This window comes from Manis pentadactyla, chromosome 8 (genome assembly GCF_030020395.1).
Source record: "Manis pentadactyla isolate mManPen7 chromosome 8, mManPen7.hap1, whole genome shotgun sequence".
Taxonomy (NCBI): domain Eukaryota; kingdom Metazoa; phylum Chordata; class Mammalia; order Pholidota; family Manidae; genus Manis; species Manis pentadactyla.
This window is the reverse complement of record NC_080026.1, coordinates 33778549-33922727: the sequence shown is the minus strand read 5'-3', so window position 1 is coordinate 33922727 and position 144179 is coordinate 33778549. Positions and strand designations below refer to the sequence as shown.

Here is a 144179-nt window from a genome sequence, read left to right as displayed (position 1 = left end):
TTTTATTATTTTTTCTTGCCTGACTTTTCTGAATAGGCTCTCTGTGGGTAGCCATCCCAAAGCAATACTATGATGAATACAAGTGGTGAGAGTGGGACATCCTTGTTTTGTTCCTGATTATATTAGAAAAGCTTTCAGCTTTTCATTATGAGCATGATGTTAGCTGTGGGTTTGTCATATATAGCCTTTATTATGTTGAGGTACATTCCCTCTATACATTTCGGGATTTTTTATCATAAATGGATGTTGAATTCTGTCAAATGCTTTTTTTGCATCTATAGAAATGATCATATGATTTTTACTCTTCATTTTGTTAATGTGGTATATCACATTGATTGATTTGCAGGTTGAACCATTTCTGCATCCCTGAAATAAATCCCACATAATCATGGTGTATGATCCTTTCAATGTATTGTTGAGTTTCGTTTGCTAATATTTTGTTGAGGATTTTTGCATCTATGTTCATTAGGTATAGTAGCCTGTAAATTTCTTTTCTTGTGGTGTCCTTGTCTGGTTTTGGTATCAGGGTAATTCTGTCCTGGTAAAATGAGTTTGGAAGTCTTGATTGCTGCATTAAATGAATTTCCTGCTTTTATGTCTCATTCTATGCTTTAGCTTCTTGAACTGCCCAACTTGTTCTGTAGCTCACTTCTTCTGTTTTTTTTTGATTCCCCTAGGTACTGAACTTTTGGTTATTCCATTTTTATGACCTTCCCTCTTCCTCGGTGTAGGGATTTAAAAATCCACCTGGAAGATAAGACAGGAACATAGTACCCTGCAGCCTACTGGAAGTGCCAGACGGTGGTGCTGACAAGATTGTACGTAAGGGTGATTTGACTGCTGCAAGTGTGACCCCATCAACTGCTAGGGATGAACTGGCTAACCTGAGGGTCTAGTCAAGTGTCTCCCCTGTCTGGTCTTCACTGATCTGTGGGTACCTATCCGAAGCAATATGCTTGGCCTGGAAAGGAAGAGCTGTCCTTTAGTCAAGGGTACACAGACACCATGCTAATAACCTGAAGAAATACAGCTTTTAAGCTTCTCTGCCAATATTGTACTAGGAGACTTTCTTAATGTCAGAAGTCTTCAATGCATTTTCTAGGTCTATATACAAGTGATAAGAGGTTGAATGGAAACAATGGGGCTGCCATTTCTCAGCTCTCTTATTGTTTATTTAACTTGGAAATAAGATGCAGATACTCAACCTATGCTGCTTGTAAATTCAACCAAGAATAAAAATTAACCATGCACATAGGTATAGCTTGTGGAAGAGTTCATGGTGGCCCTCAGCAATAGACTTACACATTTTTTTCCTGTTTGCTAATTGATTAAAAATATGTATGTATTGCAAAGTTCATTTATTGATTGAGAGGAGAATAAAAAGGATAGCTTCTCTAATTAAAACCGATCAGAGCTGTGAAAGTTTAATTAATTGAATGCATGTCACTTCATTTCCATGTTATGTTGTGCACAGCGCTCTGTTTTCATAATTAACGTGAAGTGATGGGGTGGTGGGTGTCTCTCTAATTAACAGTCTGAGGGAAAAGTGATGTCTGGGCCTGCTGATCAGGCAGAGTGGGTGGAAAGAGGACTTCCAGCCAACACTCATAGTTTCTGTTCCCTGCGGTCTGCCTCTTACCATTTTATAGCCCTTTGTTCAGTGAAGAGGTTTTGGTGGATCTTCACAGTGACTGCTGTTTGTTTCCTTGCTGTTTCTCCATCAGAGGACAGGGAAGATGGATGACACTTCCAGAGACTGCAGGGTGAAGATTCCCACCAGCTGGAGGAGAGTCACTCTGGCTGCTCTCTCTTCTGAATATCCCCAAATTCCACTGCATTCAGTCCTCGCTGGGCAACCAAAACTGGCCCACTTAGCCAAGACAAACTCTTACTGAGTGTCCACTTTGTGCAATGTCTGGTGATGGCTTTGAGTTCAGACTCTAGCTTCTTACTAGGTATGTGACCTTGGGGAAATTAGCTAGGTTCTCTGTGCCTCAGTTCCTCATTTATAAAATGGGAATACTAAGACATTCCTAATAAAGGCATTATGGGGATTAAATGAAATAACACAAATGGCATTCTTAGCACATAGTATTGTCAGCCTAGATTTATTGAACAATCCTCTTCCTTTCCTGTATAATTTTCTTCTTTTTTTCTTGAAACCCTATTTGAATGGTCCTCTTGTAGATTGTAACTCTTAACTGACCTCACCCCTGTGTCCTCCTCAAATCTGTACTCTACTTTGGAGATAGAATTCTCTTTTTCTAAAATGAAAAGATTATATGAATGCTTTGCTGACACCCTGAAGATGCCCACTTGCCCAGATGATGACTCACCTCTGCAGCACAGGACTGGAGCCTCTGCATGAGCTAGCCCCTGCATCTACTTGGCCAGCCTCACATCCTACAGCTCTTCCTTTCCTCAGCCCTCCCAACGCCGCACACCCAAACCAATCCCTAAATCTTGGATATGAAAATATGTTCTTTTCCTCTTCTGCCCAAAAGGCCTTTCTTGAAAAGCAAATATCATACTAGTTTTTTCATATTCAGCTCAAATATCTCCTTTTTGTGAAGTCATATACCTTCTCACAGCAATATTTTTTGTTTGGGGTCTCTTTTTCTGACTAGATAGGAAGTTCCTGCAGGCTGGGGCTGTATCTTAGTCTTCTTTGTGTCACAGTGCCTAGCAAGAGTGTAGTATGAAACCGTCTTTTATTACATGACTGTTGAATGATGGATACAAAGGGCAAAGGTTTTCTTTATGTGGAATTACTACCTACTATCTGTCTTGCCACAAGACTGTTGGCTCCATTTGGGTAGGGGACATTTCTGCTTTGTTCTATGTTGTTCCTGGTTGCCTGGCACACAGTAGGTGCTCAATAAATAAATAAAATTGGCACATCCTTTGGTGTATATACCTCATATGTTTCTTGCATGACAAATTGGTGGTGAATATAAAAGCTTTTAAAGTTTAAAAATGATTGAAAAGTATGGCGATGTTATTTATAATAGAACAATAGTTGCTATTGACATTATTGCCATGATATTTTTTTATTATTACTGGAAGGTGTGCTTTTCCCTTTTTGGAGTATATTTCCTGAGTAGCATGGCCCCTGGGTCCTTCCGCATGCTGTCTTCAAAAGGGTGGCTTGGGCATAGACCCAGAGGCTGCCTGCATAGCACTTGGGAATCCTGAATGAAGCCTTTTGCTCAGCTGACACTGCGACTGAGTTGCTTTCAAGTCTCATCTTACATCTTAAAAAACCCTCTAGCCCTCTGGTTTTCCTAATAAGCTATTCTCCTACCTCAGTGACATGTACAATAAATAATGCATTCTGGTAATTTTAGAAAGTCATTTTATTTTCAGGTACTTGTATAGAGTCTAATCAATATTTATACTTATTCAAGGGGATTTCTTTTTTCTTTTCTTTTTCCATTAAGAGAGGTTTTCTTTTTTCTTCTTTTGAATGTTTGACCTTGTCTTTCTTCTAGTGTGAAATCCCAAACCCAGCACCCAGCTGTGAAGATTGTCACCATGCCCTTCTCACTAATCAGGGAGTGCTTGCAAGAAATAAAGCCAGATCCCATGTCCCATTTTTGCTAGCTCTTCACAGTTGAATATGGTTCAGAAAAATGGATTATAGACCAGGTTTGCCATCTCCAGCCAAGTGCCAGTGTCATTCTGTCAGCCATATTTACAGCCCTGGGAGCTGGAGCTTATAAAGACCCAAGGTGATTCAACATGACTTTGGATTGAAATGATTAACTTGTTTCAGAGGATCTCTTCCTCCACACCAAAATTTAATATCAATTATAAAAGAATTCAAGCCCTGAACTATTATTTCCCCAGATATATCCTGAATATGACAGAAAAGCAAGGAATGCTGGCCTTAGGGAGCTGAGCTGGGTGTGAGGTGTGGGGTAAAGGCCCAGGGGTCTGAGGATCCAGGGCTCTGTTCCTGGTTGGCCAACACGTCAAGGGGAAATCACTGAGCTTTTCTGGGCGTCAGTTCCCTTGTCAGCTGAGTGAAGAGGCTGGCTCAGTGATTCTGGGTGAGTTTGCAGGCAGCCAGGCCACAAGGACAGTTTCTGCATTCCTGCCTTGTCTCAGTGCTGTCTAGGTGCTGGGGACACAGCCATGGAGGAGACTAGCATGCCTGGCCCTTCCCAAGCCAGCCTCGGTGCCTACGTGACTGCTTTGGGCCAAAGTAATCTTTTCCAGTCAACCTTTAGGCCTCAGGGTGAGGTGAGCTGGTCACCAGCTGTGTCTCCCACCCCACACAGCATTGGTTGCCCTTTGCCTGGTTCCCTTTCCTGCTGACTGACTGGACCCCAAGGCAGAGCGCAGGGCAACTTCTAAAAACATTGACTCAGAAGAGGAAGCAGGCCGAGCTTAGCTTTCTCTTCCCTGAGGTGCCTGGACCTTGCTCTTCTGCCAGGGGTGGTTTGGGGTTCCCAGGGAAGGCATAGGGAGAAAGCTGAAGCAGTTCCACAAAGGTTCCTTTCAGGGCAACAGATCTTTTCTCCCTTAAGTTATACCCCTCTAGTATTTAAGGGAGAGCTGAAGAAAATACACTTGAGGTTATGTGCAGTTCCTGTTCTGAATGTGGAGGCCATTTTTACTATAAAAATATTTGTTTTGCTTCACCAGGCAAAATAATAGCAGGAAGGCTTCAAGACACATTGGAGGAGCAGAAAGAAGGCCAGGGGGTGTGAAGCAGGGGCTGGAGGGTGCAGTCCTGGGGGCTGCAGTCCGACACTGCCTTGTTAACCTGAGATAGTGGGTGGCCGACTCCAGTGAGCACCAGAATCACCCGAAGGATTTGCTCAAACACAGATTCATTGTTCCTGACCCAGCGGGTCTGGGTAGAGCCCAAGAATTCACTTTTCTAACAAGTGTCCAGGTGCTGCTGAGCCCACTTTCTGTGGCACTATGCTCAGGGCAGTACAGTCCTAATGATGGAACAGTGACTCAGCCAACCTCTTCCTGGAAATATTAATAAGCCAAGACAAAGGCCCTGGATATATTAACTACAACAGAAGGCAGCAGAATGGTGTTTCTCAAGTGCGGTTTGCTAACTCTCTTCCTGAGAACCACCTAGGACCCTGCTGTTCAAAATGCGGTTCCCAGACCAGCAGCATGGATGTCACTGAATATGGAGGCAGGTATCTTACTATAAAAAGGTCTGTTTTTATAAATGCAGACTCTCAGGCCTTATACCTGCTGAACCAGATACTGCTTCGAAATAAGATGCCCAGTGATTTGTAGGCATATTACAGGCTGAGAAGCATTGCTTTAGGGATCTCGGATGTGCCTCTAGGGTGGTGGGAGTTGGGGTTGGCCCAGGGAGGTGGGGAAATGCCCTTACATGCAGTAACCCAGAATTGTTGCCACTAGCTCAGTCTTGCGAGTATTGGGGTGGGTGTGATCATGGGTGGGGACTTTGCCAGGGACAGTGGTTCAAGCCTTCACAGAGCATACATTGCTGGAAACAAAGCTACAGGAAGATAGGTGTTTTCAGTGCCTAGTCTGTCAATATTCAGTGTCCTTCTGAAGATCAGTATGCACTATACAGTAGTTCGGAGACACCCAGCAGATGCCTGAAATTGCAGATAGTCCTGGACACTATAATACTGTTTTTCCCTACACATACACACCTATGATAAAATTAAATTTATAATTAGGCATTATAAGAGATTAACAACAACTTAAAACAAAAATATAGCAGTTATAAAAATATTTATGCTTAAAAGAGAGGTTTTCTTTTTTTCTCCTTGTGAATGTCAGGAGCCTCCCATGGGCTTTCTCACTCACCATTGCTTGGTTCTTCTATTTCATGACAATTCATTCTTAGATTCTTCCTTATGGTAGTAAGAGATGGCTGCAACAGTCCCAGATCTTAGATCTTTTCAGCTTCACCCCTTATGGGAAAGCATGAAAATCTCTTATCCTACAGTCTCATTGTGAATCCGATGAGGTCATATATTCACCCTGGGCTAATCTCTGCAGCTGGTGGGGATTTGATGCACTGATTGGATTGGGAGTGGGTCTGATGCTCAATCTTTGCAGTTGGAAGTGGGTGGGGTTCCACATTGACCATAAACATAGAAAATGGGGAAGAAGTGGTGTGGTCTGATAAAAAATAAGCATTTGGTCCTTGTCTTAGTTTCTGGCACAGAACTCTTAAGATTTTTGAAATTTAATGTCTTTTGTATGTTAATGAGATGATTTGAGGTAGGGATTGCTGGATAGTTTCAGGATGGAGGCTGGTCACTCACCAGAAAGACCAAGCTATGATTACAGGGGTTAGAACTCCTAGCCCCACCTCTGACCTCCAGGGACGGAGGAGGACTGGAGATTGAGCTCAGTTGTGAATGGCCACAACTGTGAATTCAGTTACAACTGAATGGCCAGTGACTTACTCAATCATGCGTACATAATGAAATCTCCATGAAAACCCTTTAATGATGTGGTTCAAGGAGCTTCCAGGTTGGTGAACATCCAAGTGCTGGAAGAATGGCGTGCCCCGAGAGGGCCTGGAAGGTCTGTGCAGGCCTCCATCCCCTGCCCTGTGCGTCTCTTCCATTTGGCTCTTCCTGAGTTTTACCCTCTATAATAAACCTGTAATAGTAAGTAAAGTGCTTTCCTAATTCTGTGAGTTATTCTAGCAAATGCTTGAAAGTGAGGGGGCTGTTGTGAGAATCTCTGAATTTATAGCCAGTAAGTCAGGAATATGGGTGGCAGCCTGGGACTTGCTACTGGTAGTGGGGGGTAGTCTTATGGGACTGAGCCCTTGACCTGTGGGGCCCATGCTAATGGACCTGGGTAGTTAGTTGAATTGAATTGAAGTGAATCATTGGATATCCTCCTTGTGTTGGAAGATCAGAGAATTGGTGTTGGAAAAGACACCACTTATTTGGTGTTAAGGAAAAAATCCCCTCAGTTGGATTCCTTGAAGTTGTTGGCAGAAACAGGGGCAATGGAGGCTGGTGATCGAAAGCACAAGCCTACTACATTCCTCCTTCCTGCTTGGATTCCAGATCTGTTTCTGCCAAGGGACTGCTAATCCCTTAGTGTCACTCTCTGATACAATACTTTTCTTCTGGCCCTGCATACCACAGCTCAGCTGGGAAGTGGTTCAGAGTTTGATCCAGAGAGTAGAAGTTAAAATCTTCTGTTGGTTGGGTGAGTATAAATGATACAACTTTTCTTGCAGACAGTTAGGCACTATAGACTAAATGTTCATACATGTTCATACCCTTTGACCTAGTAATCTTAAATTTTGGGATTTTTCCTAGGGGAATGATCTGACATGGGGGTCAAGCTTTAGTTAAAACATTATGTATTGAGAATTATTTATATTAAAAAAAACTGACATCTTCTTTATCCATTCATCTACTAATGGACACTTAGGTTGCTTCCATTTCCTGGCTATTGTAAATAGTGCTGTGATAAACATAAGGGTATATCTGTCTTTTTCAAACTGGGCTGCTGCATTCTTAGGGTAAATTCCTAGGAGTGGAATTCCTGGGTCAAATGGTATTTCTATTTTGAGGAACCTCCATACTGCTTTCCACAATGGTTGAACTAATTTACATTCCCACCAGCAGTGTAGGAGGGTTCCCTTTTCTCCACAACCTCGCCAACACTTGTTGCTGTTTGTCTTTTGGATGGTGGTGATCCTTACTGGTATGAGGTGATATCTCATTGTGGTTTTAATTTGTATTTCTCTGATGACTACATATACACAATGTAATATTATTTAGCCATTTTTCTGATGACTACATATACACAATGGAATATTATTTAGCCATTATCCTACCACAGAACCCAAGAATGGACTAACAGTTACCAAAGGGAAAGGGACTGGGGAGGATGAGTGGGAAGGGAGGGATAAGGGCGGGGGAAAAAAAAAGGGGCATTACGATTAGCATGTATAATGTGTGTGTGGGAGCATAGGGAGGGCTGTACAACACAAAGAAGACACGTAGTGATTCTATAGCATCTTACTATGCTGATGGACAGTGACTGTGATGGGGTTTGTGGGGGGGACGTGGTGAAGGAGGGAGCCTAGTAAACATAATGTTCTTCATGTAATTGTAGATTAATGATAACAAACAAACAAAAAACTGACCATGAAAATAATGTCCAATGTTATGGGATTGATTAAGTGAATTTTTAGCATATCCACATATCCTTTGGATGGAATATGATGTAATCACAGAAAATTATAAAGAATTTAAGTTCAGGGGTAAATGATGTATGTTAATAAAAGGATTGGGAACACATACTACAATACAATAACAATAACCTGGGTGTATCATAATTGGTGTTTGAATTCTTTTTCTTATATTTTTATTGGGAGTTTTGATATTTGTCTATAGGGTGCTGTCACTGTGTCTTATCTCCATGGTAGGACTCAGAAGGGCAAGAAATAGAGTTCTCCTGATTAGGAAAAAAGTTAATAAAACACTTTCTCTGTGGTGCCTTCCTCATCGGTGGAATTAGACTCTGGTCCTTGGAGCTGCGGGAAAAGGCAAGAGAATGAGTTTATGGGCTGCATTGATCTTACATTCATTTTCTTTCTTGCTTGTGACCTGTAACCTGTTGGGGGAACTTTTAACCACATGAGGTGGATCCTCTTAGGAAGTGCCAGCAGGAGGTACATGCCCAAGGCTGGGACAGTGGGGACAGGCCTGACCTCCTGTGGAGGAGGCATGCTCAGGAAGGGAGGAAGGCCCTGTGACGGGTAGTTACCCAGGCTCTGCTCAGCAGGGGTGAAAGGCCTGGTGTGTCTTTCAAGTCTGGAGGGTGTAAACTTTTACCAGTTGGGTGATTGAACTTAAATCACTGCCAAGGGCAGTTGGGACTGAGAGAGTTTCCTGAGGTCTGTTTGTGCAGCCTCCAGCTTCTCTGAAAGGTCAGGGCCATCCAAGACCAGGCCTAGCAGAGGAGGATCTTGGTTTCTGCATCCCTGTGTCTCCTCCTTTCCATTTCGGTGAGCACTCAGGACTTATTGTCTGCCTTTGTGAGCCCATGGGGCTCCCTCTGCCTACTCCTCTGCTGCCTTCGTTTGGGTCTGACGGACTTAGTACTCCAGTCCCTGTGTGTGTGGCTCCTGTCAAACTGTCATGTCCAGAGTCCTCCACCGTCAGTAGTTCTGATCCCCGCCAACCTGGCAAACTTAGTGGTGGCTCTGGGAAAACTGGCACATCCACTGGGCCCTCTTCCCAGATCATATTTGAATTTGCATTTGTATTGAAGTTGTGGCCCAATATCCTTTGACAAGCAGGGACAGCAAGAGGGGCCTCCCAGTGCCCTGGAACCCTTTTGTCTGCCTTGCACACCGGCCCTGACTGTTGTGTGGTACGCGGTCTGTTGTAGGGTGGAGGGCTCACTTCCCAGAGGAAGCAACCGTGTCCGTGGCGTTCCAGGCTCTCCATCGCTCATTGTGTCTGGAGAACAGTTGGCTTGTCTCCTTTTAACTTTTTAAAGTAGGTACTACTTTTGAGTGGGTCCTGCCTTTAAAATCACAAAAGCGAGGAGAGTAAACATCTCTGGCCCATCTCTTCTCCTCATCTGCCCAGTTCTTCATTTCCTCCTCATCAGAGAGGATGGTGGGGGGTGCCACCTGTGGTCTCAAGTCCATTATTGAACAGTCTGTTGTCCTCTACCGGTCTGAGAGGATATCATTGTGTGCCATGTATATTTGGATCTATTCTGGACTCTATGCCCTGTTTCACTGTCAGTCTGCATTTCTGTGCCAATGCCACAGAACTGAGGGCAGGCTGCAGCTCCCTCAGGCCAGTGAAAAGTGTGCAGCTTTTTCCCTCCTCACCCTGCTCTTCAGTTCTGCTCTTTCAGGCTTAATACGAATATTGGTATGGCAATATTAGTGATGCAATGGCAGCTACGATTCTCCCCATTTGATGGATAAAGAAAATGAGGAACAGCCGTTGAGGCGACTTGCTCAAGGCCACGTGGCTGGGGGAACAACAGGAGCTGAGACAGATCTTTAAGTACCATGCTGTCCGTACTCTTTTTCAGAATATTTTTATTATAATGAGTACTACCAGCTACTATTTATTCAGAGCTGTCTGCTGGGCATTGTGTCGAATGCTTCAAGTACTTTGTGTCTGGTGTTGCATTTATCTTACTCTTTATAATACCTCTGAAAGGTAGGTTCAAATAATCAGATTTGAACATGGGGAAAACGGGGTCAGAGGGGTTAGCTAAACTGCCAGGGGCCACCTGGCTAGTGTGTGTTGCTCCGAAGACCATGCTCTTTACAGTTTTACTTTACTGGCTCTCTCTTCCCACGTTCATAACCAAGGGTCCTTCCTTATTCCTTTGTATCATCATGTTCTCTGTCAGCCACAGCCCTCAGGTACTTTCCAAGGGCACCGAGGCAGGGATGCCCAGGTGCGTGGGGCTCCTTAGGGCTCTGTCTTCTCTGACCCCTGAGGTGGCCCTCTCTCTGCATACCTTCGGGCACTGTTTTGCTTTTGTGGGCTGTGAAACCCCCTCAGTATGAACTCTCAGTGCAGGTCTTTGTCCCCAAAGGCAATCAGTCAATGGGTTGATGTTGAGAAAACTGATACAGAGTTCTGCATTCGGAGAAAGAAGAGAAAAAGGGGAAAGGGGTGAGTCAGCTAATGGAGGGTCTTAAACCCTCAACAGAGAAGCCCAGAGTTAATGGGACAGGCAGTGGGGAGCCTTGTAAGATTCTTGACTGCAGAAATAAGACACAGAATGCTGTTAGTCACAGCTCCTAGGCACGCTGTATTACCCCTGCAAGGAAAGCATCCCAGGACAACTAAACCCAGTTAACCTTGCTGGTGAACTCTTTGGCCCCCAGGACACTGTCTGATGTAAGCACTATATCGTCTGAATGTCCCAATACCCGAGTCTTTCTCTGTGGACTAGAGGGTCTTTGTGTTCTGAGTCTACAAGGACTTTCCCCTACAAGGGAAAGGCTTCCTCCTTTAGCTCAATCTCACTGGGAGAACTGAGGCAGACTGCAGAACCCTTAACTCAGATAAGCGCCTTCATGATCTAGCGCCTCCCTTATCTCTCTGGCCATTATCTCTGCCTTATTTCTCTCTACCTTCCACCTTTTTTGCTGTGCCTCCATCTAAACTGAACACTCTCAGTTCCCATATGTGCCATGCCTCATTTTGCCCCTGGGCAGTTTCCAGGAATAATTTGTGCCCCTTCTTGTCGAACTCCTCCTCTTCCTTAAGCTTTGGCTGAGATGCCACCTCCTTAAGGAAGCTGTGGCTCCCCACTGCATCCGGCCATCTCCTTGTCATTTCTGCTGCCTCTGTGATGCTCTGATAACTCACTTGTTCCCCTGGACTCAGAGCTCCTAGTGGGAAAGGGCCATGTCTCAATTGTCCCTGGGCCTGGCACACAGCAGCTGTCCAGAAAATGCTGGCACATGAATAATGGAAGAACATTGCCACGGGCTGGCTGTCGCCATCTGTCGTATGCACTGACTAGTCGGTGGCTTTTGGCTCCTTGAATCTCCTCGTCATCCCACCAAGGAAAACCTTTGCTCCCAACTCAGAGGCAAAGGAACTCTTTCCTTCCCAGAAAGACCTTTCTTTCTGTGTTCCTGGCCTGATGTTATCCAGGGTTTGGCTCTCTCAAAGAGCCCCCAGGTCTCCTGCACCACCAGCAGTACCCCTCATAGCCTCTTTTCTCGCGTCATTAAATTCCAAAGCAATGCTTCCACTGGCCATGTTACTTCCTGAGGCCACCAGGCTACTCTGACAAAGACTCTCTCTTCGACCAGTCCCATGTCAGGCTCTTCTGAGCCTTCTTGGCTAAGCCTTGACCTAGGACCTTGTCCTTGGCCTGCTTAGTCCAGTTTTAGCAAGAATCCTGCTGAGTCAGTGTAGCAAAACTCCCCCCACCACTGTTGTCTGATCACCCTCCATAGCTGATCAAATTCCTCATCCCCCTCCTTTGTTAGCTTCAGCAAGACTCCTGTTTGGAATTTAGCAAAAACACCCCAACCCCTGATGCTTCCTTTTAATAATCTTCCATGCACTGACTCCTATCTGCTCCTTCTCTGTAAATCCCCACTTGTCTTTGTACTCGGCATTGAGCCTGAGAGCTCCCTTTCCTACTGTGGTGGTCCTTCTTAAATGAAGTTTTCTTTCGTGTCTTTAACAAGTGTCATGAGACATTCTTCCTTAGCAGTGCCCCCCGCCCCAGCCTTGCATACCTCCATCCTGAGCCCCTGTCCTCTAAGGCGCCAAAGGCCACTTCCTCACCACTTCCTACTGCCTCTTATTAGTAGCACTTCAAACTTTTTTCTCCCTCTCGGTTCATTACTTCCTTCCTTCAGCCTCTGTGATCTCCCAGCATTTGGCTTTTCTCCCCTTCTCTTTTCTCTCTAAGCTGTTTCTTGTCCACCTACTCCTTAAACAGAGATTTTCTGTGTTTTTAACTCTTTGCCCCCCTCCCTCTGAGAACACTGCCTCTCCAGTGAGTGACCCCATGGCCTCAAAATGCATATTGTCTCAGGGTGGTTGAAGCCTCTTAGAAAATGCTTGCAGGTTATCTGGGCTTCCAAACACAGGAGGCATCATCAAGCATCAGTGGAGCCTGGGTCTCCCGAGATCAGGGTCCCTCATCCCACGGAGTAGGGGGCTGGGCCTCAGGGGTGTCTCAGAGGGCATCTGAATGAATGGAGAGGGTTCTGCTGACATGGCCCACAGCCCTGCTATGAACCTGTCCACCAAGTGCCCTACTCTGGACATCCACTTGGGCAGCCAGTTGCAGGGACCACCACCTCCTGCTGAGGACAAGGGCCCTGGGGGGCAGTGGGAGGAGCTACTGATCCAGGGAGCCATGTTGTATCTGTCATCCAGGGTGTGGGCCAGGCAGGGTGTCCTAGTGGGCACAACTTCAAGTGTTTTTCCATTTGCTGGATAATTATTTTTGCAGTTTCTATACCCTTTCAGTGATGTTCAAGCCATCTGTAGGCTAATTGTTTTAATAATTCATGTGTATTTTGCAAATATATGTATCATCATTATTTTGAAATACTTGGCATGAAAAGTTTGATTGAATTTGAAATGTTTATCATTATCACAAAAATGTCACTATTAGTTGTTAATGAAGGAAAAGCATTATTAGATTTATCCAATAGAATTTCAATGGAGATTTTTAGGTGGCTGTAAAGTTGATTTAAAAATTTGTATTACCTCCTTGTGGGAACAAAGGTTCTTGTTAATGGACATCATCAAGAATCTCGAGACTGTCTATAAGAAGTATTGTTCCTGAGGTGCATGTAACCATTTCCAACCTGTTTCCCCCAAGAAGGGTTATGGGGAGAGGTTACAAAAAGTATGTTCACTGAAACAAATTCAAGTGTTTCACTTAGTTATTTGAAAACATTTTTATGTGGAAATTTTCTATAAGTTCAATATTTAATGCCTTCTTAAACTTCTGTATTTTATTTTTCTTATATTGATATAGTGAAAGTATAATGATTTTTCTCCCACTAAACTCTACATTTCCTTCAGCCTGATATAAATGCTCTCATTTTCTCTGTATGCGCTAACATTAAAACAGTTGGAAAATTAAAAAAAAGAACTTTATTAAGGTATATTTACACATTGTACAGTTTACCCATTTTAAGTGTATAATTCCGTGATTTCTAGTGAATTTATTGAGTTGTGCAACCATTGCCATCCAATTTCAGGGCATTTTCCTCTTTCCAATAAGACGGGAAGCTCTTTTTGTAGGATGGTGAGAAGGAACCATAAGTCATTTCTGAGGAGCATAGACGTTGGGTCCTGAGCAGCCAGAGGGCAAGTGCACAGGTGCTGAAATTGAAAGGAAGGAGCAACACACAGCAGCAATTCACCGGAGAATTCCGCTTTATTAGGGAAAGGTGCTGGGTTATATAGGAAGGGGCATGAGCTGATTGAGGTGTCACTTCTACGGGGCTGGTGGCTATTGGCTAGGTGCTGGGATTGGGAGGGGGGCGAGGGGTGATTGGGCTTCAGGTGGCGCCGGCGGGAACCAAGGACCCGGAAGAGAAGCAGGAAGTTCGCCATCTTATGGGTGGGGGCCCTTCAGAAATCCTAGGAGAACCACCCGACCTGCCACCCCCAGGGACAGGGAGGCCCAAGGAGATGGCTGCGGCTCTGGGGAGGGGTTTGTGCCTCAGCTCACGTATCACCGCGTCCAGTGGAGGCATTTCCAGCTCTCCAGGCGCCCTGTTACTTCCTTATCTCTCACGGCCCAGCAACGACTGGTGGGATTTCAGTTTGTGGATCTGTTGTCCCCGTAAGACTGTCAGTGTCTGTCCCCTCTTTGTGTCCCAGAACTTAGACCCATCTCTGCAGCACCTCAGCAACAATGTTTGCTCAATGAATAAATGATTTCCAGCTCTGTATCCTCCTTTCCAAGCTTGCCAGAGCTGATGAGAGGCACACAGGGAGATTCCCCAGTGACCAGAGCAGAATCAGACTTGTCTCAGCGAGGCCGGCAACAGACGGAGTGCAGGCAGGCATTGGGGCGGTGGGCTCGCATCCGGCCCTGCTTCTGGCCGTTTGTCCCTCTGTGCTGACGTTGCACCTTTCAGCTCTTCCAGAGCCTCTGTAATGACATTGCTGGATCATGTGCTGAGTTGCCTCCAAGCTATAAACCCCCACGATAGTGAGATTGCATCCTTCTCCCAGAGTCCCGTGGAGCTTCCTGCATTTGAGGGGGCAATTTCCAGGGCAACTATTGGGGCTCCAGCCCCTGGCTCTGCCTGGGGACTTGGCATCGCATCGTAGCATTTGCCCAGCCTGCTGCAGCCAACCTCACACACTGGCGAAACCAGCAGGCAGATCAGTTTGCCTTCCCCACATCAAGAAGCAGATACATTGGCAAGATGGCTTCTTTGGGCACAGGAAAAATGAAGAGATTTAAAGCAAGCCCATCAAGCGGTTTTTGAGTGCACTTAACAGCCTCCCAGACTTGTAACCCCCTTTTTAAAAGCAGAGTTACTTCTCTAATAATAGAGCTCCATTATTCTTTATCACCAGACTCTCAACTCTGCTCCGCATTTCCCCTTGGTGTTCTGCTCACTAACCCATTTATCCTCGCTTATAAACCTATGCTTAAGGCCGATATAAAATACAGCTGTGATGTCACAGAAACACTTTCTGGTGGTGGCTCTAGCTAGCAAGGTGGCTGTGGCTGTGACAGGGAACCCTCCCCAAACTATTTTTGTTCCCAGTGCCTCGGCAGGTTTTTGGGGTGGGAGCTGCTGCTTGGCACCCAGCTGGAGGGGTTTTAGAGTTCTGGTCCTCCTTGGGCTGCATCGCTGACCCCTTGGCATTGGGGCAGGACGTGCAGAGGAGGCAGTCGGTGGCTCCCAGTCTCCCTAACTCCCTAGGCAGGAGAGGGCCAGTCTGGGCACCCTGGGACGGATCAGACCCGACTAGGGGTTTCCAGTTTAATCATGTTGTTAATTAACATATCAAATCTTCGCAGCTGGTGGCTGCTGTTTGCTTCTCATCCCCCTCCTCCTCCCTTCCTTACACCAATTAGTGCAAAAGCGGGGAGCAAATCTTCAAGCATTGATTTGCCTTAGTAAGAATGATTATTTTGGGAACAACCCAACCCCTCCAAGCAGACAACCCCCTCCCTCCCCCCACTGCCCGCCTCCCCACCCCCCCACACCCTGAGTTTGAACTGCATGCTTCCTTCCTCATGGGTTTTTGGCTTTGGTAGGCCAGGATGGAGAGCTGATTACTGAAGCGCTTAATATCACATTTGTCTCCTCTGGTTTTAAAAGACAAAAGGGATTGTGAGGACAGAGGGGAAAGCACGCCTCCGGAGGATATGACTCATTTCAAGGTGTTGGCTAGTCTCCTTTTCAAAAAGTCAGCCCCTAGAAGGTGGAAACCTGGCTTAGCCAAGTGTTAAGAGGAATACTGTGAAAAAGCTCTACTAACGCCTTTCTGCTTATTGGTTCCCGTCTCAGACAGCTCTAAGCCTTGCTGGTGCATCAGACCCTCGGAGGGCCAGGGACTGATGTGCGTCTGTGCTGGAAGAATTGTGCACAGCAGTAGCCCGGAGAGGGATCTGAGACTGAAGGGCGGAGGGAGTGCCCCTATGTGAATTCACAAGGCAGATTGAATGCCCAGGGGAGTTGTGGTGGAAAGGGCTCGACAGAGTGAAGGAAAGACCAGAAGATGCCATGTAAGACATGAGGGTTTACTGTGACTTAAAACACAGGGAGTCCAGGAGTGGCTGACTGGACAAGGTCATGCACTGCTATTGTGGACAGGGGAACTGCGAATATGGGGTGAGGGGACAGAGACTATGTGCTTTGCTAGCACAGGTCATTCTTGCTTAACCAGCACCCTAAGGAACAAAACCTTGGTCAGAGGGGTTCTGCCTCCCAATAAGATGTTTCCCTAGATAAGGCGGGTCTGGATTTGGCCAGCCCCAGGCCACCAACATTCTGTATATTTAGCATATTTCCTGAAGGAAGGGAACTTGAGGACATCTGGTTATTCTGGGACAAAAGATTATAAGCCTGCAGTGTTCATCTCTACACCCTCCAGGTGGTCCAAGGCAGGCAGACCTTGAACCCTGTCTCCAGATCCTGGCTAGGGCACTTGCCGATAGACTTCTGTGGCTAGCAAGCCTGTACGGTAACATAGTAACAAAACTAGGCAGGGTTTTATAGATAGTGCATAGTGTGCGTGAGGGGATTTCATTCATTGTGTCTTTGTTCCTCCCTAGTACTCCCTTCCCTCCTTAGAGGACAATGTCCTTCGTCTGTCCACCACATTCACTCCCTCTCCCAAACACACAGCCATGTCACCTTGCTCATGTCACAGTTCTCTCCCTCTCTTCTCATGCTGTTCTTCCTGTGTCAGGGACTGTGAGGCCTGGGCCCTGGGTGGGAGTGTGCTGTAATTAAGTAGCAATGTCTGCCGGGGTGGGGGTGGGGGCGAGGGTGGTGTTGAGTCAGCTATGTATTTACCACCCTCATCCTTTTTTTTTAAAAAAAAAGTTAACTGTGGTAAAATACATGTAACATCAAATTTACCATCTTAAGCATGTTTAAATGTATGGTTCAGTAGTGTTAAGTACATTCATTCTGTTGTACCATTCATCTCCAGACTTTTTCATCTTGCAAAGCTGAAACTATACCCACTAAATAATAACTCCCTGTTTCCCCCTCCTTCCAGCTCTTGGTAACCACCAATTCTACTTTCTGTTTCTGTGAGTTTAGCTATTCTACATAAGTGGAATCATACAGTAGTTGTCTTTTTGTGTTTGGCTTATTGCACTTAACATAATATCTTCAAGGTTCATCCATGTTGTAGTGTTTATGTCAGAATTTCCTCCTTTCTTAAGACTTAAAAATATTCCGTTCTATGAATATACTAACTTTTGTTTATCCAGTCATCTGTCAGTGGACATTGGGGTTACTTCCACCTTTTGGCTATTATGAACAATGCTGTTATGAACATGGGTGTACAAATACATGAGCCTTAAAAAATTTTTTGTCCCAGCAAATCAATGATCTAATCCAATGGTTTTCAACTTCGGTTACATTAGAACCACCTGCAGAGATTTTAATCACCCTTGAACAACCACGCTAATTGAACCTAATTGTCTAGAATAGAGCCCATGGATCAAAAATCAGAAACATTGGTTAAAAATATAGATTCTCTGGAGATTGTGATTCAGTTGGTCTGGGATGTGGCCCAGAAATCTGTACTTAGAAAATAAGGGCCTCAGGATATTCTCATGATTGGGTATTCTAGAAATTACTGTCTAAAGCATCAGTTAAAGGCCACCCAAACCTCGGCAAAGACTTTATCCCTTGGTTATCAACAGCCTTAGAGAGTTCTGCAGTTTACTTACCTATCCTGGTCTTATGTCTCTACCTGGGTTATAAATTTTTAAAATTGTAGAATTTCTGAACTCAACGGGACCGTATAGAGCAGATAATCTGTCCAACTAAGGCTACACCTTAGTCGATTTTAAATAGTTCAATGTTCTGTCCACTCAAAGGTAGTTTAAAATTTTGTCTTCCCACAGTGCCAAGACTGGCTAGCACTTTACTTTTAAGAAAGACTGAGTGTTACTACTGTTAAGCTTGGGAAACTTTGGGTTGCTTAGATTTATACTTTCTTCTGCTCTGAGGAACCCCTGTGAATCAATGATTGGTACAGTGTCATGAAGTATAAGGGACTGAATGACAAAATGATCTAAGTGGTGCCCACCATAGCATGAGGGCCCAGATAACTGACTGGACTTTTAGGCTGGGTTCAAATGCCCATCTTCTGTGGGCCCTGGGACCAGTATGGATGTAATTATACTTCCTTCATTGAGTCATGAATTGTAAGGGTGTGCACTAATGGGACACTGACTATTCACCAGGTACTATTCTAGAATGAATTATGTGGGTTATTTGGTAGGCCTAGCAGGAAACCAAAGCTTGAAAATGTTAAATGACTTGTCCAGAGTGACTTACTAGCAAGTGACAAGGCTTGGATTTGAAGTCAGGCTGATTTCTCTACCCATTCTCTTCATTACTGTGCTATTTTGCATTGATGAAGAGAGATGAAGTAAGTCAAGTGCTTAGCAGTGTCTAGTTCATAAGAGAAGCTCAGGAAATGCCCATCATCATCATCATCATTGCTAGAGCAACTCATCCTTATGCATCTCTTACTCTATGCCAGGTACTGTTTTAAGCAGTAAATATGTATTTATTTCCAAAATAATCCTGTGAGGTAGTACTACTATAAGAGATTGCATAGATGAGGAAACCAAGGCACAAAAAAGATGAAATAACCAGAAGTTACACAGCTAGCAAGAGGCAGAGGGAACTAGGGAGTCTGGCTCTAAGCTTAATGCCACACACTGCTCCTTCCATGTGATCAGTGGAAAATACTACTACTGCTATTAATGACTAGTAATAAGGCCCTCAGTTTCTTTCAACACAATATTTTTTACATGCTTTCTTTGTAGGCACATCCTTAAGATAAAAAGAAATGTAATAGAATCAAATGTCATTTTTAAGTTTTCCCTTTTTGCGCTCTCAAAATTCTTATACAGTTCAATCTAATACTATTTAATGGCCTCTGATTTTGTAGTCTTTTTGGAGGTGGCCTCTGGGAAAGGGATGTTTATGGGGTCATTACATTTTTTTTAAGCTTGAAGAAACCTCCAGGATGGAAGTCTCTAAAATAAAGTGATTGCACCCTACAGGATGCACAGGTTATTATCACTTGGAGATGGGGAAGGAAATATTAGTGTTAAAGCAAAGAAAACGAAAGGCCATAGTGATCTTCCTGTTGTTAAGTCCAAGGGTACCTCCTAGACATCATAGTGATTCCTTGGCTCCAGCCAACCCTGATGACCCTCCCTTCTTGAAGCATTCACCTTCCTTAATGGAGTGAGGTCACGCTCTTGTTCCTTTTCTTCTGTCTTGCTTGGCTGCTACTTCTCAGCCTCCTTTGCAGGTTTCCCATCCTGCATTTAAACATATTTAAAACCTAACATGTGGGTTGACACGGCATCCTCGCTTGCTCTGTGCATCACAAGGTCATGGGTCTTGTATAGTGTGTCCTGTGTCTAAGGCAGAGGTGGTGGTTCTGCAGCATGGATGGGGCTGCCCTCCCCGTTTCATTCCCTTTCAGCATGTTTGTGTGTGTGCTGTTACAGGTTACTCTGGGTCCTGCGAAAAGATATGTTGAGGTCCTAACCTCTAGTACCTCAGAATGTAACTCACTTTCCTGAAACAGAGTCATTGAGGTGCAATTAGTTTAGATGAGGTCCTACTGAATTAGGGTGGGCCCTAGATCCAATATGACTGGTGTCCTTGTAAGCAGAAGAGAAGAGACATAAAGACAGAGACACACAGAGAGAAGACAGCCCTGTGACAGCAGGGGCACACACCAGAACAAAGCATCAGCAAGCCAAGGAAGGCCTGGATTGCTGGCAAACCCCAGAAGTCAGAAGAGGCAAGGGAGGACTCTGCCTTCAGAGGGAGTGTGGGCCTGCTGATACCTTGATTTCAGACTTCTAGCCCCCAGAATTGTAAGAGAATACATTTCTGTTGTTTTAAACCACTTAGTTTATGGTACTTTGTTATGGCAGCCACAAAAAATGTGCCCCAGTAGATATATCTATTTTACTCTATTTTCCTGTTGAAATGGAACTATCCCTCACCAAGTAGACACTCTGCACAGGCACCACCATTTGAAGGTGAGACCTTTAATGCAAACAAACACAGGTGGACCCCAGGGACTTGGCACCACCTTCCCGCCATCTGCTCCCATCACAAGGGAAAAATGAAGACAGTCCATCAAATCTGGTAAGAGGTCAGCCAAGAGTGTCTTGAGATTATAAAAATATTTGGTATATAGATTATCATCTATTATTATTATTATAAATCAGTCTTACTCCAATTTTTATTATGCATTGAGGTATTAACTGGTGTTAGTGTCAAAACATTGCAATCAACAGGACATTTAGTATTCCTAGTTCATCTTTATTTCATCTTTTTAAGTATTTTATTTTTAGGCTTTTTAATAATATATGCAAAATTTCATGACAGCACATAATTATATCTTGTAAATGAAAGGATAAATAAATACATATATATTAGCAATATGTACTCACTTTTTTAAATTGATGGGCTATATGATTATGTTCACACCCACCTCCCTTTTATGGGTGAGGAAACAGGTCCAGCATGGTTATATGAATTAGTTGTCCAAGGTCAGAACTTGAACTTGGTTCTTCTGACTCCAGGCATGTGTCAGGCCTCTACATCACTCTCTTTCCCTCAAAGATGTAGTGAGATGCACACTTTGCCCTGTCTTAGCACCATGAGGCCTTGGGTGATTTTGAGTAATATGTCCCTGTTTAGCAAGCCTTGTGGGGAGCAGAAGTGTTCCAGCAGGGTTAGGCAAATGTGGGCTTGAATTCTGGCTCCGCCCTCCACTGTCTGTGCGACCTTAACCTTTCTGATCCTTACTTCCCTCAGTTAAAAGATACAGATAATTGTGTTTATGGCATAGGATTGTTTTTAAAGAATAAATTGTATAATATTGTCAAAGTATAAATTACATGCTCCTTAGAGTTTAGTTGTAATAGTAATAGTTCATGTTCTGTTGAGGTTATGAAGGTGCAGATGTCGTTCTGTCTTATTTATGGAGGAGTTCCTGGGGACCAGTGGATAAGACCCATGTCCAGATGTGGATATCACTTGCCTGGTTGGGCATGTGGCACAGGAGTGGCATGGCACTGCCTGTGGCACCCCTGCTCAGGGACACCAGTGATAGCTTATGTGGGCTGATACTGGCTTGGTGGGAGACCTGAAACTCCCCACTACCTTACTCTGAGCCTAGGTCACATTCTTGGTACTCAGAAATCCACATGGCTGGTTGGGAGTCACATTATTTCTCTTGCCCTGTCACAGGCAAATCCCTTGATGGAGAGTCCTCTCTTACTTACTTCTTTTCACTCCTCAACCCACAGTAATCTGGTTTTTACCCATCTGCCTCGACATTGCTTAGCCAAGGGCCACAGTGACCTCTGTTGTCAGGCCAAGGGACGCCTCTCGGTTGTTACATTACATCTTGGTGCTATTTGCTGGGGTTTGGGATCATTTGACCACTTCCTTCTTGAGGCGTTCTTTTTGTTAATTGAGGAGCACTGCGCTCTCTTAGCTTTCCTCCTTCCCCTGGATGCTCCTCTCAGTCTCTTGCTGGCTGCCACTCTTCCACTCTACATTTACAGGCTGGGACTCCTCCCGGTTCTGCCCCAGGCCTCTGTTCTTCCTGACCATTTCCATCCATGGTCCTGACTTCTGCCACCCTTAGTATCACTGATTCTCAAACAGAGGGGGGGCTGTCAAAGTCACCGGCCATGAGGGAGGCTTTTTTCAACTACATGTGCCACTGCGGGGCTTCTGAATGTACTTCTCTCACCACACTCACTGACACAGTGGTCCTTTTAGGGATGGTGGGGCCTCAGTTGTGTTATGTGTCTTGTGTGTGTGCATGTGCTGTGGAGTTCCTACTTGATGTTGACAGGTCGTAACCCATCATTTGTCCATGTAGGAGCTACTACACATAGCCACTTGGGTGTCCCCAGGCACCTCACACCCAGTCTAACCCAGGTGATGCTGAGCTTCCCAGTGAACTTGCTCATTTTCTTGCATCTCCAGCTCCGGTGAGTGACACCACCATTAAACAGTTGCTTAAGCCAAATTCTGGTTCATCATCCTTGGCTCCTCCTGCTCCATTACCCTGACCCGATACCTACAACCAATTACCAAGCCCTCACAAGTCTGCTTCCTTAAAAATAATTTGCATCAGATCATTTTCCTCTTCCCTGCCTTGCTTCCTTCCGGGCTGGCCACTCTTCCCCTTTCTCAAATGCAGTCCCCCATGCCTCATGGCTCTTGAGTGCTTCCATGGTTCCCTCAAGTTCTTGGGATTCACTTGGACTGTGTCCGCCTCACTTTTGGCCTTTTCTCAGCATAGTCTACACATTCTGGACATACTTGGGGAGATCTATAGTTGATTGTCCAGACAGAATACACTGAGAATGAAAGGGGTGCTGACTACTCTGGATCAGTAAGAGAAAACTTGAACTCTCCTGAGAAAACCAGGAAGTGCAGCTAACCCAATTCCTCCTGAGCCCTGAGTTCCTCAGTCGTGTTTAGTTTGGTTTCATCTGTAGATCTCTGTTATGATGTTCCCTCTGCGTTTCTGAGACCTTCACCCCCTCTATATATTCTCCTGGGGTTCTGTACCTCACCAATTTAGCTTGGAAAACACTCCATTCTAATTGTCTATTTTTAAACATGCACCTGCGAGAAAAAACAGTTGAGATCTCAGGTTACTTTAATGCTTCTACCACTCCCTGAACTGCTTCCTCTAGCACGACCCTGCCCTTTTTTAGTAAGAGAGTAAATTTCAGGCTTAGAGTCATTGTGTGACAGAATCTAGCCAGAAATTTGAAACATCATCTTGTTTTCATTTTATTCGTTGATGTTTATCTTCTCTTTATAACAGTAGTACTGATTTTCCATTTGTGCTGATGACATAATATTTTCTTTCAAAGTTAACTAGTTGAAGTGAAGGAAAAGGAGCAGGTGAAAGAAAAACATTAAGCTCAGTTGGTCAGTGAATGTGGAGAAATTTCAGCTCAGCTCGTACATGTCCTATGAATGAGCACATTTTCCTATCATAAGACAATAAATACTATTATCACACCCAAGAAAATTAGCATAATGCAATGTATATAACTTCTGATACAGTCTAAATATTGACATATAAAAACAAATCTTCTTTTACATTAGTCTTTTAAATTGATCCAATGGAATCTAAATACCATAGGACTTTGATAACCATCATTATCTATTTTTAAATAAATAAACAGCTCTTCTGCATTTGAGTATTTTACATCTTCACTTTCTTTCCTTGAATTTATGTATCTACTGTGCTTACATTGAAAAATCTTAACCTAATGTGTAATTTTTAGGCTTGAAAGTTTTTTATTGATCATTCTAGCATGTTCTTCTTGAAAGGAAGGGAGCGACACACAGCAGCAATTCACCGGAGAATTCCGCTTTATTGGGGAAAGGTGCTGGGTTATATAGGAAGGGGCATGGGGTGATTGTGGTGTTACTTCTACGGGGCTGGTGGCTATTGGCTAGGTGCTGGGATTAGGAGGGCAAGGGGTGATTGGGGTTCAGATGGTGCTGGCAGGAACCGAGGACCCGAAAGAGAAGCAGGAATTTAGCCATCTTATGGGTGGGGGCCCTTCACTTCTAAACAAAAAAATATGTACTGGTTCTAGTTGAATTCTTCCTTTACATCCTGTAATCATAAAACTCTAAGATTAAAAAATTCTTCACAATTAAGTTATCATTATAATTATTAGTAGTATACAAATATCTTATTAGTATGCTATTGAAAATAACATCATAACACCACAATTTTAATATTAGTCATAAAATGTAAAAAAATATTTTGGAAGTGTATCTTCTAAGTGACATGATTGGGACTTTAACAAATAGTTTGTGTATTCATGGATGGATATTACTTATTGGTAGAAAGAGCTAAGATGCAGCATCAATTTATTCCTATTTTATAGATGCAAATTAAAAAAATTACATATAAAATAAATAGTTATGAAAGGAAATTTACTATACCGGTTTGAATTTCTTCATGCTTTTATGACAACAATCATATAGTGATATATCACGGAATTTATTTTAATAAATTTAATAACGCTATATCATTTGACAATGCAGTGAGGTCCTCCTTCATTTTTATTAAAAGTGAAGAATTGGAAACAGCCTGAATTGCAAATGATTTGTTATTTTGTGGACTTATTCACTCTCTTGATTTCTTGGAATTATACTGAACAGTATTTTTAGTCTTGATCAAATTATTATTAATTATATTAATTTTTTCTCCTAAAGTCATCATCTTTAACCTAATATACTTGTAAATGACTGAGAAAATAAAAATATTGGTTAAAGCAATATACCTTTGCCAGTGTAATACTTTTTATCAAATGTGAAAGCTTTAAATTTGTTTATATGAAACTGGAGTTATAGATTTTAATTTATGGAAAATGTCCATTTTGGTTAAGCCCATCAACCAAATCCACTTGCTTTCTGCCAGAAAACATCTGACTTCATTTTGCAATTCAAGTAGACATCTCTGCTACAGCTCTCTCACTCTGGGTTCTAATTTCAGAAAGAAAGGGAGGTAAGTGGGACTGGAGCCCTGCTAGGAGTTTGCTGCGTGGTGACAGTCTTGTGCCACATTATTTGTTTTGCTCCCAGCCTTGGAGCCTTGATTTCCTTGATGCAAGCTGGGGATAGAGAAGGCAGGATGTTAAATAGAAGTTCTGAATATTTGAATTCAGAACTTCCTAACATGGCCAAAATACCTTGTCTGATGCCACAGTTTGCACCTAAGAGCACACGTCTAACACTGGTAGGGACAAGCAGCCCCATCCCTTGAACGGATACCTCATACTTTCCCTTTGTTTGGGGCCAGGGCTGAAGAACACATGGGCCAGGTCCCATGGGAAGAGGCAGGCTGGGTCAGAGGGCTTGTTGTTCATAGTGAGCCATGGTGACTGTGAGCCGGGAGGTGCCAGAGGGGGACCAGCAGACCAGCAAGAAGCGTCTGCTGTCGATGTGGCCACAGGGAGGTCAAGAGTGGAGATGGGAGTGGGAAATCTGGAATTTGATTCCTTTGAATTATCCATGGTTGCAGATCTCCTGGAGAGGTTTCTAGTCCCCGGGGGGTGCACCTACCCCCATGAAGCTGCTGGCTAGCGACTGACTTTGCTGGAGTCTGAGCTGAGTGTAGAAGCAGTGGGGGGAATAGGAACGGAAGAGGCACCAGTAAATGTCCCTAGAGCATAAGGCAGCGTCTGTGTCCCAAACCACGGCTCTGTCTGCACCACCCCGCTGCCGAAGAGCCTTTGTGTCCTTTCCCTCTGCCTGGAATGCTCTTTCCAAGCCACATTTGCATGGCGTATTCCTGCATCTCCTTCAAGTCTTGATTTAAATGTCTTGGTGAGTCCTTCCCTGCCTGTCCTATTTTAAAATTGTACCCATCCATGCTTGCTATCTCCTCCTCTGTTAATGTTTTCTTCGTAGAACAATCACCTTCCAATATATTCTATAATTACTACACTAGACTATATGCTTCATTCAGTCAGGGGTTTCCTGGAGTTTGGCTAGCCATTACAGGTAATTGATTAATGTTTATTGACAAAATGAACAAATTGCCTCAGTCAAACCCGAATTCCTACAAGGAACCGGCAGGAAATGTCAAGTGTAGAGTGGGGACTATGCTAACCAGATAGCTCATGCCACCATCTAAAGAGGACAGCCAACCTTAGCATTGCCAGGTGACATTGTTGTTTTATTTTGATTTTTCAAGCAAAACCTGGAATTGGAATTTTGGGCCTAGAAGGTGAAATCTACTGATTTTAACATGTGTGAAAAAATAAATTTTAATGGACCAAGGAGCGCACAGTTCAGTCCAACAAGCTGTTCAAATGGCACCAGTTTGTGATATTTTCTTGACCCAAACTGAAAAATAGCTAGAACGGGGAGGGGGAGAAGGGATGCATCAGAAGAGTCTCTCTTTGTCTTGGGTGTGTCCCTGCAGAGCTGAGCAAGGAACAGACAGACTGCTCTGGTTTTCTCTACCCTAGAAAGCCGAGAGATTAACTGAAGAGCTGGTTCGGGGACATTCTGAACGGATTGCTACATACCAGAAGTTCCCAAAGATAACAGAAAGTTGCTCTCAGAAGGAAGAAACTCAAGAGATTCCTCAGTATGCATTTTGTGAAAACCACTTTGTCTCCACACAGCCCTGGCTGAGTCTTGATTAAATGCTAAATGATTTGATTGAAGACCTGAAACCATGAAACTCCTAGAAGAAGACATAGGAAAAATGCTTCTTGACATGGGTCTTGAGGATTATTTTTTAGATATGCTATCTAAAGCACAAGCAACAAAATAAAAAATAAACAAGGGGACTACATTAAATGAAAAGGCTTTTCTGCACAGCAAAAGAAACAGTGAAATGAATGACCACCTATGGAATGGAAAAAAATATTTGTAAACCATATGTCAGACGAGGGATTAATCGCCTAACCTAGGTAATCACTAACGCCCTCAGAGCCTCATTTCCCCATATGAAAATGAGAGTCTGAGCAAGGAGACTTCCAAGGTACTGTTCAGCTCTAACATTTGGTGGTTCTATGGCAAAGCCCTTCCTTTAGGAAAAGTAGCAGGCCGTTTGCCAGTGTGGTTGTGCTCTTGGAAATAAAGAGTCTTTTAATGTTTCTCTGATGAGACTGGAATCTGAGAAAGGTGGCTTTCTCTCCAGACGTCTCACACAAGGGGAAGGAAGGCCATGTCGGGCTTTGACAGCTGAAGCATGCACACACTTGCTCTCTGAGGGCTGCGTTTCCGATGTACCACGGGTGCAGATGGGTCGGAAATGAATGGAATTGGCAGAGTTGATCGTTATCTTTTTTATTACTGTTCAGTGTTTGATTTCTGCTATAGCCTCAGCAGATGACAGCAGATTGCTGGGCATAACCAGAAGTAGATTATTTCTTATCTGATCATTCTTTGTGTGTATTTGGGGGTGACTGAAGGTTTTTAATATTGAAAAGTCAAACAGCATGGACTGTTTCACCGACCATCAGCGTAGCTTGTTATTTACAGTCCCATTACCTTAACTTTCCAATTCTTCCAAAAATAAAAAATTAAAAGCCAGGCATCAGCAGCTTGGCCTGATAATGTTGGAAAATGAAAGCTGGAGATTAATACACATCCTCTATGGCTCTTGAGTCCTTTCTGGGGAGCTTTGGATTTGCTGCACAGTCTGCTTTTTGTGCCTTATATGGTTGAGTCCCATGAGAAATGTCCATCACTCTGGGCAAGTATGTTTGAACCATGTCATGCCAAGGGTTTGGCCACAGGAGGGAGCTAAGTGCCTGGAGGGATTAGTTCTGCAACTCGAGAGTTATTTAAAATATACAGAGTTATTCTGAGATTCCTGTGATTTAGTTGAAAGTGTTAAAAAAGATTTCTATTTTCTGGGGGAATGATTGGGAGTTAAGCACCCAGTGTTTACTTTTGGAAGTAGGTTGGGGAAATGGTAGAGGTGGAGAGGGGGCCAGTGATGAAGAGGAAAGGGTTGTAAAACTGTGAAGGGTCCAGGTTTACCCTACTGGCAACTTGCAAGCCAACCAGTTAGCCTGCTGGTTGCGTGGATGCTCGTGGACTCCTGGGTTCACATACAAAGAACTTTATTACTTCCCACAATAGCAGTAGCCAGAGAATCTGCATTTGCACCAGTTCCCTGAACCCCATTCCCACAGGGTGACATGAAGAGATCCAGTAACAGCTGCACCTATGGGAAATTGTGTTACAGGAGAGGCACCCTGAGCTTAGGGAACCAGAATCTTTTGTAAAGGCCAGTGAGATACTTGCCCTGAGCTCTGGAGGGAGACATTATCTTTCTTCAATGAGCAGTAAGCAAACTTGTCCTTTGCTGTGGAGAGAGAGATCTGTCTCTATCTTCTGAGACTGTTCTCTATACAGATATCCTGGAAAAGATAGTCTGGAACAAAAGTAGTTGCGCTTCTGCTTGCAATATGTGCAGAAACTCAAGAGTTGCATGGAGAATCGTCTTCTGAGAGGGACAAAGACATATTTTTCCTTAAAGCTGCAATTTTCCTCCTTCCTCTCCAGATGCCTCAGGTGAGTTCACTCCTGGCTTTGAAGCCTAGGAGCTTTCCCTTTCTAGTTTCTAAGGATATCTAGTCAGAGAGATTTCTGCCTGAGCTCAAGGCACAATTCAAAGTCTTCCTGGGGGCAAAAGCTGAGAGGATTCTTGAAAGTCCTGTTCACTTTATGACCAGTGCATCTCTTATACTTCGGTGCTCTTTGCAGAGCAGTTAGGCACTCCAAGGATTGCAAATGTTAGTTTCATATCATGTGTGAAACTAGATGGGACTATGGGTCGTTACCTCAGCAGTCCTCCTTGCCTGAGACAGGTTTTATGTTTTCGGCAGCTAAGTTTCTGAAGACTCAGGTGTCTTCAAAGTTATTCAGTCAAGATGTGGTGGAACCACGATTCCAAATCAGGCCTATGGACATGAGTATTTCTCAGTAGTTCTCATAACCAGAGTTAGACTAGAGGATCTTTTCAGATAGGCTTGACCAAGAAAGGTTGAGGAAAAAATGGGTGAGGGTCCTCAGAATACCTTTCTGAAGCTTCAGCAATTCTCAGAAAGCAGTGTGTGAAAGAGATTGCCAGCTGCCTACTCAGTATCTTCTCTCCTCCTTTTGTAGGGTAGGGTTCCTATATATTTGAGTGTGGCAGTTTGCCCGAATTAAGGAAAACTCCACTTGCTAGCTTTCCTTGAGGTCGGGGTAGTCAGTGAGACATTCAGAGAAGTAACTCCCATCAGGTTTTTTTCAAGGAGACTCACTTGCTGTTAGGAAACCCTTACTTTTTCCCAGGACCTCCTTCCTACCTAGAATATGACTGGGGTGACTAGAGCCACAGTGACAATCTGTAATGACAAGGGGCCTTCATAGATGGAAGCATGAGTTTAAAATGGTGAAGCAGGAACATAGGAGGAGACTGGTCCACTGTGGACACCATGTGGCCACCATACCAGCCCTAGAGGACCTGCTTCTGGACTTCTTCAGTGTGAGAGAAACATACTCACCCCCACTTTTTGCCATTGTATTTCTGGATAGCAGATGCATAGACCTCCTTGTAGATATAAGGTGCTTATTGATACCTAATTGTAATCTCTGTATGTTCATTGTATCTGCTTGAGGTTTATAGTTGCAAGTGACAGGAACATTGGCTAATTTTAGCATAAAGGAACTAATTATGCTTTAGAAGGTTATAGGGTTGCTCATGAGAGTGAAGTGAGGGCTGAAGAACTAGGCCTGGAGCATGTGGCCACCAGATTAGCCTGGAAGGTCTTGGTAGCAGGTGCTGCTTATCGATCTCATCAGTGCATAATAACTTCTTGCCAGACCTTGTGTCACTCTGCCAAGACTGAACATCTTAGGGAAGCAAGTATTAGATTGGTCACATGACTGAACCAAACAAAGATCACATGACCACCCTATACCAAGTTGGTGAGAGGAAAGATAGAACTCCAGGGAACTCTCCAACTCCTACTAAAGGGGGGGTGCAGACACCTGGGTTTATTGTCTCATAAGGACCACATGATGTTGGGGGTGGGGGAGCAGAGGCAATTCCCTACAAGGAAATCAGAGTGCTGATGGGAAGGGGCTCTGTACTGAGTGCCTTACCCCAATTCAAAAATATGTGGCTGAGGATTTAGACCTTTCTGTGGTGAGGTGAATTGATCAAGATGAAAGGCAGAGATGGTTACGCCATGAAGGCTTCAGGGGTGAGCAGTTCCTGACCAGTCTGCCCTCCTCAGGAACACAAGATTAACATAATGTTAGTGCATGTGTGGAGGGCAAATGTTTCATGTGAAAGAGCTCTTTTAACCTTCTCCGGTTTATGTAGATGTCAGCACTATTTCGTGGTGAAAATACTACTGCATCTACTTGATTGGTTGTCTATTCTTCTCTTAACCAGGTTGCAGTTTCTAACTCACACTCATTAACTCACCCACAGCAATTACAGGTCTTTGCAGGTCTCCTTAAGTGTCCCCCTGTGGTAGGAAATCAGAACTCCAGAAGTATCAAGGGCTATTTCCAGGGCCATGAGGTGTGATGATAGTGTAGTGAGGTGAAAGCAAATTACAGAGTCTGCAGTTCAGGGGGACATAGGTCATCAGTGGAGTACAGGCAGACCTCGTTTTACTGCACTTTTCTTTATTGTACTTTGCAGATGTTGCATTTTTTCTCTTTTTTTTACAAATTGAAGGTTTGTGGCAACCCTACATCGATCAAATTATTGGGAACCATTTTTCCAACAGTATTTGCTTACTTTGTGTCTCTGTATCACATATTGGTAATTCTCACAATATCTCAAACTTTTCATTATTATTTTATTTGTTATGATGCTCTTTGATCAGTGATTATGACTCTGAAAGCTCAGGTGATGGTTAGCATTTTTTAGCAATAAGGTATTTTTTAATTAGGGTATGCACATTTTTTAGGTAAAATGGTATCGTATACTTAATAGACTATAGCTTAGTGTAAACATAACTTTCATATGCGCTGGGAAACCAAAAAGTTCATTGTAGAGTTGCTTTATTGTGATTTTCACTTCACTGTGGTGGTCTGGAACCAAACCCGCGACACCGTTGAGGTGTGCTTGTAATGGCTGCTGAGGAGAGCTGGCCTCAGTGTGAAGATGCTTGGGAACAGAGAGACGGATGTGACATGCTAGCCTCAGAGAGTTTACCCGTGCATGGAATACTGGTCAAACACGCTGAAGAATGGAGAAACACAGAAGCCTGGACCCTTACAGTCCCCACCAGACTTTGCACCAGCTTTGGTTTCTTGCTGTATGATACATATCACCGAGGAAGGCTGTCAGGAGAAAAGCAAAAGCTGGAGCCTGCCTGCCGCTTAAAACCCTCCAATGGCTTTCCAGAGTCAGTAGAATAAAAACCAAACTCCTCGTTCTAGCTAGTGAGATCCGTTATTATCTGACCCTGCCTTCCCAGGTGCTCTCCTTTTTCCTCTGACTCCACCTGCTGCTTCAGCCACTCGGGTCTTCTTTCAGTACTGGAAGCTGGCTCTTGCTCTTTTGCATTTGCTGCTGGAATGCTGTGTCCCAGAACTGTGCTTGGTGGATTCCTTCTTGCCGTTCAAGCCTCAGTTCAGAGGCCGCCTGCTCTAAGCAGAGATTGCAAAGCCTCACTGCCTGGCTTCCGTTCTTGGCTCTATCATGTGCTGGCTGTATACTATTCAGCAAGCACTGAACTGTTCTGTGCCTCATCTGCTCAGCTGTGAATGGGGACTGTGATAGCCTTATATCATGTGGTGGTTGTGCAGTTTATGGAAGTTAGTATAAATGATGCCCTTAAGACAGTGCCCAAGACCAGTCAGTGCCACAGAAATGCTAATGTCCTTGTTAGAGGAGCCCTCACTCAGAGTGACTGTCACTGAACCTGGTATGTTTTCTCTATAGCAGTCATCACTGTTTGAAATACTTTATTTGCTTACTTATTGTCTCTTTCTTCCAGGCTATATGCAGGATGAGTAATTGGAACTATGCAGAACTCAAAGTTAATTCAGTAGATAGGGGAGTTTGGAGCAAAGTCTCACCAATGGCATCCTCACAGACCCCTCCCCGACCTGTGTGATGGAACCACATCAGGGGCTTTGTTGGGTATTTGAACCACCCAGGGGGCCTGTAAAAACCAAAGGTGCCAAACAGAGCTACTGTAGGGTCCAGTAATCCCACTTCTTGGTATATCGCCAGAAGAATTGAAAACAGGTCTTGCAGAGATATTTGCACACTCATGTTTACAATAGCCAAAAACAACCCAAACATCCATTGACAGACAAGTGGGTAAACAAAGCGTGGATTATACACACGGTGAAATCTATCAGTCTGAAAAAGGAAGGAATCGTATCACATGCTACAGCATGGGTGAACCCTGAGGACATTATTCTAAGTGAATAAGCCCGTCACAAAAGGACAAAACCTACATGATTCCAGTTATTATGTGGTATTTAAAGTAGTGGGATATAACTAACACTACTGAACTGTACACTTAAAAATGGTTAAGATGGCAAATTTACGTTCTGTGTTTTCCTACCACAATAATAAAAAATATGCTTAACCTAGATTCTGAATAAATAGACTGTAGTGGGTAGGGCATTTGCATTTTAAACTCTCCCTCGGACAGTCTGACACCCACAAAACTTTAAGAACCCTGGGTAACATCATCTTTAAAGATGCATCTGTGGTTTGGATTTAGGGCCTTTAAAACTTGCCCCATCCCGCATATAAAGCCTTAATTATATGGAAGATAAAATGATCTCCGAATCCTCCTCATGGGTTCTCTTTAATTCTGCCAAATTAATCTGCTTCTCATCCGTGTTCCATAACTCGCTTCTGTCTGTGGGCACATGGCATCTGGAGCCAGCCCAGGGTGTTTTCCTCGTAGTGTCCACCAGGTGGCAGGCCAGGCACTTGGATCGGCGCAGCCCAGGGCGCGCGCGCCGGCTGCCTGGAGCGCCCGGGGAGCTCGCTACTGGGGTGCCAGGGACCCCACCCGCCGTGGGCTGTGGGGTTCCCGGTGCTGCGCAGGCTGGAAGCGAAGCCGGCGGGTCAGGTTCCCGGGAGCAGATGTGCGTTTGTTCTCTGGGAAAGGTGAGCAACTCCCTGTCCCCAGGCCCGCGGACGGCCCGGCTGCTACCCGCTCTGGGGCTCAGGAGCCTCTCTCCGGGGAGGTCGGCGTCAGAGTGTGTGCGTGTGTGTCGGGGAGTAATGTTCACAAGCTGTTCTTTTTTTTTTTGGAGGGAGAGCAATGTTTCAGTGATATTTTCTTTCAGATAATTAAAAGGCCTGAGGCAGAATAGGAGATGTTCTGAGTTGTTTGAAAACTCCTAAGTGATGGGGGAGGGTGACTCCTGCTAACACGCACCAGCTGTGGGATATTTAATGGGCATCTTAAAATTATTTATTTGCTGACCCACTTCAGGCCTTGACCTAGCAAGGGGGTCACAGTCCACAACAGTAAATAACTTAGTGAGTGGTTTGGTGACACGTTGACATGAAAACGGGGGGACTTTTGACTGTTTTTATCTCAAGCCGGGACTGTGGCTTTCAACAGGTACCAGATGTTTGCAGGTGAGGAGAAAACGCACAGGAGAGGAGGTGGTGCCCTGCAGCATGAGTGGGAATTGGGGGTTTGGGACAAGTCCCCTCACACTCTCTCTGGAAAACCTGAAGTTCCCATGGCCAGGATTTTCACCTGGCCCCCGTCGGCTTCCTCACTACCCACATGTGGGCGATAGTGACTCTATATGAACAGCTCCATTCAGTGCTCGGGGCTGCACGGCGGCAGGAGAGCAGGGGCTGGAGTAGTGGCAGCAGCGAGGATGGCTGCAGGGGCAGAGACCAGCCTGCTGCAGGCAGGCTCTCTCTGAGGTGGATGGAAAACCCTTTCACTCCAAGAGCGTTCCATTGTCATCTTCAGTATCATCGAATCAAGAGTGAACTTGCCTGGGGCTGAAACCCACTGGCAAGACAAACTGCCACTGTAAAGTGTCTAGAACACACAGTAGATACTTAATACCTGCTGTTTCCTTTCCTTTTTGAGGGCTGAAGTCACTTCACAGACTGTTCATCCAACAGTGACAAACATCTATGAAAGGCTTAACTACAAGAATGAGGGAATGAGGACACTCTTCAGATGGAGGCACAGGTGTAAAGTCAGCATTCAGTCTGCTGCATTTTTTGTCTCATTTTGGGAGGTCTTGTCACATTCAGAGTGAAGTTCTGGCCGCAGCAGCCCAGAGGCTGAAGTTACAGTTTATATGCAGGCTTTTGACTGTCAGCCTTGCTTGGCTCGTTCTAGAGAACCACATGCAAATCCCTCTCCAAACTACCATTTCCCCACAAATAATAGAGAACTATAGTTGGGAGGATGGTGAGCCTGGAGTTCTATAATAATAGCATTTTCATGAAGGAAAATCACATCCCCACTGTGAGCACAGCTGAGAACATGAAACCTACCATTGAGACATTCTGGTTAAAATGAAGCATTATCCCACAAGATGTGCCTGTCCATAGGGATCTGTGGGAAGCCAGGTGAGAGGGCTTTGCAGGTCCTGCTGGAAATGAGTAGGTAAAAAACAACCATCCATTTGATGATGATTAATCTCAATCATGGGGCTCTTAGCAAGCCCTGGCCTCCTCTTCCTGGCAGGAGGCAAAAGTGGATAATTTCTGTCATAAAAGAGTCAGCCCAGGGAGAACGGTGTGGGGGTGGCAGAGTAGAAGAGGTGGGGGGCTGCATTGTTAGCTCCAGACTAGAGAACTCAAGGGAATGGCCACATTCAGGGACCTTCCTTCTAGGGGCTTGAGGGTGGGGCCATTTGTGGTAATACAAGGTTGATGTGGTGGCACCATCTCCAGTACCTTATGCAGGCTCCCATCCTGCTTCAGGAACCAAGAGATGGGGAGACAGCTTCAGTAGGGGTGGCCTGGGACTAAGGGACTAAAAGGGAACCGGAAAGTCCTCCATCCCCAGATGTGTGGGAGTGGAGCGGGTCAGGGCTGGCCCTTGCCCTCCCTCATATGTAAAATGACATCTCGTCCCTTTTGCATTTAAAAAAATCCACTTTCATTCTGCAAATTGTCAGATATACTCAGAAGTAAAGAGGTGTATAACCCATTGGTTTCAGCATATTGGAATCACTTGGGGATCTTTTAAAAATGCCAGTGGCAAGCTAGCCTCCCAGATCATTTAACTCACAATCTCTGGGGCTGGAAATTAGGTATTGGTATTTTTGAAGCTCCTTGGCTAATTGCCATGTACAGATAAGTCTGGGAACTCCTGTGTGGATAAAATGAGAGTTCCTGTGGCCAGGATTTTCACCTGGCCCTGGTTGACTAGCTCACTGCACACCTGTTGGCAGTACATGGCTGTTGACTCTATATAAAGAGCTCTGCCCAGTGCTCTGGGTGCGACATGGTGGCAGGGCTGCAAGGCTTCAGGAGAGCAGAGCAGAGGCTGGAGTGGTGGCAGCGCTGAGGACAGAGCCCCAGAGGACGGCTGTGCGGCATGACTGTGCATAGAGCCCCAGAGGACGGCTGTGTGGGAAGACTGTGCAGGACGACTGTGCAGAAAAGCCCAGAGGATGGCTGTGTGGGATGGCTGTGCAGGCAGAGAGGCCCAGAGGACAGCTGTGTGGGACGACTGTGCAGGACAACTGTGCAGAGAGGCCCAGAGGATGGCTGTATGGACAGGGACCCAGAAACAGAGACCGGCTTGTTGCATGCAGACTTGCTCTGAGTGAACGGGATTTTAGTGACTGACCTGCCACCTGGAAATAAAGTTGGGTATAACCCTTTCACCCCAAGAACATTTTGCTGTCAATTTCTTTGGTCACATTGAATCCGTAGTGAACATGCCTGGGGTGGAAACCCATTGGCAAGACATCCAGGTCACCATGTCACCTGGCTTCTGCAAGTATTAACAGGTGGCCAGATTTGTTGATCCAGTCACCCTATGTCCTAGATCCCCAATTTTCCATTGCCCCCAGATTATTTTAAAACAAATGACAGATTATGTTATTTCATCTCTAAGTGCTTCAGTGTACAACAGGAACTTAATAAAACATAAGCACAATAACATTATCACTGCAAAAAAAAGTGATTCCTTAGTCTCATCTAATATTCACAGATGCTCAGTTTGCTTTTGGGACATTTCTTTCTCTCCTTTATCTTTGATTTAATTTGATTCCAAAGGGATAAATAATGTTCCATCCCCACTCTGTTTTTGAAGTTATAGAGTTGGTTAAAGGGATGTACAGCTGGCTTACGTGGTTACCCGTCCCTTTCCTTTAGCATGATCCTGGGTTCTGAATCCCTCAGGGACAGCCCTGCCCATGTTTGTAGGTGGGAGGACAGTCACAGTGGCAGTAGATGCTCATATGTTCATTCAATGACTGTTGATCGGAGCCCCCTGTATGTCCAGGCACTGTGTTAGGTGCTGGGGGATGGGACATGGTCTGTCTTTGTCACCATTATGTTCTGTTTAGCACAGACTCTAGCACATGGTAGGGACCTAAGAAATATTTAGTTCAGTGATGAAAGGGTGTGTTTTTGTTACCATTACGGTGAGATGACCTATTGCCAGTACCTTTGGTCCTGGTATGCAGCACCCCTTTATGAATCATATATGCACCAACTTCTCCATCTTACCTCTTAAGGATCTGGGAATGATTTTTTTCTTATAAGTAAGTTTCACTGCAACATAAAAGAGGTTCCCCAAACAAGATAAAACAGCATGGCAGAGTTAAATCTTAGTAGCAGAGAGCAGGGCAACCTGAATAGTTGAAATGCAAACATGCTGTCTAAGCTTCATTTCAGCTGCAAGGTGTCAGCTTTCTTTTTCTACTGAATCCTTTCAAAGGACTGCTAACGGGCAGCAGAACTTGACTGGTTTGAAGCTGACCTTCTTTTATTTCCTTTGCCCAGGCTTGAAGTGAAATATTTGGAAACCAAACAATAAAATGTCCAGAAGGCAACCAAAATAGCCAAGGAAGACAGGGGGATCTCACAGGCCCACACATTTTTTTAAAATAATATTTTTCTACTTATTACAATAATATATTTACTATAGAAAATTTGAAGAATAATAGCAGACAAATATGAAGAAATGAAATCACCCATATCTTACCATGCAGAGATAACCGGCATTATCTGCCAGAGATAATGGGTCCTTTGGTATACTTCCTCCTAGTGCTTTCTTTCGTGTATGCCTAAATACACAAAATATACTCTGACTTCATTAGTTATTGTTAATTTCTTTAGCTTAAATGTGCTTAGGCTTTTAAAAACAATTTTTAGTCTGTTTCCTCCTTGGTTTCTCATTATAATTCTGTAAAGGATCTAGGGACAATGTTACTTGCATTCTACAAGTGAGAAATTAAGTTCCGGAAGGTTAAGTGATTTTTCTCTAGGTCACACAAGTGGCCCAGTACTCTCATTTATAATCTTCCTGATCTCAGTCTTCCCTTTGTGTAGAGGTATGACCTGTCTCTGGGATGGCCCTAGGATTATTTGTGGCCCTGGGACTGACTGTTATTTCCTTCCCCATGTCCAGAGGATTTAAGTCAGAGGCTAAAGACCCATACCAATCTGGTACAGTCTAATTATGGATACAGGGAGGAAGGGTATAAGAGATTAAATGCCATCATTTATGGGGCAATCCAACATGCATTCTGGATAATGTTTCTGTTAGACACTTGTTGACTATTCAATATATAATGATCTTTGACCTCCAAATCCTTACCTCCCCATGCCCCCTTCTAAAGGAGTCTGGGCAGCTGTCACTGTTGCTGCCTCGGTGTCTGGTGTACCCCATCCTCAACCCATCTTATCGGTGGCCTGGAGATGGAGCCTGACACAAATGTCACCAGGTCATGGTGGATTTTGGTGTGACCTGGTGTAAAAAGATGAGTGAGAGCAACTGGATGTTCTTTCTCGGGAAAATAAACTACTAAGTATGTGGAGGATTTACCAGTGATCTGCTGAGCGGAGTCAGGACAGAGTCATGGCCACAGCCACGTTTAAAGGGAGATGACAATGGAGCAGAAAATATGGATATGTTGGCAGGGGGAAAAGAACTGTGTGTGTGACAGGGAGGATCAGAAGTGCCATAGAGGAGAGAGAGAGAGACCCAGAGGTGAGCCCCATGCTGCTGCTTCCTGGGGTTTCCAGGCTCTGTGGATCTGACAGTAACTCTGTTCACTCACCCCCTCCCTGGAGATAATGTGCTTGGATCTCTCATCTTTGCAACCAGAAGAGACACCTGTCTGAGCAGTCACAATTCCACAGCCTGATGGGCTTCCAGAAGGCCTTGCTTGCCCTCCCAGTTTTGCGATGACAGGGCTGAGGACTTGCTCACAGTCAACAGGTCTCTTGACTCCAACCCAGGTTCCCTACTATCTCCAGGCCACATGCTTCCTTGATTTCTTCTTGCATCCCAGCCTTGGCTTCCTGCCATGTCATTAAGCTTGAGGGCTGGGTTCATGCTTCCTACATCCATTGCCTCCATTTCCTTTTGCTTTGTATGTTGCTTAACACTGAGTAGGTGCTCAATAAATACTCATTAAATTGAATCGGAGGATGCTCTAGATTTGAGGCAGTGAGGAAGGCAGCCATTGGTGAATGCTCCCTTGAATGACGGGCAGGTGGGCATTTCAGATAAGTTTGAGGCAGGACCCCTCGGATCCTAGGCAGCCACTTGTCTGTGAGGTTGGAGGAGGCTCTTCATACTATGGATTTGTCACAGCAAAACTGAACAAAGAGGATGGTTTCTCCTGTGCTTGACAGGTCAGAATCCATTGCCAGCAGCCATGTATCCAAGAGAAAGCAGGTCCAGAGAACTTGTGCGCATCTGACTGTATATCTGCTGGGCAAAAATGCATGTGGTGCATTGCAGTTCTTGGTGGCTTGGATTCTCTGTATCATTTTTTTTCAACAGTGTAACCGGGATTTGACCTGGGGGAACTAGGAGGGGAAAAGGAGATCAAAATGGTATTTTAGACTGATGTCACATAAGCCTTCATTCTTTTTTCAACAAACATTCATTGAGTGCCATTTATGTACCAGGCATTATTTTAGATGCTGGGAATACAGTAGTGGTCTTGAACCCACAAAATCCCTGCTCTACTTGAGCTTGCATTCTGTTGGAGTTGGAAGGATGGTTAAGGGAAATGTGGCATGTATGAGTTTGCCAGGATTGCCAAAACAAAGCACCATAGACTGGGTGGCTTAAACAGCAAATATTTATTGTTTCACAGTCATGGAGCCTAGAAATCAGAGATCAAGAAATCTGAGGCTGGAACTCTAGAAATCTGGGCAGGATTAGTTCCCTCTTGAGGCCTCTCTTTGCTGGTAGATGGCCATCTTCTTCCTGCTACTTCACAGGGTCTTCCCTCTCTCTGTGCCTGTGTCCAAATTTCCTCTTCTTAAAGGGACACCAGTGATATTGGATTAGGGCTCCCCTAATGGCCCCGTTTTGACTTAATTAACTCTTGAAAGACTCTATCTCAAAATGCTGCTACATTCTGAAGTACTGAGGGTTAAGGCTTCAACATAACAGGAGGGAGACAAGTCAGCCCATGAAAAGGCATAAATAAAAAAGTGATATTGATGCATCACAACTCAGCATAAAGATTTTGTGTTGCTTTTCCAAACTGGGAAGGATTGCTTGTTCGTCCATGGTACCTGTGGCCAGTGTTGGCTTGGAGGGACTGCCAGCTGGGCAGCAGAGTGACCTGAGGTTGTGCACTGAATTGCCTTCAGTAATAGCACTCAGGCCACATGAGAACTGAACCACTGGCCTGGACTTAATTAGTTCATAATCTAAACAACTTAGAAGAAAGCCCAGGCCTTTTCTCTCTCTATATTTTAGCATAGCTTGCTGGAAATGATTGGAGAAAGACTGAAGCCATTCCAGGCGAGAGCATTCAAGCAGTTTGTTTTTCTTTAATCACATCCTATTTTCCTAATGGAATTGGAGTGTGTGTGGTTCCTGCTGTTTTATATACTTTGTTCCCGTGTAGCCATTGCTTTCTCTTTTCATTTACGCTTTTGTGGTTTTACTGAACAAACGACCTTCTGTGTCATAATGAATTCCTGGATCTCGACATGCTGAGCATAAATCTGCCAAATCTGGATCTCTTTGCTATGGAAGATTCAGTCTGGCTTTTGAAATAAGATAAAGGTGCTGAAATATTGGTCAAGAATGTAGGAGAAAGGCTCATGGTCCTCCAGGGGCTCTGATGCAACAGGTGCCTGGCCCAAGTGGTGGTGTGTGGAGCTCAGTCTGTCAATTCAGAAAAACCTTCCATCTGCCAATCTGACCATGGGGACATCTCTCATGGGCACCTGGGAACTGTTAGAAAAGGGCTTTGCAGGCCAGAGTCCCAGGGAGAGTTGGGGAAGCATTCAGAAGGGTACAAAGGCTGTGTCAGGTTTTTACCAGAGGAACCAGTTGAAAATGAAGGGTTTAGAAAAGCAGGGGAAGCAGCTGGACTGTCGGGAGGCAAGGTTAGGGAAAGAAGTTTTTCTTTATGATTTCTTTACTCTTCTTTTCCAGTGCCTTAAGAAAATGTTTGTAGGAAGTTCTCTCCATGTTCATTGACTGATGCCCTTTTTCCTATATTTGTTAATTTACTGACCATCTATTAGGGGCTGGGGTAGTGTCTGATCTCTTCTTTTAAGAAGCCTGCATTAGGAGGTGACATTACCAAGGTGGTGAAGTAGGAGACCCTGGCCTCCATCCCTTCACAAAGATCAACACTCAGGCAGCTACCCAGGAGAAAAAGAAGCCCTGGGCATCCACTTAAGAAACTTCAGTAACACAGGAGAATAAAAAACCTGAGAATAGCAACACAAAAAGGGATGGAAGAATAACCATTTTGTCTGCATCATCCCATCCTCCAGGCTGAAACTGCTCAGCACTAAGAGAGACATCCCCAGCTAGAAAGAGCTCCCCCTCACTGGTAAAGGGGGTAGTGAAGTTCCCAGTCTTTTAGAGCACTGCACAAAGGACCCACTTTGGTTTTATCCTACCTCAAATCAGCAAAGTGAGTTGTATAGACACAGTTGGGAACAAGGAAGAGAGTAGAGGCCACCAGTGTCAGGCACACAGCAGGAGAACTGCTCTGCAGTGGATCCCAAGATTTTTCACCACTGAAGAAACCAATGAAACCCTTAAAGATCTCACTTGGTTTTCACCCCACAAAGATTTGCATTAGCTAAAGCCAGCTGCCTGAGTCCCTCCCTTTACACCCCTAGTCCCTCCAACTTCTGGAGCCTGGGGTCTGCACTGGCAACCAGCTGCAGCCCCTCTGTTATGCAAGTGCAGGATGACAGCCTAGACCCCCATGGACAACCGCACAGCTGTGCACATCCTTGGGGCTATCGCTGAGAGCTGTGGACCTGCAAGCCACCTGCCTGACTCCTGCTGTGTGTGCACTGTGGTGAGACCATGCAGCCATGGACATACATGCTGGTAGCCAAGGCTGCTATAAGCCCAGATCCAGCCCTGTCTGCTGTCACTGGCCTATGCCTCTGGGCCTACCTGTAGCTAGGCCTTCCAACTGTGCTCCTGCATGCCCCCCTTCTAACTGCTGCCATGGATCTCCAATGCTGTGTGCCTGTGGTGAGACCCTGTGGCTGTAGGAGTGCATGCTGACAGCCAGGACCCCCTGCAGCTGCTTGTCAGCCTGGGTACAGCCCTGACTCCGGTCACTGGCCTACACCACTGGATTCACCTGCAGCTAGCCCTTCAGCTGTGAATCTGTACTCTGCTGGCCTGACTCTTGTCACCAGCCTTTATTGCTGTGCACATACCCATGGTGAGACCCTGCAGCCACAGGAGGGTGTGCTGACAGCCAGCTCCCCATAGGTGCGAGTGCCCCCACTGTTGGCACAGTCTGTGCTGTTGGCCATGGCACTTATCACTATGTGTGTGTGCATCTGGCCCCTGCCATTACATAGGTCCCTGTGGCTGGCTCTCACAGTTGAGTTCATGCCCACCACTGCACCAGTCACTGCTGCTGCCAGCCCTGGTCACCAGCAGTTGGACCTGAAGGTGCTGCTGAGGACCCCAAAAGTCCTTGAAGTTGCTGTGGCCCCACATCACTTGCCAAACACCACATAGTTGTCAATGTTATGGAACCTTGTGGTCAGAACTAACAAGATTCATGCCATTCCAGACCCAGAGCTGCCACATGTCCTTGCACTTGGTGTCTTGCACCACTAGACTTGGGTCACGCATACTCCAGTGTTTCTCCTCCTGCAGGCGAAGGTCTTTCCTTACTGAAGTCAGTCTGTAAAGTCTGGAAAAGGTGACTGCTTTCTTAGGTGTGCAGACACCTACACAGACTACAGAAATTGTGAAGAATGAGGAAGCACATCTTCACCAAAGAAGCATAGTAACCTCTAGTAAATGGTCTAAAAAAATAAAGATCTGGGGATTTCCTGGCAAAGATATGAAAATAATTATTTGGAAGATGCTCAGAAAGTTACTTGAGAACACAGATGAATAATTTAATGAAATGAAGAAAACAATACAAGAACAAAATGAGAATTTCAGCAATGAAATAGAAAAGGAAATACAGCCAGAAATTTGCAGCTGAAGAACAATGACATAACTGAAGAACTCAATAGAAAGCTTCAGCCTCAGCCTAGACCGAGTGGAAGACAGAATCACTGGACTCAAAGGCAGATCATTTGAAATCATCCAGTCAGAGGAGCAAAGGAAAAAAAGAGTGAAAAAGAATGAATAAATTTTATGGGATTTATAGGACACCATTAAGAGGAACAATCTAAGCATCACTGGAATCCAAAAGGAAAAGACAGGGAGAAAGGGGCAGAAGGCTTATTTAAAGAAATTATGGCTTAGAACTTTTCAAACCTGAAGAGAGATTGGACAGCTAAGTTCTTGAAGCTAATAGGTCATCACAAATTTTTAATACAAAATTATGTACTCCAAGACACATTATAATACAACTTTTAAAATCAGAGACAAAGAGGGAAACTTAAAAGCAGCAAGAGAAAAATGTTTCTCTCATACACGGGGCCCCTCCCTGTGCCAAAGGTGATCAGTGGATTTCTCAGGAGAATCCTTGCAGGCTAGAAGAGATTGGGATGATGTATTCAAAGTAATGAAAGAAAAAAACTGCCAACCATGAATATTTTACATGGCAAAGTCGTCCTTCAGAAATAAAGGCTAGATAAAGACTTTCCCAAACAAACGAAAACTGAGGGAGTACATCATTATTCAACCTGCCTTACAAGAAATGTTGAAAAGGGCTCTTCAGTATAAACAGGAATATGCCAATTAGTGACATGATGAAACACGCTGGTAGAGATAAGTATATAATGAGATTCAGAATACTAATACTATGATCAGCTGGTATGTTATCATTTAACTCTAGTAAAGGTAAAAGGACAAAAGTATTAATAATGGGATGTAGTAACAATAATTTGTTAATGGATACATAGTATAAAGATATAAAAACCATAAAATATGTGCATGTGGGGGTTAGTAAAAGGGTAGATTTTTTTTATTGTGGTTAGACTTGATATTAGCTTAAAATAGATTTATATCTGTAAGGCATTTCAAGTAAGCCTCAGGGTAACTACAAAACAGAAACCTAGAGTAGACACACACAAAATAAAGACAATGGAATCAAAGTATACCACTACGGAAAAATCAGTTCACAAAGGAAGATAGCAAAAGAGAAAGAAAGGAACAAAGTAACTACAAAACAGCCAGAGCACAGTTCACAAGATGGCAATAGTAAGGCCTTACCCAGCAGTAATTGCTTTAAATGTAAATGGATTAAATTCTCCAGTCAGAAGGCATAGACTCACATATGCTGCCTGTAAGAGACTCACTTCACCTTTAGGACACACACAGGCTGAAAGTGAAGGAATGGAAGAAGGTATTCCATGCAAATAGAATCCAAAAGAGAGCACAGATGGCTTTACTTATACTAGAAAAATTGACTTTAGGTAAAAAATTGCACCAAGAGACAAAGAAGATAATTATATAATAATAAAGGGGTCAATTCATCAAGAGGATATAACATTTATAAATTTATGCTCCCAACATAAGAGCACATAAATATAATAAGCAAATACTATCCAATCTGAAGGGGGTGTGAGACAGCAGTACAGTAACAGTGAGGGACTTCAGTACCCCACTTGCAACAATAGATCATCAAGACAGAAAATCAATAAGGAAACACTGACAATGAACTATACTTTAGACCAAATGGACCTAACAGACATCTACAGAACATTCCATCCAATCAGCAGAATACAAATTTTTCTCAAATGCACAGCCAACACTCTCTAAGAGGGATCACATGTTGGGTCACAAAACACATGCTTTAACAAACTTAAAATGATTAAGATCAAATATTCTTTTTAGTTACAGTGATATGAAATGATAAATCTGTATCAGTAGGAAAACTGTCTAGACGCTCTGAGAAGTAGATGCTAAACAGGATTAGGTTTGCAAGCACTTTATTAGGGGAATGACCTCACCTTCTGAGGGACCCATGATAGAAACCATAAGCATTTTTACCCCTCTCTTTCACCCACAAATCCCCCCAGTTAGTCACTAAGACCTATGTGTCTTCCCAATCTTTCTTGACCATTCCTTTGAATTCCCAAAGCTCAAGTCTCTTATCTTTTGCTGAGTGGTTACCGTAGCTTTAAAACTAGTTTACCCACCTCTAGTATCTTGCCTCTGCAGCTTTGTCTTCACAACCAAACTTATCTTCCCCAACTACAGGTAGGGTCATGCTTCTGCCCTTTTTGAATCTTATCTTGTCAGTGGCTCTTCGCTGCCCATAGTTTGGATTCCTTGGCCGTCGGTTCCAACATCCTCCTGCAGGCCCCTTCCTCATCGCCATCACACATGTCCACAGACCCTGTGCTCTCCTCAGCTGGAGCATATGTTGTACCTTTCACATCTCTGTGGCTTGGCTCATTTTGTCTCTTCTACCTCTAAATCTCTTCCCTGCCTTCTTTGTCTCTTGACATATATTTTTGTCCTATAAGCCTCAGTTCAGACTCCACCATCTTTGTGAAGTCTTTGATATGTGGTCAGAATTAGCTGTTCTTTATTGTGAGTGGTAGTTCCTTTTAAGGGTCTGCTGCATAGTCGGTGCATACATCCTTCCTCTCTCTAGACTGCAAGCTACTGAGAACAGCAGGAACCAGATCTTAATTTGTCTCTGTAGATAGACTAGTGATTAGCATATATTTGCATGTGATTTTGCATGTGTGTTAGGTGTTCAATAAGGGTGGTAGTCATCAGCCTGTTGGATTTCTCCCCTGGAGGTCCCAGGCGAGATCTAAAGCTGAGCATGACCAAAACTGAGATCATGTGTTCTGCCAACCCCAAAACTAAACTTCCCTGGTTCTGTCCCTCGCTATTAGGTATCTGAGGCCCAAAGACTCAGCCATCCGTGATTTTCTTCCATGATGCCTGTTAATCTCTAGGCCTTACATTTTACCCAACATATAATAAATATCTGTCTTTTTTTTCTCTAATAAACCTGGCCCTTATCACTTCATGCTCAATTCATATTAGAAAGATTATAGCTGTTCTCTTCTGGATTCTAACTTCATAGAAGTGGTTATTCTAGTAGGTGTATGCTGAACCAGCCACAGAACAAAGAACACGGAGCTCTTTGAGGACCGTGAAACATGTCTGTATGCACATGTTCTACAGGTTAGGGTTGCATTAAAATGTAAGTGACAGAAAATCCAACAATAGTGTTTTAAACACATAGATATTTGCTCTGGCAAGAGATTGTAGAGGGGGGATAGTTGGCAGGTTCAGTGGCTCATGCCAGCGCTGGATTCTCTGCAGTTCCCTTGGCCATTTGCTTAAGAGCTGACAATGGTGGCTGTTGTTCTGGCCATTTCAGCTGCATCGACTGCAGGAAGAAGGTAGAAGGTGAAAGGCAGCACGGGCAGATATTTGGCTATGTTTCATTGGCTAGAGCTGTGTCACATGACCACTCCTCATGGCACATGAAGCTGTGAAATGAACATTTAGCTTTGATACATTTATTGAACAGCAGGCAAGAGAGAGAGGCCTGAAACTGGTGTTGGCTAGATTGAACTTAAATGTCTACCACAGAAACAATGATGCAATTAGTATTCAATATTCATGTAGAGGTAGGATTACTTTCTTAGGATTACTTCTAGACATGACATTTACGGCTTAAAGTCATTTAACCTAAAAATGGTTTGAAGAATTACTTTGGGACTATGTTGATAGCAACAATGAAACATGGCTTTTATTCCATGTTCAACAAACCTAACATTGGTATGTAATAAAATGTAGTTTTATTTTTGTCCCTTATTGCCCCTTTAAATTTTATTGGGTGGGGATGGGGGATGAATTTCCCTTGCCTGTGATGGAAACTTTGGTAGGTCCATGGCTTTTCTGATCACTCTTAGGCAGCAGACAGGCTGATGGTTATGTTAGTTGCAAACACATTTCAGAAACTAGGTTATCCAGGCCCCAACAGTAATCAAATCTCTGAATGTAATTAACATGAGGTTATATGCCTCTCGAAGTTGGACCCTCACTGTGGCTGACCTCTTGCTAGAGCAGTGGTATGTCCTTTTTCTGTCTGCATAGGGTGGGACTCCTAGGATCTGAATAATTCTCTTCAAAGTAATTGCTTCACAAATTATCCCTTCCTCCACACTTCCAGAATTTTATAATCCCAAAGAAATTAAAGGCCTCTGGGTGAGGGGTTCAGGAGTTATGAAACTGGTTCCTAACCATTTCCTATAAATTCTGTGCTGGAGGCTCGTCTTAGCCCATTTGAGCTGCTGGCATAGAATACCACAGACTGGGTGCCATATGAACAACACAAATCTGTACCTCAGAAGCATGAAGGACAGAAAGGCCCACAGTCAGGTCGCCAGCAGACGTGGTGTCTGGTGAGAACCCGCATTCTGGTTTATAGATGGTTGTCTTCTCTCTGTGTTCTCACATGGTAGAAAGGACAAGGTTACTCCCTGGGGTCTCTTGTATAAGGTACTAAGCCCATTTCTGAGGGCTCTGCCCTCATGACTTAAGTGCTTCCCAAAGGCCCCACTGCCTAACAACATGTGTGTCAGGATTTCAAAATATGAGTTTGGGGGCGCACAAACATTCAGTCTATTGCAGGGCTGTTTTACACTCACTCACTCTATATATGGCTGTTCAACACCACTGTCTGTGGTACCAGCCTCTTGGTTGATGTAGATGGGGAGAATTCCAGCCTAGCATCTTCCAGATGAATGCAAAACTGTGCAGTGGTGAACTTCCCCTCAAGGCTTCTCTAAAATCAAGACAAAGAAAGTTCCCACTCTCCCTGGAACTGAAAAAATAAAAAGCTAGCAATTGTTCTGGTAGTAAAAGTATGTGTAGTGATTTGCATAATCCCAATGTCTGTGAGAGCTGAAAGCTGGCTGGTACAAAGAGGTTAGGCAAATCCTTGCTAAGGAATATAATGCTGCAAACTGTCACTGTCTATTTAAACTCACGGGGAGTGCCTTATGGAAGAGGCAGCTGGAATTGCTATGTTCTTTCAGAGAATAGTGTGTGATGGCTTCTCCTACTTAGAGCTGTCCAAAATGCAAATCCAGTGGCTGCCCTGGTAGCTCTGTGCTGGAGGGTGTGCTGAAGGCCCAGTAGCGGGTCTCTGCATCATGAAGAAAGATATGATCTGGTTACAAGATCAGTGGCCCTGCCTAATGGCAACTCTTGTAAAGTCCCCACTATTGAGTTTGGGGAACTTGCTCCATGCAGGACAGAAATGCTGCCTATGGGCTTCTGTGGCTATCCTTGTGCCAGCGACTTGGGGGAAGCACAGCCTTTGTGGTGGAGGGCTGAAATTGTCTCTGTTAGCTCATATTGCTTTCCCTCTCCAGGAATCCTCCCCTTTTCTCCCTCCATCCATGCAGCCCAGCTGTCTTCTGAGCCTTGGCTTACAGCCCCCTCCTCCATTAAGCCCTCACTCACTTGCCTGCAAGCCATCTCTCCCTGTGGTTGTGCAGCAGCACCACTTTCCTGGCATTGTTGCTATGGATGCTGTGTGAGAACATCTCTGCTGTTACCTTATGTGCCTTTAGGAAGAGCTGACAATGCTCACATGATATACAAGAGCCCTAGGGTCCTCTCATGAGAGATAAGCCCTAAGAAACCACCACAGGGCTGGGACCCTCCTCTGTGAAATTCATCCTTGTTGAATAATTGACCCCTGTCCATCTCAGCTTGAAGGCTGCTGATCATGCCTTTCATTTCTTTACCTTCAACAGGTATTGAGTTCCAACTATGTGTCAGGCTCACGGCTCCCAGGACACTTTAGGAAGGGCTGTGGTACTTGTTCTTCCAATTACCCAGTCTTGGGGAAGCCTGGCAGGTGGGTGCGTGTAATTAGGTGGAGAATTCCATTCACTCAGGTCTAGAAGGTGCTTTCTGGCCAGATGAGTGCTCAGAAGCTCAAGAAGAGCTTCGCTTTCCCAGGGGATGGGTGTGGCAAGGAGGGTCTCGCATCAGAAACCAGGGCGCTGGAGCAGAGAAGGCTGGTGTGCATGGGAACCAATGATCTAGCAGGGAGGCTGGTGGGAGGAGGGATTTTTGGCAACTGGTAGTTGCCAAACTAGTTAGTGGGAAGCTTTGAAGAGGACAGATATCTAAAGGGAATTTTTCTGATGCTTTTCTATGGATCTTTCTGTGAAATCCTCACCCTAGCCGTGTCCTTTAAAGAAAACATGGCAGGTCCAGGGCAATGGCAAGTCCTTGTTATGACTGTGCTGAGAGTGCTTGACAGTGGCAGTGGAAAGTGAGGTTGACCAGGAGGCCTGGCCAGGTCCCGTGTGTGTCAGCATCCATATTGCAGCCTGTAGTTCTCCTTTCACCCTTTGGTTAGATTGTGCTTTTAGCATAATATATGCATCCTAAATAATTTTTATTTCACTATTTAATTTTTTAATATGTTCCATTAACTGATCTTATTTACTTTTGCCTTTTTATTTGCAGTTTTTTATTGTATTATCTGTTTTTTTTATGATATAATCTTGCTGTTTAGTTTACCTTGGCCATCTTTTATAGTTCTTACACTTAAAGTACACACTGTTCAACTCTTCAAATTTATTTTCCAGCACGATTTTGTTGGTATTCTTTCCAGCATATTTTAAGCTCATGTTTACTTATGGCTTTTACTTTTTCAAAACTGTTTTTGTCGTTTTAGCTTGTTCCACCTTATTACTGTCATAGATAGTGGTTCCAATGTCTGGCCTCACGTCACAACTGCTTGGTCATCCCCGTACAGTCCCTGCCATGCCACAGGCAGAGTGGGTGGCCCTAAGTCTTTACAGAGGGAATGATTGAATTCATGATTCATTTGTGTTGAGCCAATTGCCAGGTCCTGGCCATTTTACCTCCTGAACATTGAAAGTCCACCCCTTCATCCCCTCTGCCACTGCGTCAGTACAGGCTGCCCCCATCTCTCACCTGGGTCCCTGTACAACCTCCTAATGGCCTCCTGTTTCTTCTCTTCTCTCTGATTTACTTTCCACCCTGCATTACAGTGATGTTTTCAAAATGTAGAAAAGATACATAAACATGCTCTCATTTATTTTTGGCTAATGACTTAGGATATATAACATTTTTTAAAAATTGCAAGAATTAAATAAACATGCTTCTGATTTAAAAAAATAATTCATGTTAGCTTTAGAAAATATTTCTACTATGGAAAATACCAAACCTTAATGAAATTAGAGTAGTATAATGAACCCCCATGTGCCCATCACCTGCCTTCTACTGTTATTAACAGTTCACCATTTTCATCAATCTCTCTTTTTGTTTTTACATTTTGCTTGAACAGCAAATTTTTATTTTGTAATTCCTGGGCACCATGTCATTTCAGTGCAGTTGTTTTTTAACACAAACCTGGAATTGTCACCTGCCTACTGAGAACCTTTCATTGTCACTCCAAGGTCACTGGATTGGGTGCAAATGCTGCAGTCGGCGCTCACCTCCTGGCGTTAACAGCAGCCTTATCTATGGTTTCTCATCTCATCTCTCCTACTCCATGGAACCCCTTGCTTTTCCTGAGCCACCTTTTCCCTCTGCCTGCAGACCTTTGTACTTGTTAACATCTTTACCTGAGGTGTCCAGTCTCTCCACCCCACCCCATACCCTGTAAACCTCTCATTTCCTCCTTGTATTTTAGATCTTGAGCTCTGGGAAGCTATCCTGACTCCCCTTCTCTGACTCCTCTCCTACTGCCTTTTCCACCCGTAGCCCTGTACATTCCTGTTATAGCATTACTTACACTCTTTTGGAATTGTCTGTTTACGTATTTATTTTCTCCCTAGTCTCTAAGCTCCTCCAGGACAGGATGTTTATTCTTCCTCACCCCACTTTTAATTATGGGAAATAGTGAATGAAGAGGTATTTGACCTTGTCCTTGGGGATGTTCTGGCTGCCTGGGGTTGGGGTACTCCTGACACCCTTCTCTCAACCATTCCTTGCTCATGTCACCATTCATTGTCATTCACGTGTCACCGTCTTTTGTACTCACTTCAGCATGGGACAACTTTGGGGAGAAGTGAGGGCAGAGTCAGAGCATCCAGGAACCCGTACTCCCTGCTTTTATGCCAGATTGGGGGCTTTCTAAGAAATGAGAGTCTGGGCAGCCCTGAAAGTATGGGGCTGCTCTGTGCCAATGCCCTGTCCTTGTCCAGGACCTGGAGACTTGGGCTTATGGGCCATGTCTACACACGCAGGTAGCGATGGGCAGAGACATAGGCTGGCTCTTCACTGAAATGTCCAAGGTTGCTGGCACTCAGGAAGCTGGTCAGCAAGTCTGATAAAGGGCTCCAGGGTCTCTGTGGGACTGCTTTTTGTTAGGGGCATAAACGTTAGACTGCTTATTGCTTATGCCTTTGCGTAAGAGCAGAGCTGGGTTCTTCAGTGGGCTGTGTCCTACCCATTCGCCTTGCACACAGTTATATCTGGATGGATTAGGTGAGTCCAGTGAATGGTCTCTCTGCTTCTCTGAGATAGGGCAGAGTTTCACACCCACAAGTAATCTCTTTTCTGAGAATATTGTCTAAAAACTAGGTCATCTATTGTAAAAGAAATTAGGCAGTAATTAAATTTAACTGGAAGTTATAGTATTGGTGGTTTCATTTTAGAGGGAGTGTGCCTCTCCAATTACTTTGTTGCTGCAGTTACACTGGCTGGGCTTTTTTTTTTTTTTTTTTTTTTGGCAAGGAGTGGTGGTGGAAAAGGTTGTATTTAGTAAGTTATATGGTGATTATTTCTGGACTTGAAATTTCAGTCCGCAGAGTCCCTCTTCACTGTGGGTGCTGCTTCCTTGTGGCCTTCTCAGGTCTGCCTGGTGGGAGCCGCTTCTCCAGCATAGGCCTTCAGCTTGGCTGCCTCTGGATATCTTTTGGCAAAAGAGCTTCACAGACAGACAAGACCAGGCTAAGGAAAAAGCAGCTATTTTTTTTTTTCCATATATGTGGTCAGTTGCCACAGCTGGATGGGATATAAGTGATCTCCCACTGTTCCCCCTCCTTTTATGTTCTGATTGAAAAGGGCCCAGAGAGGCCAGTCCTGCAGGAGGCCAGCCTCCTAGTTGAGGGGCAGAGCTGGCAGAAGAACCCAGGTTCCATGACTCTTATTCAGCGGCCTGCCACATGCTCCCTTCCCACGGGGAAGGCTGAGGTCCGGGCAGGCAGAGACAGTGGGGCTCCAGCTGGAACTGGGTGCCGTCATGCATGCAGGGAATGCTGAGTTGAATGCATGCTGAGTGGTGGGGCCACTGGGGACTGTCTGGCTGCACCCTCAGTGTGTGGATTATGGGGCTTCCTCACATTTCCTTTAGACCTAAGATCCATGTAGGTCACGTGCAATGATCATCCATTACATCACCTGGGCCGTAGTCCCAAAGTGCTCTCAGATCACCACTGGCTTTCCACCTTGCTCTTCACCAAATGGCTTTGACACAAGCCTCCTCTCTTTCCTTCTGCTTAAACATTCTGGACAAATCAACCAAGACCCATAAAGGTCCCAGAGGTTGCCATTCCCGTTTTCCTGTGACTTCTTCACTGGGGACTAGTATTAGTGTTAGAGAGGAAAGCCCACCATTACATCCATAGATTGCTATGTTCCTTAAACAAATTTATTTCTTCTGAAGGCCCACAGATATGGTCCAACATCCATTTCCTAATAAATATTTTTCATGCTAACTCTTCCTTAATTAGAAGGTGCAGACGAGTGGGCAGCTAGCCCAGCAAAGTGTTGCGTGTCTTTGTACGGACCTCGCTGGCTTTGGCTGGGCACCTTGCCAAGGAGGATGATACCAGGGTTGTGCCTCAAAGCACCATCTTGGCTTTGTACCTGTGAAGTTCTCATAGAGCTGGACAATTTTTACGAGCAAGAAGAAAATCATAAGCAGTGAAATAATAGCTCAGCTCTGGAGATTCCTTAAAGAGCAAAGAAGGATCCCATGGAGCACATTTCAGCTGGTTAATAAGGAAGCCAGGTACAATGGGTCTGTATATAACCAGCTCCCAGCTTCTATCAATATATAATTACCACATATTTTCCAATCTGCCTCTGGGAAACGTGGCAGGTAAAATAGGTTGAGAAGAAAATAATGGTGCTTGTTGCACCATATATTAGATTGATACCTGCTAGTACTTGAGCAGGCTCTGCAGGATGATTGGAGGGCCCCAGTGCTCTCAGGACAGGCAAACCAAAGTAACTCTTTAAGCTCTTTGGTCTTTTAAATACCTCCATACACACAGGCCTCTGCAGCATTCAGAGCAAGCAACTTCTTTAAGACTCCCTGTCTTAGGGGTTGGAGGTCTTGCTAGACCTGACCAGGGGAAGCCTATGGGTTATGTGGAAAAATGATGTGTGTCCACCTCTCTCCACTGCCCCCCAGTGCCAGGGGCAGCCCTGCAGGCTTTTTCTTCCCTGTTGGGGTTGGTGGGAGCCTTAGGCGGGGCCCTGTGACGCTGGAGTTGCTGTCATGCAGGTTACTGTCCATATAGTCTCCAGTCTCTATTTTTCCCTCTTTGTCGTTCTTCCTTATTTAAAAAAAAATTATTTGAAAAATGGAAATACAAATCAGTCACCTTGAATCCCAGTATTTTTTTTCATATTACCTTTTGGTTTTTGTTCTCATAAACATAGTATACATATATGTTTTTAAAATTATATTTAGTATACACTTACTTTCTGGAATTATCTTTTTCCCCACATACCGTGTTTTCCTCATGTTTAACCCAGATTTGACATCAGTGATCTTAAGTTAAGGCTACCTAACATTTCATCATGCTGACATGTCAGAATTTAGGTAAGCACAGATATGTATATGAAGTACTCAGCATGATACTTGTGGTTTATTTATTAATTCATTTGTTTATTCATTCATTGACCAAATACTTATCAAACATCTGTTTTGTGCCAGCATTGGAGAAAAGGAAGTAAATATGACATAGTTCGTGCCTTTAAGGGTTTCCTAAGCTAGTGACACAGAAACTAAGGAAGGCCATTCAAAGTAAAAGATTTTTTTCTACTTACATTAATTTGACACCAAATGTGCGGGAGGTTTTCCTAAACCTACCAATTTACAGCTCTCTGGATGCCAAGTGGCTTTCTTATAATTAAGTTCTACACTACAGGGAGCTAGAATAGACCCCACAGGTTAGGGGCTCAGTCCCATAAATAAGACTGCCCCCACTTCAGATGCCAATCACAAAAACAGTCCCCTGCCCCCCCTCCCCACTTCTGACTGACCAGCTGTAAGTTGAGAGTTCCCATGACCCACTCCTCAGGTTTGATAATTTGCTATAATGGCTCACAGAACTCGGGGTAACACTTTACTTACAATTTCCAGTTTATTACAAAGGATACAACTCAGGAACCACCAGATGGAAGAGATGCATAGGGCAAAGTATATGGAAGGAGTCTGACCATTCTGGGCATGTCCCCTTCCAACACCTTGATGTGTTCACCAACCCAGAAGCCCTCCAAGCTTCTGGTTTAGAGTTTCCACTGGAGGTCTCATTATATAGGCATGATTGATTAAAACACTAATCATTGGCTCAATACCTAGCCCTTCTCTATTCTTAGAGGTCAAGGGTGGGGCTGAAAGTTCCAATCCTCTATAATCATGAAGTTGGTTGCAGCCTGCATCCTCCAGGAGTCACCTCATTTTCATACATTCAGAGATGATGGAATGGGGCTGATGTGACAGACAGAAGGCACTCCTCTCACACTACCACTCAGGAAATGCCAAGGGTTTCAGGAACTCTGTGCTAGGATCTAGGGACAGAGACCAAATATACTATTCCTTGATATGTTACAACATCACAGCCATCCACGGGGGTACAGTTGAGGACAGCATTATATACTCTCTGTGGCCACAGGTCCATGGTTTAAAAGATGGAGGAATTGTCTCACCTGGAGTCATCAGAGAAGGCCTGCTTGAGCTGGCTGGGCCTTGGCAGACAAGTGGGGGTTCAGCATATGTGGGGGTGGGGGAGCAGCATGTGAGGAGTGTGGATGACTGTGTACTTCACTGTCCAAATGGGGATGCTCTTGAGAGTGAAGAGGTACACCTATCAGTAATTACAGGGACACTGGATGTAAATCAAGCCTGTTTCTGGCAAATCAGATGTGTGGTCATTCGCAGTGGAAACCTCTTCTTAGAACCATGGCTGTATTGGAGCTTGGGGTTGGGTGGGGCTGCTGGTTGAAGAGCAGATTCCAGGCCACTACTGCCCTCCTCCCAGCAGGTCAGAGGGTAATTCTGATGCAGGAAGTTCATGGGCTACATTTTTAAAAAAATTAAGAGCATATTTAAATTGATTTTTAAAACCTTTTTACTATGGAAATCTTTGAAAATATATAAAGAAGAGCAGATTAAAGAACCCTCATAAATGTTCATTTAGCTCCAACAATTAGCAACACACTTTCCTAATGTTGTTTTATCTGCTTATCCCTGTATGATTTTGATTTTTAGGCTGGAGTATTTTAAAGCATTTTTTTAGACATTATTTGGACTTTCTTTTTTTAAAATAACCACAATCCATTATTACATTTAACAAAATGAGTGTTAATCTTTAGCATCCTCTAGTACTATACCATTGTTCAGTTTTCCATAACTGTCTCAAAAATGTTTCTTTAGAGTTGGTTCATTAAGATCTAAGATTCACGCACTGTTTTGGTTGTTTCATTTCTTAAGTCTGAGGTCTTTTTATTAAAAACCTGTGCTGTATATTTATTGAAGAAATGAGTTGTGTGTCCTGCAAAATTTCACAAATCACATCTTGAGTAGCACTGATCTAATCAGTCTTATTTAAGTTATTAAATTTCTACCAAGGACTTGTTTAGCCCCTTGGACAGATGCACAACCATCATGGGTGAGAACTTGGCCACAGGGAGAACAACATTTCTTAGGAGACTTTGTTCACTCATATTGATTCATTCCATTGTTAACTCATTTTTTTCAATAAACACTATTAATATGTGCCATTCACCCTATAGATTCAATGATGTAAAAGAAAGTGCCTGTCTCCAAGGAGTATGAACATGAAGTCTAACTGGGCCGGTGAAAGTGCAGAAAAGAACTCTGGATGCTGGATCTCATCCACACAACTGGACAGAGGAGGTACATGGGATTAGACATCATTTCCCTCACCTTTACATGTTTATTCCTTTTTGACTTTATCATGACTTATCATGAAATTATTCACGGAAAGTAAATGGTACAGAACTGAATAAAACAGAGTTGACAATTTCTCTCTTATCCTTTTAACCTCAACTTCAGAAGTCATCAACATGGATAGTTTTGGTGTATGCCTGCCTACATCTTTGAGCAGAAACTTGTAAGCTGAGAGGGCCTTCTCCAGGCGGCCAAGGTGGACAAGGGCCTTAGGGAGAGGTTCTTGCTGAGGACAGTTCTCTTGGTCCTGGGGGCAGTGGGGAGCCCCTGAAGGACTCCGAGCTAGAGAGACGCATGCTTAGACATATGCTCAGACTCCTATGGCCATGCTGTGGTTCAAGGAAAATGAGGAGTGCCTGAGCTAGGCAGCTAGTTGTAGGAATGGAGAAAGGAGATACATATGACAAAGGGGGTGAGAAGTGTCCTTTTCTCACTGAGGACCTCGTGCTGGCCATCACTCTACTTGAGGCACTGTAACCAAGGGTGTCCCCTTGGCTTGCTCATGCAGCCCTTGGCTAGGTTGACAGCAGCTGCTTGCAGGCACCACCTCAGCAGTGTTGTGTGGCAGAGGCCAGGCCAGTAGGACCCATGACTGTTAATCAGTGATAAATAGGAGGGAAGAGGGTGGCAGCATGTGTGCCCAGCTGCCATGAAGGGTGGTAGTGGGGAGGGCCCAGGCAGCTTGTGATATGAGAGCTGAGGCAGCTGCATCAGGGATAAACACATAATCTCCGGAGATGGAAATATCTGGTTTCCCAGCTTTACTGCCTATGTGATCTTGGACTAGTGACTAAACCCTTCTGACTTCCTGCTTCTGCATCTGTGAAGTGGGATGGATGATCTTTGCCTAATTCCACCCCGGGATAATGAAAGGAGAGAATAAATGCAGAGCACCTAGCACAGTATCCAGTATCTGGTGCATGGTGAGATGGTTCTTGTACTATGACATTATCACCTCTCCCACGGCTGGGAATCAGGATGCTTTTGAGGCCCCATGACCCCTGGAGGAACCGCTGAGTTGTTGAAGGCCAGCAGGTGGCCGGGAACAGTTCCTGGCTGATGCTAGCTCCCTCCTGTCCTCCTTTCTTACTGTCCAGGCTGGCTGTTGCTGTTTTTCCACTTAGCGCCCCTGTCATGTGATCTTTGATGTGTGTTTTAATGAGATTTCAGGGCCTGGCTGCGAGGCATCCATTTCATATTTGCCTGTCAATCCATCAGGCCTGACAGCCATGGGAACTCACCATGTGTCCCACTTAGCTCTTGGCTTGTCATGATCCATGCCGTGGTACCCCAAAGGGACACTGTATTTATAACATTGTGTCTGTCTGTCTCCTGCCTTACCTTGAAATGGGGGCTTTAACTTATTTTCTTAACCTTGCCTGGGGAACAGTCAGCTGATTCTCAGCCTCCCTTTCCCATCCTGTTCCATCTCTCTGCAAATGATACCTCTTCGTCTCCAGGGAAGAAGTCTCTCATCTTCATTCTTTCATAACCTGATTGGCAACATTGCCTGTGGAGGTGGCAAGCTATCTGGGAGCAGAATATGCCAGCAGTTCCTGGTCTGTTTTTCCTGATGCAGTTATTTGTGCATGGGATTGAGGAGAGGAGGGACCACTAAATAGCTATCTTTTTTCTTTGGAAGGAGGGGTGTCTGCCTTGTTAATATTAAATCACCTGCTGCGGCTTCTTGAACGACAGTTTCTGGTATTCAACAACTCTTTCTGGTTCCTGAATTCTGGGATATTAACTCAAGGCTCTTGTTAGATTTGCCCATTTATATGTAAGGATTTGCTGGGACAATGTTGGGGCCCAGATGTAGCTAAAGGGGAGGTGGGAGGGGATAGACAGTGCATTCTCTAGTGGCCTCTTTCTTGTAATTGTTTTGAAGGTCATGTGCTGGCTTGATGGTTAAGACTATGTTGAAACATCTTTGGGAAATAGTGTGAAAAAAGTAATTGAAACATTAGTGGGCAGATGGTCATATGAGAGAAAAAGGTAGCCCATGGAGCACACCACTTTTATGTGCTAGTTCACCCCGCTAACCAAGGGAGCAGGCACGACTTCCCTGGAGACGAAGAGGTATCATTTGCAGAGAGATGGAACAGGATGGGAAAGGGAGGCTGAGAATCAGCTGACTGTTCCCCAGGCAAGGTTAAGAAAATAAGTTAAAGCCCCCATTTCAAGGTAAGGCAGGAGACAGACAGACACAATGTTATAAATACAGTGTCCTGGCTCATGCTCTCTTCCTGTGCCTTTGCAGGTACCTGTGGTTCACAGTGGTCTTTTATCCATGTGTTTGTCTAAGTGTTGAGACACAGTAAGCTTTTTTTTTTTCCTTTACTTTCACAGCAACTTGACTTACACCTGACATTTTGTGTCCTCCCCATGTGCTGGAGAGAAAAAATTCAATGGAGGAGAAGAAGGACACAGGAGCAGGGAGAGGTGGGAGATCTAAATTTGATTACTCACAGTATAGGGTGGTGGTCTGTGCTCAAGGGCTGCTAAATATTGGGATAATTTGTTATCCAGCAATAGACAGCAGTCACAATGTTTGTTGAGTAAAAGGCAGATTTTCCGTCTTAGTCACACACTGTGCTCAGAGATAGCACCCCTAAACCCTGCCCTAGCCAAAGTCAGTAATCTATATTCCCTCCTCCTTCAAGGTGGGCTCCCCTTGGCAGTGGAATCAGTGATAGTTTTTCTTGGTCAGTCAGGGTAGGATAGGTTATGCTGTGGTAACAAACATCTCCTAATTTTCAGTGGTATAAAATAACAAAGGTTGATTTCAGTTCTTGCTCATGATGCGTGCCCTTTTTTGGGTTACAGAGGTGGCTCTGCCTTTAGAGTAAATACTCAGAGCTCCAAGCTGACTGAGCAGCCACCATCTAGAAGTCGCTGGTCATCAGTCAGAGGGAAATGCACTGGTAATTAAATGTTTCATCTTAGATGTGAAGGGGATCAAAATATGCCACCCCAAAATAGGCTACTTTGGCATAAGATTATTTTGAGCTGAAGACAATTGAAAAGCAGCAAATAGAGAAGGAACGCTCTGTCCTCCCCCTTTCTGCTTGAAAGTGGGACATACATTTCCCTTTGTGAAGGCATTCCCCCCTTCCTTCTCCTGTACCAGAAAAAAATGGCTTTTAATCACTGGATGATTCATCACTGGAGATAGAACTGATGAGTCTGCATAACAACCTTACTAAAAAACCCTTATATTCCATTAGCTTCCTGCATACATTTATCTTCCCAAAACTTACTACCCGTAGAAGCCCAAACCCCTTTTCCTTTGTCTTGCCATTTCTCCACAATATACCATCCTTTGTTGAAATGGTATATAGCTCTTAAGCCTAATTACTCGAGTTTTCACTTCCTTACTGTAAGCTCCGAAGCATGTACAAAATAAACCTTTTCTCTGTTAGTCTGTCTTTTGTCAGTTAAACTTGTAGGCCAAAGCTACTGAACAGGAGAGGATAGAGAAAAAGTATTTTTTGTCTTCTACAGAAGTGACACATATGTCATTGCCTGGAGCTGGTCATATAGCATACCCTGTTCAGAAGTTTTACTAAGTGTTATTATATGTCAAACACTGAAAACTGCTTGGTATAAACTGTCTGCTTTATTTTGCCAACAACCTTATGAGGTAGATACTATTATTACTATCTCTCCCACTTTACAAAGAGGGAAACTGAAATACACAGAGATTAAGTAACTTGCTGAAGGTGAAACAGTAAGCGGTGGAAACTGGATTCAAACCCCATGCTCTACCTTTGGAACCCTCACCACAATTTACTGTCTCTCTAATCTGGAGTCATGAAAACTACCAAGATGACCTAAAAACAATGAGCCTCATCTTTATACCTTCTGTCCCAGGAAAAACCTTGGTTTCTATGCAGATTTACTGAATTTCTATCCAGAGGCCTTCTAGCTTCACATATAAAGAAGATTGTACTGAGTTCTGGCATGGCTATTATCAAATCCAAAGAATATTTTCTATTGCTAAAATGAAGCAACAATAGCATATAACATTGATCAGGGGTTTATTATGTGCCAGTATTACTGTTAAGTCTATTACATTTTTTCAGTCCTCATAATACTGCTATGAGGTATAGGTAGTATTGTCCTCATTTTACAGCTGCAGAAATGGAGGCACAGAGAGGTAAATGAAATTGACTAAGGTCACATGACTGGTAGGTATAGGAGCCAGCAAAACTTTGGAAAGGTATGGGATTGGAGAGTGGTTGGATTTTATGTTCTTATCCAGCCCTGTAACACAGCATCAGTAATTTTTAGGATGGGTATCAACTCTTTCATTAGATGTTATGTCTTAATCTTTTAATTTAGAGCTTGAGGCAGCAGTAAACTGGAAAAGGGGAAATTTGGAGATGTGGAGGGAAATGGCTGCTGAAAACTCAAAGAGGATCTTAATAAGGGACATCTAGTTTAGTGTTTCGAATGGAGTGTTCTGCGTATCAGTTGTCAGTGTGTTTTTAAGAACTTGAAAACAATTGGCTCTCTAAGTGTTCTAAATGTTTGCTTTCCTATCTTACTTACCTTACTTTGCACTCCTCTTTCAGAAAGGGTGTACTGGGTGGGCACTGCCAAGTCACAGCTGCCTCACTGCCTTGTTACCCTAAATTCTGATTTGGTGTCTTTGGAATCAGTGAGGTTGTTTATTTTTTAAAACATTTCAAAATCAAAGAAAACTTCCAAGTACATTGCAAAAATTGTTTCTTTTCCAGATCCAATGAGAGTAAGTCTCCTTGCCTCTGAATACTTTAGTTTTTTTTTCTATAAATGAGGATATTCTCCTATATCAGTGACTCTCAAGTTGGGGTCTCTGAAGTATAAGCCATCAGCATCTCCTAATAACTTACTGGAGATGCAATTTCTTGAGCCCCACTCCAAAATCAGAAATTCTGGAGTAGAGTCCAGATATCTGTATCTTAGCAAGTCTTTCAGAAGATTCTGAAGAACCTTCAAGATGTCTTGTATTTTGCGGAGTATCCTATATTAACCTACCAAAATCATGCAAATCTGGAAATTAATACTGATACATCACTACTATCTCCTTCTCACAATCCACTTATATTTTGCCATTTTTTCCCAATTTTCATGTCCTTTATGGCAAAAGGATGTCACCCAGACAGATTCTTTTCATTTGTTGGTCATGTTTATTAAAAATGTTCTTCATTTTGGAGCAGTTCCTTCATTTTTCTTGGATTTCCATAACCTGGACACCTTTGGAGATGACAGGCCAGTTATTCTGTAGAGTGTTTCTCAATTTGCATTTGTCTGATGTTTTGTCTTGACTACATTCAGATTATGGATCCTTGTCAGAAATATCACAGATGCAATGCTGAATTTTTATCATTGCAACTCATCAGATGGTGCAAAATTTCAGTTTGTTCTGTGTCTGATGATTTTACTTCAGTTACTTGATTAAGGTGGTATCTATCAGACTTCCCCACTGTACAGTTCTTCTTTCTCTTTGTAATTAATAAGTATTTTATGGAGAGAAACTTTGAGATCATGTCAATTTACTATTCCTTATCAAACTTTTCATTTATGTATTTATTTTTTTGTTTATCCAGCCATTCATCCATTTGTCGGTATGGATGTGGACTCATGGATTGCTCTTTTATTAATGGGTTGTGATCAATTACATTCATTATTATGCTCAAATCATCTCAATTGTGCCAATAGAAGCCCTTCCAAGGTTCCTCTGTGTCCCTTGCCATGTCCCCATCATTTGTTGAGCCCTCCCATGCTTTTTGGTACACAAGGCTCATCTTACATTTTCTCTGCCCCAGTCCCAGAATCAGCCATTTCTCTAAGGAACCCTAGAGTCTTTCTTTTTCTAATTCTACTTCTATGCCTCCTCTTTCCTCTTCCTCTTCTTCCACCACTACTACTTTTCCTCCTCCTCCTCCTCCTTCTGCTGCTTCTCCTCCTCCTCCTCCTCCTCTTTCCCTTCCCTCCCTTCTCCCTTTCGTGGTGAATGGTATTTAGGAATCAAGATCTGGCTACTAGATGTGCTCATTGCTCCTGGGATGTCACTGCTTCCCTGAGCTCTCCTTGGACAGAGCTAGGGATTGTGTGTGTATGTGTGTGTATGTGTATGTGTGTGTGCATATACATACACATTTATATCTATATTTATTTCAACATCTAGCTTTAATATTAAAATCCATGAGTTCAAAGTCATAATCTCCAATTTTGGTCCAACACTAGAGTTTATTCTGGTTTTCTCCCTCTCGGTAATTGTAGTTCCCTGCTCTGATGCTGAGAAATATTATTCCCACTATCTTTACTACTTTATGTATTAGGTCCACTTCCTTGTCTGCGTATCCAGTTACCCTCCCTGCTGCCACTCCACTTCCTGTGTGGACACCCTCCCCATCCTGCTTGGGCTCCAATACCCATGCCTACACAGATGCTCCTCACTTAATTTGGGCTTTGAGACCCCTGTGTGGGCCACTTTCCTACACAGATGATCTTACCCTGCTCAGATTCTGATGCCTTGTCCTAGGCTGCCCATTACATGTACCCATGGATCACCTCTTCATTTAGCAATAGCTCTGATATCCTGCATCATTGTCTTCTTTTTCCTACTCAAGCTCCAAAATCACATGCTGGGCTGGACCACTAACCCTTCTCCATCTCTTAAGAATATCTTGCCTTACTGCAGCTGGGTTCCAACAAACCATCTTGGACTTCTCTCCTCCATCTTCTCTATCCTCCCTTCCTCTCATGAGAATGCTCTTACCCTGGTAAGGCTACAACACCCCACTCTGGACCGCTGCAAGTTCTCCTGCCACCCAGGACTTTTGGAATGAATTGTTTAGGAAGGAATGGGAAGGAGAGAAGAGGGAGAGGAAAATATACTGAGGTTTTCATGTACCTTTAAAATCAGTTTATTTATCCATTGTATGAGTAGATTTGCTTTCAGCCTTTGTTAGACAGGGTACAAAGTCATTTCTGTTTTATCATAGACCTTTTGAACTACGTACCATTCTAAAGTAATATCTTTATTATATACATTAAGTTCCTAGAGTCATTCCAAATATTTTGCGCTCAGAGATTTGGCTAACATGGTAGGATGGAAGCATTTTTCTTGGTTCTCTGGAATCCTTGGTTTTGATATCTGTGCAGTATGGTTACTCTTATTTTTGTTGCTAATAGTTGGTTTTTATCTGTGTGTTTCTCACCTTCACTAGACTTACTAATGTCTGACTTATGTCCTGAGGGCTTTTCCCTTCCACAGCACTCTGATCTGTGGGCTTGGGTCACCACTTCAGAGGCAGTAACCAAGAGCTTAAAATGCAAAGAATGAAGCTGCTTGTAAAAGTGTCAGATGCAAGACTTGTAAACCATTTTGCCAAATGATCTTTCCTATTTCTATAAACTACATACGACGGAAGTGGGGAAGGAGGCAGATGGCTTGGAAGGACTGGGGAAAGAAGAAAGAATGGGAAACCCTCAGGCCTGGTTTGGAAGTAGGGTGATGGAATGACCCTTTTGTGACAAGCACCAGTGAATCTTGGGTGGGCTGACTCACTGTCCCCAGCAGCCAGTTGTTGGCCTATCAACCCTGAATGTCTGAGTCAAAGTGACACTTATGTGGGCTATGGAGATTCTGTCCAGTCTCTTTCCCTGTCTCAGTCATAATTTATTGCTGATTTAGTGCACTGTAAACCTTTGGGGTTTGGGACTCAGGAAATTGTAGCCCTTGAGGGGATGACTTGGTGTGAAGAGAAAGCCTTGCCTCCTAATCAAACTGGGGCCAAGTGGGGTCTGGACCCAACCAGTGGGATTGGGCCAGAACAGTAGCAAACTCTCACTCCCTGTTATATTATTGTTATTGTAGTAGATGTATATGGAAATTAAAATGTTAGTACAGAATGGTACTGAATAAATAGTAAAATTTCTTCCAACCCAGGACTGTTAGTGTTTTGAAAGTATAATTCTAAATAATGTATATATACCTTAATTCATTGCTTTAGTAACTTTCAATTTTATTTACTGGCAGTTTAGTAAAACAGGTGAGGATGAAATTCATTTCCATTACCCTTTTAATCTGATCCTTTTTCCTCCCAATTTTTATTTATTAATATTCTAGTTTTCTAATCTCTATGAGAAATTTGGCTCAGCAGTTCCCATCACATCTACTTTGTCCACCTCTTAGTTGGTCAACCATACCAGTACATTTTTTACTGTGATTTTGTAGCATTTATATTGTATTACATTTTAATTACTTGAAATATCAAGACTCAATAGTATTTGTAATACTTATTGTAGGACTATTTAGTATTGTTAGACCTTTAGAAAAGGATATGTAATATATTGCCAAATTGGCAAAGGAAGATTCTCCAAGTTTCAAAATTATGCTTTAGTTTGTTTCATATTGGGAGTAAAACTTTCCAGAAACACATATTTGCTTTACTTAAGTTTATAATTGCCTTCCTTTTTTATTTTTTATTTTTCTCATTGACTGGAGGAACATATGCCTTCTTCATCATATACCTAAGAGAATTCAGCTTTTTAAAGCAAACCACTTGTTGAATTACTTAATGTCCCTAGGCCTGCATTCCACAGATGTCAGCCTGGGACTTCTTTTATTGTATTTTAAGTTGATTATTCTGTTTTTAGGATCTTATATCTTACTTTTTCTTTAATTCTTTTTCCATACTTTGTTTTAGTAGAGTATACTCTCAATAAATTTTTCCCAAAGTATTTATGGAAGTTAAACTTTCTAAATCAAAAGCATGTCTGAAAGATCTTTTATTTTGCCCTTGAACTTGATTGATGGTTTGACTCAAAATCCATTTTTTCTTCTGAACTTTGAAAGTATTGTTTCATTGTTTTCTTGTACCTACAATAGTTATAAGATATTATCAGTTAAAAAAAGTCCATCCATTGCAGGTAAACTGTTTCCCCTCATTCTGGATCTTGCATTTAGGTTTAATGTTCTTAAATATGATGAGAGCTGTGGGGGCTTGAGTGTTTTTATCAGTTTTTGGAAATTTTCTTTGATTATTTCTGTGGTTAATTCATTCTTTGCATATTTTTGGTTCCCTTTCTGCAACTCCTATTGAATATATATGTGACTCTCTTGGATCAATTCTATCTTCTCTCTTTCCTTTTCTCCCACGACCCTTCCCCAGGCTATTGAGATATAATTGATGAATAAAAATTGTATATGTTTAAGGTCTACAACATGATAGTTTATGTATACAGTGTGAAATCATTACCACAGTCAAGCTAATTAACACATCTATCACCTCACATAGTTACTCTTTATTTTACATTTTTTTTGGTGTAGTGAGAACACTCAAGATCTCCCTTAGCAAATTTCAAGTATACAGTACACTGTTATTAACTATATTCACCACACTTTGTATCAGGTCCCTGGAACTTATTCATCTTATCACTGAATGTTTGACTAACTTCTTCTATTCCTTTCTCCCTCTTCCTCAAACCCAGATAGCCACGGTTTTACTTTCTGGTCCTGTGAGTTTGACTTGTTTGGATTCCACATATAAGCAGGATCATATACTGTTTGCCTTTCTCTGTCTGACTAGTTTCATTTAGTGTAATGTCCTCCAGGGTCATCCCCTGTTGTAATAGATGATAACATTCTTTCCTTTTATATGGAAAAATAAAATTCCACTATATGTGCCTGTGTGTATGTATAAATACATGTGTATATGTATATAAATATATGTACACACACACACACACACACACACACACACACACACACACACACTACATTTTCTTTATTTATCTGTTAACAGATGCTTAGGTTATTTCCAATCTGGCTATTGTGAACAGAACACAGGCATGCAGATATCTTTTAAGATCCAGTTTCATTTCTTTTGGATATACACCAAGTAGTGGGATTGCTGGATCATATGGTAGTTCTATTTTTAATTGTTTGAGGAAATTCCATACTGTTTTCCTTGACACCTGTGCCAATTTACATTCCCACCAACAGTAATGAAGGACTTCCTTTTCTTCACACCCTGACCAACACTTGTTATCTCCAGCCTTTTTGTTGTTAGTTTTTTTGCTATTGAGTTGTATGAGTTTCTTTATGTATTTTGAATATTGACCCTTTTTCAGATATATGATTTGCAAATATTTTCTTCCATTCTGTAAGTCACATTTTATTTTGTTGGTAGTTTTTTTGCTGTGCAGAAACTTTTTACTTTGATACAGTCCCAGTTGTTTTTAATTTTTTAGATTTGAAAATTTTTTCTTTTGTTGCTTGTGATTTTGTTGTCATATCCAAAAAGTCATTGCAAAGACCAATTTCAAGGAGCTTTTCCTCTATGTTCTCTTCTAGGAATTTTATGGTTTCAGTTCATATGTTTAAGTCTTTAATTCAGTCTGACTTGATTTTTGTATATGGTGTAAGATAAGTGTCTAATTTCATTCTTTTGCATTTGGATATCCAGGTTCACCAGTACCATTTATTGTAGAGACTTCCCTTTTCCCATCTTGGCATCCTTGTGGTACATTAGTTAGCCATATTTGTAGGTTTATTTCTGGGCTCGCAATTCTGTTCCATTGGTATATATTTGTTTTTATGCCAGTAGCATACTGATTTGATTATTCTAGCTTTGTAATATGGCTTGAAATCAGTAAGTGTGATGTCTTCAGCTTTTGTTCTACTTTCTCAAGATTGCTTTGGCTATTCAGGTCTATTGTTTCCATACAAATTTTAGTTTTTAAAAAATTTCTGTGAAAAATGTCATTGGGAGAGGCTTAAAGTTGGCAGTGTGAGATGTGAGAAAGAAACTTCCTCCAAAAACCACATATAATATGAAAATACAACAAATTCAATGAATCCTGAAAGTGCAACCAGAAAGAAGACTGTGACAGACTGCCTATATCTGGGAAAAAGAGAAGACATCACGGAAAAGGGTGAAGTACCAAAGACACGATCCAGCAGGACTCAAGCCCTCCCCCAACCCCAGCTCACTGGTGAGAGGAACAGAAATAGAGCAGTGAAGGGGTAGAAGCCTAGGACTACTGAACACTAGCCCTGGAGATCTGCTCTGGGAGCATGAACTGACATTACATGGTGCTCTGGAGATTAGTGGGGTTGGAAAGCAAAGACAAGCAGAATACTCAGTGAGAGACTGAGATTCCAGCCACTTGTGAAGAATAGGAACCCACAACTGGCCACCCTGGGACAAAGAAAATATGGATGCTTTGAAAGACTTCCAAACAGTGAGAGGGCTGCTAAAGAGGCAAGGATTACACAGAGCTTGCTGCTCAGGAGAAAGGACAGGTGGATAAAATTGTCCTGACACACTCAGCCCAGCAGGTTGGGAACTTTCAGGAGCTTCAGGAGCTCCATCCCCTGGACTGGTGATGTGTGCTAAGGCCGCCCACAATGATAGACAGCCTGCTTCTCCTTCCACAGAGACAGCATCAGTTCACAAACCTGCTGCACATGCCATTGCGCCAGGGCAGCCAGAGGGCTGCTCTGCCTATGGCAGCTACAGGGGCATAATGCAGAGGCTCCTCCCTGTGCAGTTGGCCCACTGGCCCTGGCAGTGGAGCCAGGCACTGCAACCAGGATGCAGGAAAGAGCTCTTTCATCCCGACAGGCACCACAGCCACTCGCCTGTTACCACCACCATTGGTCCAGGTGCTGGGAAGCTCCAGAGAGTAGAGCTTCTGGGCACTAGAGCGCACTGCCTTCAAAAAGTTATTATTCTAGAGTAATCAATACAGATATGAAATAACAAAAGAACCTGGTATAAGGCAAAATTCCTCAAACACCAGAAAGAGGGCTAAGTGAAACTGAAATCACAACTCTTCCTGATAAATATTTCAAAATAAAAGTCATAAACATGCTCACGAAGCTAAAGAAAAATATTCAAGACCTCAGTGAGGACTTCAAGAAAGAGACAGAAACTTTAAAAAGGGCAATAACCAAAATGAAACATAGACTGGAGAAATTTAAAAACAGATTAGGTGAGGTAGAGGAGATGGTCAATGGAATAGAAATTAGAGAACAGGAATACAAAGAAGCTGAGGCACAGAGAGAAAAAAGGATTCCTAGGAATGGAAGAACATTAAGAATTGTGTGACTAATCCAAATGAAACAATATTCACATTATAGAGGTACCAGAAGAAGAAGAGAGAAAAAGGCATAGAAAATCTCTTTGAGGAGGTAATTGCTGAAAACTTCCCCAATCTGGAGAAGGAGATAGTCTCTCAGGCCATGGAGGTGCACAGATCTCCCAACACAAGGGACCCAAGGAAGGCCACACCAAGACACATAATAATTAAAATGGCAAAGATCAAGGACAAGGACAGAGTATTAAAAGCAGCCAGAGAGAGAAAAAAGATCACTTACAAAGGAAAATCCATCAGGCTCTCATCAGACTTCTCAACAGAAACCTTACAGGCCAGGAGGCAGTAGCATGATATATTCAATGAAATGAAACAGAAGAGCCTTGAATCAAGAATACTCTATCTGGCAAGATTATCATTTAAATTTGAAGTAGGGCTTTAACAATTTCTAGAGAAGCAAAAGTTGAGGGAATTTACCATCCACAAACCATCTCTAAAGTGTATTTTAAAGGGACTGCTCTAGATGGAAATGTGCCTAAGACTAAATAGCTGTCACCAGAGAAAATAAAACCACAGCAAAGGAAGTAGACCAACCAAATACTAACCAAATGCAAAATTAAATCAGCAACCCACAAAGTCAGTCAAGGGATACACAAAGAGTACAGAATATGACACCACCCATATAAAGAGTGGAGGAGGAAGAAAAAGAAGGGAGAGAAAAAAGAATTGCCGGACTGTGTTTATAATAGCATAATAAGTGAGTTAAGGTAGACTGCTTGATAGTAAAGAAGCTGCCCTTGAACCTGTAACCATGAATCCAAAGCCTGCAATGTCAATAAGTACATAATCACCTTAAATGTAAATGGACTGAATGCACCAATCAAAAGATACAGAGTTACAGAATGGATTAAAAAACAAGAACTGTCTATATGCTGCCTACAAAGGTGAAGGGATGGAAAAAGATATTTCATACAACTAAGAGGGAGAAAAATCAGGAGTTGCAGTACTTGTATCAGACAAAATAGACTTCAAAACAAAGAAAGTAACAAGACAAAGAAGGACATTACATAATGATAAAGGGGTCAATTCGACAAGAGGATAGAACCATTCTAAATATCTATTCACCCAATATTGGAGCAGCTACATATGTGAAACAAATCCTAACAGAATTAAAGGGGGAAATAGAATGCAATGCATTCATTTTTAGGAGACTTCAACAAACCATTCACTCCAAAGGACAGATCAACCAGACAGAAAATAAGTAAGGAGGCAGAGGTACTGAACAACATATTAAAGATAGACTGAACAGACATCTACAGAACACTCCATCCCAAAGTAGCAGGATACACATTGTTCTCAAGTGCACATGGAACATTTTCAAGAATTGATCATATAGTAGGCCACAAAAAGAGACTCAGTAAATTCAGAAGAATTGAAATTGTACCAACCAGTTTTTCAGACCACAAAGGAATGAAACTAGAAATAAATTATACAAAGAAAACACAAACACATGGAGGCTTAATAACATGATCCTAAATAATCAATGGATCAATGACCAAATAAAAACAGAGATCAAGCAATATATGGAGACAAATGAGAAAAATAACACCACAAAAATCTGTGGGATGCAGTGAAGGCCATGCTAAGAGGGAAATATATTGCAATACAGGTTTACCTCAAGAACAATCCTATATGAACAGTCTGAACTCACAATTAATGAACTAGAAAAGAAGAACAAAGGAGGCACAAAGTCAGTAGAAGGAGGGACATAATAAAGATCAGAGAAGAAATAAATAAAATTGAGAAGAATAAAACAATAGAATCAGTGAAACCAGGAGCTGGTTCTTTGAGAAAATAAACAAAATAGATAAGCCCCTAGCTAGACTTGCTAAGAAAAAAAGAGAGTGTACACACATGAACAGAATCAGAAATGAGAAAGGAAAAATCACTATGGACACCACACAGAAATACAAAGAATTATTAGGGAATACTATGAAAAATTAAAAGTGGACAAACTAGAAGAAATGGACAACTTTCCATAATAATACAACCTTCTAAGACTGACCCAGAAAGAAACAGCAAATCTGAATAGACAAATTACCAGTAATGAAAGTGATTTGGTAATCAAAAAACTACCTAAGAACAAAACCCATGGAACAGAAGGCTTCACTGCTGAATTTGTCGAACATTTAGTGAAGGCCTAATACCCATTCTCCTTAAAGTTTTCCAAAAAGGACAAGAGGAGGGAATACTTCCAAATCCATTCTACAAGGCCAGCATCACTGTAATACCAAAAACAGGCAAAGACACCACACACACACACACACACACACAGTACAGACGAATATCCCTGCTGAACATAGGTGCAAAAATACTCAACAAAATATTAGGAAACCGAATTAAAAATACATCAGAAACATCATCCATCATGATCAAGTAGGATTTATTCCAGGGATGCCAGTGTGGTACAATATTCAAAAATCCATCAACATCATACATCACATCAACAAATAGAAGGACAAAAACCACATGGTCATTCCATAGATGCTGAAAAAGCATTTGACAAAATTCAACATCCATTCGTGATAAAAACTCTCAACAAAATGGGTATAGTGGGCAAGTACCTCAACCTAATAAAGCCATGTATGACAAACCCACAGCCAACATCATACTTAACAGTGAAAAGCTGAAAGCTTTTACTCTAAGATTGGGAACAAGACAAGGATGCCCACTCTCCCTGCTTTTATTCAACACAGTACTGGAGGTCAGACAACACAAAGAAAAGAAGGCATCCAGATTGGTAAGGAAGAAAATTAAGGTGTCACTATTTGTAGATGACATGACATTATGCATAAAAAACCCTAAAGAATCCACCCCCACATTATGATTAGCATGTATAATGTGGTGGTGGGGCACAGGGAGGGCTGTACAACACAGAGAAGACAAGTAGTGATTCTACAGCATCTTACTATGCTGATGGACAGTGACTGTAATGGGGTATGTGGAAGGGACTTGGTGATGGGGGGAGTCTAGTAAACATAATGTTCCTCATGTAATTGTATATTAATGATACCAAAAAAAAGGATCCACCCCTAAAACTATTAGAATTAATAACTGAATTCAGCAGAGTTGCAGGATACAAAATCAATACACAGAAATCTGTTACATTCCTATATACTAATGATAAAATAGCAGAAAGAGATATCAGGAAAACTATTCCATTTACAATTGCATTAAAAAGAATACAATACCTGTGGATAAACCTAACAGAGGAGATGAAATACCTTTACCCTGAAAACGACAAGACACTCATGAGAGAAATTAAAGAAGACAACAATAAATGGAAATACATTCCATGCTCGTGGATAGGAAGAATTAATGTCAAAATGGCCATCCTGTCTAAAGCAATCTACAGATTCAGTACAATCTCTATCAAAATACCAATAGCATTCTTCAATGAACTACAAAAATAATTCTAAAATTCATATGGAATCACAAAAGACCCCAAATAGCCAAAGCAATCCTGAGAAAGAAGAATAAAGCGGGGCAGTGGGGGTAGGAGGATTTTGCTCCCCAGCTTCACTCTCTTACTACAGGGCTACATTAATGAAGACAACTTGGCACTGGCACAAGAACAAAGCCATAGATCAGTTAAACAGAATAGAGAGCCCAGATACAAACCCAAGCATTATATCTCAATATATACGATATATATATCAATTAATTGCAATAAAGGAGCCATGGATATACGATGAGGAAATGATAGCTTCTTCAATTAATATACAATAAAGGAGCCATGGATATACAATGAGGAAACAACAGCCTCTTCAACAACTAGTGTTGGCAAAACTGTACAGCTGCATGTAAGAGAATGAACCTGGATTACTGTGTAACTCCATACACAAAAGTAAACTTGAAATGGATCAAAGGCCTGAATGTAAGTCATGAAACCATCAAACTCTTAGAAGAAAGCATAGGCAAAAATCTCTTGTATATACACACGAGCAACTTTTTTCTGAACACATCTGCTTGGGCAAGGGAAACAAAAGCAAAATGAACAAACGTGACTACATCAAACTATAAAGCTTCTGTATAGCAAAGAACACTATCAGTATTATGAAAACGCATTTCACATTATGGGAGAATATATTCATAAATGACATATCTGACAAGGGGTTAACATCCAAAATATATAAAGAACTCACATGCCTCAACACCCCCAAAAAACAAGTAAACCCAATTAAAAAATGGGTGAAGGATCTGAACTGACACTACTCCAAAGAAGAAATTCAGATGGCCAACAGGCACATGAAAACATGCTCCACATCACTAATTATCAGGGAAATGCAAATTAAAACCACAATGAGATATCACCTCACTCCTACACTGTTGGTGGGAATGTGAATTGGTTCAATCACTGTGGAAAGCAATATGGAGGTTCCTCAAAAAAATTAAAAATAGAAATACAATTTTACTCAGAAATTTCATTCCTAGGGATTTAACTAAAGAAAACAAGATCCTAGATTCAAAAAGACATAGGCACCCATATTTCTATCACAGTACTAGTTACAATAGCAAAAGCAACCTGTGTCCATGAGTAGTTGAATGGATAAAGAAGATGTAGTACATATACTCAATGGAATATTGTTCTGCCATAAGAAGAAAACAAATGCTACCATTTGCAACAACATGGATGGACCTGGAGTGTATTATGCTTAGTGAAATAAGCCAGGTGGAGAAAGATACTTACCAAATGATTCCACTCACTTGTGGAGTATAACAACAAAGCAAAACTGAAGGAACAGAATAACAGCAGACTCAGAGTCCAAGAAGGGACTAGTGGTTTTTCAAAGGAAAGGGTGTGGGGAGGGAGGGAGAAGGGCATTAAGGGGCAGTATGATTAGCACACATAATATAGGGGGGTCATAGGGAAGGCAGTATAGCATGAAGAAGACAAGTAATGACTGTAGCATCTTACTATGCTGATGGATAGTGACTGCAATGGGTTGTGTGTGTGGGGACTTGACAATATGTGTGAATGCAATAACCACAATGTTGCTCATATGAAATGTTTTTATAAGATTGTATATCAATGATACCTTAATAAGAAAAAAATACACAGTCCATAAAGCAAAAAAATAAATGGGCTTGGAATTTTGATAGGATTACATTAATTCTATAGATTGCTTTGGGTAATATGGACATTTTACAATTAATTCTTCCATTCCCAGAACACAGGATACTTTCCCATTTTTTATATCTTCTTTAATTAATTTCATTAATATCTTATAGTTTTTGGTGTGCAGATATTTCACTTCCTTGGTTAAATTTATTTTTCAGTGTTTTATTCTCTTTAATATTAATGTAAATGGGATTTTTTCTTAATTTCCTATTCATATCACTGTTTACATATAGAAATGTAATATTTTTTGTGTTGATTTTGTATTCTGAAACTTTACTGAATTCACTGATTAGTTCCAACAGTTTCTTGAGTCTTTAGGGTTTCTTATCTATGAGATCATCTCATCTGCAGATACAATTTTTACCTCTTGTTTTCCAATTTGAATAACTTTTAATTATTTTTCTTGCTAATTGCTCTGGATTGGACTCCCAGTACTATGTTGGATAGGGTTGGTGAGAGTAGACATTCTGTCTTGTTCCTGATATTAGAGAAAAAGGCTTTCAACCTTTCATCATTGGATATGATATTAGCTGTGACTTTGTCATATGTTATGTTGAGGTATGTTCCTTTTATACCCAATTTGTTGACTGGTTTTATCATGCAAGGATGTTGAATTTTGTCAGATGCTTTTCTGTCAAATTTCTGCATCTACTGAGATGATTATATGATTTTTATCTTTCATCTTGTTAATGTGATGTATCACATTTATTGATTTGCATATGTTGAACCATCCTTGCATGTAAGGGATAAATTCCACTTGATCGTGGTGTATGATACTTTTAATGTGGTGTTGAACTTAGTTTTGTTGAGAATATTTCATCTATGTTCATCAGAAATACTCGCCTGTAATGTTCTTTTCTTGTAGTGTCCTTGTCTGGCTTTAATATAAGGGTAATTCTGGTCTTATAAAATAAGATTGGAAACTTTCTCTCTTCTTCAAGTTTTTGGAAGAATTTGAGAAGGATTGGCATTAATTCTTCAAATGTTTGCTAGAATTCATCTGTGAAGCCATCTGGTTATTGGCTTTTTTTGTTGTTGGGAGGTTTTAATTTATTAATTCAATCCCCTTGTTCATTATTAGTCAGTTCAGATTTTCTATTTTTGTAATGATTAAATCTTGGTAGGTTGTATATTTTTAGAAATCTATCCATTTCTTCTGTGTTGTCCAGTTTATTGGTGTATAATTGTTCATAGTTGTCTGTTATGATTTTTTTGTATTTCTGTGGTATCAGTTGTAATATCTCCTTTTATTTATAATTTTGTTATTTGAGTCCTCTTTTTTCTTAGTAAATCTAGCTAACAAGTTGTCAGTTTTGTTTTTTCAAAAAGTCAACTCTTAATTTCATCGATTTTTTTCTATTGAATCTTTCTAGCCTCTTTCATTCATTTTTGTTGTAATCTTAATTTTTCCCTTCCTTCTGATAACTTTGGGCTTAGTTTGTTCTTCTTTTCTAGTTTCCTGAGGTATAAAGTTAAGTTGTTTATTTTAGATCTTTCTTTTTTCTTAATGTAGAGAATTTATTGTTATAAATTTCCCTCTTAGAGCTGCTTTTCTTCATCCCATATGTTTTGGTTTATTGTGTTTCCATTTCCTTTTTCTCAAGACACTTTCTGATTTTTGTTTTGATTTCTTCTTTTTTCCACTGGTTGTTCAGGAGTGTGTTAATCCAAGTGTGTATTTGTATATTGTTCTTCTATTATTGATTTCTAGTTTCACAGCATTGTGGTTGGAAAAGATACTTGATATAATTTCAATCTTAAATTTGTTAAGACTTGCTTTGTGGCCCAACATATCATCTATATTGTACACTATTCTGTGTGTGCTTGAGAGGAATGTGCATTCTATTATTGGATGGAATATTGTATGTATGTCTGTTAGGTCCATTTGGTCTTTAATGTTATTCAAATCCACTGTTTCATTTGTGATTTCTGTCTGGATGTTCTATCTGATTTGAAAGTGGGTTACCAAAATTCCCTACTATTATCGTCTTGCTATTTCTCCCTTTAGTTCTGTTAATACTTGCTTTAAATGCCTAGGTGTTCCATTGTTCATATATAACTTATAATTTTTATATTCTTGTGAATTGACCCCTTTATGTTTCTATTGTGATGTTGGACTCTTGTGACTGATTTGTGACTCAAAGTCTATTTATGTAAGTATAGCCACTACTGTTCTATTTTGGTTACTATTTGCATGGAATATCTTTTTCTATTCCTCCACATTCACCCTGTGTGTGTCCTTAAAGCTAAAGTGAAATCTCTTGTAGGCAGCATATTGTTGGATCTTATTTTTGGTCTATTCAGTCACTCTTTGTCTTTTGACTAATAATTTACTCCATTTACATTTAAAGTAATTATTGATAGGTATGGACTCACTGGTTGACATTTTTATTTTTTTCTGTTTTGTAGTTTCCTTTTTTCTTTCTTCCTCTCTTGCTGATTTCCTTTATAATTTATTTTTTCAGTAGTGTCTTTAAATTCCTTTATCTTTATCTTACATATTTCTGCTAGAAGTTTGTTTCTTTTTGGTTACCATGAGGCTTATAAGATATCTTCTAGCTATAACAGCGTGTTTTAACAACTTACCTTCAATCACACACAAAAGCTCTATATTTTGACTTCCCACCTTTTTATGCTATTGATGCCACACTTTACATCTTCTGATAGTATACATCCAATAAATTATTTCAGCTATAGCTATTTCTTAAAAAAATTTTTTTTATTTCATTCTTTTTTTTTTTGAGATGGCATCTCTCATATTTATTGATCAAATGGTTGTTAACAACAATAAAATTCTGTATAGGGGACTCAATGCACAATCATTAATCACCCCAAGCCTAATTCTCAACAGTCTCCAATCTTCTGAAGCATAACGAACAAGTTCTTACATGGTGAACAAGTTCTTACATAGTGAATAAGTTCTTACATGGTGAACAGTGCAAGGGCAGTCATATAACAGAAACTTTCAGTTTTGATCACGCACCATGAACTGTAAACAATCAAGTCAGATATGATTATCCATTTGATTTTAATAATTGATTTATATGTGAATCCCACATTTCTCCCTTATTATTATTATTATTATTTTAACAAAATGCTGAAGTGGTAGGTAGATGCAAGATAAAGGTAGAAAACATAATTTATTGCTGTAAGAGGGCAAATGTAGATGATCAGGTCTGTGCCTATAGACTAAGTATTAATCCAAGCTAGACAAGGGCAACAAAACATCCACGGATGCAGAAGATTTCTCTGAAAACGGGTGTGTGTGTGTGAGGTTCTAAGCCTCACCTCTGTTGATCCCCAATTTCTCACCTGATGGTCCCCCTGCGACTGTGCCTGTCTTAGGTTGTTCCTCCCTTGAGGAATCTTACCCGTCTCTGGCTAACCAGTCATCTTCCGGGGCCATACAGGGAAATGTAAAGTTGGTAAGTGAAAGAGAACAATATTCTTTGAAAAGGTTAGCTTTTTACTTTTTTGCAGATTTATGCCCTGTGGCTTCTATGCCCAGCATTTGTCTTGAGGTATCTTTACCACTTGGAAGAATTATGATACTCAGTAATTTTCAATATGAGGCACGAATTCTACTAAAGGGTTGTAATTAGGAAGGAAGAAGAAAAGCTATAGAAGTAGCAGATGGAAGAAAACATGGGAAGATTGATTATTTCTTTGACATAACCTCTTGTAGAGTATCATAAGCATGTATAGGTTTTAACAAACTACTAATTAAATTGTGTACTCATATTAACAGAATAGGAATACAGATACATAACAAAAGCAGACCTACAATTACCAGCCATATCCAGTGAAACCAAGAAAATCAATTAGGTACCCTAGGCATTTGTGAAAACTTATCAATAATATGGTGGATATTGTCTAACTGAATTTGAATAGTTTGAGAAAAATCAGACAAATTAAAAAAACACATTCCTGGGAACTCTTCACATCCCATATGTTCTTTTAACAATAGATAGTCTACAGTCACATGATTTTGGAGCACTGCAACTTGCACTTCTCCTAATTCTTGGTTGAGTTCCGACAATATAGATCCAGTCAAATTTGTTGTTTTACTGTATGCACAGGCCAGCTTAGATATCTCCTTCTTCATTCCAATGGCAAGTCCAGGAACCAGTGGGATGAATGCAGCTACAACTGCAACAGCGCCAGGATCTTTGTTGAAGTTTTTTGGTGACCATCTTCTGGAATGATTCTTCCAGAGGAAGAGTCCCACCGAAGTTGGGGCTTTGTGTTGTTGTTGTCATTTGTTTCCATATATTCCTTGATCTCTATTTTAATTTGTTCATTGATCCATTGATTATTTAGGAGCATGTTGTTAAGCCTCCATGTGTTTGTGAGCCTTTTTGTTTTCTTTGTAGAATTTATTTCTAGTTTTATACCTTTGTGGTCTGAAAAGTTGGTTGGTAGAATTTCAATCTTTTGGAATTTACTGAGGCTCTTTTTGTGACCTAGTATGTGGTCTATTCTGGAGAATGTTCCATGTGCGCTTGAGAAGAATGTGTATCCTGTTGCTTTTGGATGTAGAGTTCTATAGATGTCTATTAGGTCCATCTGTTCTAGTGTGTTGTTCAGTGCCTCTGTGTACTTACTTATTTTCTGTCCAGTGGATCTATCCTTTGGGGGTGAGTGGCGTGTTGAAGTCTCCTAAAATGAATGCATTGCATTCTATTTCCCCCATTAGTTATGTTAGTATTTGTTTCACATATGCTGGTGCTCCTGTGTTGGGTGCATATATATTAATAATGGTTATATCCTCTTGTTGGATTGACCCCTTTATCATTATGTAATGTCCTTCTTTATCTCTTGTTACTTTCTTTGTTTTGAAGTGTATTTTGTCTGATACTACTACTGCAACCCCTGCTTTCTTCTCTCTGTTGTTTGCATGAAATATGTTTTTCCATCCCTTGACTTTTAGTCTGTGCATGTCTTTGGGTTTGAGGTGAGTTTCTTGTAAGTAGCATATAGATGGGTCTTGCTTTTTTATCCATTCTATTACTCTGTGTCTTTTGATTGGTGCATTCAGTCCATTTACATTTAGGGTGATTATTGAAAGATATGAACTTATTGCCATTGCAGGCTTTAGATTCGTGGTTACCAAAGGTTCAAGGTTAGCTTCTTTAGTATCTTACTGCCTAACTTAGCTCGCTTATTGAGCTTTTATATACACTGTCTGGAGATTCTTTTCTTCTCTCCCTTCTTATTACTCCTCCTCCATTGTTTATATGTTGGTTGTTTTATTCTGTGCTCTTTCGTGTTTCCTTTAACTGCTTTTAGTGGGTAGTTGATTTTATTTTTTGCCTTTTGCTAGTATTTGGTTGGTCTGCTTTCTTTGCTGTGATTTTATTTTCTCTGGTGACATCTGTTTAATCTTAGGAGTGCTCCTGTCTAGAATAGTCCCTCTAGAATACCCTGTAGAGGTGGTTTGTGGGAGGCAAATTCCCTCAACGTTTGCTTGTCTGTGAATTGTTTAATCTTTCCTTCATATTTAGATGATAATCGTGCTGGATACAGTATCCTTGGTTCAAGGCCCTTGTGTTTCATTGCATTAAATATATCATGCCATTCTCTTCTGGCCTGTAATGTTTCTGTTGAGAAGTCTGTTGTTAGCCTGATGGGTTTTCCTTTATAGGTTACCTTTTTCTTCTCTCTAGCTGCCTTTAAAACTCTGTCTTTGTCCTTGATCTTTGCCATTTTGATTATTATGTGTCTTGGTGTTGTCCTCCTTGGGTCCTTTCTGTTGGGAGTTCTGAGTACTTCCATGGTCTGATTGATTATTTCCTCCCCCAGTTTTGGGAAGTTCTCAGCAATTATTTCTTCAAAGACACTTTCTATCCCTTTTTTCTCTCTTCTTCTTCTGGTACCCCTATAATGCAGATATTGTTCCTTTTGGATTGGTCACACAGTTCTCTTAATATTGTTTCATTCCTGGAGATTCTTTTATCTCTCTCTGTGTCAGCTTCTATGAATTCCTATTCTCTGGTTTCTATTTCATCAATGGCTTCTTACATCTTATCCATTCTGCTTATAAATCCTTCCAGAGTTTGTTTCACTTCTGTAATCTCCCTATGAATGTCTGTAATCTCCCTCTGGACTTCATCCTTAGCTCTTGTATATTTCTCTGCATCTCCGTCAGCATGTTTATGATTTTTATTTTGAATTCCTTTTCAGGAAGATTGGTTAGGTCTGTCTCCTCAGGTATTGTCTCTGTTATCTTTGTCTGTCTCGAATTTTGCCTTTTAATGGCGATAGAGATGGTTTGCGGAGCTGGCACGAGTGACGGCTGGGAGAACATCCCTTGTTGGTTTGTGGCCTTCCTCTCCTGGGAGAACAGTGACCTCTTGTGGTTTGTGCTGGGCAGCTATGCACAGACGGGGCTTCTGATTCTTGCCCGGCCGCTATGGAGTTTATCTCCGCTGTTGCTGTGGGTGTGGCCTGCCTTGGGCTGCTGCTCTGATATGGCGGAGCTGTGTCAGTCAGGAAATGGCCAGGAGGCTGTTTATCTCCATGAGGGGCCTTTGAGCTGCCCTGCTATCCAGGGGTTTAGGGTGCCCGGAGTTCCCTGCTTCTGGGCTCAGTGTCCCAGGACGTTTCCGTCTGCCTGTGGGGTCCCTGTCCCTTTAAGACTTCCCAAAAGCACTCACTTTTCTTTGTACCCAGGGCGCTGGCTGCGGGGACCTACTCACAGGTCTTACTGTCCTGTTTCCCTGGTTTACAGCACCCCATACATGCACTGTGTCTACGCTCTGGTGCGGATGGCTAGGGCTGGGTGTTTAGCAGTCCTGGGCTCCCTCTCTGAAAGGAAAGGAGCGACACACAGCAGCAATTCACCGGAGAATTCCGCTTTATTAGGGAAAGGTGCTGGGTTACATAGGAAGGGGCATGGGGTGATTGTGGTGTTACTTCTACGGGGCTGGTGGCTATTGGCTAGGTGCTGGGATTAGGGGGGTGAGGGGTGATTGGACTTTAGGTGGCGCCGGCGGGAACCGAGGACTCGGAAGAGAAGCAGGAGGTTTGCCATCTTATGGGTGGGGGCCCTTCATTCCCCCCTTTCTCCTCTATGGGGTTGTGCATGTTGCTTTCTCTCTGACTGCTTCTTGCTGAACAGGGGTGGAGAAGGGAGTGAGGGCTTGAGGACTGGGAGGAAAGGGTTGATAGGACTCCCTACAGTAAGGACGAGTAGATGTGGACTTCTTCAGGTTGGAAATCAGTGAAGGTACGGTACTCTGTAACTATAGGTCGAGGACTTGTAGATTCTAATGGTGCCAAGAGGATATGGGTGCCAGAAGCCAGGCGTCTGCGGCCATTGTTTCTAGGAACAGTTTCCAGCAGAGAGAGGGGTCCATCTCAGCATGTGGTGAGGAGGTTACATAAGGGGGAGGGATCTTCTGTGGCTAAAAGCTGGTAGTTCCTGAGTAAAAGCTGGTTGAAAGTTTGATTAGAGATTTTACTGACTTGGGATTTGATAAACTTTACTATACAAGGTAAGAAGAGACAGACGAGAAGAATGATTATTATAGGGCCTGCAATGGGCCACAGCCAGGTGAGGAAGGGGTTTGTTAGTATTGAAGAGAATGGGTTGGAATTGGAAGCAGAGTGGAGGCTGGAGGCAAGGTCGGTGAGTTTGGTAATGTCAGTTTCTACAATGCCGGATTCGTTGCGGTAATAGCAGCACTCTTCTCGAAGGAAGACGCAGGTGCTGCCCTTCTCGGCTGTAAGCAGATCTAAGGCCTGCCGGTTTTGAAGGGTGACCTTAGCTAGCAAAGTGACCTGTCTTTGAAGAGAGGCCAGGGAATCGGCAGTGGATGTCAGGGCTCCCTCAAGTTTGGTGTTGAGATCTCTAATTGCCCATAGAGAGTGACCCAAGGCTCCTCCCGAAAACCCTGCCCCAATGGCTGAGGTGGTCAAAGAGATACCGACCATGATGCAGCCCTTTTTGTGCGCGAGGGCAAGGGAGGTTGGAGCTCAAGAAATTCTGCCATGCTGTAAGGTGTAAGCTGTGGGATTAGGGTGACGAGAATGCAGGGTATATTGGAGTTGGTAGGCAGTGAGTTGAAAAGACTGCCATTGCACCAAAAGAAGTGACCTGGTTGCGTAAAAGTCTTAGAGCCAGAGGTAGGGGTGTAGATAGAGAGACAGTGAAGTGCGCTGGAGGGGGGAGGGGTTGGGCCTACACAGTGGTGGATGGTGAGATTATCTGCGTATTCTGTTTCCCATAGGGGTATGTGCCAGGGGATGGAAGGGTTGTCCTTCTGCATGGAAGGAGTAGTTGGAAATATTAAGGGGCATGGCGGCCAGCAGTGGGCGCTGTAGTGATGCGCACAAGAAACAATTGGCGGTGTTGAGGGTGTGGTTGAGAAAGATGGTGGTGTCTTGAATGAGCTGTAACCAAGAGTAGGAGCGGGGTAAGAAGATGAAGAGGCACCGTCAAGAGTTTGGACAATAACTTTTTCAGAATGTCCGATGTCTGATGCAACTTGAGAGATCTGGGAATGAGAGGGAACATACTTTAGAGAGATATGAAGGGTACTGTGGGGGGGTCAAGGACCCCCCCCATAGTAAACTAAGGCTGTGACTCCGGTGGCCCATCGAGAGTTCCAGGGATCTGGGATTGATAAGGAGAATGAGCTGTTGGGATATTTTATGAAACGGTTGGAGGAGTAATACTGTGGGTACCAGGAGTTACCCATGTAGTGAATGGTGCAAGACCTGTAGGGACATCCCCCGTAGGTGTCTGGCCATCGCCTGCAATAAGCTTGTTTTTGGTCATAGAGGAAGCAGAGGTAGGGAGAATAAAGGTAGCTGCTAGTGAACACTTTGGTGGAGGGAGGAAAGTGGAGGTATAAAGGCTCGGAGCAGCCTTTCAGAGGGCAGTCTGATGTGGCAATGAGGTTAGTAACTTTTGTTTGATGTTGTGTGTAAGTCTGTCTGACTTTGAATCGCCATACAAAGGGGGCTGGGGTGGTGGGGAAGACAATAGGAATGAGGAAAAAAAAGCGAGAGAGAGCGAGGGAGCAGTAAAGGCGGGAAAAGTCATGATTTGGGTATGGATGGCAAAGGGGGTGAACGGGATTTTGGAGGAAAGAGGAAAGTAAGGTCAGGAGTCTGGAGGGAGGGAGAGTCTGTAAACTTTTGTAGGTTAAGAGATCCTTTAGGTGATATGGGGACAGAATGGTAAGGGGCGCCCCGAATGTCAGTTTATGAGCTTCCTTCTGCAAGAGCTGTCCAACAGCTAATGCCTGTAGGCAGGGGGCCCATCCCCGAACTGTGGGGTCTAATTGCTTGGAAAGATAAGCTACTGGGGCAAAGGATGGGCCATGATGTTGGCCTAGGACTCCTAGAGCTTGACTGGACCTCTCATGAATGTATAATGAGAAGGGCTTCAACAAATCAGGAAGATGGAGAGCTGGGGCTTCCACAAGGGCTTGACGGAGCTTAATGAAGGAGTGTTGGGGTGAGGAGGATGATGGTTCTTCAGGGGGGCCCTTGATGAGGTCATATAGGGGTCTTGCCAACAGGGAGAAGTTAGGGATCCATGCTCTAAAATACCCAGCCAGGCCTAGAAAGGAAAGGATATCTGTCTTGGTTTTGGGAACGAGCAGGTCAGAGAGGAGCCGTTTTCTGTAAAAAATCTTGGGAGGAGGGGTCCAGAGGGATAGAAAAAAAATGCATCCTTGAGATCTAGGACTGAGAAGTGGGAGGCCGAGGCAGGGATCTGCGATAAAAGGGTGTATTGATTTGGGACTAAGGGATGGATAGGGACGATGGCCATGTTGATGAGGCGAAGGTCTTGGACGAGATGGAAAGATCCGTTGTTTTTTCAACAGCTGATATGGGGGTATTAAACAGGGAGTGAGTGGGTCTGAGGTAATTTTTGTTTAAAAAATCTTGAATGATGGGTTGAAGGCCTATGAGGGCTGAAGTGGTTAGGGGGTATTGGGCCTGACAGATATACTGAGAGGGGTCATGTAATTTGATAGAGGCAGGAGAACATAGAGCCACAGAGGGGCTCATAATGTCCCAAACTCTGGGATTTACAGGGTGTATGAGGGCGGAACTGGAGCTTTCATTGGGTAGACGGGGGTCGTCGGCTATGAGGGCCATTAGAAAGGGAGTACTGGGGGCTGTGGGAGTGGATATAGTTGTGGAAACATGGAGGAGAGAAAGGATGTCCTGTCCTAGTAAGGGGATGGGACACTGGGGCATAAACAGGAAGGAGTGGGAGAAAGGTATGGGATCGTCTTGGATTGTGCATAAAAGGGGGGGGGTTTAATGGGAAAATCTGTTTACCTCCTACCCCGACTATAGGAGTAATGGCAGGCGTGGTAGGGCCTCAGTATTCTCTCAAGACTGAGAAGGTGGCTCCTGTGTCTAGGAGGAAGGAGATGGGGCGACTGTCTACTACTGAAGTAACCCTGGGCTCCTGTTTGGTGATGGAAATGGTCGGGCGAGAAGCCCCCGGGCCCCGTCGATCTTCTTCTGCCAGCCCCACTATGGCGGGCTTAGGATGGGGGTTGTTCGTCCAGCCTCCCCTTTGGGTGGCTGGGCAATCAGACCCCCAGTGGCCCTTTTTGTGGCATCTGGGGCATGGTGTGGTAGGAGATCTGGGGGAGGGGCATGCCCTTGACCAATGTCCTTCTTGTCCGCAGTTGAAACAAGCTCCTGGGGGGGGCTTGTTTGTAGAAGGGCGCCCAGGTTGTGGTTTTATCAGCTGGGCCAACATTTGGAAATTGGCCTGATCAGCCTTTTGTTTACGGCATTCTTTCTCCTCCTCCCAGTTATGGAAGACTTTAAAGGCCACTGTTAGGATCTCAGTCTGTGGGATAGCGGGGCCCTGTTCTAACCTTTTGAGTTTAGCTTTAATGTCGGGGTAGCTTTGAGCTAGCAAGTATGTCATAAGGACATGTCTTCTGTCAGGCGTTTCTGGGTCCAGGCTGGTTTACTGTAATAGGGCTTGAGTGAGTCTGTCTAAGAACTCGGAGGGAGTCTCCTCCCTCCTTTGAATTATGTCTTGGAGCTTTTGAAAATTGACTACTTTACAAGCTGCCTTTTTCAGACCTTCTATTAAGCAGCAGGTGAAGATATCTCGAGAGCGGAGACCCACGGCGGTGGGGGACTGAAGGGTTCTGGCTTAGTCTGTGGGGGAGAAACAGGTGATGGGGGCAAAGACGGAGGAGGCTCCTAGGACTTAGAGGGGGGCTGAAAGGCTCAGGCTTGATCTGCAGGGGGGTGAGGTGGGGGAGGAGATGGTGGTGGAGGAAGGGGGAGGGGCTGTTGTAGGAGAGGAGGGGGAAGGGAGTGAACGGGAGGCTTCTGCAGGGGAGACGGTTTGCAGGCTAGGAGAACTTGGGGGGAGGCAGGGGGAGGAGGAGGCGGCGGCGGTGATGGAGGCGGGAGGAGGATTCGGAAAGCTTCAGTATAGGGAATCTCCTTCCATTTTTTCAGGCGCTGGCAGTCGTTAAAGAGATCGCGAGTGATGTTGGGATCAAGAGTTCCCCCTGCGGGCCATTGGTTGTTATTGTCTAGGGGGGTATGTCGGCCAATCTTGGGAGCAGTATTTGTGGAGAAGTTTTGGTTTTATATCAGGTGTCAGGGAGAGGGTGGCTAGATGCTTGAGCAGGCATTCAAGAGGTGAACTTCCAGGGAGGGATGAGGAGGCTCCCATGGCTAAAGGACAGAGAAGGAGACACACAGGGGAAGACGAACGGAGATCCTCGGACTGGGAGCAGACGGCAAGGAGACAGAGGGCGTCCCCGATGATCCTTGGGGGTCTGAGGAAACTCGTATACGAGTCGGTTTCTTAGGAAGTGTGGGTCGTCACCCAGACTTCTCTAAGAAGGCAGAGGGCCGGAGTCCGAGGTACCTTGTACTAGGAATTTTCGGCGGAAGGAACAGAAGGAGGGGGGTGGAAAGGGAGCGTTCTCATCCGCAAAGGAGTCACTTCGTTTATGGCTGTTGGAGGAGGGGCCTGAGGGTCTGCAGCAGCCGTGAAGGCCTGAGGCGGGGAGAGTTCCCTCCTCATCCTTGAGCGTCAGGGCCTTGCCGGACGATCACGGTCAATGGCGCTGCGATAGCTCAGGGAAGAGCGGCCCACTCCAGGGAAAAACTTACCCAAAGGCCAAAGAGGAGTGGTGAGTGTGATGAGCCAGGGCTGGAAAAAGAGGACGAGGGCAAGCTGCTGCTGGTGTCAGGGGAAGACGGGGCCCAGTTGGGGTGTCCCGTCTCCCAGGTTTCGGCACCAATGAAAGGAAAGGAGCGACACACAGCAGCAATTCACCGGAGAATTCCGCTTTATTGGGGAAAGGTGCTGGGTTATATAGGAAGGGGCATGGGGTGATTGTGGTGTTACTTCTGTAGGACTGGTGGCTATTGGCTAGGTGCTGGGATTAGGGGGGCGAGGGGTGATTGGGCTTCAGGTGGCACCAGTGGGAACCGAGGACCCGGAAGAGAAGCAGGAGGTTCGCCATCTTATGGGTGGGGGCCCTTCACTCTCCTTCCCCGCTCTATCCCCTCTCCTCCTGCTGGGAGCTGGGGGGAGAGGCGCTTGGGTCCCAGTGGGCCGTGGCTTGTATCTTACCCCCTTCGCAAGTTGCTGGGTTCTCGCAGGTGTGGATGTAGTCTGGCTGTTTTCCTGTGTCTTCTGGTCTCTCTTTTAGGGAGAGTTGTATTTGTTGTATTTTCAAAAATATATGTGGTTTTGGGAGGAGATTTCTGCTGTTCTACTCACGCTGCCATCTTGGCTCCGCCTCTTTTTAAAAATTTTTAATAAGGTATTATTGATATACACTCTAATGAAGGTTTCACATGAAAAAACAATGTGGTTGCTACATTTACCCATATTATCAAGTCTCCACCCACACCCCAATGTAGTCACTGCCCATCAGTGCAGCAAGATGCCACAGGTCCACTATGTACTTTCTCTGTGCTGCACTCTTCTCCCCGTGATACCCCACACCATGTGCACTAAACATGATATCCCTCATTCCCCTTCTCCCTCCCTCCCCACCCACCCTCCGACACCCCTCCTCTTTGGTAACCACTAGTTCCTTCTTATAGACTCTGAGTCTAGCTATAGCTATTTCTAATACTATTTTATTTTAACTTTTATACTAAAGATAAATGTGATTTTCACACCACCATTAAGTATTAGAGTATTTTTGAATTTGACTATATATTTTCCTTTATAGTGAGTTTTATACTTTTACATATTTTCATGTTGTTACTTAACATCAGTGTAAAACTCCCTTTTAGCATTTCTTATAAGGCATGTCTAGTGGTGACAAATTGTCTCGCTTTTTTTTGTCTGGGAATGTCTTTATCCTTCACTTCTGAAGGATAGATTTGGTGGGCATAGTATGCTTGCTTGACAGCTTTTTCCTTTCAGCAATTTGAATATATCATCCCACTACCTTCTGGACTGCAAGTTTTCTGCTGAGAAATCCACTGATAGCCTTTGTGTATGATGAGTTATCTTTCTTTTCTGATTTCCAAATTCCTCTCTTTGCCTTTGCCTTTTAAAATTTTGATTATAATGTATCTTGGGGGTAATATTTGGGTCTTTCTTGCTTGAAGTCCTTTGAACTTCCTGTACCTAGATATCCATATCTCTCTTCTTCCTATATGTGGGAAGTTTTCAACTATTATTTCTGCCCCTTTTTCTGTCTCTTCTTCTTCTGGGACTTTCATGGTACAAATGTTATTTCTTTTTGTGGTGGCTCATTGTTCACACAGATTTTTCTCTCTGTCTTCCATTCTTTTTTCTTTTCATTTATCTAACTGGCTAATTTTAAATGAACTGCCTTTGAATTTGCTGATTCTTTCTTCTGCTCTGCCAAGTCTTCTGTTACAAAGCTTTTAGTTTGATTATTCAGTTTTGTTATTGTATTTGTTAGTTCAAGGATTTCTGTTTGCTTTTTTGTTATGGCTTCTATTTATTTATTAAAGTTTTCATTTTGTTATATGTTGTTTTCCTGGCTTTGTTTAAATGTTTACCTGTGCTATCTTGCATTTCACTGAGTTTCTTTAAAATTATTATTTTGAATCATTTGTCAGGCAATTTTTAGATCTCCATTTCCTTGGGGTCAGTTATTGGAGTTTTATTGGTTTCCTTCAGTGGTGTCTTATTTACCTGATTCTTCATAATCCATGTAGCCTTGCTTTGCGGTCTGTTTATTTGAAGGAAAAAACACTTCCAACCTTTATGGACTTGTTTTCCCTTGTTCTGTAGTAATTTTTCATAAATCTCATTTTTTTTTACCCTCCTGTTTTATCACTCTCAAACAAGGAGGGATCTAAATAGAGTTAGTATTTATCTACAGAGAGGTCAGATGCTGGCCCCACAGCCTGTCCACTTTGGTGCTGGTCATATCTCCTTCTCAGGGGTGGTTGTATATGCACTGACTCTATCCCAAAATCTGGTGTTCTCATGGTTTTTGCAGCTTCTCCTGGGTTGGTTGGGATTCTTTCCTTCCTTCTCTATCTTACCCAGTATCCACCTGGGTGCACTCCCACTAGTTTTATTTTCTCTGTTATGTCCTTGATATTTCACTTAAGCTACTTTCATCTCCCAAAATTTAATATGCTAATGCTACCTTCCCTACCCCAATTTCCTCTATCTTCTCCCAAGCTGTTTTTAATACTATTTTGAAGATAAAATATATTGATAAAATATATTGATATATTAAGTGTATAAAGTGGCCACTAACTTAATTTGTACACCCATGCTCACCGAAGTGTTATTCACATAATAGCCAAATGCAAGAAGCAACCCAAGTGTCCATCAATGGAAAAATGGATAAACAAAATGTGGTGTATCCATAAAATGGAATATTATTCAGTCCTAAAAAGAGAGGAAATTCTGACACATGCTATAACATAGCTGAGTCTTGAGGACATTATGTTAACTGAAATAATATCATAACTAAAGGACAAATACTATCTGATTCCATTTATAGAGGGATCAAGAGTGGTCAGTTCACACACAGAAAATAGAATGGTGGTTGCATGAGCTGGAGGGGGGGAAACAATGGGGAGTTACTGTTTAATGGGCACAGAATTTTAGTCTGAAAAGATGAAAAGCATTTCAGAGATGGATGGTGGTGATGGCTGCACAACAATGTGAAGGTACTTAATGCCATTGAACTGTAACACTTAAAAATGGTTAAAATTGTACATTTTATGTTATATATATTTTACCACATTTTTTCAAAAGGACCACTAATTTAGATAACGGGAGAAGAGCTGTGGTAGTTGCAGAAAGTGGTACTCATGCTTTAAAGATCTGTTTGGCACAGACAGTGTTGGAAACTAGGGAACAATGAAGGATGAGGGAAAAAGATTCCTCAACTTTCTCAACTCCTCTACTTGGTATCAGTGGGACAGTTTTTTAATATGGCCCCTCATTTTTGTGACTCTTGGTTTTGGTTTCAGTGTTGAGAGTCTTACCTTTTCTTGGAGTGTGTCTTCAGAATTATTACCTTGAAAATATTTGGGAGGCCATTTTCACTAGAAGCTCCATTTTCTTATGATTTTGGTAATTTGGACATTTGAGTAATTTCTGGAAACATCTTGGCTACAGGGCTATGAAATATATTAGGACTTTCTCTTACCTAAATAAAACACCTGTAAACCTGTACTCAGCCTCTACCTACCATGTAGATTGAAGAAACCCAACACAGCTATTCCTGACTCAGCCTTTGTTTTTGTGTTGCATTGTAGAGAGATATAGGTAAAATAGAAGGCATACTTCTTGCATTGGAAAATCATTTATGTGCTTGGGAAAATAGGATATATATGTTTAGAAGAAATCAGACCTAACTGTGGGATCTTTGGCATGTGCTTAACCTCTCCAAGTGTGCATTTCCTCATCTGTAAAATGTGTGTAGTGTGTTGAGTGTGAGGGCTAAGGAATAACAATACATTCCTTGGGGAATTGCTGTTAAGTGTAATATAGGTAAATGATGTGTATTTTGTATATAGCAGATGCTCAACTAGTATTATTTTTTCCCTTTAAAAATCAGATTAAAAAATGAGAAGCTGTAACTGAAACTAAGCAGTCACTTTCAGTGTGACTTGGGTGTACTCTTTCTCCTAAAAGGCAAATATTCTGAAATAAGAAAGGCTTAACTGAAATAATCTGTGAGTGGATTTTTCTGTGGATTCTTGCTTGTGTGGGCAGATTGCTGATTATCTCTTAAGTCTGTGAGGAAACTAATATATTACACATGTGTGGGTTGTAGTGCTCATTTAATTAATTCTTTGTCAACCTATGATTTAAAAGTACAGTAAAGTACCTATTATCTAAGACTGCATTTACAAAGTATTCCTGTGTGTACACCCCTACCCCCAACCAGAGAGTTTTCTTGCTTTGATGATTTTAAGCCTCATACATTTTTGCTATAATCTTGATTATCCTGCCTTCCAAATATCATTTTTATGTTTTGATTCATCATAAATTACTATGCCTTTCAGGCAAGAATTATATATACTGGCCAGGTAGGGAATTTGAGTAACAGTTCTGATTCTTACTAATCTCTTAAGATTCCTCCTTTGGGGTCTTCCACATGTTTCCATATCATTCTGTACACATCTATTATTTCACCTCCAAATTATATTTGATTATTTATGTGAATGTGAATGTTTCTCCCCATAGATTGCAAATTCCTTAACTGCAGGGACTGTCTTATGCATTTCCATATCTATACAATCCTACACAATACCTGATTATGGCAGGCACTCAGCAAGTGTTTGGTGAGGTACATTGAACCCTGGCCATTAACATTGAATTAGTGGTCTCACTTTTTACCTGCTGTTAAAGATGATTACCACTACACTTTATAAACAAAGGTAAAACCTTGAGTATAAATTAAATGCTTCAAGTAATGTTGGGTGTGCTTGAAAAAAATACTGCTTAGAATGCCCCAAAATTCACTTAGGTTGATGGCATTTTTTTTTCTCTCAGACCCTCCAGAAGAAGATAGGGATTCATCTTCCTCCAGAAGATCACATTTCAGAACTTCAGGATCCTGATGAAGGCGTAGTGTGCACTGTCACTTTTCAGTAATGAAACCCCATGCAATATAGTGTAGGCCAGAAACACCTCTTCAGTTTAGACCTCTCGTTACCAGTTTTGTGGTGAGGTTATTCTCAAGTCTTGGCACTGAGGAATATTCAGGATGGTTTGATTCCCTTTTTTCTAGTTGTTCTTGCAGAATTAGAAGGGGGTTTGATAAGGATGAGTATCAGCTCATGTTTGGTGACAGTATTATGAGGAGTGCTTTCAAACAAATTGGATGAGATGGCTGAGATGTTTTTAGAAAAGGGGATGAGACTGTAAATAGTCATCAATAATAAGGCAGTTTTTCCATTGCTTTCTTTCAACATGAAACAAGTGTTAAGCCTGCAAAGTTGAGCAAAAGCAATTGAACAAAAAAACAAGACCAGAAAACCCTCAGCAATTCATTTTTTGAATTCATAGAAGTAAGAAATAATGCCATTCAGTGTCAGCTAAGAAATAACTTGTTTTGTCAACATCCGAAGTAAAAAGGGCCAGCAAAATAGAACCCAACTTTGCGGTGTCTACGAAATGTGTTGGAGAAATTTACTATTGAATTGTAGGTAGGAACTTCCATAAATCCCAGTCTCTCAGCCTTTTCAACACCATATTGACTACACAGACTCAAGTCAGAGAAATGAGACATTTCCCTCTGAGAATGCAATTTAGGGAGAGAGCCAGTACAATTGTAGGGACAAGGATTATTTACTGCACACCATTATATGCACAATGAAATCACAATTGATCAAGGGGAAAAAAGTTCTATCAACAACTCAAAGATGCAGGACAGGGTAAAGGTCAGGCAGCAAGAGGAAATAATCATTCTTTGCCGGAGAACACTGTAATTTAATACATGACAAAATGAAAATTCCAGACTATTGTAATATAGATGGTGTGGTGTGAACATTGAGGTATCTCCAGGGCTGTGATATAAGCCAGTGGTGAGATCAGATATCTGTAAAGGCATCTTAAATAAATAACCAGAAGAGAGGGGCATAGCTATAGCCAGAAAGATGGATTAACTAGCTAAAGAAAGACTTAAGAGAATGGGGCTGTTGTCCTGGGTTTAAAGGAAAGGGGATGCAAGGAGTCAGAATTTGGTTGGTTTACCCATACTGTACAAGAAATAAAGACAGAGCATCAGGAAAACTTCAGTGTTCAGTCTACTTGGAAAAGCCTGCTCTGTCATGGGCAAGGCTTCATGGGGCCACACCGTAGCCTGGTTGGTGTTTTAAGGAAATGGTGTGTTCTGTGGTGGCTGGTCACCTGAGACATCCAGGTCTGTGAAGCCTCAATCATCTCACCCTGCCAATCATCCAGCCAGGATTTACTAATCATTTCCCATTCATCATTGTGTAGGATCATAACATTTCCCCTTCATCTGCTGTTCTTAATGTAAATTGTAAGACATTAAAGACACAGTTTTTAAATTTTTAGTGTTTTACAGTGTAGTTTCTTCCAGAAGCCCTCCAAGAACTGAGTAAATATGAGTATTAATTGCCTTTGCCAAAAAATTATAAAAAATGATTAATTGGTTTATTCTTTCATCAAACATCTATGAGCTGCTGTTGTGTAACCAGGCTGTGTTGGAGATTAGGGATATGGAAGTGAAAAGCAGAGGAGATCATGATCCAGTGTGGAAGGTAGACAATTATAGGAGAGTTTTATAAATATTCTGATGGAAGAGAGAAGATGATGACGAGTGGAGGAGAGTTCAGGTGAGATTGCTGGGAAAGTTTCTTGGAAGAGCTGATGCCTGAGCTGGTTTTGAGGGACAAGTAGGAGTTGGGTGAAGTAGGGAGGGAAGGATATGCAGAGGGAGCCACACATATTAATTTAACCAGTAATCATGGAGCATCAGGTATGTGCCAGCCACCATCCCAAGTGATGGAGATACAGTACCTGCCTTCAGGAAGCTTATGTTCTAGTGGAGCAGTGGGGCAAGGGAGACAGCCAATAAATATTTAAATCAATAACTAATACAATTTTAGATAGAGGTACTAAGAATATAAAATATGACATAGGAAAGAGAATGATTATGTGGGGTGGCAGGAAATAGGGGCTGGCACTTTGGCTACAAAGGATGGGAGAGGGTTCTTTGTGACGACCTCAGTGATGAAAAGAAAACCTGTGGGAAGAGTGTTCTAGGCAAGTAAGGAGCAGTAGTGTGTTAGAAGGGGGTGGGAGAAAGCCAGCGGATAGGACTACTGGGGACTGGGGCGAGTTGGTGGGATATGAGAAAGAGACGGGATAAGGAGATGGGTCAAAAACAGGGGTCTCTTGGTATAGGCCCATGGTCAGATTTAGTATTTTATTCCAAAGTCAATGGGAAGCTTGGAAGGTTTAATCAGTAGAATGGTAAGATCTGATTCATGCTTTATGAAGATCACTCTGGTTGCCTTATGGGGAAATGTCGGGGACAAGAGGGTGTAGAGAGATCAGTTGGAAGGCTGCACTGCAGTCCAGATCAGACGTGATGGTGGCTTGGATAAGAATTTGAACAGTGGAGGAGGAGCATTTTGGAGGCAGTGCCAGCAACATTTGATGACTGAATGTATAGTAAATAAAGGCAGGAATCAGAGATGACCCTTGGGTTTTTGGCTAAAGTACAGAGGCAGGTAATAGTAGGGGCCCTAGGGATTAGTGAACACTAAATTTAGGGTACAGAGTAAGATACTAACTTTGGAATCACAAAGTCTATTTTAATTCTGACTTTGCCACTTCTCAGCTGTGTGACCTTGGGTAATGAACTTACCCTCTCTGGGCTTTTATGCCCTCAGGTTGACAGTATGTATGCCCTCTCAGGATTTTTATAGGAGTTCAGAAGACTAATACATGTCAGCTTTAATGGCATCTGGCATGTAGTAAGTACCTAATAAATGGTTTTATTATCACAGGTTTAAAACCACCCTATGTTTTATGCTCACAAAAATCTTGTACATTAAATTATGAATGTAAACATATATCCAGATTTTCCAAAGTCTTTGTATAAGTGTTTCAGTTAGATGCTCAGTGAAGAATCAGCTCTCTAGGACTCTTGGCCATTTATTATAAACATTCTTTCTGTTTGTATACTTGAATATTCTTCCTAATTCTTCCCTTTTCCTCTTCATTCCCACATTCATTTCTTTGATTGGCAATGATTGATGTCACCTGGAATTAAATACTTGTTATGCATTGAACACTCATAGGTGTGTTGCTCTCATCAGCTGGGGATAGGGGGCCAGTGCTGACCACAGCTTAGCCCTCCTGATGCTAAGCCTAATTCACAAAGGAAAAATAGTCATTATTCTTTTTAAATTCATGGCTGAGAAGCAGTTTATAAAGGCAGTATGATGAGAAAGCAGAATGGGAGGGGGCTGCTACTGGGCCGTTGGCAGGCTCTGAAAATGTTGGTCTCTAGATAGTTGAACTCAACGTAGGTTGAGGGCCTACTGCGCATGCATTGTGTGGGGGCAGGTGTGAGGTTGAAAAGTTAGATTCTAGACCTCAGAGGAGTTTGCCAGAGCAGGAGAGGGGCTTTGGGTGGGCAGAGACTAACACGTAAAGGGCAAAATACAAGGGAGACTGAAATGAGGGTTCAGGTAATGGGCCAAGAAAAGCTTGTGGGGATACGGACAAGAGGGCCATTCCTTCCAACCTGGTGATCTCAGAAGCTTCTTGAAGGACAAACAGGACAGTGGCATTTTTGACTGTGGGTCTGGACTGAGCACAGGCATGAGGTGTTTTTTGTTTTTCTCCAGCACCTAGCACAATGCCTGACATGCATTGGGCTTTCAAAAAATGCTTACTGACTAAATTACTAGGAAAGGCTTGTGTACAGAACTGCATGTAGTCCAGAGGGGCTGGGACTATGGTGGGAAGGGATATGCTTTGCTCTCTGTAACTCTGTATTTTGATTTTCTTTTCTATATCTATATTGTGGTAAAATATATATAACATAAAATTTGTGATTTTAGCCATTTTTAAGTGTACAATTCAGTGGCATTAATTACATTTACAATATGTGCAATCATCACCACTGTTTCCAAAACTTTTCATTTCCCCAAATTGCAACTCTGTAACCATTAAGTAGTAACTCCCCATTCTCCCCTCCCCTTGGCCCCTGGTAATCTCTAATCTGCTCTTGGTCTCTATGAATTACCTGTTCTAGGTATTCATATAAGTGGAATGATACAGCATTTGTCGTTTTGATCTCTTCCTCTTTTATTCTCAACCTGGAAATATAAGAAGGTCCTCTGACATCTGCTTTAGCATGGTTTCAGGTGTTAGCTAAGTCATGCTGTCTTGTACTATCTTGTTTCTATTTGATTTTACAAAATTAAGTGTTATAAAAAGCTGAGCTTCACTTTTTCTAGCATAGTTATTGTGTGCTCATCTTATCTCTCCCCTAGACTGTAAACCCTGGGCAGGCAGATGCTTCACTTTCAACATGTCTAGACAAGTCCATGCACTCAGGCCTGTTTGCTGAATAGATACTTACGTCAACACAGGAAACAAAGAAGGAAGAAACAGCTCTTTTTTCTAGAGAAGGTTTAATGGCTGACCCAGAGGGACTGGTGCTCAGAGGAAAGGTATGTAATAGCCTTGGGTAATAAAGAAGAGAAAGTGCACAGGGAAATATGCAGAGCACAGAACAACACTAAACTCATCTAAACAATGGGCAATAAGAAAAGCCCTTAGCAGTACTTTATAAGGCAGGACATTGACAGAAGTCAGTGAGGGCAGGTGTTAATGATGCAACTGATTAGAATAAATGCTGCGTTTGCCTGAGGTCTGCTATTGGCTGGAATCTCCAACACCATATCTCTTTTTGTTGCAGCAATTTTGTGATGTGTTATTTTCATCAACTAATTGATCTAGTTGAATCTTAGGATGAGTTGCCCACTGTAACTCATCAACCTAGTTTTACCAAGGCATTAGAATCAAGGCATTTGACTCCGAAGTTCAGTTTTTTCCCACCATGAGAAAAGCTGTCCTTCTCATGTGGAATATGGAGTGGAGGCAGAGATAGATAAAATGACAACTCAAGAATGGAATTAATAAAGAAGCATGGACACATTTCCCTCCCAAAAAAAACAGGTCCAAACCTTCCCACAAGGGTCTAAAGAACCTTGGGCTACTATAGTGAAGGATATTAGGAAAAATAATACAAGAATGAAAATATCCTTGTGCCCACAGCAAGGCTTGAGGAGAAATGCTTATGAGCCCAACACTAGTATAAACGCTCAAGGGGTGAGGACTCATAACAGCACCCACCCCTGCATGATCATTGTTGTCACGTAGTGCAGAGGCAACACAGATGATTAAAAAATAGTTTTAAAGCCCATGGTAGTTCAGCCACTTCTCTCCTTTCAGGTCACCCAGTGTGACATAATAGCAAAAGAACACTTGACAATTTATTACAAAATGCACAGCAGGCATTTATCCTGGATATTTTAAAAAACAGAGATATGTGTACTTAGAGGCTATTAGTTGCTATAGAATAAGGCCTGCCAAGGCTGCTTTTTCTATCAGAGGAATCAAATTTCTTAGTGCGCTATCAGCCTCCCGCCATATCATTTTTAAAGGTGAGCCATAAAATGTTTCTCTCTGCTTTAGCAGCAAGGAGGGAACTTTATTAGGGGAAAAGTAATGCAGTTTGAAAGAGTCCTGTAAACCAAAATCTGTTTAGGGCAGTCAGTTCTGAGCTTTACAAGGCAACCATGTCATTCTTTGCAAATAAACACACAGCTCTCCAATTCACATGCCAGGCAGAGAGAGCAACACTGCAGTGTTTGGATTGCACTGGTTTCAAGGCACAGTGGAAAATTTGGGGAGGGAAAAGAAATGGAAGGTGATAGGGTCCCTCTTGCTGTGACCCACAAAGGTGCAGAACTGAGAACTGAGAAGATGGCTGGGATGATGAGTTTGATCAAGCCCTTCCTTTGCTGTTCACCATGTGCGGTTGGAGTAGATGTGGGAACAAAGTGTCCCTGAACGTAAGTGTGCCTCCATGTCTCTATCTTGCCTGTCCCAATTAGTAATAAATAACCTGGTGATATCTGATTAGTGATTTTGGCTTGTTTTTTCCCTCACCACCAAAATAACCACAAAAATATCCCCTTAAGCATCATGAAAGTAATATACATTCATCATAGAAAACCTGGAAAATAATGAATCTTATCAGAAAAAGTAACTGTTGGTTTTCTTAATTAAAAAAAACATAATTATCATATTATGTATATATAATTGTATGTACTATTTGAACATCTATTTTTGTGGCTCTGAAAGTGTTATATAAGTTTTTCAGAAGACTTGAAAAACATTAAAGTGTAAGGAAAAGTTACACAGAATGTTGTCATCCAGAGGTAAATGTGATCACTCCATGTTACTGTATGCATTTAAAAAGTGTTATTTGTTTCAGAGTTTAAAATATAGTAAATGCAGGGACATTTGTAACTATTAGGTGGAAGATGATAAAAAGAGTGAAGAAGGTGATATCTGCTATAGGCTAGTTTTTTATTTTATTTTTAGCAATTAACAAATCAAAACAAAACTCAGACTTAGATCATTCAATGAGTTTTGAAGTTGCAGGAAAACATTTGAATTCTCTAGTGATAAAAATGGTTATGTTGCTCTATACAGCTACACTTTTATGGAAGAAGGAAGAAAAAAATACTTCAGTGATTCTCCCAGCACAGCATCTTAACCATGTAAATAGTTTATCTATTATTAGAGCAAGTGCTGGAACAGAATAAAATAGGTTATTTTAAGTGATAATCAAACATGGCAAAGGCTTTTAAAAAAATTTTTAAATTAAGATATCACTGATATACAATCAATCTTATGCTCAGGTTTCACATGAGCAACATTGTGGTTACTACATTCTCTCCTATTATCAAGTCCCCACCACATACCCCATTACAGTCACTGTCCATCAGCATAATAAGATGTTATAGAGTCACTACTTCTCTTCTCTGGGCTATACTTACTTTCCTGTGCCACCCCCCCCCCCCGCCATATTATGTGGACTAATCATAATACCCCATAATCCCCTTATCCCTCCCTTCCCACCCACCCTCCCCAGCCCCTTCCCCTTTGGTAACCACTAATCTATTCTTCGGTTTTGTGAGTCTGCAGATGTTTTCTTCCTTCAGCTTATGCTTTGTTATTATTCTCCACATATGAGTGAAATCATTTGGTACTTGTCTTTCTCCGTCTGGCTTATTTCACTGAGCATAAAACCCTCTAGCACCATCTATATTGTTGCAAATTGTAGGATTTGTTTTCTTTTTATGGCTGAATAATATTCCATTGTGTGTGTGTGTGTGTATATATATATATAATATATACCACATCTTCTTTGTCCCTTCATCTGCTGATGGGCACTTATGTTGCTTCCATTTCTTGGCTATTGTAAATAGTGTTGTAATAAACATAGGGGTGCATATGTGTTTTTGAATCTGTGATCCTGTTTTCTTCATGTAAATTCTTAGGAGTAAAATTCCTGAGTCAAATGGTATTTCTATTTTTAGTGTTTTGAGAAACTTCTATATTACTTTCCACAATGGTTGAACTAATTTACATCACCACCAGCAGTGTAGGAGGGTTCCCCTTTCTCCACATGCTCGACAGCATTTGTTGTTGCTTGTCTTCTGGATGTTGGCCATCCTAACTGGGGTGAGGTGACATGGCAAAAGCTTCTTTCTGAATTCTGGGATACAGAAGAGGATTCAAGAAACCGTTTTTTGGTATTGGTAAGATAGAAAAAGCAGCCAAGATAGCATTGTAGGGCCAACTTATATCCTGAGATGTGGAATCTATCTGGGAACATAAAACCCAACAGACATTCTCATTTGAGTAAGGGAAGACTGGTTAATCATTTTATACCACAACTTACATATTTTTGATCCTTTAAATGTGACTCTTCTATTGGTTTCTGGAGCATATTTTTAAGTCACTTCTTTTTTCCACAGGAGAATATGTGTTAGCACATTTTACCTTTACATTTCAGAGACAAATTATCCAGGTGTAACATTCTCTACTAAAAACCTCCTCCTTCAAAATTGTAATCATAAACTAGTTTAAAAATTAGAATTCTAATATTAATGCTCATAGTAAACCCACTAGGTTTAATATTTTTTTGCTCTTCTTCACCTTTAGAATATGCATTCTAAGGAGGTACAGAGTTTTATATTCAAAGATATTTTGAATACTGATTTTCTCTGTGGTTACCAATTTTATATGCAGTTAGGTTCATTTCTGATTATGTACAATTTTAAGACTTAGTTTTGAATTGATATTTTAAATATGTGGAATATTCACATACTTCAAAAATAAAAATTACATACAGAGGTTTATTTAGAGGTGATCCTATCCCTATCTTCTCTACCCTATTATCACCACCCTCTATAACCACAAGCTAATTTTCATGTTTCTTTGAAAAATAAATAATGTATCTGTGTATATACTTACACTTCTGTCTTGATTACATAAAAAATGTCAAACTGTAAAATTGGTTAAAAAAATGAAAGAGTGGAAAAGAGGTCATTGATGGCAGGAGTCATCTAAAAATATGTGTGACTTAGAGGCCCTTCATTTCTTGTCCTACTTCTATGTCCTACTCACAGAGTTTCTATAAAGCAGTTTATTTTGCCTCTCATCTGGAGTATTAATCAAGGCCTGTGTATGGCCCTGAAACATACAGAATCAACTCTGGATGATTCTACTTGAGGGAATACTTCTGCTGGCCTCAGAAAGCCCAGAAGGGCTGTCAGGAAACACTGCGGACTTTGCAGGGAAGTAATGTGTGGTCTACAGCAGGTAACTCAGGACTGGCAGTTAGAGCTTCAGAGGTGCTGACAATGAAACCAGGGTAAAGATCAGGGGTCTAAGGCTGAGAAACACCAAATGAAATGAAAAGGGAGGTTCTTAACAGGCCAAACACAAACTTTGGAAGTGATATCAAAACTGGAAGCTGAGGAAGAAAGGAAAATTCCAAACTACAAGTTTAAAACAGGTGACAGGAGCAGGAATGACCTGTCAATCACAGGAGAGTGTGGCTCACAGACAGAGCCAGGTGCTCAACTCGCATGCCTGTTTTTGTCACCTTTTCCAAAAGTATACTCATGTAAGGCCAGGGGCGGTTAAATAAAAAAGCAAGGAGAAGAAAAGAGGACATATGGGATGGAATGCATATCCAGGGAATTAAAGCATTAAAATACAGACTATGATGAATGTTTTAGAAGAGTGGTTTTCGAACGCTGTTATGTAGAGATACTGTGGTGTTCCCAGGCCAGTGGGTGTGTGCCTTCAGTGCCCCAGGCCGTGAGAGAGAGGGCAGAGGGCAGGAGGAGGTGGATGACCTGGGTGGGAGGCTACTGGCCCCCACCCCTGTTTTATAGCAGTGGTTCTCCTTGGAGGTATTTTGCATACTGGGGGCTGTATAAGATTTCATTTGGATGAGTGTTTCTGCTGCGTATTAGTTTCCTGTGGCTGCTGTAACAAGTCACACAAACTTGGTGACTTAAAATAATAGAAATTTATTCTCTTATAGTTTATAGTTCTGGAGGCCAGAAGTCTGAAATTAAGGTGTTAATGAGACCACGCTCCCTCTGGAGACTCTGGGGAAGAATCCATTCCTTGCCTCCTCTAGTTTTGGGGGTTTCTGGCATTTCTTGGTTTGTGGCTGATTCTTTCTCAGCTCCGTCTTGACATCACCTCTGTAAATGTGTTTCTGATCTCCTGCCTCTCTCTTGCAAGGATACTTGTGAAGGCATTTAGGGTTTATGAGAAATCAAGGATAATCCCTTAATCTCTAAATCTTTAAGTTATAAAAAGTAAATTAAATTAATTGACTTAATTATAGCTGAAAAGATTCTTTTTCCAAATAAGTTCACATTCACAGGTTACTGGTATTAGGGTGTAGACCTATATTAGGATGTACGCTCTTTAAGAAGCCACAATTCAGGCCATAACATGCTGCTAAAAAAGTCTGAAAACTTCTGATCTTAAATGATAAACATGAAAAATTGGTTAAAAAAATAAAAGAATGGGAAGAGCCTCAACTTTTGGTTTGTGGGGGGGAGGCAGAGAAAGACAATTATGCTGCAGTTTGATGTTGAAATATTAGGTAGGTCAAACAGGAGGCCAGTGATTTAAGCAGCACAAAGGGATAGCATGCATATTCATTAATGGACTGAATGTGATTATACTCGCCTGGGGGCCACAGGCTGTGTTAGGCTCAATCAGTAAAGGGTTAGTTCATACAACTTCACTCATTGTCTTCTGTTGCCTCTGAACTTTGAACACTGACGATTTTGAAGTATGATCAGGTGGGGCTCACCTAGATGTGGCACGGTTTTCTAACAGAATTTAGGCTTTATGAAAAGAATAGAGGGAGTAGTAGAGAATGCCTCTGTGCCTGTGTACATGTAACTAGTTTGTTAATATAAGCATAACATCTATCTTAAAGATGTATGTGATACAATCAGTGAGATTCTGATCTTATTTCTCATCCCTTTCTTAGGAATAAGTGAGAATCTTTGGGCATATTTAAGGGGATGGTCTTTGTTTTGTTCCATTTTTTCTCTACTGTACAATTACCTATTTTTCTTTTGTAATTAATAAGTAATTTGTGGGAAGTTACTTTGAGCCCATTTAAATATCCCATTCCTCATCAAACTCCCCTTTCTAGATTTAGCATCCATGGATGATTTTTGTGCTTCAATTTTTACTACGATTTTTTAAAATAATGTTTTACTGATTTTATCATTCTTTCTATATTCATTATTCAGTATTCCATTAAAAGGAAGAGCTTTCCCATCTCTTATGTTTGTTTATTTCCTTATTATCTGCCTAGAGTCATGGATTCTTGTTTTATTTGGTGGGTTACAGTCTATTAATGTATTTATTTATTTTGATGTTCAGTGGTCCCAAATTTAGCCAGTGGGAACCCCTTCAAGCTGCCTTGTGTCCTTTTAATATGTTCTGATCATTCTTTGAGCACTTCCTCATTTTTCAGTCCAATAAGATACTCTATGATTGTCTTGTACCTTCCTTGTCTCAACTCTGAATCAGCCTTTCCTCCAGGGAGCCCAGGTCCTTTTAGGAAGCAGTGGTAATTATAAACCATGATCTGGAGCCAATTTTTTTGTTGTTGTTGCTGTTTTGCATTACATGAATACTATCTGAGAATTCAAAAAAAAAATCTGTCATGGGAGCTATCTTTGTCCATTCAGGCTGCTATAACAAAATATCATAGATTGGGTAGATTATAAACAGCAGAATTTTATTGCTTACAGTTCTGGAAGCTGAAGTCCAAGATCAGGGAGCCAGCATGGTCGGGTTCTAGCGAGACTCTCTTCCAGGTTGCGGACTGCCGACTTCTTGCATCCTCACGTGGTGCAAGGTGCTGGGGAGCTCTGTAGGGTCTGATTTATGAAAGCATTAATCCCATTCATGAGAACCCACCCTCATTACCTCCCAAAGGCCCTACCTCCTCATACCATCACCTTTGGGTGTTAGGATTTCAACATAAGAATTTTGGAGGAACACAAACATCCAGACCATAGCAGGTGGTCTAAGTTTGGGTCCCCAGAAGCAGACCTTGAGCCAAAAATTCAAGAACAAACTGTTGATTGGGAAGAGCAGTGTTAGGTGAGGTAAAGAGAGTCACCAAGAGTCTATCAGGCTGCCAGCCACAGTGGGTCACTTTGCAAAGTGATACAAAGCACACGCCTCAACACTACTCTGGGCACGGGATGAGAAAGCTGGAGTGTTTACACCCCACCTGTCAGGCATTGGCCCAGGGCTGCTGTGTGGGGTATGGTGGTGGGTTAGGCTGGGATGAGGGTTGTAGGAAGATACTCATTCTCAGTCTCCTCCAGTCTGGAAGCATGGCTGGAAGTCAGGCGGCTTGCACAGACATGGGGAGGGACCGGAGGGTGTGGGCACCAGCCAATGTTCACCACAAGGTCCTGGTACCACCAGGAAAGGGCAGTGAAGCTGACTGAAGAATAAAGAGAGAAGAGCTTTGGATTCTCTGAAGGCTGGTGCTCTGAGGGGCCTGGAGGTTTCTGACTTGGGTGGGGCATTCTAGAGAAGGGGCCCTCAGAACATTCCACACACAGTTTGCCTGGCTCGGCTGTTACGACTGCTGTTGTTCTCCCCTCAGGAGCTCCCCAGACCACAGGCTTGGCCTCATCCACTCATGGATACGCTAATCTACATCTATTCGTCCTGCTGGGCAAGTGCCTTTGAAGGGGGTGGTGGTAGGAGTGTGGGGTGTGGAGGCAAGAGGAGTTAGTACTTTTGGCTAGAATATAGGAGGAAGGGAAGTAGGGGCCATCTTTGACTCCGTATTTTGTTTAACCTCACGTTCAACACCTCGGCAGTCTTTACATCCCAATTTTGGGTGCTCTTATCACCCCCACTGCTCCACACCGGTCCTGGTGGCTGTCACCTGTCACGTGGATCATGGCAGTTCCCTTGTACCTGCTCTGTTGCCGGCACCCTCGCCCTCCATTCCCCACACAGCAGGCTGAGGGTGGAGTCCGGGCCTGTCACTCTTATGCCCAGATCTTACGGTGCCTTTCTGTTACTGTACACTGAGGAGGAAATCTAGTCCTTCCAGGGCTGATGAGCCCACGAAGCCTAGCATCTGGCCTGCGGCGACCTCTCTCATCTTCTCACTTGCCATTCTCTCCCTCCTTCTTTCTGCTCACTAAATCTGGAGCACACCAGCTTGTTTTCCCACTGGCCTTTGTGTTGCTGTTCCCTCTGCTTGGAATGCTCTTCCACCACAGTCATATGGCTTCCGTCATTCCTCCTCCTCTCTTTCTCAGGACTCGGCTCCAAAGTCATCTCCTTCCCATTCACTCATTACTCTGTCCCTTTTTGCTCTGCTTTATTTGGCTTCAAAGCCCTGTGGAAATAAAGACCACCCAAATGAGAACCACCAAAGGCTGCTCATTCAGAGCTTGCTAGAGCAAGGGAGTAAGCCACCATCCCTTGCATTTGGCAGGATTCAAAAGCAGGCAGAGGAGTGGGAAAGCTTATAGCAGAAAAAGGGAAGGCTTGAGATCTGCCCTGTCTGGAGGCTGCTGGCCTCAGGAGGCTGTAGGTGGGCTCACCCGAAGGGGCTTGCTATGTGATTGGTGGGGGGCATGCATTTGTCTTTCTCTGGGTGGCCCTAAGTTGGAAATAGCTGCAAACATCAGGGAAGCTGCCAGTTATTAATCAAATCCTGGCCATTTGGGGTTGATTGTTACTAGGGTTATTGTTGGGATTCCTGGACTATCACTGGAGGTAGTAGTCTGACTTCCTACAAGTCTGACCTACAGTGGGATGGTTTCTAGGTTGATTTCTGGGGCAGGTTGCTGCAGGCTGTGGGTCAGAATTCTATTTTTACATATAGTCTGGCCATCACCCATTTGTATATTCAGTCTCTCAGCACTTGCTGTTAACTAAATGTGATATGCATTTATTTTTCTAGTTATTGCTTGTCTCACAAAAGAAGGGAAGCTCATTAAGGCATGGATCTAGTCTTGTTACTAATGAATCTCCAGTTCCTCAAATTGTATCAGGCACATGGTGGGTGCTCCAGAAATATGTGCTGAATGAGGGAATGGTCCTCCTATGTAAGTTTCTATAAATAAAATCTTCTGAGTAAAACATATGCTTTATACATTTTTCTCCTTTTGTGGGCTGATTACCCCTGGCATTTTGGACAAGAGCAGCCACTATCTGGAGAAACTTGGAGAAAAGTCCATGTAGAGAAGCCTGGGTTTTAGATTCAGGAGAACACTCAAGTATCTATAGGAGCTGGGTGGGTAAGAGATTAAGCTGGCCTGATAGAGTGGGAATGATAGAGAACAAGGAGTCTTGTTTTGTGGAAAGACAGCTGCCTCAGTTCAGCACTTACCAATTTTTCACACATCAGATCACAGGCTTCCTGTTTGTGGAATTGTATGAATTCAAAATAAGCCCCCCATCTTGTTTTATGTAAATAACTTCATTATTTGAATGTTAGCCTCTAAATACTAAGTATTGGGGTGGAAGAGGAAGGAAGGAAAAATTAGGATGTTTTGAATACTGAATTCAGTCCTTGGGTGGCCAGGTGTGGCCCCTGGTCTAGGCTGTCTCCTCAGATCCTCTCTGGAAGTCTCTTTGGGTCTCCTTTTCCCTGCTTTGTCTGACCAAGATTGAGACTGGACAGTGAGAAAAAGACAGTGGGGGTGAGACCCCGAGCTCCGGCCATTAGACACTAGTGAACTGGGTCTCAGCATATTAGTTGCCTTTCAAATGCGTTTCTTAGTTAGGAGTCATCTGTGGATTTGGGAGGGTGATTGCATGAGGCCCTTTTGGTATCAGGCTGATTGTAAGTGCAGCGGCAGGAGCCATCTCCCTGATTAGAGCTGAGATTCTGAAGCCAGATGAATTAATAATGAGGCAATGGGGAAAGGAAGCAACTCTGACAGTGCTCTTGTTTATGTTGAGAAGTTTTAGGTACTTTGACTACAAAAGAAAGAAAGAGATTATTCCTCTAAACTTTAAATAACTGATTAGTATCTGATATAATTAAGCTCATTTTCCCAGAAAGGGACCCTTCAGGAAATCCTTTCCTAAGTACCATTCATTGCAGTTTGCACAGGATTAAAGCCAGGATTCTGGGCAGTGCAGATAATGAAACAGGAGAGGAAAGGGAGCACGGAGGAGTTACTAGATCTTCACAGCTATCACTTAAGAGCCAACAAAAATTATATTCAAGTTGTCTTTTTTTTCTTCCAATTCCAGGAAAACGCCAAAGTGTAAACCACCTAGGTTGATATTATTTAAGAGCTATTATCCTTGATTAAATGTAAACACAACAAATAAAGCTATCCAGTTTCTTTGGAAATGGGAGATAAACTGTGTTTGGGTAAGGTTAGCATTTTGCCAGATTTCTTAAGGGTAGCAACCCCACATTTACTTGAAATTGCTTATAATTTTATCCCCCCCAGCCCTAATAGAGCTAATTAGACCCTGCAGGGAATTATGTGGGCAACGGTGGGAATGGGGGAAGTATAAATATGCGATGAAATTAGTGCCTGCTATTTTCCTGTGTGATGCAATCTGGGAGCTCATGGGCTTGCAACAATACGAGCCATTGATACTGAAGTTGCTCGGGGAGTCCATAATTATGATATAATGTCTTGCCAGCCTCTTGCATGCGCAGAGGTAGAATGGAATATGAGTAAATAAAACCCAGCAATTTTTCCATCTGTAATCCTCTATATCAATAGCATATTTTCTCTGTTCTCTCTCTTTTTATTTTTTTCCAAAGAAGATAGAAACTTACTTACTGAACATTTTATGTACTATTGAAAGACTTTATCTCCATGGGAATAAATTTGGTTTGCAATCAGCTGAATGAAAGGTTTTCTTGGTGTTATTACAAGTTGAAGAAAGCTATTCCACAAGGTCCTCTGCCAATCACAAATGGATTTTCTTGACTTTTCTTGTTACTGTTGTGTAAGCTCATGCCAGAAGAGAAGCTGAATTTTGTCATTTATGCCTTAATTTGTTAGGACTGTATTTGTTCTGGTCCGACTTCATGGTCATGTGGTTTGCAAAGTCTCTTATAAATGCATTTAAAGCTATCATTGTACAATAAAAAGATGAACAAGATGAACAAGATTCTTGATAATAATTTAAATATTTAATTTTTCTTTATTTAAAATGCCATCAAATAGCAAATAAAAGGTACCATGACAAATGAAGAAGGAGACCACAGAATAAAGGTGAAACCTGGTGTTTTAGTGCCTTTGACATAACTTTTTCCCCCTGCTTTTTGAACAAGGGGCCTTGAACTCGCATTTTGCATGGGCTCCATAAATTATATAGCTGGCTATGTACTATGTACTTAGGTACAGATTAATGGAAATCAGAGATTCATTCACTCAGGCAGCAATCATTTACTGAACATTTGCTCAGTACATCACAGTGCTAGGTGTAGGAGTGGTCTCTGCTCCCTGGGCCTTCACACGAAGTTTTGGTAGCATACATACAGCCAGGTCATATTGATGCTTATGGAATGGTGAGGCCCAAATCTGGGAGCAGGAGTGAAATCCCAATTGTACCTGGTAAGGGGAGAGGTCAGGAAAGAATTTGTAGGAGAGGTATTAATTAAGATTGAGTATTCCAACTCGTAAGACACTTTAGAAATACTCTCTTTGCTAAGACAAAACCGAATAATTAGAACTAGCATGGCTGAAATCAGAAGTTCTCTTATCTTGTACTCCAATCTCACCGATTAGGAGGGATGCCCTGCAGTCAGGGGACAGTGACTGTATTGTCAAAGGGAGGGCTGGAATTTATGTTATCTGGTTTCTAATTCTCCTCTGCATTCCAATTTTCTGCTCTTCAATCCTTAATTTGATGGTCCTTAAATTGTTCTTACTTTCCTGTTACTGATATTAAGATATTAGGAAGTAATACTTTTCAGAATATTTTATTTTGTTTCACTTTTTTGCTTTATATCAAAACTTACGTAAGAGGTCTTTTAAAGAGGAAATTTTTCTAGTGCACTTAAATTGTAATTTGTTTTATAGAAACCAACTTCTCCCTAGCCACTGTCACCTTGAGTGAGGAAACCCTGTGCTCTGGAGCCTGCCTTCCGGTGTTGAAGGCACGTAGGCTTTGTAGTCAGGCCTGGGTGGCTTCTGAGTCTGCCTTTGAGGAGCTGTGTGTCTTTGGGTCTGTATTTAGCCTCCTTGCAAAATGGGACAGTAATGAATCCTTCGTAGTGATATTGGAGGGATTAATGAAGAGCAAGTAGAGTATGCAGCACCTACTGGGTGATAGATGCGGTTTCCTTCTCTTGAAAGACAAAACAATTTTCCGTCTTCTTTCCACCTCTTTTAAAGCATTTGCCTTATGAAATTCCTCATTTTATACCAATGGCCTATTTCAGCTGTGTTGGATACTTGAGAAATTTGTTACTTTTAACTCTCTACTAATATATTGATAGAGAGAAAAATAAGACTCTTCAATGTCAATATTTTCTTTGTGTGTTCACTTTCTATCCAGCAGTGAAATTTCAGAATACTGTGAATTTGGGGGGAGGTATCAGAGCCATAGCATTGAATAATTATAAAATGACAAGGCACTTTGAGGATAACCCTAATAGCTGACATTTAAAGAAAGCTTTGCTCTGAGCACTACACATGTGTTAATTTGGTTAAATCTCACAAGGGGTCTTTGAGGGAATTCTGTTATTGTTTCCAAAGCACAGATAAGGAAACAAGCAAGGAGTTAAGGAACTCATCCAGGTCAACTTGGCTGGCCCAGAACTGATACCCTAACCAATATGCAAACTGCCTTAATTAGGATGTATTCCAGACCCCCAATTCTACAAATGCTTGAAATCTGCAAAATATAATTGACTTGCCCATGGTCATGTAGCTGCTTAAATGAAGGGACAGGACTGGAACCCCAGGATCCTGAGCACTGGGGTCCTAGATCCTGACTCCCCAGTGCATGGTACTCTTTATCACTCCCAGAGTTACTGGCAGGGCAGGTTCACAAGAGTCTCAAACTGGGAGCCAGCCAAGCTAGATAATATTTCTATTCCTGTGCCTTTCATTAAAGATGCATGATTTTTATAATTCTTTCCTTTAACAGTAATTGCTATGTTTTGTCTTTCAGGAACCTGGGGCAGAAGGACATAAGCCAGTGTATCTGCCTGTTGAGCCTACAGTTAAAAATAATTATAGAGAACACGGTGATGTTTCATAAACTGTCAGGTGGTACATTTTCAAATCATATTTTTTTTACATTATTCACTTCTAGTCTGGAGGAAATACCTATGGGTAAAATGGAGAGAAGAGTGAGAAAAGAAAAGCCAAACCTTGTTCACTCGTTTCTTCCATGGAACTGAAACATACCTGACCATTATTATATGAAAGTAGATGCAGATGAAATTTCGATATATATAGATTAACCAAAACTCTTTATTGGCGATACTTACACTTCTCCAGAAGGTGTTTGGTGTGTACAGTGAGATTAATAAACCCGTTTAGTCTTTAGTGTGGCCATAAAATAAGAGACAGCAGAGATACCAGCTGTAAGTGCTGTCGTTGCGGTTCAGCTGAAACTAGTGTCTGAGCTTCCTGGTGGCCACTCTTGTTCATCAGAAAGAAAGAAATGTAGCAATGGTGTTTACAGGAGGCAAAGTTTATTTGAATGAAATTCACAAAGTCGTTTCTCCCATAGGGAATAGTAACCAGTATAGAACAGCCCCTGTACTAGTAGTCAGGGTTCTCCAGAGAAACAGAATTGATAGGGGGAATCAATTTCTCTAGATCTCTCCTGCTCTCTCAAAGTGTGTGTTATAAGGAACTGGCTCCCTAACTGTGGTTTTGGAGGCTGACAAGTCCTAACATCTGCAGTCAGCAAGCTGGTGATCCAGAAGCCAGTGGTGTAGCTCTAGCTTGAAGCTGATATCCTGCGAAGGTGAGTTCCAGTGTGAGTTGAAGGCAGGAGAAGGCGTATATGTCCCAGCTTAAGGACAGGCAGAGAGAGAGAGAATTTGCCTTTACTCAGCCTTTTTATTCTATTCAGGCTTCCAGTGGATGGATGAAGCTCATCCACGTTGGGGAGAGTGATCTGCTTTACTCAGTCTAATGACTTAATATCATCTAGGAACTCCCTTACAACATACTCAGAATAAACTTTAACCAAATATCTGGGCACCTTGTGGCCCAGTCAAGTTGACACATAAAGTGAACCATCATAATCTTCATCTTTTTCAAACATAATCTTCAGTTCTCTAATTTATGATGTCAGAGCTGTAAGAATCAGGAGGTTGTTAGTATTAATCTATATTACATTGAGTTCAATTCTACAATTTGCTTATGATGAACAGCCATGAGGGAAAATGAGACTGTTTTGGTGAATGCATGTGTCTTGGCAATGGGTTTCAGCCCTGGGCAAGTTTGCTATGGATTCAGTGTGACCAAAGAAATTGACAGCAAAATGTTCTTTGGGGTGAAAGGGTTTATTACCACCCAGCTTGTTCTCCTGGTGGTAGGTCGAGCTCTAATGTCTCTGCCTCCCAGAGCACTGGGCCAAACTCTTTATATAGCACAATAATAGGTTATTGTCTAAAGGTGTGGAAGTGGTAGCCTAGCAACAGGTCAGTTACATCATGAGGTGGTTTAAGTTCAGTGAGGATCCTGGGCATAGGAACCCCAACCTCCCCACAACATGCAATAAGAGGTTGTAGGTGGCAGTTGCAATCTTGGATTCAGCTTTAGTTCCCAAACTTCTGTATTGCCATTTGTTTGCACAATACTGAGATGAATTCACAGGTAGTTAGCTATAAAGTATAATTTTTTGTAGCTTGCCTTGATATAACAGAATATATTTCCATTACCCTCATTTGGAAGTGGAAAAGAGTAGCTGCAGGAAATGTTTGTATTAATGTTAAATCAGTGATGATATCACCCCATGTTTGACTTACAATTAAGAGATAAAAGCACTAAGGATTTAGAACCAGCTGTAGAAAGACTGCACATTACTACTCATGATTGTTCAGCTCTTAGGGTCTTATCTGTATCTGACGAGATGATTCTGGCCAGCCTGGCGTTTCAGTGGTGTACACGTGGACCCTGACATCCTATATTTCCTCTTAGGGAGACTTTGCATCCACAGGTCTGAGTTTTTAAAAAATGTGTTGTAAAACTATACACTTTCTGATTAATAACATATTTCCTACTTTATTAGCAATAGTTAAGTGCTACTATTTACATGGGCTGGGTACCTTTTTGAGTGGTGGTACCCCTCTCTGTACACACACACACACACACACACACACACACACACACACACACACTAGGACTGCCATAACAAAGTACCACAAATTGGGTTGTTTCAACAACACAAATTTATTTTCTCATGGTTTCGGAGGCTAGAAGTCTGAAGGTGTCAGTGCGGTTGGTTCCTCCTGAAGGCTGTGTGGGAAAATTTGTACTCAGTCTCTTTCCTTGGCTTATAGGTGGTCATCTCCTCCCTGTGTCTTCACTTCCCTCTGTACATGTCTGTATCCAAATTTCCTCTTCTTATGAGGACACCAACCCTATTGGATTAGGGCCCCTCCTAATAACTCCATTTTACCTTGATTACTTCTGTAAAGACCCTATCTCTAAATAAGATCACATTCTGAAGTACTAGGGAATAGGGCTTCAACATATAAATTTTTGGGGACTACAATTCAAGCCATAACTATACATGTATAGTACATGTGTGTATAGTTATATCTATGTACATATGTATATAGTATATATACAATATGTTTGTGTGTGTTTATGTGTTTATATGCACATACATATGGTGTATATACATATACACACACAGACTCATTTAATCCTTGAAACAAGGTTATGAGGTAGGTATTATGATTAACCTTTTAAATATGAGGAAATTGAGGTACAAAGCCCAATGCCCCACAATTACCAAATTCTGGAGCTGAGATTTGGACCCAGACCCCTGGCTTCTGAGACTATGCCCAGGTCCACACAACAGTGGGCTTTCCTGGCAGCACAAGGTAACATGTCAATAGATGGTAAAGGATTAAAAGTAGGGTTGTATTCTCTTGAATTTTTAAAGAACTAGTTTACTGAATTGTGAAAAGTTCTAGAAATGATACCTGAAGGAAAATTCTGCAGCACTCCCAGATAATTTGGTTTGGAAAACCTAGTGTCCTTGAGATGCTTATTTGAAGGCAGTGAAAGCTTGTGAGGCATCTGGGCTGGGCCTCTGCTTCACGCCTGGCCTGCCAGCAGCCTGTGTGCTCAAGGTCAGCTGGCTGTCGTGTACATGTACAACCCTAAATGTTCCTGAAAGCAAAAGCCAGTAAGAAGTTATTGCTGACCCAGGATGTGAAGACCCCATTTGGAACATGGTAGGTGGGGTCATGGGGTGAGAGCAGTGGGGCCTTTATCTGGCCCAGGGATGGCATCACAGACAGAGGCTCATCCACAGGCCTTCCTCCCCTCTCCTTCCATGGCTAAGTGGCTCTTCCTCCAAAGACCCTCAGGATGGCACAGCCACAGAGCAAGCCACTAGGGATGTGACCTGTTGGGCCATAATTTGCTTCCCTCTTGACTTTCTGACCTTGCCCAAACTGTAACCTCACTATTTTTTAGTTTCCTCATGTGCAAAGTGATACTTGTTGATGAAATCATCTTTCCATTGACAGGTCTTCATTGATGGCCTGCCATATGGTGGGCATTGTGGGCCTCTGTGGATAAAATAAGAGTTCCTGTGGCCAGGATTCTCACCTGGCTGTGGTTGACTAGCTCACTGCACACCTGTGGGCAATACATGGCTATTGACTCTATAAAAGAGCTCCACCTAGTGCTCTGGGCACAACATGGTGGCAGGGCTGCAAGGCTGCAGGAGAGCAGAGCAGACGCTGGAGTGGTGGCAGTGCCGAGGACAGATGCCCAGAGGATGGCTGTGCAGGACAACTGTGCAGAGAGGCCCAAGGACGGTTGTGCGGGATGGCTGTGAGGACAGAGGGACCCAGAGGCAGAGACCGGCTTGCTCCATGCAGATTCGCTCTGACTGAATGGGATTCTAGTGACTGACCTGCCACCTGGAAATAAAGTTGGGTATAACCCTTTCACCCCAAGAACATTTTGCTGTCATTTTCTTTGGTCACATTGAACCCATAGCCAACTTTCCCGGGGCTGAAACCCATTGGCAAGACAGCCTCCTAGGTCTAACCTATGGGGCATCTGGTGGTGTGGCTTTAAAGCATTTACCCTGTTGTTAGGTTGGGAAAATGTATACTGATGAAATAAGACATAATTGCTCTATCAACACCATACTGTTCTAGGAGAAGCTGTGAGTTGGCAGTCTGGAAGAGTAAGGGGCACCAAGAGATCCAGAGGACAGAGAGAAAAAAGTCATTGAGTGCTCACTGTGTGCCAGTCACTAAACTAAGGACTTTGCATGCATTTCTTCTTAATCTTCAGTATAATCTTGGGGAGTAAATTTTGTCTTCCCCATTGTACAGCTGAGGAAATGGAGGCTTTAGGGAGGACAAATCTGGGACTAAAATTTGCAAGTGACAAAGCCAGGATTCATTTGCGGCTGAGTCCAGGAGGAGGGCAGGTGCACCTGATGGAGGCACCTGTGTGGCCAAGGTAGTGATGGGCTGCCGTGACCTGGACACACTCAGGTCCTGAGCCAGCTGCTGGCACTGCCTCTTTCAGAGGCCTTCTGGGACTGAGGGGGCTCTGGCCAAGTGCCTTGCTGTGCCACACATTTGGATTTTGCTCATTACTGCAGCAATAATCCAGTGTCAATATTTGACAGAGTGATTTGATTATTCTTTGTTCCGGAGGCTTTAAAAGAAGAACTTATTTTTAAAAAATTAATAAATAAATGTCTTAGCTCTCCGTTTTGTTCACTACACTGGATGCTGGTAGAGTTTTCCTTGAAGAGCAAGAATGATGCTCTGTGTTCATGGATTTCTGGAATCAATTATGTTTTTGTTAATTGGATTTTGTTCCCCTTCTTTTGGCCTTCCACTCACATAGAAAATAAAATCTGGGGTTAGGCATCGCTCACTGATGGATGGCACCCAGGGCAATACAAGCATTTTTCAATCTTTCGCTTTGTTTTTCCAGAAATCTCTGAGTGGCCATTACATAAGCCTAAGGAACCCAGGGTCAACTTCTATTTATGTGACAGATTTCTCATGTTTGTTTATTACACCTGAAAATCCAACCCAGTGGAAATGTTTCAAGATGTTGACCTTTAAGTACTATGGATTAAATCATGCTTCTTTTCCATGCTTAACAATGAAAACCACCACCACAATTACAACAATAGCTGTACCTCATTGAATGTTTAATACATTCCAGGCAGCCTGTTAAGGGCTTTTCATGCATAATCTTACTTAATTTTCCTGCTAACCCTGTGAGCTACATGTTATTTTTGTCTCTATTTTGCAGTTGAGGAACTGAGACTTAGGGAAGGTAAAGGTAGTGCACAGAGTCATGTGGCTAGGTGTTGGTGCCCAGGAAATCCCAGCTCAGGCCTTTTGACTCTGGGGTCAATTCCTTAATGCTTTTTAACTGCAGACCTAATAGCAAGTGGTCTTATCTTTTCTCACAAGTTGTATAGCACAGCATTGTATGTGTGAGGATCTCAGAGCAAGAGGCAGCCCTAGGTCAGCTCAGGAGCTTTGGAACATTGCCTAAGATGCCAGAGCCAGCATGCCAGGGTGCAGGGACACACAGCACAGTCTGACCTGCTAAGTGCCAATGAAACTTGGGCTCTTGAATGTTTTACAGCTGGAGGATTCACCTGACACCCCTAATTCTGACCCTGCCTTCCTGCTCAACAACCTTTCCCCAGGCGCATGATGTCTCCAAGTAGGATCATGATCAACAGGTCTCTGTTTGACTGATTATCTACAACTTAATTCCAAATGTCTCCTATCCTGGGAAACCCTTCAGTCTTGGGCAAGTTAGGACTGGTGCTTACCCTACCTCTAAGGGAGAGTTCAAAATCGCTAGCCTGGTTTTTTGACCTCTCATTGTCAGTCTACTGTTCCTCTAGGTAGAGAACTTTGCCAGTGCTTGGCCAGCTGGCTAGGAGCTGCCCTCTGCAGATTCTCAACTTGACCAGAATCTAGCCAGGCTCCTCTGCACCCTTTTCTCCACTAGGCCTCAACCTTGGCCTCTAAAGACGAGAACCAACACTAACATAGCTTCTAACAGCTCAAGGCTGCATCCTTAGGATGACCCTAGCCCTGCTTAAAGTGTCTCCTGAGAAAGCTCAAGGGTGCTGAGAGAATTACTGTCTGTTCCAGCCAACACCAGAGGACAGGGCCTCTGTCTCCCAAACTCTGGGAGGGGAAAAGCCCAACTTTGATAAGCACCAGTTGGCAAACCCATGTGGGTCTTCCATGGACCAAACCCCTGCTAGCTGCTTTTGTTTTCTACTGCCTGATTCATCTGTACCCCTGCTCAGCCCCTTCCTATCATCCTACCTGCAGAGCACCCAGTAACCTCTGTACAACTGAAGTTGAGTTGAGTTCATGCTGCACTCTTTTTCCTTCTGTAATAGTATATTACTGATTAAAATCTGACCTTACTTCTCTTAACTGGTTAGGGCTTTGTTTATGTTTGACATCTTCTGTATTCTGTCTATGTTGCCTCCAATACTTGCCCCCATTACATCCCCTATCACCTCCTCTAAATCCCCACCTCTGTCTCACCAGAATCTTCTCTCCTGGTCTTGCTTAAGCCCCATGGGCCTGCAGTGTTTGTTCCATCCCTGCTCAGCTTATTCCAGCTTTTGATCATCTTCCTTTAGCATCTTGTGGCACTTGGATTTGACATTTCTCCCTGCAGAAATAAGATATATTATATCACATTGCTTTCTATGCAGAGATCCTATTTCTGCATCTGGTTTGGGCCTGTTGAGGACAAGAACAATGTCTCATGCCTCTGCACAATGGGCAGTCTAAAATGTGTGTTGTCAGTGATGTCTTAGAATAGGTGACTGTCCAGTCCTTGCATTACCTACCTTCCCTTGGAAAACCTTTCTGGATAAAATGAGAGTTCCTGTGGCCAGGATTCTCACCTGGCCCTGGTTGACTAACCCACTGCACACCTGTGGGCAAGTTGACTCTATAAAAAGAGCTCTGCCCAGTGTTCTGGGCATGGCATGGTAGCAGAGCTGCAAGGCTGCAGGAGAGCAGAGCAGAGCAGAGGGTGGAGTGGTGGCAGCACCGAGGACAGAGGCCCAGAGGATGGCTGTGTGGGATTGACTGTGCAGAGAGGCTCAGAGGACAGCTGTGTGAACAGAAGAGCCCAGAGACAGAGACTGGCTTGCTGCCTGCAGACTTGCTCTGAGTGAATGGGATTCTAGTTACTGACCTGCCACCTGGAAATAAACCTGGGTATAACCCCTTCACCCCAAGAACATTTTGCTGTCAATTTCTTTGGTCACACTGAATCCATAGTGAACTTGCCCAGGGCTGAAACCCATTGGCAAGACAACCTTGGCTCTGCTTTTGAAGAGCTCTCAGTCCACTGGAAGAGTCACACAGACCTGTATATATAAATTACACCCCTTTGATGGAAATGATTACGGGCTTTGGAGTCACACTGGCCTAGAATCCCTTGCTTCTAATTTATCTTTTAAAAAATCATGGAAAAATGTATATCACTTCTCTGAGTCTCATTTCATCAACTGTAAAACAAGCACATCACATTACTCAGTGCGTGCTTGTGGTTGTGAGGATTAGGTATTGCAACAGCACCTGCCACACAGTTAGTACCAGTAAATGGAATCAACAAAAATCGTACACCAACCACACAAAACATAACAGGGATAGACAGTTAAGTGAGTGTGGAGTTGGAAGAGAAGAACGGAAAGGGATGAAGTAAAAGCTGGAACAGTTGGGGCACATGGAACTTTGGGTCAGGAAGTCTGGAAAGACTGACTTCTTAGCAGATGGGGTGGGGAAACAAGGAAAAATGTCTTTTATTTTTTGAGTTTCCATCTTGTGCAGTAGGTATTTTATATAGTGCACTTCACTGAATTCTCAAAACAGTGCTGTAAGATATGTATTTGTTCCATAATTTATAGATATTGTCACTTTCCTGTAGGACTCATTTCTGTAGTCAGGACTGGCAGGTTGACTACCTGGGGAGAGGACTGAAATTCTCAGTATGTTACATCTAGTATGGTTTGGAAAAGACCGATCAGAATGGATATTAACTATAAACAACAGTAAGTCTGTCTGTTGTGTACAAGCTGGTATCAGTCCTAGATAGCTAACCACAGTGTAGGTTTTCCTAAGAAGGAGGAGAGGAATAGATGCTAGGTGAGCAGCCAACAATGACTGCTAAGGCTGCATGTGTCTACCTGAGTGTTAGGCTTCATGGAAAGCTAAGGTAATCCCCAATCCCAGTTTTCTAGTCTGAAAGTTCAATATCTGTGGCCTCAGTGACTAGGTAATCTTCTTACTTGCTGTGTTTAAATTTGTCTCATTCAGAAGGTTAACCTTCATGTGGCCTGACACAGCCAAGTCCAACTCCTTCCTATTAAGGGACTGCTAGCAGGTCAATCCAAGCTGCATCTCTGTTTAGTGCCAGAGCAAAAAATGTAACTCTGTTTAATACATATGCAAAGTGAGCAAATTAGGCCCTGCCTAGAGATTTCCCACTCCAAGTAAAAGCTTTAAAAGTCCTTAAATGTACTTTTCTCTGGTTTACTCAGTCCTTACAAATTTGGACTAATGGGAATCACAGGCAGCTTAGATCAGCTACAGGTCTGATTACAGAAGATTTTAAGACATGTACAGTTATATGACTTTCAAGCGTAGATGGTAATTCAGTTTACAGAGAGATGTCTTGTAAAGCCCCTAATTTATAGATATAGATATACATATAGATAAAGATATAGATAAGAATGATTTATAATGAGTTTATCAATTATTTGGATTTAATTCTTTGCTTTAAAAGTGCTTATGGTGGTTTAACACCAGTGTGTTCTGCCAATTACTTTAACCTTTCTCCTAGAAATCTTGTTTGCACTATTGATTCAAGCTTTCAATGCAGAGTCTGAAATAATAAGGTTTTGGCCTATTTCTGATTTTGCAAAGAAGATTGAAATCTTATGTGTTCGCCAGGTTGATTTTTTATTGGATGCACAAAAGGGTGTTTGGTCATTGGGTGCTAGTTATTTGCAAAGTCAGCTGGGAAGTAGAATGACTTTTTTGCTATTTTTTTCTTTAAGATGTGGGAACTCAATCACTAGGATATATTACATGGAAGTGCAGAGGGGCAGTTTGCACAACTGAATGTGAACAGTCACGTCAGTCTAGGGAAATAAGCTGTCTGAAGGCTGGCAGTGTGGCCAAGTTGGTGGAGCACTGGATCTCAAGAAAACCTGTGACCTGCTCCTTGCTTTGTACTGCTGGCCGTGTGACCTTGGACAAGTCACTTAACTTCTGTGAGCCTTAGTTAACTCATCTGGGGTTTCACTAGGCCATCAGTTGCAAATACTCATGGCCACAAAGAGAAGACAGAAAATACCTGTGAATAAAGAGGTCTTGGAAGAAAACAAAACTAAACAATGAAATAGAAAACCAACAAAACCCCACCTTTAATAGGAAACTGGTAGGCAATGGGAGATGGTGGGGACTGTGGCAGAGCACAGCCCCATCTAAAGGGAGCAGCCCACTATTCAGCTTCAAGTTGAATGCAGGCCTCATTTGACTAGATCTTTTCATTTTCTTTTTCAGAGAAGCTGAAAAAACCAGATTTTTATTTAAAATCTTTTAGTTCTTAAGTATTAGATGCCACAGTAAACCTGGATGGACTGTCTGTGAACAAAATGAATTTTCTCCTGAATTCAACTTGTGGCTGCTTAGTTTGCAACCTCTAGACAAAGATGAACTCAGAATTCTGTTCCAGGTGCTGTAGCTCTGAGGAGTTGATGTAGAATATCTTCTTGGAGTTCAACTTGGAGTTGGAAGAGGTCTTAACAGGTATCTGGTTTGCCTTTCGTGCACCATCCCTGGCAGTTGTTACCTAACCTCTGTTTAGCTCTTCCACAAGACAAACTGCTCTGAAAGGACCTCTGTTCGAAGCTCTTGTATTGAAAAGAACTCCTCACTCAACACCTTCTGTTCTTGGCCCTAATTCTGTCACGTGGAGCAACACAGAATATTTCTTTGTTCTCTTGAAGCTTTTAGACACAGGTGAGTCTGCTCATAGTCCCCAACACATACCAGAGAGCTGCTTCTTGGGAAGAGTCATGGTTTTGAAGAGTCTTTTTAGAGCAGAATCCTATATGAGCTAGAAACATTTTCCTAAAAGAGAATTCAGATGGAACCCTGCCAACATCACTGTGTGCTGTGGGTGGAACACAAGTTTGGACTGTGCATGGCTGAGCCAAATTTCCCTCATTTGGGGATAGAGGGAGGGGACTGAGGGGTATGCACTGGAAAGCCACAAATATCCTGTTGGGAGGCGTGAGAAGTGTGACGCATCTTCTTTGGTGAGTCACTATCGGGAGATCTGTGCTTCTTAGGCCAGGTCAAATGGAGGTGTTGTTTGTCCCAGTGGGGTGGCCCTGTGGCCTGTGTCCACTTTTCACCTCATTGTAACTTCAGGACCCTTTCTTCCTACATCAGACTGACCTGGAATCACTTTTTACTGTCTAGCCCCTTGCCAGGCTCTGTAATATAGCAGCAAAGATGGAGCTTTTGCCTGTCTAGAGGGAGCTGGCGGAAGTTGCCATGCTTGTACTTTTATGCATGTAGTTCAGGAGCTACTCAGACTATATGCCTGGATGTGGGGGCAGAGTCTTGAAAAGAAGCAGAGGGGCTCAGCTATTGTTCAGAGCTATTCTGTGTGTGTGGTGGGCTTCTTTCTGAATGTGACTCTGCATTATAGGAGAGTCTTCATGACATATTGTGGGGATAACTTTTCACATGCTCCGTTTTTCGACCAATAAGGCCAGAACAGAGAAATTAACTAGTTATAATAAATAATATAGAATCTGGTGAATATTTAGGGTCTGGTAATGATGATAAATCAGGTTTGAAATGTTCCTTGAGGAGATCGTGAGATTCTGAGAAATGAAGCCAGGAAGATTGATTAGGACCTATTGCTGTTCAGAAAATCTACTGTAAAATAATACAGAGAGGTATTGCTAGGCTAATAGGAAAAGTGAATACAGTCCACCGTGGCCTCTAAAAACCAAATAGGTATAATCAACAAATGTCATCATTCTTATGGGAAAATGCATAGGAGAGCAAGAGACACCCCAGAGCACCCAGGTGGTTGTTGATTTGATTGGAGACAGCAAAGAAAGAACATATTAAGCTTTCACTGTGGTCCTTATTTCCTTTGAAGCCTTATTTATATATTCATTCATTCATTTATTTGTTTGTTTGTTTGGTTATTTATCTGTCCAATTTTAAGGCGAGACCTAAAATGAAGAAACAAAGGTTATGTTTTTTAAGGGTCTGTGCCATTACAATTTGTTTTTCTTAGGGGTATATACTTGTTTTTAGCTTTTGGTGTGAAGGTTCATATGCTATATTTTGTAAAGCTGTATTGGGTGGGGGTTTATGTTAAATGCTTTAGTGATACACCATCTCATTTTCCCAACATCTGCCCCGTGTGTTGGGTGAACTTAGCTATAACATAAAATATCAACCCTTCTGGAAGTTATCTGAGAAGAGAGTAGCCCCAGTCCTACAGTATTTTAAAACAAATGCCAGAGAAAACATTGACTGTGAAAGGAGGAGGAAATGTAAAGAAGTCACATGGGGAAGAGCTGTAGTTAATAGCAGAGCAGGGATATTTTGTAATATTGTAGGAAGACACGACAGGCTTGGATTCACAGATTGGCTGTGTGACCTTGGGCAAGTTATTTAACTCTGCTGAACCTCAAGTTTTACCTGGGTAAAATGGGGGAGAATACGTTTGTACCTTATGGGAATTAAAGGAGGAAAAGTGTGTCAGTGCCTAGTACTGAGAGTGGCACCTGGTGGCTCCCTTCTCTTTACTTGGTGGCCTTCTGTCTTCACACATTCATTGTTCAATCCCTTGTGCTTAATGATCATTTAATATTTGTTGGTTCTTGTTCAGAGGCACAGAGTCAGAAAGTATTGCCTAGAACCCTAGTGTCAGATGGCTTGCCTCAATGCTGTTCTCTGATCTTTTGTTTGGAATCTAGGGTAAATTATGGGAGCTTGGCTGAGCATCATTCTGCAGGAAGATGTATGGTGTGAGAGCATCTTTCCTCTTCTCTCACATGCACATGCACACACAGGCTCAGCATGCCAGGCAGACCTTGGTTAGCATGGGCTCTAGTACCTTCCCTTCTTTCTGCACCCACTCCCCAGAGTGAAGAGAGTTGCTGGTGGAGAACTAGGTTAGAAGTTTTTCTTTCCTCTTTCTTTTTCTTAATGTGTGGTATGAAAAGAAATGTCAATCCTGTGTAAATAAATTATTTGATTAAAAAGGACATCAGTACACTCAATGGTTAGACTTGCCAAGAAACCCAAAGCAAGCTGGTAATGGTTGTCCTAATTTACTTGAGGATAAATAATGCAGTAAGCTTATTTATCAGATTCACCCATTGATGAGTTTGAAAGAATTGGATCCCCCAAGGTAAGGAAACACTGGAAGAGGAAAAATATTGTCACAAAGCTGGTTTTACTGCCAGAAAAATCTGGAGCTGCAGAAAGCCATGTTAAAATCACATCACATATCTGTCTTCAGCTAGAAAAGGATATTGAAAGTTAAAAGAAAGTTCCCTCTCAGTTTTGGTTCTACATATCAGCTGCCATACTGGGTGATCTGTTTAAAGATTGGTCCATTAAGGCTAGTGTGCATTAATGAGGCCGTCCCCAGTGGCCATCCATGAGACTACTTTCTGTCAAATAACGGAGTCACATAGGAAGTGGATTATCATGAGAAGTAGTCTCATGGGTGAACAGTGGTATGTCACTGTAAGGGTTTCTAAAAATATGCGTGCTGCCTTCAATTGCCTTCAGATTATGGCTAACTGAGGGCACCAGGGGCATTTTATAACAATAAATATGCAGTTAAGATATCCCACTGTGCCTGAAAGGGGATGAAATAGACAACTGTCTTTGGAATGTGAATCAGCACATCGCAGTCCTAGAATATTTCTGCTGGCTGCTACTTTGAGGTATAAAAAGTATGAAACTATGATCATCCATCAACATCAGAGCAGCTTCATTGATTAGTTCAGCACTGTCCTGATGGAAGACCATCACAGTATATCATCTTCTTCCCTCCCTCCATTCCTTGCTCCCTTCCTTTCTATAAATTATGTGTATATACACACATACACAAATATATATATATATACACACACACATATATACATACATATATTATACACATAAGTGTACATGTGTCTTTTTGCCATTTCAAAACTGATCCTGTGACCAATTAGATATTAGAAAACTAAGTAGAGTCATTTAAGATACCAGTGATTTTTCTGGATGTTCTCCACTATCAAAGAGCAATGAAAGGGGACAAACCATAAAGTGTCTATTCTTTGATTTTCATATGTATGGTTTCTGGGTCACCTCTGGATAGGAGAGTCAGATGGTAGTTTGGGGGACAGAGACAGTCAAATTCCAAAGCATTCCTGAAGAATTGAAGGATGTCAATCTAGGAGATAGGCAGTTTTTTAATGCCAAGAAGACATCTACAGTTTGGTTCAAAGCAGGTGAGTACTGTAGGCCCTTTGAGATTAACCTTATTTGGGTCAGTGGTTCTCAAGGTTTGGTCCACTCCTTCAAAACTGGAAGAGGTAGCTCTTTCACCTAATAAACAGAAGCAAACACAGAAAGTCAGGCAAAATGAGAAGACAGAGTAATAGGTTCCAAATGAAAGAACAAGACAAAGCTTCAGAAAAATACCTTAATGAAATGGAGATAAGTAATCTATCTGATAAAGAGTTCAAAGTAATGGTCATAAAGATGTTTACCAAACTAGGGAGAAGAATGGATGAACACAGTGAGAACTTCAACAAAGTTATAGAAAATGTAGGAGGAAAGCATCAAACAGAAATTACAGAGCTGAAGAATGAAACAATTGAACTGAAGAATAGACTAAAGGAGTCAACAGCAAACTGGATGAAGCAGAAGTATAATCAGCAAGCTGGAAGATCAAGCAATGGAGTTCACCCAGGCAGAGCAGCAAAAGGAAAAAGGAGTTTTAAAAAGCAAAGGTATCTTAAGGGACCTACAGGACAACAGCAAGTAAAATAATATTTACATTATTAGTCCCAGAAAGAGAAGAGAGAAAAAGGGACAGAAAACTTATTTGAAGAAATAATGGGTAAAAACGTCCATAATTTGGAGAAGGACACAGACATAGAGGTCCAGGAAGCCCAGAGAGTTCCAAATAAGATGAACCCAAAGACATCCATACCAAGAACATTATAATCAAATGTTAAAGAGAGAATTTTAAGAGCAACAAGAGAAAAACAAATTGTTATATACAAGGAAACCCTATGAAGCTATTAGCAAATTTTTCAGCAGAAACTTTGCAGGCCAGAAGGGAGTGACATGACATATTTAAAGTGCTGAAAAGAAAAACTTCTAACCAAGAATACTCTACTTGGCAAAGTATTCATTCAGAATGGAAGGAGAGATAAAGAGTTTTCCAGGAAAGCAAAATTTTAAGAAGTTCATTACCACTAAAGTTACCTTATAAGAAATGTTGAGAGGACTTCTTTAAGCTGTAAAGAAATCATACTAATTCATGACAAAACATATGAAAGTAAAATTCTTATTGGAAAGGTAAATATATAGTAAAGGTAGTAGATTAATCACATATAAAGCTACTATGAAAGTAAAAAGACAAAAGTACTAGAGTGAACTAAAACTGTAATAATTAATTATGGGATACACAAAATGTGAAGATGTAAAATGTGACCCCAATAATATAAAATGTGAGAGGCAAGGTAAAAATTGAGTTTTGAAATGTATTCAATTTAAAATAGACTTATAAATATATGTAGAGGATATTATATGTGAACCTCATGGTAAGAAAGCAAAAACCTATAGTAAATACACACATGCAAAAAATGAGAAAGAATCTAAACATAACACTAAAAAAGTTATCAAACCATAGGGAAGAAAGAAAGAGAAGAAGAAAAGAACAGAGAGGAACTATAAAAACAACCAGAAAACAATGAACAAAATGGGACCTATCAATAATTACTTTAAATGTGAATGGATTAATTCTCCAAAAGACACAGAATCACTGAATGCATAAAAATACAAGGCTCATCTATATGCTGTCTCAAAAGACTCACTACAAAAGTAAAGATACACACAGACTGACAGTGAAGGCACAAAAAAAGATATTTGATGCAAATGGAAATAGAAAGTTGGTGTGGCTATACTCATATCAGACAAAATAAACTTTAAATCAAAGACTAATAAAAGACAAGGGCATTACACAAGGTAAAGGGATCAATATAAATATACATATTTATAAATATGTGTGCACCCAACATAGAAGCACCAAAATATATGAAGTAAATATTAACAGACCTAAAAGAAATATTCAGCAATATAATAATAATAAGGGACTTTAACAACCCACTTACATCAATGGGTAAGACATCCAGACAGAAAACATTTCTGATAAGGAAACATTGACCTTAAATGACACATTAGAGTAGATGGACATAATAGATATGTATAGAATGTTCCATCCAAAGGCAACAGAATACACATTCTTTTAAAATATGCATGAACATTCCCTAGGGTATATCACATTAGTCCACAAAAGAAGTCTCAGTAAATTTAAGGTGATTGAAATCATACCAGCCATCTTTTCTGACCACCATAGCATAGAACTAGAAATCAGTTACAAAAAATGTGGAATTAAACAACATGCTACTGAGCAACCACTGGGTCATAGGAGAAATCAAAGGAGAAAAGAAAAAATACCTAGAGACAAATGAAAACAGAAATATAACACAGCAAAATCTGTGTGATTCAGCAAAAGTGGCTGTTTATAGCTGTGAAGTTTATAGCTATACAGGCCTGCCTCAAGAAACAAGAAAATTCTCAAATATTACACCTAAAGGAACTAGAGAAAGAAGAACAAACAAAACCCAAAGTTAGTGGAAGGAAATGAAGATCAGCATAGAAATAAATGAAATAGATACTAAAAAGGCCATAGAAAAGATAAGTGAAACTAAGAGAAGGTTCTTTGAAAAATAACTTGACAAACCATTACCTAGACTCACCAAGAAAAAAAAAAAGAACATTCAAATAAATAAACTCAGAAATGAAGAAGTTACAATTGCTAACACAGAAATGCAAAGGATTGTGAGACTACAATTATATGCAAACACATTGGGCAACCCAGAAGAAATAGATAAAGTTCTAAAAACATACAATCTTCCAAGACTGAATCATGAAGAAAGAGAAAATATGAATAGACTGATTGCTAGTAAGGAGGTTGAACTGGTAATAAAAAATCCTCCCAACAAACAAAAGGCCAGGACCTGAAGGCTTACTGGTAAATTCTACCAAACATTCAAAAATTTAATAGGTATCCTTGTTAAACTCTTTCAAAAAGAGAAGGGAATGCTTCCAAACTCATTTTACTAGGCCAGCATTCCCCTGATATCAAAACCAGACAAGGACACCACAAGAAAAGAAAATTACAGTCCAGTGTTTCCGATGAAACATAGTTACAAAAATCTTCCACAGACTATTAGTAAACCAAATTCAACAATATAATGAAAGTATCATACCATGATTAAGTGGGATTTATTCCAGGGATGCAAGGATGATTTAACAGCTCCAAATCTATCAATGTGATACACCACATCAACAAAATGAAAGGTAAAAATCATGTGATCATCTCAATAGATGCAGGAAAAACAATTGACAAAATTCAATATCCATTTTTAATTAAAAAGTCTCAAAAATGTGTACAGAGTGAATGTACTTCAACATAATGAAGGCCTTATATGCAAACCCACAGAAACTCATGTTCAATGATGACAAGCTGAAAGCTTTTCCTCTAAGATCAGAAACAAGACAAGGATGCCTACTCTTGTCAGTTTTAAAGCATAGTATTGGAAGTCCTAGGCATGGCAATGAGGAAAGAAAAGAAGTAAAAGGCATCCAAACTGGAAAAGAAGAAGTAAAATTGTCACTATTTGCAGATGACATGATACTATACACACACACACACACACACACACACACACACACACACACACACACACACACACACACATGCATATAAAGCCCCAAAGACTCCACCAATAAAACCATTAGAACAAATAAACACCTTTGGTAAAAATTGTAGGATAAAATATCAATATATAATCTCATTTACAATTGTATCAAAAAGACTAAAACACATAGGAATATGTTTAACCAAGGAGGTGAAAGACCTGTATATTGAAAGCTATAAGACAGTAGGAGAGAAATTGAAGAAGACACAAATAAATGGAAAGATATTCAAAATATTGGAAGAATTAATATTATTAAAATGTCCATACTCCCAAAAGCAGTCTACAGAATTAGTGCAATTCCTATCAAAATACCAAAATACCGATGACATTTTTCACAGAAGTAGAACAAATACTTCTAAAGTTTGTTTGTATTACAAAGAGCCCAAATAGCCAAGAAAGAAAAAAGAAAAAAAGAACAGAGAGTAAAACTGGAGGTAACACTCCCTGATTTTTTCCCCTTTTTTAGTGTATAATTCAAGTTTTGACTAACACATACATTTGTGTGCATAGTCCCATCACAATAAAGAATAGTTCCATTAACCACCCCATGCTCTGCCATGCCTCAGGCCAATATTTAGAGGAACCTGTACTCTCCAGTCTCTGCAGATCACACTCTCTGATTCCAACCTATACTATGAAGCTGTAGTAATCAAAACAGTATGGTAATAGCACAAAAACAAATAGATCGGTGAAACAGAACAGAGAGCCCAGAAATAAACCTATGCATATATGGTCAATTAATTTATGACAAAGACAAAGACAATAATATACAATGGGCAAAGGATGGTCTCTTCAATCAATGGTGTTGGAAAACAACAGCCACAAACATAAGAATGAAACTGGACCACTATTTTATACCATATATGAAAGTTAATGGAAAATAGATTAAAGACTTGAATGTAAAACCTGAAACCATAGAACTCCTAGAACATAGATGGAAATATCCTTGACATGAGTGTTAGTTATGTTTTTTTAGATCTGACTCCAAGAAAGGCAAAGACAACAAAGGCAAAAATTAATAAATGTGACGATTTCAAACTAAAAGCTTCTGCACAGCAAAGGAAACCATCAAAAAAATGAGAAGGCAACCTACTAAATAGAAGATATAAGCAAATTGCATATCTAATAAGGGGTTAATGTCCACAATATATTATATCTATTAAATACAAAATATGTTGCATATAAAGTAGAACTATTTCTCTTTTTATTAAAAATGGGTGAATATCTGAAGAGACACTTTTCCAAGGAAGACATACAGATGGCCTACAGGATCTGAAAAGGTGTTCAATATCACTAATCATCAAGGAAATGCAAATTACAACCACAATGAGATATCACCTCATACCAGTCAGAATGGCTGTTATCAAAAAGGCAAGAAATAACAAGTGTTGGTAGGGATGTGGAAAAAAGGGAATCCTCATGTACTGTTGATGGGAATGCAAATTGGTGCAACCACCATGGAAGACAGTATGGAGGTTCCTCAAAAAATTCAAAATTGCATTACCATATGATCCAGCAACCCCACATCTGGGTATTTATCCAAAGAAAATAAAACACTAATTTGAAGACATATGTACCCCTATGATCATTACAACATTATTTATAGTAGCCTAGACATGGAAACCCTATTATCCTTTGATAAATGAATGGATAAAGATGTGGTATAGCCACAAAATAGTATACTACTCAGCCTTAAAAAGAATAAAATCTTGCCATTTGTGGCAGCAAGGATGGACCTTGATGGTATTATGCTAAGTGAAGTAAGTCAGAGAAAGATCAATCTTGCATGATTTAACTCATAATTGGAATCTAAAACACAAAACAAATAAAACAATACCCGAACTTGTCACTATGGAGAACAGAGTGGTGATTGCCAGAGAGAAGGGGAGCACCAAATCAATGAAGGGGATCAAGAAGTACAAACTTCCAGCTATAAAATAAGTAAGTCCTGGGATGTAATGTACAGTATGGAGAATACAGTCAGTAATGTATTAACTTTGTGTGTTGACGGATGGTAACGAGATGTATTGTCATCTGTTTGTAACACATACAAATGTAGAATCACTATGTTGTACATGTGTACCTAAAACAATATTATATGTCAACTATACTTCAATTTAAAAAAGGAAAAACAGAAAAAAATGGGGTATGCACCAGCTCTGTGGGCTCTAAAATTCCATATCGCTCAGCATTTAAAAACCTGTACATAAACGTTCATAGCAACCTCATTCATAATAGTTCCAAACTAAAAATGACTCAAATATCCTTCAATTAACCATTTAATCCTTAAAAGGTTAAATTATAGTTCATCCATACTGCTTAGCAGAATCTACTCAGCAATAAAAGAAAAAAACCAAGCTATTGATAGATGCAATAGCTTGAATGAGTAGCCAAGGCATATTGAGTAAAAAAAGCTAATCTCAAGAAGCTGTATACTGTATAATTCCATTCATATAACATACATGACAAAAGTTAGAAATGGAAAACAGATTTAGTGGTTGCCAGGTGTTGGGGTAGCAGGGGGGAGGTGGATATGATCATAAAATTTGGCAACATGAGGGATCCTTTGGTATTGCAACTATGCATTCTCTTTACTGTTGTGTTGGTTACATGAACCTACACAGGTAATGAAATATTATAGAACTTAATAGATACACATGCAAATGAATACAAGTAAAATGGCAATGTGAATAGGGCTGGTGGATTGTATGAATGTCAATATCCTGATTATGATAGTATAGTATAGGCTTGCAAAATGTTAACATTGAGGGAAACTGGGAAAAGGATAAAAGGGTCTCTCTAGGGTTATTTCTTTTTTTTATTAAAGTATCATTGATCTACAGTCTTATGAAGGTTTCACATGAACAACATTGTTGTTTCAATATTCATCCATATTATCAAGTACTCACCCCCACATTGTAGCCATTGTCTATCAGTGCAGTAAGATGCAATAGCGTCATTACTTGTCTTCTCCATGCTCTACTGCCTTCACCATGACCTACCTATACTGTGACTGTGAATTATAGTGTCCCTTAATGCCCTTCTCCAGCCACCCTCTCCAACCCCTTCCCTTTGGTAATCACTAGACCCTTGTCAGAGTCTGTGACTCTGCTGCTATTTTGTTTCTTCAGTTTTGCTTTATTTTTATACTTCACAAATGAGTGAAATCATTTGATACTTGTTCTTCTGCATCTGGCTTATTTCAATGAGCATAATACCCTCTAGCTCCATCTATGTTGTTGCAAACGATAGGATTTCTTTTATTTTTATGGTTGAATAATAGTCCATTGTTTATATGTACCACTTCTTCTTTATCCATTTATCTATTGATGGATGCTTAGGTTGCTTCCATATCTTGGCTATTGTAAACAGTGCTGTTATAAACATAGGGGATGCATATGTTTTCTTGAATCAGGGATCTTGTTTCCTTTGGGTAAATTCCTGAGTACAAATACTAGGTCAAATGGTATTTATATTTTTTTGAGGACCCTCCATATTGCTTTCCATAATGTTTGAACTAATTTACATTCCCACTAGCAGTGTAGGGGGGTTCCCCTTTCTCCGCAACCTCACCAGCATTTGTTGTTCCTTTCTTTTGGGTGTTCGCCATCCTAACTGGTGTGAAGTGATATCTCATTGTGGTTTTAATTTGCATTTCCCTGATAATTAGTGATGTGGAGCATCTTTTCATGTGCCTGTTGGCCATCTGAATTTCTTCTTTGGAGAAGTATCTGTTCATATCCTCTGCCCATTTTTTAATAGGGTTATTTGCTTTTCAGGTGTTGAGGCATGTGAGTTCTTTATATATTTTGGATGTTAACCCCTTGTCGGATATGTTGTTTATGAATGTATTCTCCCATACTGTAGGATGCCATTTTGTTCTACTGATGGTGTCCTTTGCTGTGCAGGAGCTTTTTAGCTTGATGTAGTCCCATTTGTTCATTTTTGCTTTTGTTTCCCTTGCCCAAGGGGATATGTTCATGAAAAAGTGGCCCATGTTTCTCATATTCAAGAGAGTTTTGCCTATGTTTTCTTCTAAGAGTTTTATGGTTTAATGACTTACATTCAAGTCTTTGATCCATTTTGAGTCTACTTTTGTGTATGGAGTTAGACAATAATCCAGTTTCATTGTCTTACATGTAGCTGTCCAGTTTTGCCAAAACCATTTGTTGAAGAGGCTGACTTTTCCCTATTGTATATTCATGGCTCCTTTATTGTATATTAATTGGCCATATATGCTTGGGTTTATATGTGGTTTGTCTATTCTGTTCCATTGATCTATGGGTCTCTTCTTGTGCCAGTACCAAATTGTCTTGATTACTGTGGCTTTGTAGTAGAGCTTGAAGTTGGGGAGTATAATCCCCCAAGCTTTGTTTTTACTTCTCAGGATTGCTTTGGCTATTTGGGATCTTTTGTGGTTCCATATGGATTTTTGAACTGTTTATTCTAGTTTTGAAGAATTCTGTTGGTATTTTGATAGGGATTGAATTGAATCTGTAGATTGCTTTAGGCAGGATGGCCATTTTGACAATATTAGTTCTTCCTATCCATGATCATGGGATATATTTCCATTTATTGGTGTCTTCTTTAATTTCTTTTATGAGTGTCTTATAGTTTTCATAGTATAGGTCTTTCACTTCCTTGGTTAGTTTTATTCTTAGGTATTTTATTCTTTTTGATGCAATTTCAAATTCTGCATTATGTCTTATAACTGCATGTGAATCCAAAATTATCTCAACAAACATTTTTATTAATAATATAGAGCCTGGAATTCACCTTTGTCACCTCATCTTTGCTGTCCTTCACTCATTCAGAATAGATATTTTTTAAAAGTCACCTTTCTTATTTCTTCCTCTACAACCTCTCTGTGTAGTAGGTCTTGGTTTTGGCTAAGTCACTTTCCTCTTTTTACAGAAATTGTTCTCTTCAGGTGACTGCCAGTCGTGAGTAAGAATTTTGGACACAGAAAACCCAGAAAGCTGAGACATGAAGTTTCATGGGTGGTAAATGAGAACCAGCCTCTACTTATCCCAGGGCCACAGCCTGCAGCTGCAGTAAATCAAGAGCAAAAGAAGTACTCCAAAAGCACACCGCTATATAGCTCTCCCTTACTCCCCACTGAATATGCTGCTCACATATCATGGTAGACTTGTTCATACTGTAGCATCATCACATCAGGTAGCTCTGTGGTTGGTGGTAGTTAGATCAAGAAATTAAAGGCTAATGGCACTCTGTCCTGTTCATTTGTATCCTCCTAGTATGTATGTCCAATGAGCATTCATTGAATGAACAAGTGAATGCTGAGCATGGCTTTATTACTCTCCAGTTCCACTTGGAGGAGGAAGGAAGCAGACGCAGTGGTTCTCCGAGAAATGTTATGTGGCCCCTCTTGTTAAAATTTATTTCTTGACTGAAATCAGTACATCATGATATCGTTTATTTTTTCCCCTGATTTGCATTTTGAAGAGCGTGTTCTGGCTGAGCACCTCTAAAAAAAAGTTAAGAGGAATACTGGGTTAGACATTTCATGAAAACAGTGAATTTAGCCATTTGAATGAGGGCAGTTGTCCCCTGGCTTTTGAATATCGGGAAAACAAAACTGGAGCAGGAGCCCTTGTTTAGCTGGCAGCCTCACCATTCTCCTCAGGTCCACTGTGCACCCCCCATGACCCCAGTTTTTGAGCTGTCTTTCCAGGGAACTGACTTAGCCAAGATGTTTTGCAAATTCTTCTGATGGATGGATTGGAGCTGCCCGTCATCTCAGCTTCTCTGTAAAGTTAACTCTGTAGCAAACTGCTTTATTCCTTCATAGTTTCAAAAGTTTCACTTCATGAGTTCTTGAACAAAAAGTCTTTGAGTGAAGAATATTATTAGCAGAGGTATCAAATGGTATATTATGTAGAAGAGGGGAGGTTGAGTTTGAGGGCCCATAGGATGAGTGCTCCAAACATCAGAGTTAGGTCAGTGGCCCGGTTAGCCCTGTATCTTCTCTGTGAGCAACCAGCATAACCAGGCTGTTTTGGCCTCAATAGAAGATTAGGTCACTGGGATTTCTTACCTTGATTATCACTAGGACTAATGGTACTGTGGTCTAATTGGTCTTGAGGGACCAACCTCTAGCTTAAAAGGTGCCCTTGTGTGTGTGTGGGATAGGCTTGTTTGCCTTCTGGATTTATGTAGATAGGGCACCTAATGGTGAGAAATCTTAATAGTATTGTGGGATGGTGATGATGGTAGAGCCTATGGGTGAAGTGTTAGGAACCAAAGTAGCAGATATGCACAGTGGGCAGTTGCTGGACTGTGGTACCCAGTGGGGTTGAGGAAAGGAAAGTAGGTTGCCTGGAGTTATAAATCTGTAAGGAAACATTACTGACCAAATCGACACTTATGTCTCACATACACATGTATGTCTTTTAAAATCCTTGTGTCCAGAATAACTGGAATAGGAATTTGAGGCTTCTGCAGTCTCTTTTGAAAATGCCAAAGGATGGACTGTGGAGAAGGGAGCAAACCTGGCCAGAACACCTTGCTCTTTGCTGTCTGTAAACGCCCACAGTGTTTCTCTGAGATTTAGCCTAAAGAAGTTCTTCTGACCCCAGTCTCTCTTTCTTGATTAGCTCTTCCCTGTGTATATTAGTGTACCCTCTCTGCTTCTTTGGGCAAGTCAGCTGCAAACCCCCACCATAACTCGTTACTGGGGATCAGCGTTTCAGAGGAGAGCACAGCAACTCAGAATCCAATCATTCCTCTCTGGAAGGTGCATGGGCTAGGATCTAAGACAGGGAGGAAAGACGGTAACTTGGGTAATGTAAAATGTTTTACTATATCTTTGTGACACATGCTTTGTTGTATCTCAAGTGTTGTGTAAAGCAGTCTTATGATCAACACGATATTAATCTGTTTAGAAGGTCACTGAATTCATAGGAGCTTTTCATCATTTACACTTTCCTAATCCATAGGTATTAAAAGGATAACTACTGTCTAGGAGACTGAAATTTTTAGATATTAAAACAGGGTCCTTGTATTCAAAAGAAGTGGAGGAATCTCTAGGTTGAAAACTGCTTCCCCCGCTTGGTAACTGTCTCAAGTGTGTTTTGGTGCTTTAAGAAAATGTTTTGAACTTTAGTTTTTCTAATTTAGCTTACCTGATACAGGGGTTAACGATCTCACACTGGTATGTTTACAACAGGAAAGGATTGATTAATTGAAATAAAATCATTCATGGAATAGTGGTTCTAGGCAATGATTATCAATGGCTACCACAAACACTAGACAAAAGTTCGTGTGGAGACTTTTTAGTGGGTGGATCAGACTGCATCACCTGAACCCACTGATTTCACAAAAAGTGGGATAACTAGGCATTCTCTGCCTCCTGATGTAATACAATAGGAAGTCACAGCATTATCTATTGCATCTTGTTGCTAAAACTTACTTTACCTAGATTTAATCAAGTCTCTAGATCCAACTACAAGTAACAGAAATTGCAGAGGCAAGGGAAACATATTAGAGGACACCAATGATGCATTCAGCCACTGGACAAATAACTAATTTTCTTCAACAAATAAATGGAGAAAGAAGGGAGAGAAAACTGTTTTGAATTAAAGGAGACTTAGATTAATCAAACAAATGCTATTTGTGGACTATGTTTGGATCCTGATTTGAGCAAATTTAACAAATACATTTTTGAGACAATCATGGAAAAATAAGACAGGTTATAGGTGATAATAGGAATTTCTTGTTAATTTTGGTGGGTGAGATAATGGCAGTGTGGTGAGTTAAAAAAGTCTCAGTCCCTAAGAAATACAAGTATTAATGGGTGAAATGGTAGGAGATCTAGGGTTGGCTTTGAAATACAAGAAGAAAAAGGCAGAGAGCAGAGATGAAATAAAAAATGGCAGATGAAATAAAAAAAAGTGAGATAGATACTTGGGGTTCATATTCTGTTCTTTCTACTTTATATATTTGAAAATTTCCATAATATGTATTCAAGGTAAAAACTGAAACACACTCTGTTTTTATTGAAGGCCTCAGAGAAATGAAGCAGAGGACCCAGGATCCAGAGGAGGTGGTAATTTCTAGTCAGATGGGGATAACATGGGCAGGACAGTGCTAATTATCTAAGGGTTGCTGGATGTTTTGCTCTAAATATTTGTGTCCCCGCTAAAATTCACACGTTGAATCCTAATGTCCAATGAGATGGAGTTAGAGAGTGGGGACTTGGGGATCAGACGATTAGGTGATGAGAGTAAGCCCTCAAGAATGGAATTAGTGTTCTTAAGAAGAGAGACCCCAGGGAGCTCCCCAGCCCCACTCCTCCATATGAAGATGCAATGAACAATCTGTGACCCAAAGAAAGCCCTCAGTTGCCAATGCTGGGTACCCTAATCTCAGGCTTCCAGACTCCAGAACTGTGAGAAATTAATACTTGTTCTTTATAGGCTGCCCAGCTTGTAGTATTTTGTATTAGTGGACAGAATGGACTAATATATTGGGCCATGTTTATTTCTAATGTATTTCCCTTTTCTGCTAAATGTGAGGCCAGGGACTATGTCTTAGCTATTGACCTATTCTCAGTGCCTGCCAGAAAGGTTGGGGGCTTAGTTAAGTGTTGACTTGATGAATTAATTGAATTTCAATTAATTGGTACCAACTTTTTGCGTGAGTGACTTAGTTAAGGCTTGAGCAAATAACCAATGCAATGAGTAAGTTGATCTAAACAAATCCTTCATCTTGAAGAGAAAATGACCACTATTATTTGTCAGGAACATTATACCAAATATATACAAATAATCTTTATTATAGTTCGGCACTGCGCTGTTTTGGAGATGGAGTCACTGTACCTGCTTTTCAGCGTCATGAATCCTCATTATCATCTCCCAGGCTGTAACAAACAAGCATAATGCTAAAAATACTACTTTTTTAGGGGAAGAATTACAGGCATGGAGACACAAGATTACTTGCAAATGGGGAAACAAAAGTGGCTTATATAAAATTACTTCCTATCAGGTGTAATACACATGTACAATAAGTTGTTATTAAGGACCTTTGAGGCAGGCCACATTGTGATATGGAGACAACTAAAGGAGATTTTAAGTAAAAAAAGAAAAAAACAGAAAACCGAAGAGAGAGTGAGAATAAAGATGAATGTAAAGAAAAGAGGAAAATGAAAAACGGAGAAAACAAAGAGGAGCAGGTATGATGAAAACCCCCTGCCATTCTGTGGCAGGAGTGAAAGCAAATCTAATGACTTTTTCTGCTTTCAGTTTTAAAAATAAGACACATTTCTCAGATATGAAATGTGGTCCATTACCTGCCAATGGTGTTCTCAGTTGTCTCCAGGCAGCAAATATATGCTGTAAAATAACTTCAAACTCCCCACCTCCTCCTCTTTAGGGGTGGCACAAATCTAGCCTGTTGGGAAAATTGGTTCTTGATGACAGTTTTTCTGCCCTAGCTAGAGAAATTCATTGACAAGTGTGATGTGTGTGCGTACATGTGTGTATGCTGTGGTTCACAGATTTTATGATGAACATTTTTGTTTTTTCACATTTCAATATCTCTGAAATCAAGGTATGTGTCAGGATTTAATGGGAAGTACTTTTTTTTTCTTTCTTGATGGCTCACAAAATATTGTTGCATATTAATATCAGCCATATCACAGCTTGTAAATTTGATTTATTTAGAGGTGTGACGTGGCTGGAGAAGGAGGAAGAGGACAGAAGTGGGAGAAAATGTGATGCCTTGTGTAATGGCATAATTTAAAAAAAATATTTTTTTCTTCCATTCCTATTAGTTTGTATGACCATGTGGGAAGAAAAAATGGCATGTATTTATATTCTTTGGGTGAATCCATGAAAATTGTTGAACTCTTGCTTCTAAATTCTCCTTTACTCTTTTCTCCTACTCCTTCTCCGCTCATCACGCACTTGTGATTTTGGCTTGGTGCAAGCGCCACATTTGCAACTTTCCAGAGTGCATGTGACTTAGATCAACTGTTGGTTCAAGAAGGAGGCATGACAAGATCTGAGAACAGCACCATCTGAGAACAGTACCAAAGGTGGGGCACAGAGGCCCCTTAATACCTTAGAGAATTCCACTTCTGCTAAGTCCAAACACATCGACGTGTGCCCAACCTGTGCTGCTTTTATTTTTCTTTTATGGTTTCCTGGGCACAAGCTCATGCTAGGTGCTAAGCAACTTCAAAATTCAGCTCAGCAACTGTGAAATAAAGGGGCTTTTATTCTCTCCCATTGGAGGGAATTACTTCTAAGCCTTTGGAGCAATTCCTTTTGTTCCTTTCTGCAGCTGTAGGTCCTGAGGAGGTGAAGACATTAACTGTCATGGGCTCAGTTGGCATGTCATCCATCACACAGAGGAAGAGTAAGTGCAGCTAGAAACCCAGCGCCTGGCATCCTCAGGTCAGGAGCCTTGAATGTTGAATTTTCATGCAGAATCAGGCGTCTTTTAAACTCATTTTGATTTTGTGATACAACTGAACTCAGATGAGTAAGTGATAGACTGTGGTGCTGGTTGTGTCAGCAAGATAGTTTGGCTAAAAGTAATGGGGAAAAGAGCAAAGGTGTCCTCCCAGATATTGGCTACTGACAATCAGGTCATGAGTTTGGATAGTTGGTAATAGAGATAAAGCAGTAACTTACAGTCTCTGGCTGTATCTATCACCCAAACAATGAGCAAAAATTCAGCGAAACATATTCATCGAGTCGATTGAGCCAAGTTATTGTAGGCAAAATTTGAGAGTTCTGGGCATATTCTTTGCAGACAGCAGAAAGCTGCTGATGTTCACTCGTGTCCTGTGAAAATGTTTAAGCATCCATATAGTTAACGGTTTCATCAGACCCCATCTTTCCTTGCCAGAAGCCAGTCAAAATGTCACCTCCGTTTTGGAGAGATTTCATCTTTGACAGAAACATAATTTCACTTATCCAGGGAGAGAAATGTTGACACTGACAAGAAGATAGTACTTTTTACCTTCAAAACTGTTTTATAGGAAACAATTTAAGCTAAAATAGCTTTTTCCTCCATTTTCTCAGTTTTATCAGCAATGGCTACTTCCTTTGCCATTCTGCCTTGTCAACCCACATCTAAGAGTGCTTAAGACTGATCTGATCAGTTTCTGATTTAAAAGGAAGATTTACTATCCCCAGGCCAGGTCTTGGGGTTGGGGCACCTGTGGCAACTTTGGGCAAGGTTTAGTGTCCTGGATAGGTCAACTTTATAACTGTGAGCGGATGTAGGGGACATGAGAGCCCCGGTACTGGGGCTGCCTTTCTGCATACCATCCCCACATAGAACAAGGTGACTGCAGGGAGAAGAGGCATCCCAGGTCCTGAGCAAGGACGTGCATGGGAACAAGGGAGAGGAGTAGGTTGGGTGGGAAAGAGTCAAGCAAAACAGTCAGGGAATTCCTATGTCCCCAGTTAGAGGCGACCACCTTTGTGATGAGTGGTGCACCTGGGACGCACACTGCCTGCCTTTAAATCCTGACTTCCCCTCTTATAGCTCCGTGACCTTTGGTAAGCTACTCTTTCCAAGCCTTAGTTCTCTTATCTATAAAATGAGGATAATAATGATTCCTATTTCACCAGGGGCTTCGATGATAATGTGTGTAAATCATTTAGCTTAGTTCCTGTCACTTAGTAAGTGCTCAATAAATATTGTACCAGCTTTTTATTTCTTCATCAGTCAAATCAGTCTTTTTCATCAGACTGTGAACTCTTCTGGGCTGAGAATTCTATCCTATCCATCTTCTTACCCTTGCATCTTCCTACACCCGTCAGCAGCTTTAGAGTGGCCCTGAAAGCAGTCTTGCCTTGCTTCCGCGGCCTTGTCTCCTCCTGGTTCTCCTCAGACTGCACTACTGCTCCTTCTCCGTTTTCTTGACTACATCTTCTTCCTCCACTAGATCTCTAAACACTGGCTTCTTCCTTGGGCTTCTCTCTTTATTAGTTCTCCCAACTCCAAAATTGATATCTTCTGAGCTGACCTCTCCTCTGAATCCTGGACTTACATCTCCACTTGGGTGTCTCCTAGATAAACTGAATTTCAGAAACCAATAATTCAAAATAAAAATTACTGTTTCCCCTCTTCCCTTATCAAATCAGCTCAATATATGACTCCGCCATCCATGTAATTTCTCCAGCAGAAACCCAGTGGTCACCTCCTTCTTACTTCCCACATTTAATCTATTAGCAGTCCTTTTGCTTCATCCTCCTAGAGCTCTGGGATCAGAGCTGCATCCCTGCCTGCTGGGTCACCACTCCAGTTCAGGTCATCTTGGTCACTTTCCTGGACCACTGCAGCCTCCTGGCTGTACTTCCTACTTTTGCTGTTGGCCTCTGACAGCCTGTCCTCCCTGTACATCCAGAGAAATCTTTAAAACAAAACAACAATTGGATCACATCCCTTGAAATCCATCATGGCTTCCTTTTTACATACCGTAAACCCCCCAGTCCCAAAAGCGCTACAGAACACTGCAGGATGGGACCCTGCTTACTTCTCAGATGTCCTGCATACCCATTTCCTGCACTCACTGTTCTCCCTTCAGACGAGTCTTCTTTAAGCTCGTTTTGTGTTCTAGGAGCTTTTCCTGGGTTGTTCTTGGAGTCCCCTTCTCCCAGCTTCCATGACTAGCCCTCTCATTCTTTAGAGCTCATTTGGTATTGTCACCTTCCCTTAGTACCCTCTGATCCAGCCCCCTTCATAGCTCCTTAATAGCACATTGTACAGTTTGCAGTTTGTAATCCTTTTGTTTAATGGTTTATTCCAACAGGGCCCAGGGATCACCTCCAGGTCATTTGTTGAGGTATCTCCAGTGCCTAACATAATGCCTGGCATATAGTCAGAGTCTGTAAATACCTGGCGAATTCAACAGAGCGCCCAGGAGATCTGCATTGAATGAATTAGTAAAGTTAATAGCGTCTAAAAATGTGTGATTTATTTTAGGGGTTGTGGTGGTGTTACCAAGATAAAGTGTTAAGTCCAAAGGATGCAGTATGGTGTAAAGGAAAGATTGAGGGCTTTGTGGTGTAAGGGAAAGACTGGGGGCTTTGTGGTGTAAGGGAAAGACTGGAGGCTTGGTGGTGTAAGGGAAAGATTGGGGACTTGGTATAGTTTGAGTTGTGGCTCTGCCTCTTATTAGCTGTGTGACTTTGAAAGTGTTTTTTAAATACTTTCAGCTGTAATTTTCTCATCTGCAAAGTGAGGATTAAACATTTTTACCTCAGAGGATGTTGTGAGGTGCAAATGAGATAATGTATGAAAATCTCCTGGCATAGAGCTAGCATAGGATAGGCACTCAACACTTGGTCATTTATTTCTTTCTTTCTGCCAAATATAAACACTGTGGAATTTCAGTCATTGGTGAGGTGGTGAGAAAGGTAGTTTTGGAGGAGAGAGGCCTTCGAGGAGCAGACTTTCTCCGCTGCTGTCACCCCTGAGGCATTAGGAATCTCGGAACAGTGTGGGAAGCATCCTTTTTCCAGCAGTAGAGGTTGCCAGTGATGTGGGACATACGGGCCTAATAATTGCCTTTGCTTCTCCTTCCTTGAAGTTGCAAATTCGAAGTTCTCAGGCTGTACTTTTGGGTGAAGCCCAGTGCCATTTTTTTTTCCAAATTTTCTCAACTATCTTTCATAATATCCTCCTGACTCCCACCTCCATTATCTGACAAGTCCCTACTCAAGGCCTCTCAGAGCTCCTAACCCTGTTTCAATAAGGCACTGTTTTAGTTGTCTGAAAATCTGTTCTCTGCTCTTCATTCTGTTCCCCTGAGCATGTGAATTGAGCTTTTCCCGGGATCCTAACTGCTCCCTCTCACTTGGCTTCTAGACCCCTTCCTTTCCCTTTTCCAGCTCCTCCTGTCCCTGTTCCTACCATCTTTCTTGCTCTTCTTTCCTCCACCCTTTTCTAGTCCCTTGTCCCCACTGTCTTTGCATTTAATGCTCATGTGGTCATCCTTCTGCTCTATGGCCCTCCTTGAGCAGTATAGCTGGTGGGGAAAACCTTGGTTGATCAATACTACATCCCTGGGTCTACCTGTGATTTCAGCCACGGTTACGGAGAAGAGTTTCAGGCCCTCCTTGCTTCTCCTCCTCAGAGCCTTCTCCACCACAAGGGCAGCCTGGAAGTGCAGGGGAGTTACTGTCCCAGGGGCAACTCTCAGCCAATGGACAATTGGAGCATTGACCCTGGATGTTGGTGACTAATTTGATATGGCATCTGATGGATCCAGAGGAGAACAGGATGACAGCCAGGTTGTTAAGGTCAGAGAGACTGGGAGAGACCAGATGATTCTAGCTGTTGAGGTAGAGGATACAGGTGAAATATCTAGTAAGGGTGAGCCACCTCAGTGCAGGATCCTACTTTATTTTTCTTTGTGTTCCCAATGTTTAGCATAGTACCAGTATCTGAGTGCTCATGAGATGTTTGTTGAAATAGCAAACCCTTTTCTTCATGTGCTAGTGCCTTTAGGGAAAGTTGTTGTGTTGGTATGGATTTATTTTGAAAGCCGGTTGCAGCTACCCAGGCACCATGTCATCCTGGAGATACTGATAGATTTTTCTTTTAATATTTGTTCCATTGTCACACAAACCATCAGTGTGAGATTCATAAAACTGCATTTCCTTGTCATTTGTCAAGCCAGTCAAGAGTCATCTTGCTTTTGGAGGGGGGATTAATCTTCTACAGTATCAGCATTGCAAGATATTTCAATAAGCATCCTAAGTAGTTCAGCAAACATAAATTGTTTAGCATTTATATATCACTTAATTTCTCTAGGAGCTCAACATTGGTTAATTCTCATGATATTTTGAGATAAGTGTCATTTCATGTCATGATTTGTATGTTTTTCAAGTTTGTAAGTGTTCTCCTCCTGCTTTTTTTGTCAGTAGCTATTTCACTTTCCATCACCAAGACCTACTTAATTTTGTTTACTGCACTTGTTGTTGGCTGGGACCACAAGCTGATTTTTGTTTGATGTGCGACCACTCTGAATAGCTTTAGGCTCAAAGCTTGACCTCAAAGGTCAGCTGGATATGTTCCTTAGACTTAGGGGTTAATTCCAGGAAAATGCAGAGGTTGGGGATAAGCTAGCAAGGTGCTTCATGACTGGCAGAGTTATCCTGAGTCCTAGCTGTTTCCACCCTTGTGGAGAAGAGAATATCCACTGGGCTTCACAAAGTTGCCCATGCCCAACCCCCTGCCCTCACCCCTCTGCTCACCTCCATCCCAGCTCCTTGAGTGGAGAAAGTGTGAGCATTAGCTGTGGAGTGAGTGCCAGTGTCCTTCCCTGGGAGATGTTTGACTGAGTAACAGAAGACACAGCAGGGAGGACACCACAGTGGCCCACGTGGCCCTGGTGGCAGCCACAGGAGCCTTGGTTGCCCCTTTGAGGGTCTGCACAGTGGGAAGCTGGGAGGCAGAGGAATGCTGCTAGAGAAAGCTGGGTAGCACCTAGGACAAGGCCTGATAGCAGAAATCTCTAACAGGAGATCAATGTGGGTACAGAACAAGGAGGCCTTGTTCTGTCCCCTGCTGGCTCTAGGCTGTGGCCGTGCTGGGATGGACACTCCCAGCGTGAAGCCCGGATAGACAGATGCAAGCCCCAGCAGGGGGCAGACTTGATGGCACCAGTCCATCCTACACCATAAAGGGGCCCCCTGAGACTCAACGCCTTCTAGCGGTGGGAAAGTTTGTGCGGCAAACCTTGAACTGAAGTCAGTATTTACCCCAGAGAGTCTTGAATTAAGTCAGCCATGTCATACTGAAGGATTAGAAGTTTTCCACTATCTCCAGAAATAGAAGTCCAAGAGCTAAGCCAAGATTGGTTATAAATAAGTTTTTGAAAGTCAGTATTTCAAAGTTTATCAAATCTCACGACTATCAAACATTCTATCAACTACTTTGTTATTATCCCATTCAGCAAGTGAGGCAATTGAGGTTAAGACATATTAAATAGCTCACTCAAAGGCACCCAACTGACAAAGTGGGTGCTGTTTTCCGAACCAGCTCTATTTGATCTTGGTCAACCAGACTCCAGGTCTGTCTGATCTTTGCTCCTAATCTTTCTCTGATGGATTCTTAGTGCTTGCTAAACTTTTCCACCAAAATGTTCTTGAGAGGCAGACAAGCTCAGATGCATAGCCCTCCCACAGTGGGGTTTGGGTGAGGGAAGATGGGAATTTATTAAGGGTTATATCAGATGCTGTAGGTAACTTAGAATTTTCTTGAGTCTATTTTTTTCCCCTAAATCATATTTGAGTTGGAGAAGTCATATATTTTGTATTCTACATGTTATATGTTTTCTCTACTTTTAAAATGTTTTAAATTATGTAACATTTAGGAAAACTGAGTTTTCTCAGATAAACCATATTTATCTTCTGGCTCTGACTATAACTCAGCAAACTGTGGTGACCCCTCCAGGGCACCTATATCACAATTTGAGAGCCAGCAGGTAGTCTCAGGCAGGTGTAGGCTGGGGAGACAACACATGGATTCATGTACTAAAAGAAGGCTAAAGCAAAATAGAAAACATTTGTAGCACTGTGTGAGAAAACAAGGAAATAAGGAGCATGTTGTGTGTGTATGTGAGAAAGAGAGACAGAAGATATTGACTGATTGATTGGCCCAGAAGGTTAGAACAGGGTGTTAATGGAGGCTATTGGTTTTGTGCGCATGGACCTGTGGAGCTGATTAACTTTGTAGGTCAGAACAGGAGGTGACTGAGACAGAAGTCGTTTGTTTGGTCATTATGTGGGTCGCAGCCCCATGTCTGTGAAGGGAGCCGGTCTCTGGATGGGCTTGGTGAGAGTAACTGTCCTCCAGACACATAGACCTAGAAAAATAATTCTCGAGTGGGTGGGACTCTGTCTGCAGATACATTCTGGTCTCTAGAAATGCTCTCTTGCTGCTTCTCTCTGTCTCTGGGGATTCGTTTTTATTCACCAAGTAACCTTCTGATTCCCAGTTTGTTTTCCAGAAGGGAGTATCCTACATATTGGACAGGAATAGGCCTATGGTTAGAAAGATTATTCTTCAAAAATTATAAGTTGATAAATTAGCCTCCTGGTTACCAACCCATCTCCTGTGAATTTTCTTGCAAACGTCTGTTCCCAGAGCCAAGCCCTTGTCGGTGAACAGAAGCCAGGTTTTGCATCTGGAAAGCTGCTGCACTCTCTGGGGCCCCTCACAGAGCCTGCAGCATGAAGACAAAATCTCTCTGAGGCTGGGTCTGAGCATCTGGCCACCTGACTGTACCCACCCCCTTCTATGCCATCTTTCTGTAGGGGGATCAATCTTGTGCTTAGGAGTCATGAATATACTTATAAAAATGTTCAGCATCTTTAATAAGCAGAGGAAATGCAGACTGAAAAATGACATAGCATTGTTACTTCACAAATTAACAAGATAATAATAATACCCAGTCTTGGACAAGGTGTGGAGCACACTGCCCTTTCATACTACTGGTGAGAGGGTATAGTGGTGTGGCTTTTCACTTTGTTTTTTTCTTACAAAGTAAAAGATTAAAAAGTGCCATTGTCCTTTGACTTAGCAATTTTACACCTAAGAATTAATCCAAAGGAAACAGATGATAATTACTGTATTGCTTATAACAGTAAAAAAACATATATCCCTACCATACATGCCCTTCTGTAGGGAGTCGCTAAGTAGGCTCTGGTTCATATACATGATAGAATACAGCAAGACCACTGCAATGATTATGCAGCAGTACATTCCTGACCTGGAAAGATGTTCCTGATCTAGTTTAGTGAAAAAAATATTGGACAACATGTATATAGTGTAATCCCCTTCCTAAATATCTGAGAATACATATGTGTGCTTGTTTGTACCTGTGCACATATATATGTTTGTATACATTTATAATGGTTGTCTCTGAGAAGTGATATAGGGCTGCTACTAACAGAGATCCAGCTGGTCCCTCACCCTTGTGAAGATGTCAGAAGACCCCTTGGTTTCCCAACTTTGTCCCCTATCGCTATGTTAGTGATCCCTTCTTCCTGGTTGTTAGACTTGGCCAGGCTGGCTTCTGGCTGCTGCTCTCAACTGCCACCTGCTCTGTGTTCCTGATCATTCCATTTCTGCCCCGCACCCACCTCCCAGCAATTCTGAGCCCCTCCCTCACTGAGGTTTGATTCTTTACTAGTCCATGAACTCATTTTAGTTTCCTGGCTGTGGTTCTTTGCCAAGCATGGCACCTTTGGGACTTGACTTCTTTGCCCCTCTTCTGGTTCTCTCAGCCATACACGTGCCTACTTAGGCCGCTTGCTGCTGTAGTTTCTTCGCCACCTGCAGTGAGGCCATACCATCTGTTTGGCTTTTGCTCATCCCCTATGTGTTTCTTCCATCTCCCATAGGATGTCCACTACCCCCTTGTCTTTGCTCACATGGAAGGACCTGCCACTCACTCCTGGAGAATGTTCATAATGGTGGGGTTGTGTGGCAGTGAGTTCACTGTCCATGTGGGAGGATTGGCTGAGATCCAAGTGGCTTTGCTGATGACTCTGTCTTGTCATTCTTTATTAAGCCCATGACTTGTGCTTGGAATAGATGACATTTTCTTTCCATGGAGAATTGGGCTTAGCATGTACATGGAAAATGGCTTCACTGATGGGCAGAACAAAGGGATTTAGGGAAAAAAATTCCAGGAATAAGGAATGATTTAGTACTGTACTTTGAGAGTATTACTCAAGCTCCTTTTCTCTTTCTTATTTAGAATCTCTATTCTTTGTTCAGACAGACCTAATACATCATTGAAAAGAAGGGACCAGAACATAGATAGTCTTAGATGAAACTGAGTCTGAGTACTGACTCTATTACTTCTTTTATGATAAATCTTGGGCCAGTTGCTTACCCTTTTTGACTATTAGTTTCCTTGCCTGATAAAAGGAGGTTAGTAAAAACAATAATAGTTATAATTACTTATTATGCATTTACTGTAAGTCAGCTACTATGATAAACCCTTTAATCCTCCTAACAATATGATAGGTACTATTAATTTCCATGTTTATAGGTTGGGAAAAGGAAATTTCAAAGAGCTTAGATATCCAAGTTCAGACAGCTTCTAAGGCACAGAGTCAGTATTCGAACCAGTCAACTATAAGGTTACACTCTTTGCCTCTCCTATGAACTGATGTAAGTAAAGTACCTCATTCAGTGCCAGCATATACTGAATGTTCAAAAATTGCCCCCTCTTAAGGGCATCCTGAGTTGACATGAGATCAGGCTTTAGAGTCAGAGGTTCTTCTTTTATGGATCTCCCAGGACTATATAACTAAAACCCAGGACGGGGGCTGGCTGCATCTGTCCATCTCATATCTCAGGCTGTAGGCTGCATCTTTCATTCTGTATGTGACAGTGGGCAATGAAACTGCAGTTTATGATCTCCTGCTCCCTTTATGGAGCCTCTGTTCCTATGCCCCATCAATCATTGTCACTTTGAATTT

At 41.9% G+C, this 144179-nt stretch overlaps 1 long non-coding RNA gene across 1 annotated transcript; it reads left to right on the top strand.

Moving 5' to 3' along the window:
* The first annotated feature begins 32770 nt into the window (after positions 1 to 32770).
* Positions 32771 to 107954, top strand: LOC118912981 (uncharacterized). Its single transcript, XR_005025026.2, has 5 exons — positions 32771 to 32879; positions 55357 to 55480; positions 57884 to 57976; positions 59670 to 59724; positions 107548 to 107954. It is a non-coding gene; the product is annotated as an uncharacterized LOC118912981 (long non-coding RNA).
* The last annotated feature ends 36225 nt before the right edge of the window (positions 107955 to 144179 follow it).